Source organism: Hyperoodon ampullatus, assembly GCF_949752795.1.
Source record: "Hyperoodon ampullatus genome assembly, chromosome: 6".
Classification (NCBI taxonomy): Eukaryota; Metazoa; Chordata; class Mammalia; order Artiodactyla; family Ziphiidae; genus Hyperoodon; species Hyperoodon ampullatus.
Genome location: NC_136919.1, coordinates 6,327,705 through 6,430,744, shown reverse-complemented (window position 1 = coordinate 6,430,744; position 103,040 = coordinate 6,327,705). Strand labels below are relative to the sequence as shown.

At 46.4% G+C, this 103,040-nt stretch overlaps 1 protein-coding gene across 5 annotated transcripts; it reads left to right on the top strand.

Moving 5' to 3' along the window:
* Positions 1–16,312: 16,312 nt before the first annotated feature.
* On the top strand, positions 16,313–85,597 carry GPR107 (G protein-coupled receptor 107; the record flags this gene model as incomplete). Of its 5 annotated transcripts, XM_079706887.1 has the most annotated exons (20): positions 16,313–16,453; positions 32,327–32,449; positions 33,191–33,241; positions 33,493–33,572; positions 34,622–34,761; positions 36,648–36,685; positions 38,263–38,319; positions 41,761–41,871; positions 42,222–42,355; positions 46,887–46,962; positions 48,619–48,692; positions 49,071–49,188; positions 52,418–52,548; positions 54,730–54,773; positions 57,478–57,534; positions 69,240–69,289; positions 70,531–70,614; positions 71,348–71,469; positions 80,356–80,429; positions 84,923–85,597. In XM_079706887.1, 20 exons carry the CDS (start codon positions 16,313–16,315, stop codon positions 84,934–84,936), a joined length of 1,719 nt encoding a protein of 572 aa, XP_079563013.1. The 5 variants fall into 5 exon arrangements, with proteins under 5 accessions (XP_079563013.1, XP_079563012.1, XP_079563011.1 ...); XM_079706886.1 differs by lacking the exon at positions 84,923–85,597 and having other exon boundaries at positions 80,356–80,452; XM_079706885.1 differs by lacking the exon at positions 84,923–85,597 and having other exon boundaries at positions 54,730–54,777; positions 57,458–57,543; positions 80,356–80,452.
* Between the last annotated feature and the right edge of the window lie 17,443 nt (positions 85,598–103,040).

Genomic DNA, 103,040 nt, shown 5'->3' with positions numbered 1-103,040 from the left:
TTTTTTTTCCCTTTAACCCTCCCCTAGACTCTCCTAAGTACTTCTCCATCACCTCTCATCCAACAGTCTCAAAGCACTTCACAAACAAGCACTGATCTTTATGCTTTCTGTGGAGCCGAAGGCAAGCATCACCACATCACTTCATAGATCGGGGAAAAAGGAGGAGCAGAGATGAAGACTTGCGGGACACTAATAAATGCCGGATGAGGCAAGCCATACGGCCCCGGCTTAGCCCTTCCAGGCTGTCTCATCCACCTGGGTGGGCCCACGCCATTTCTCCCAAGGACCCGTCGGGTATTTTAATGAATTTCAGGAACCCACTCTCAGTTTTGGTTGTGCAAATAGAAGTACAAGGGGAATAGCTTCCTGTAAAGGTGCTGAGTTTTCTTTTGCTATTGATATGAAAGGAAATATTTAGTTTCCTGTTTCTCAAGAACCAAAACTCTGAAGCCCTGCATGGGACAGCCAGAGCACCCCCAAAGTGGTCAATACCTAATTCTCTTTGTTTCGTCTCAATTTCATTAAAAATACTTTTCACCAAGACATAATTTTGTTAGACTCCCAAATCAGAAAACTGATATTACTCTTACTATTTAATACCTTTACAAATTAATTTCTTTAAATTAAAAAGAAAAAAAACCTCCGGACTTAAAGGAATGGGGGGGAATCACTAGACATATATGAAACACCTGCTAGAACAGACGCTTCGTTCATAATAGTTTCTGTTGCGTTTACAGCACGGTACCGTGAGTCATTGGCTCTTAATGATTCTCAATATGAGTAACATGAAATGTTTTAGAAAGCAAAACCTCCATCAGTGATAGGGGAAATATGAGTAATGGGGAAAAGAGGGACTGTGAGCTACTAATACAGAGGATGAATTTTTTTACAACAACATTTGTTTAGTGTTGGGAAAAAAAAATTTTAATTCTAGCACTAGCATTCATTGTTTGGGTGGGTCTGGTCTATAAAATGGAAATAAACTCACAGGGTCCTTGTTAGGTTATGACAGGATGCATTTAAATACCCTCATCAAGGTGTGTCAAGCACTTAACAAGTTGGCTCTCTTCTGTTTTCATACTTTAAAAGATGGAGGAAGAATTTGGGTTCTATGCATGATTCCTCAGAAAGGGAGGGAGCAGGAGTATTTATTACAGTGTGTGGCGGGGAAGACTGATCTAAAAAACCATGTGGCGGCAAAAAGATGAAACAAGAACGCCCAAGATAGTGATGATATTGAAGTTGGGTGATGAGTACATAGGGTTCATCATATTCTAAGTATGTTTGAAAATTCCTATAATAAAAAGTACAAACAGTAAAAATACATTTTGATGGTATTAACTTGAAAAAAAAGGACGAGAAGGAGAGCTCTAGAGTCCCAGACCTGGGATTGAATCTCTGCTTTCTACTCTGTGAACTTGATAAGTTATTTTACCGTTCTGTGCTTCGATGTACTCTCTTGTAAAAGGGGATAATGAGGATGTGGCCAGTGCAGAGATGTGCCGCTCAGATCCTTCTTCCAGAAAGGACTCCCTGCCCAGCTGGTTAGCGGACAGCCTCCTTTAGGGTACGGTCTGCTATTTATTTTATATATTTATTTTTGGCTGCGTTGGGTTTTCATTGCTGTGCACGGGCCTTCTCTAGTTGAGGCGAGCAGGGGCTACTCTTCATTGTGGTGCGTGGGTTTCTCATTGCAGTGGCTTCTCTTGTTGCGGAGCACGGGTTCTAGGGTGCACGGGCTTCATAGTTGTGGCACGCAGGCTCAGTAGTTGTGGTGCATGGGTTCAGTTGCTCCACGGCATGTGGGATCTTCCCAGACCAGGGATCGAACCCATGGCCCCTGCACTGGTAGGCAGATTCTTAATCACTGTGCCACCAGGGAAGTCCTAAGAAATAATTCTTATTAAAAACTTCATGCCAATGATTAGAATGGTGTGTTCAAAGTTTTAAAAAGAAACCACAATATAGCTAATGTGATTTTATAGTTTAAATGTGAACAGGTCTGAGAGTCCGCCTGCCGATGCAGGGGACGCGGGTTCGTGCCCCGGTCCGGGAAGATCCCACATGCCACGGAGCAGCTGGGCCCGTGAGCCATGGCCGCTGAGCCTGTGCGTCCGGAACCTGTGCTCTGCAACGGGAGAGGCTACAACAGTGAGAGGCCCGCATACCACACACACACACACACACACACACACACACACACACTATATATATATAAATGTGAACAGGTTTTAATAACTTTTGCAGGAAGAAATTGGAAGTTTCATCTATTTTGCTGTTGGCAGTGGTGGTATGAATACAGTGCTAATATTAAACAATTGAAGTTGTTAAGATTTACATAGTCCATCGACAGACGAATGGATAAAGAAGATGTAGTACATATATACAATGGAATATTACTCAGCCATAAAAAGGAATGAAATTGGGTCATTGGTAGAGACATGGATGGACCTAGAGACTGTCATACAGAATGAAGTAAGTCAGAAAGGGAAAAACAAATATTGTATATTAACGCATATATGTGGAATCTAGAAAAATGGTACAGATGAACCAGTTTGCAAGGCAGAAATGAGACACAGATGTAGAGAACAAACATATAGACACCAAGGGGGGCAAGGCGGGGGGCTGGTGGTGGGATGAATTGGGAGATTGGGATTGACATATATACACTAATATGTATAAAATAGATAACTAATAAGAACTTGCTGCATAAAAGTAAATAAATAAGTAAAATTCAAATTAAAAAAAGAATTACATAATTTTTTTTTCTTTTTTTTTTGGCTGTGTTGGGTCATTGTTGCTGCGTGTGGGCTTCCCATTGCAGTGGCTTCTCTTGTTGTGGAGCATGGGCTCTAGGCACAAGGGTTTCAGTAGTTGTGGCATACAAGCTCTAGAGCACAGGCTCAGTAGTTTTGGCACACAGGCTTAGCTGCTGCGTGGCATGTGGGATCTTCCCAGATCAGGGCTCAAACCCGTGTTTCCTGTATTGACAGGCAGATTCTTAACCACTGAGCCACCACGGAAGTCCTGAGTTACATAAATTTAGCATAACTTTTACAGATGAGGCTTATGAGTTAAAAGAATCAATATTAAAAACTTGTATATTCCCAACTAACTCTTTAATACAATATACATATTTGACCCTTTATTATGACTTTTTAATTGTTTTTACCTAGACACATCACTAGGCTCAAGCTAGTATGACTATATATTACTAAATCAGGAAACAAATATTGCATTACAAACACTAATTCCAGAAGACTTCACACCCACATTCCAAAATCTAATTAGATTAATTTCCCAGGGCATACGTGTATTCTTGGTAGCTTGCAATTTTTAAGTGTCAAAATAAAGCCTTATTTTTAAATGTGGGTGGTGTTGATGAAACAAGTATGAGTAATACTTGCAGGAAACACAATATTAGCTTTAGCAAGGAAGTGGGTGATACTTGAATAGTCCTTCAAAGAGGCACTTTCCATGTCGCATGAACGTAAAGCAAGAGTTCTAAATGTGGTCACATGGTAAGCACAGACGAAACCCCTTACGGTGCTTGAAACACAGTTTTACCTACCAAAAATGCAATGTTCAGGATGATATCTAATGTATAAAGTGAAGGCAACAAGCTGATGGGTAAATCTCCAACCACAGAATAACCTGACCGCCCCTGTTTTGTTTAATATCTACTAACCAGAGAGACAAATATCATATCGCTTACATGTGGAATCTAAAAAAATGATACAGATGAACTTATTTACAAAACAGAAATAGACTGGGGATTCCCTGGTGGTCCAGTGGTTAGGACTTGGTGCTTTCAATACTGTGGGACCAGGTTCAATCCCTGGTCGGGGAACTAAGATCACGCATGTCCCGAGCTGCACGGCACAATAAATAAATAAAGACAAACAAAAACAGACTCACAGACATAGAAGAAAAACTTCTGGTTACCAGAAGAGAAAGGGGGGGCGGGGAGGGATAAATTAGGAGTTTGGGATTAGCAGATACAAACTACTATATATCAGTAAAAAGGATAAACAAGAAGGACCTACTGTATAGCATAGGGAACTATATTCAATATCTTGTAATAGCTTATAATGAAAAAATGTGAAAAAGAATATATATATATGACTGAATCACTTTGCTATACACCTGAAACATTATAAATCAACTACACTTCAATTACAAAAAATAAAGATAAGAAAATAAACTAATTTTTAAAAAAATCGACTAACCAGAAAAGACTGTGCAAACCCTGTTTTAATAGAGAGGTAGGGATGACAGAAATAAACTTGATTTGGTCTATTTTTTGAGGCAGTTCTGCTCTGCTCAGCGAAGTTCCAAGAGTGATGTCTCCCCTGTTGGTCTTGCCATGTTTATCCCAAACAGAAATCTCTGAAGGATTAAAGAAGAAAGAGCAGGAGAAGAGCTATGAACCGTTGTTAGTACTCTACACCATTTAGTACTGGGCAGTAAGAAGAGGTACTAATTCTCCAAATCCTGCAACTATTAACAGTCCATTAGGGCTTCCCTGGTGGCGCACTGGTTAAGAATCCGCCTGCCAATGCAGGGGACACGGGCTCGAGCCCTGGTCCAGGAAGATCCCACATGCTGCGGAGCAACTAAGCTCGTGTGCCACAACTACTGACCCTGTGCTCTAGAGCCCACGAGCCACAACTACTGAAGCCTGCGAGCCACAACTAGTGAAGCCTGCACGCCTAGAGCCTGCGCTCCGCAACAACAGAAGCCACTGCAATGAGATGCCCGCGCACCCCAACTGGGCAACGAAGGCCCAACACAGCCAAAAATAAATAGATTAATTAATTAATTAAAAAAATTATTTTAAAAAATGGTCTAGAGGGACTTCCCTGGCAGTCCAGTGGTTACGACTCCTCACTTCTGAACTAAGATCCCACAGGCCGTGCAGTGTGCCTCCCTGCTCCCCAAAAGGAGATCTAGACTGTGTATTTGTGAGGAAGCAGTATAAATCTCTGGACCTTCTGCTCAATTTTGCTGTGAAACTATAACTACTCTAAAAAATAGTCTATTTAAAAAAAAAACGGTGCCTAGAATTAGTTTTTTTTAATGTTTACAACTGCCAAAGTGCAGAAAGGCATTAAAACTACCCTCCCATTACTTTAAAACAGCAAATGTTAAGACAAAATGAAAAAAAGGATTCATTCATTTATTCAATAAATATTTCTTTCTTTCTTTTTTTTAAATATATTTATTTTTGGCTGCGCTGGGTCTTCGTTGCTGCTGGCGGGCTTTCTCTAGTTGCAGTGAGCGGGGGCTACTCTTTGCTGTGGTGCGCAGGCTTCTCATTGTGGTGGCTTCTCTTATTGCGGAGCACGGGCTCTAGGCACGTGGGCTCAGTAGTTGTGGCTTGCAGGCTCAGTAGTTGTGGCGCACGGGCTTAGTTGTTCCGCGGCATCTGGGATCTTCCAGGACCAGGGCTGGAACCCAAGTCCCCTGCACTGGCAGGCAGATTCTTAACCACTGCCCCACCAGGGAAGTCCCTCAATAAATATTTCTTGAACTCCCAACTATTCCTGGTCCAGTTAGTAGACAACTCTTTCACTGCTGCCTCTTAAAGGTGCACACCACAATCAATGTCACTATATTCAACAAATTGTGGAATGCACATTATATGCCTGTCCTAAAAACATAGGTTTAAGAAAAAAAATGAAGTACAATCAACACAGGTGGCTTAACATAGTAATATGTTAACCAATATGTATTATTCGGGTCTCTCTGTTTGCTTTCTTGCTGTTATTATTTTGGGCTACTCCATTTCTTATTAGCACCAAAAGAAAGATGGCAGAGAGGACACTAGGAGATAAAGGTAGATTCTATCACTGAGTAAATTTTTAGCCACAAAGAGTAGAACAGTTATAAGGAAAGCTAAAATTTCCAATGGACTTTTTCTTACTTCACATTAATGATCAAGCTTACAAAAAGTTGAGCTGACACTTCAATAACTTCTCACTTCTTTCTAACATGTAGGTACAAAACCAAAAAAAAAAAAAAATTCAAATGTAAGAAATTCTTGCTTTGCCATTTCTCCAATGACCAGTCACAATTTCAACAAGTCAGTGAAAACTATTTAGCCTATTAACATGACTTTTTAAACAAAGTCTTGAGTAAATGCATTTTGGTTAATTTTGGTACAGAAACAATTTTACCCTAATCACTTTAAATCAGCCGTTTATACTTTGTTATAACTTCTGATATAAAATAGAAAGCCCTTATTTTAATACAATCTAATCCAATAAAGTTATTACAAATTATGGGTTTTGAGTCCATTTTTATGATTGCCTGATAACTTCCTGACATTTCATGATTTCTCAAAAATGTCCTAGGATATCAAAGTTTACGCCTATGGAGAGGTTAAAAAAAAAAAAAAAAAGAAAAGAGAACGGTTTTACTCTGTCTACAAAGCAGGATGTGGCTAAGAACAGGCCTTTAATGTAAAGTTAGAAACCTGTCGTTTTGAAAAGCCTGCATGAACGTTGACTGGCATCCTAAAATGTGTGTGAAACTTGATGGCATTTGTGAAGGTCTATGAAAGCTGCAAGCACCTATTACAAAGAGCTCGTGGCTACCCGAACCAGATCTCCATCTCTCTCCATACAGAAGCACCATTCTGCCAAGTTAGGCCTGAGCACCCCATCATTATCTCATTACCTATGTGCATGATCCCCACAGCCACCATTCAAGGAAAACCCTCAATCACAGCCCTGCCAGGCTGCCCACTGCTGCCCAACGCACCACACAACACTGAGTCTCTCACCACCAGAGAACTGGAGGTTTATTTTTCAGAATCCTTCATTATTCTGATTTTTTTAAAATCTCAAATATTAATAAAACAAGGCAACTGGAAACAGACATTTCGTTCCCCTTCTACTTCTTGGAATTTAAACTCAGATTTTGCACTTCTCTTAGCACAAATTATGTGATCATTCTTTTCCCTCTATTAACCTCTAAGCCACTCAAGGGCAAAGGGCAATACTCTACTGGAATGCCTTTTTCTTTTTTTTAACTCTTCGCTGACACATACTTGTATAGAGACAACAGATGACTCATTCTTCCTCATAAACTTAAAACCAAGTGAAAAAAATTCTCAATTAGTTTACACACCTTCTCCCTTAAAAATCTTTTCCAATTATTTTCACTGTAGGAAATTTCAAACATAGACAGTAGAAAGCATAGTATCACAAGTCCTCCTGTACCCATCACCCAGCTTCAACAATGATCAACTCCCAAGCACGTTCCCTTCATCGACATCCCCATCCACTACCATCCCAAATTCTTTTGAAGCAAATCCAAGATTTCCTTTCATTCATATATATTCCAGTTCCCACTGATTTTCAACAACTCCCTGTCTTTGCCTTCCTTCCCACCCTCTACTTCCAAAAAGAAGTGTACAGAATAATACAGGTGATTGTAGCTATTTTACTGGTTTTCTTCTCTTAGCTACCCCCCCTTTTCTGGATCACCTTCTAATAACGTTCACCAACATCACCGTGAAGTGCCCACCATTGTGTTCAGTACCCTTAACTACAGCCTATTTCACTTAGAAATATATTGTATTCCCCCCACCCCAATAATCCCTTTCTCTAGTTTGAACAAGTGAAAAAAATCGTGCCAAATTTTCTATTCTCTTGATTAAAAATTCCTTCTGATTTGCTCCCCTCATCCCAGAAAAGGTAAAATGAGCCAAAGGGAGTGGAGAAGGAATAGAAGAAGAAAGAAATTCAACACTTAAAATGGTAGATTCTGCCTAATTGGCCTGTGTAAATACTTAAAACCATCTGTTACTTTATTTTTAAAATGAATATTTGTAAACATCAGTCGAAAATTGGAGTCCCTTTTGATAGAGGATGTTTATAAAATGAGTTATCTTAATGTAAGGGAGCTATTGCCTTCAGGATTTTGGTTTTAATACCAGTGGCTGATTCTGAGCCTAAGAAATGGTTATGTAAAAACAATTAAAGCAAAAAAAAAAATAAATAAATAAGGGAGGATGTGCTGTTTCTATAGCTGCTCTAACCTTGTTTTATTTTGACGTGAGATTTCCTCGCCTCAGCTCAGAGAGCAGCCACCACCTCACGCTTTCTCCTCCACGCCCTTTACAAATGGGATTCCGAAGGGAGGCACTTTCGAGTTCATCATGGTTTCGTCTCCTCTTGAGAACACTTCAGGGCGATAATTGAGATTTCATCTACTCCTCCCTCTGGACACTACTCTGCCCATCCCTTGCCTAGTGATTGCCTCAGGAATCCAGAGGAAGGCAGGGAAACAAGCTCCAGTCCAAAAGCCACAGCCTCTCCTCCCCGAGGACGGCCTGTGCACCGTCTTGGCATCCTCCTTGCGCCTTGGTCCGGGGAGAGGAGCTTCCAGACAGCACGCTACTTGTTTATCCATCCGCGCCCCAGGTTAGGAATCCCGGCGGGGCGCTCCCTACCCCAGTTTAGACTCTTTCCTCTGAGCAGTTAAAAAATATAAAATCTACCCCGCGAGTGCCTCTTCCTGAAGGTGATAACACCAGATCTCCCTCTAACTCCGACTACTTTCCCCTCCAGGCCAAACGCCGCAGTCCCCACATCAAATCGAGGATCTGAGCTGCCCCTCAAAAAATCACAAGTGCACCCCTAAACCACCACAGGGCAAACGTCCTCGCCACTAGGAGGAAGACACCAGTTCTCGCCCCTGCGCCCCAAAACCCAAGACCCGGGACTGGCCCCGCCAGGGCCGCCCCGCCCCCCCGGAGGAGCGCCCGACCCGCCCGCACCTCCACGAAGAGAAAGCAGCCTAGGACCTCGGGTCTGGGCGCCGAACACCGAACGCAGCCCTGAAAATCCCCGGGCCTCCACGCCCCCACTGAGTCGGCCCGCGGCGCATCGGTTACTCGCTCCGGGGGATTAAGGCTCTTCCCAACACACACCGCTGGCCTCAGGGCGCCGAGGAGAGGGAGTCCTGAGCCTCCGGCTCAGGCCGCGGGGGGACCCAGATCCGCGCCCCCTGCTCGGGCCGCCGGGGACCCACCCCAGCGCCCCTCACCTCCGAAGAGCGAATCTGGCTCGCACCTCCTGCTCAAGCCAAGGCCGACGAGAGGCTCCCGGACCTGCGCCTACTCCCAGGCCGCCGGGACCCCGACCAGAGCGCGGTCGCCTCCACCCGGGCAGCCCGGCCCGCGCCCCCCGCCCAGGCGCGCCAGGCACCTTCCCCCGCATCCCGGCGGGCCCAGCCTCTCACTCACCCAGAGCTCGGTGCCCCAGCTCATGGTTCAGGGGGCGGGAAGGGGCGCGCCGCGCGGCAGGCGCGGCTCTCCGGTCCCCTTCCCAGGCGATCCCTTCGCCCCTCGAGATCCCCGCGATCGAGGAAAGCCCGTGCCCGCGCGGTCGCCGCCTCCTCCGGCTCGCCGCTCCTCGCCTTGAGTCTCTTCGGCAGCTCCTCCTCCCCTTCGCTCCTCAGCAAAATGGCCCGAGGAAGCAGCAGCCGCGGTCGCCGCAGCGCCCGCCAGCCCGCCCGCCCCACAGCCGGAGAGCAAGGGGAGGGGGAGGGGCGGGAGGGGCGGGACTGCAGCCGGGGGCGGGGTCGGCCTGACAGCTCGCGCACGCGCGCGCCCCGCCCCCGGCCCCGGCCCTGGCCCCGGCCCCACCTCCCGCTAGGCTCCCTCCGCCCCGCCCGCGTGGCCCTGGGGTCCGGAAGGACCCGGAGGGAGGAGGGGGCTCCGCCGGGACTTGAAGGCCCTGACCTTCTCCCCGCCACCCCACCACCGATTTTTTTTTATTACTTATTAGCAACCACACTCTCTGCTCTTAGGACAACCACTCGCCTTTGAACATAGCTGGCCCCTGTTATTACGGGTGCTTTGCAGAGGCCTGAGGTTGCTCCCCTGCGCCGAGCGCCGCTTTGAATTTCAGGACCATACTTTTCCCTGGCAGCCATTCACACCGACCGGAGTTCGCTCGGATGGTCTTTCCCCACCGCCCGGGAACCGTGGAGGCCCGAGGCGCCTTGCAGCCTTGCAGCCTTGCGCGGTGGGAGTGGGGCCTGGTACGGTGCTGTGTGTGTACTGCACACAGAGGGACGTCGAGGCGAAGAGCGGCCAAACAGCTTAGAGTTTGATTCCTGGGGAAGGAATCCAGGGGCGCACAACCAGTGATTTCTTATCTCTGAAACCAGTGATTTCCAACTTGTTCGGCCAAGAAACTCTCAGACGTGAAATCACGTTGCCGCTTAGTGGGTAAAAGGAAAGGCGCTGGGTCCACGGATGACGCGTGGACCAGCCTCCCGCACTTACTAGCTGGGTGGCCTCCGACAATGCCTCCACCTCTAGAAGCTCAGAGCCCTCGCCTGACAAATGGAGTTATTTAATAACGTAGCCATCTTGCCGTGTGCTGGCGAGGATCAAGGAAATGAGCACCTGTTACCTGGCCTGTTGTTGGTAAACTGAGAGCTCATTTTTCAGTAGATACGGACTCCTTTTTCTCTGTATTTGGAGGGTCTACACAAATAACATTCCAGGAATGGAGAATTGCTTGAGTTCCAACTCCTTCCTCTGAATCGCTAGGACTTTTCTCCCCAACTTTTCTTTCTTCCTCAGCTAATGCTACTGACTTTTCTGAATAACTGCGGACTCCTAAAATGCGCCCCATTTTAGAAATATTTCACAGTGATGCATCTCTCCAATCCCACTACACCCAGCCTCAACCAGCTTATCATTCTCCACGAGAGGGTGGAGCAAGGGTGGTGTTTTACTCTTGCAGATAAACCAAGTTCTACTTCCTTTGTTGGACAGAATTACAATAAATTTAAACTGTCAAAACTGTTTTGGTCTGTCTTCAGTTACAAGTTCCCTCCATCCCCTTGTTTTTAGTGTGTGTATTTAAATATTTTGTTCTCAGTTACCAGGTCTGGGAACTCTTTACCCAAGCCTGCTAGATGTGTAACAATCAGAACTGCCATCCACTTATCTCCCAAGGTAGATTAATAGCCAGAGTGAGTTGGAGGGGTTAGAAATTCAAACAATACTGCACAGTTTAGTTGGCTATTTGGAAACGGTAAGTGAAATGCAGATCATCTAACAAGACCCTGCCTCAGTATTCACCTCAATTTCCCTTCCTGCCAAGGTTTAATATTTTTTCAAGTACACTTGAGTGCCTTCTAGAAGACTTCTCAAAACCAGAGTGACCACTTGTGAAAAGATGCTAATCAGGAGGAAAAACAACCTGCTGCTCTAAAGAAGAGAAAGAAGAGGGGACAAAGAGGAAGGAACAGCAGAAAAAAAAAAGAGACCATATTAAAAGGAAACCTTTGAAGATGAGTAAGCAGGAAATACTTATAGGAGCCCATAAAAAGCCACAGCAGCAGAACTATATGGAACTGGGTTAATCAGACCACACTGCAAATATCTTTAACTTCATTAAGACTGGTGGTAACTGAAAAAGGTTTGAAAGTATCAGAATCTCCAAGAAGTAAAAGAAAAAAACACCATTGATTTTAAAACAATGGAAGCCAACAGGATTCAGGATAAAGAGAAATAAGCCAGCAGAGAAAAAGATAAATACAGCATAATATTTTTTAGGGTGAACTAAATCCACTTCAGTTTCCCTTATAATAAAAGGGAGTGAGTTTAAGAAATTATATTAACATTACTGTGACTGACCTACTTAGGAATCAATTTTCACAAGAGGTATTGTAAACCCTGTCTATGTAAAGGCTGGAATTACCTAGGTGGTCAGTCTGGGTTATATACACCTGTTTTGCCTTTCAGGAACATCTAGAGAACACTGATTTACAAAGTTATGATCTTGGCAGGTGACTGTATAAATTTCCACTGAATAATCTGATCACATGGACATTATTAGCACTGAAATAAGGTATCTAGACAAATAGAGACCCTGTATAGTTGCCATGTAGTTACAGGTAAACAATTCTAACAGGGTCGTTTGGCAACTCTAATGCTGCTTACAAGTAATAAACATCTAATTCAGGGGCTTAGATGTACAGATATCTCTATCTAATCTATTTTAAAGAAGCTCGGTTTTGTAATTGTTCAATTGGCACCCTAGTGTTCCACTACTTATTAGGTACATGGCCTTCGGCAAGTTACTTAAACTCTCAGTTTCACTGAAAACGGGGACCTCACAGGTTGTTGTGAGGCTGGAAGGAGGGAGCTGGCGGTGAGCACAGGCTTTGGTGTTAGCCAGAGTGGATAGCCCTGCACAGAAAGCTCTAGAGCTTTGGTTGAATTATTTTCCTTCTCTAAGCCTCATTCTCCTCCTCCATAAAATGGAAATAATGCTACTTTGCTCCAAAGGTTGCTGCAAAGATTAAAAGAATACATGCAAAATGCTTAGCACGTGAGGGCACAAGTATTGGTTCCCTTTCCGTTCCTCTTGTTTTCTGGAGGATTTTTACTTCCTCTATCAAGTAAAGCAATCCTTTAAAGCACTTCTGATGCAGCAAGACAGATTGCCTGAACTACAATTGATTGGTGGTTGTCTATTGGTGAAGTACTCTTCCTAATGAAATTCTCAAGATTTTTTTTTTCTGTTAAAATAGCTTCCATCAGTTTCTAGCTTTAAATTCTCCATTTGCTTATCATTCAAACTCCAGTGGAAAAAGCTGAAGTGGGATAAAAGTAGGAACTCTGTGGTGAGTAGAATCTTAAAACTGAAACCAATTTTTGTACCTGACAGTGGAATTCCCCTGAAGTTCTATAAAGATGTGCATAAAATCAGGAAAAACCAGCTGTATGTGGCTGAGCAAGTTACACACTGTGCCACCAAACTGAGGAGTAGTGAATTGGAAATTTTTCTCCAGCCTGCAGGATTCAAGATGGGTCAGGGCCTAGCTTTTCCAAGATCACTCTCTGCAAGGAGAGGCCGTGGGCTTCCCCCATGCCCCAAGAAATGACATTTCAAGCCAAAGAACGAAAGTGACATTTGACTTCTGAATGTGTTGCCAGACCCCAATTGGACTTTTGGTTCCCTATACTGTGTTTATAGAGGGTTTTGGTCTGAAATGTCATCTCTTTTGATAAGAAAGACAAATGGCAATCATAACTGGAGAATATTAACCCAATAATTACATTAAACATCTCTGGAAATTTCTAAACTGATGCTAAACATTATGAATCACACTAGGTTCAAACTACCAATTCTGCTACTAGGGGCAAACTTCAGTGGATCTTGCAAAGTTAGAGGAAATAGAAAAATAAAATCCACTTGACTAAGAGGATAAGGCTGAAAGTCAGGTTTAGGAGATAGTATTTCCAGCCCCTCCAGGCCTTTGCAGTCAGTACCTGCAGTCAGTACCTCAAAGTTTAATGCCCCTTTGAAAATGTTGCCAGGGAGAGGCAGGCCTAACTTGTTCTGTTACTCAACAGGTCTGTTCCCAGTTACAGTACCATGATTATGCAAATAATCTGTTCTTGAAACTCTGAAATCATGTGCTTAAATATAAAAATATATAATTAAATATAAAATTGCCAAGATAGCAGTTTTCACAGAATTTGAGAAGTAACTGTCTAATCAATACTTCACTTAAGTCTTTGTAATTTGTGTTCCCTTTCTTACTTCTCTCAATTCTAAGCTAATGACTGGCACAATATAGTTCTCAAATACCTGAAGAAGCTATTCCTCATAAACGTCTGGACAGATGCCATTGGTATGTGACCCTGTGAAGGTCACATAATTCCCAAATGAAAAGAAGCAAGGAATAAGAACCCAGCTTTGAGCCCTTGTAAAACTGTTTTCCAGAGACTAAAAGACAAATGTCTTCTACTTTATAAACTAGTTATTATAATATTAAATAAAATTAATATTCTTCCTGATCAATCTGTTTTTAGAAGCCTATTATATTCAAATTTAAAACCAGAGATTCTCAAAAATGGTACCTCACTTTAAAAAGTAAACTATAATAATACTCCAAAACACTGTAAATTGCCTTTAAAAATGAAACTGCACTTGAAAATCCCCATTTCTTTAAACAATTAGTTTCATACTGAAGTGAGAATCAGCTAACTGACTTTGGTATTTCCTCTAGATACCTAAAAGAAAGTATCAACTATTTTACATTTCTTCTATGTTCTTTCATACTGCTGATTGTTAAAATACTTTCTGAAAATTTCTCTTGCATTTCACTTGATAACACACTGGTTACTCAGATTCTGGGATTTTATTTTTTGAAAATTTAAAATTATAAGAATTTAAAAATAACAATAAAATTATAAGAATTAGAAAACCATGTACGGTATAGTGCAAGAAGCGCAGATCCTGTTCTGAAGTAGATGAGGTTCCAGTCCTGGTTCTAAAGATGCTTGCCAAAAATTACCCAACTCATTGTGTGATCTTGAGCAAATCACTTGAGTTCCTTGGATTTGTTTTCACATCTGTTAAATAAGGTGGAAGGATCTGTTGGTTATCTAAGGACCCTTCCAGCCTCATATGAAATGAAAGTTTTACAATTGCAGGACAGGGATTAAGTGCTGGGCTTTATGGGAGAGGCCTGGATGAGAGTCATTTATAAATGATCAGACCACCCTGAATAAATTAATTTATCTAACCAAGTCTTATCTTTAAAAAAGGAACAAAAATATAGATCTTATAAAGATTTTGGTCTTAAATTAGAAAATGTACATATAAAGTACTTAGCAGAATATTTGGCAAACTTAATTGCTCAATAAATACATTAACTATCATCTCCTTTGTGGATTTCCAAAACAGTAAAGTTTCTTCTTCGCAGTTTCCTGTAGGATGGGGTAGTGAGATCAGATGAGAATTCTGTTCAAAGAAGTAAGGTTGCATATTCACAATAGATGGCTAAGTATATGAGGTTGGAGAAAGAAGTAAACCACCAAATAGTAAACATTGCCTCTCTAGCTTCTCGGCTACACCTTAGTACCCTGTTTTTGTTCCTGCAGAGGGTGTGACAGAACCTGTACTGGTTTTTGACTCAAGGGAAGAATTCATAGGTTCATGACTTTTACTACTATGATTGCACAGCTAAAAGATCTAGGACCCTCCCTCCTCTATTTTGTACTTTCTCAACTGATTCTTTCTGAGTGCAGCACTTTAGCTCCCTTTAAATATATCATGTTAATTTCAGTTCCTACGTCCAGTTAAAAACGAAGACTCTGATTCTGTCATAAAACACATTAGTACACTGACAGTCACTCAGTATTGGGATTCCTGGTGGTTTTTATTTTCTCCTCTTTTGCTTAAATGATTGCACACAAAGAGCATGCATTATTTGTGTGGCAAGAAAAACAAAACACAAAAACAAACCAAAAAAACTCAAAAAACTCAAAACTAAATAAACCTAGCTAGTCTATCGGCAATTTTAATAAGCACGTTCTTCTATAACTCCTTGATAAAAAATAGTGAGTTGAAGGCAATCAGCTACTGAATCCTTCCCTTAAAGATTTCCTTACATAAATTAAAAAATAAATAATAAAGAAAAAAAGATCTCCCTACAAATTCCAAAGATAAGAGGCAAAGAAAGTTTCCACACAGAATTAAAAGATTCATCCTCTAGTGGTTGGATAAACTAGCATGAAGCAATATAACATAGTCTTTAGTAGTTTCCACGTGATTCCCAGTTCAACCTGGAACAAATGACTTAATTTCTTAGAGCTTCAGTTTGCTTACCGGTAAAGGGGGATAATGCTTATACCTACCTCCTATCTCATCAGATTGTTCCAAGGATTAAATGCAAAAATGCACACAAAGGTCTAACGAAGTGCCTGATAAGGGCTCAATAAATTCATATCACTACAACCACTTCGTCAAAAATTTCAGTGTGAAGAGCCTCAAAAAAACCAAAGGACTAAAGACAAGCCACGAACTTGGCATTTTCCACCGAGTCAACGCTGCTCGGGAAATCAGTCCCATCAACGGCCAGGCGCCCTGGAGGTACCCCCTCCCTTGGAAAGCGGGTAACTCGGTGGGCCGGGTCGCACAGGCCCAAGGTCGCTTTCCAAGCTCCGCCGGGCAGAGGCGACGACCGGGCTGGTCCTGCCCAGCGACCGCTGCCATGGCAACCGCCACAGGGTCCCCACTGGAGGCGCCACCTCTTCTGGCTTAACCTAAAGTCCTCACAGCGGAAGCCAACTGAACGGCCTCGAAGTGGCCGGCTTAGACCTCTCGGCGACTTCCCGGGCCCCACACTCCAGGAAAAAGGCCACAGTCCCCGCGCCGCTGTCCGCGGAGCCCCTAACCCCCCTTCCCGGCCCTTCCGGCGGCCGCCGTCCTTTAACCCCCGGAAGTGGGCGGGAGAGGAAGCGGCTGGTGATGCTGGAACAAATATGGCCGCCCCGGCGCCCGTCGGCTCCTCGGGCTCCCGCAGTCCTCGGCTGGCCGCCGGCCTTCGGCTGTTTCCACTACTGGGACTGCTGCAGCTGCTGGCCGAGCCTGGCCTGGGCCGCGTCCACCACCTGGCGCTCAAGGTAAGGCTGACCGGGGCCGGGTAGGAGCGGGCCGGGGGCCGGAGGCCGCGGCCGCTTCCGGGGGCTGGGGGCAACTTTGGCCCAGAGGAGGGGGGGGTGTTTGTGAGCCTTTGGGTTCCCGCCTTTTTTCCCGGGCGCGGCCTCCCTCCGAGAGGGGTCTGTTGGGAACTGTGGGAATGGCGGGAGGCCTCGGTCTGTCTGAAAAGGGCAGGAAGATTCGAGCTGAGAGAGGGGAAGGGGCTGAACTGCGGCGTAACCCCGAAGGACTCCGGAGGCCGCGCTTGCAGTCCCTGCCGGTTTCCCTAGCTTCCTTGCCGACAGCAACCTGCTTTTCCTCCTCCCTTCTCACCTCCAACTTTTATTTCCCACTTCGCTTGTCCGCGGTCTCCACTTGTCCATGCCCTTGTACTTGGCAGAACCTTTGCCTCAATTTCCTGGTTCGGCTTCGGGCGCACTCTGGACTGATCAAAGCGGGAATCTCCCGGAGGAATTTCATTTCAAATCTCGCTTGAAATACGTGACCGGAAATTTAAACCCAACATTTAAAATATGTTTCTAATTAGAGGGCCTGCCTTTTTATCTCTCGCTCCTGTCATTGTCTGTCTAGGGAAGAGATTTATGATAGGCCTAGAATGATCCCTTGGATCCTTGCTTTATAATTCAAAACATGCCTCCAGGCGATTCAGCGATTAATATATCTGGAAAGTTGAAAAATAAATCGTTATGACTCAAAGCCTTGTGCATTGTTTTCATAATATACAATTTTCTTAGAAGTGTGGGATTGTAGAAAGTTTGCCTTATTAAAACAGTACTTTAACAAAGCATTGTATTTTGTGAATGTACAGTTTAAAGAATACAGAATCTGGATTAAAAAACCTGACCAGACCCATACTCCATACTCTGGCTGTCAGTTGTTTGTAAATAAAATGTGTCCTGATTAAAATGGTTCTCAACCGCAGGAAGCCAAGTGAGTCTTGGCTCCTTTTGAGAATCTGCTGAAAGGTATTGAATCGTCCCCAGAAAATGCAGGTAGAAATGTAGGCAAAACTTTCTTGGAATTTCTAGGGCTTTATAATTCTGCGGAAGCTTATCCATAGGCCGTAGTCCCCAGGTTTACGACTCCAAGAGATGAACTCCTAAAATTCTTTCACTTTATAGTTTGGGATCATGAGTCTTAGATGAAGTCATGCAACTGAGTTTATGTAGTTTATAAATTAGAGACAAAGCTAATACTGGGACACACTGGATCATGTCTCTTGGCTTTGGGCATTTCTAAAATTAAAGTGTCGGATGGCCAGCATCAGTAGGTAAATAAATACTGACCATATTGATATAGAGGAAAAAGTATACTGTCCTCAGTGGTAGAAACAATCCGAGTTGGTGTAATTCTGGTGATTGGTTTCTCCATATTGTGCTAAATTAATTAATATTTTTAATTTTTGTAATTGTTTCTCAAGTACTGTGGTGCCCTTTCCATAGTCAATACTGTAGTTGCTCCTTTTCTCTTAAACAGTATGGCGTTTTGCCCAAGGAAATGGAAATCACCTGAAGAGAGCCTGTCAGAGCAGCAACATTAGATTATCTTCTTTTGCTTGAGACTGAGAGAAATAGGAGAATTTCAACCATACACCAAATAGAATAGTATAGTGAACTCCCATGTAGCTGTCACCCAGCCTCAGTAACCATTAACCAGTGGCTAATTCCTCCCCTTCCCCACACAAATCACTTCTCACTTGCATTCTTTAGTTTTTAATTAGAAACAAGTCTTTTCATTTTTTACTCAGTTTTCTCATCCCATGCTACATTTTCCATCATTCTTCTGGTTTTCTCAGTCTTCTCCAATTTCTTCTCTTTTGTTCTTTCTTTAGATTCCTTAACTTTTTGAAACAAATTTATTGAGGCATAGTTTATATTCATTAAAATTCACCCATTTTAAGTGTATGATTCAGTGATTGTTAGTAAATTTACTGAGTTGTGCATCTATCACCACTGTTCAGCCATAGAATGTTTCCATCACCTCTGTAAGATCCTTGTGTTGGTTTACAGTTAATTCCTATTCCCACCTCCAGCCCCAGACAACCACTAATCTACTTTCTGTCTCTGTAGATTTGCCCTTTCTAGATATTTCATGTAAATGGAATCACGCAGTATATGATCTTTTGTGTGTGGCTTCTTTTATTTATGTTGTTGAGGTTCATACATGTTGTACTGTGTATTAGTAATTCATTCCTTTCAATGGCTGACTACTATTCCATTGTATGCATATCCCACGTTATGCTCAGCCATTCACCAGTAATGGACATTTGGGTTTCCTTTTTTGGCTATTGTGAATAATATTGCTGCAAACATTCACATGCAAGTCTTTGTGGGGACATATGTTTTCATTTTGGGGGGTGATAGCTAGGAATGGAGTAGAATTGCTGGGTCATATGGTATTTAACTTCTAAAGAAACTGCCAAAGCACTTTCAAAGTGACTATACCATTTACAGTCCCACCAGAAATCTGTGAGGGTTCTCCTTTCTACATATTGTGCCAACATTAGTACTTCTTATGTTATTTTAGAGTGAATCAAAGTCATCATGTTGTTTGATCCATAAATATTTCAGTATGTACCTATAAGAAACAGGGACTCTTTCAAAAATGTAACTACAGTGCCATTATAACAAAGAAAAAAGTTAATCTTTAATATCATGAAATACCAAATCAGGTTCACATTTCCATTGGTCATAAATGGATTTAAACTTTTTAAAAATCAAAGTGGGGGCTACTCTTTGTTGCGGTGCGCAGGCTTCTCATTGCGGTGGCTCCTCTTGTTGCAGAGCACAGGCTCTAGGCACGCGGGCTTCAGTAGTTGTGGCACGTGGGCTCAGTAGTTGTGGCTCGCAGGCTCTAGAGCGCAGGCTCAGTAGTTGTGGCACACGGGCTTAGTTGCTCCGCAGCATGTGGGATCTTCCCGGACCAGGGCTCGAACCCTTGTCCTCTGCATTGGCAGGCAGATTCTTAACCACTGCGCCACCAGGGAAGCCCGGACATACGATATGTTTAAAAAAGCATTTCACAGAAGAAAATCCCAAATGGCTGATAAACCTAGATGAGGTGCTCTTACTCATGAAGTACCAGGAAATGCAAATTCAGTCAACATCAGCCTTGATTTTCCCCAAAACTGGGAAAAATGAAATGTTTGATGACATCAAGTTTCAGTAAGGATGTAAGGAAACTTTCATATACTTTGGGGATCCATTTGGCAATTTCTAGTAAAATTGAAAATGTGCCATCTAGATATATATACCCTCAATCCCCACACACATAATGCATAAGATATGTACAGGGAATGTTCGTAACAGCATTGTCACAGCAGAAGATTGGGAATTAACCTAAATGTACAAGTAATGCCTTGGGGAAATGGATATACTGTGATGTACATAATGATGGAACACAAGCAGATAAAAGTGAGGAACTAGAGCATATTCAGTGTATCAGCACAGTTAGGCGCTCAGAGAATACAGTGTTGTCTGAAAATGCAAGTTGCCAGACATACACATACATTGGGACACAGTTTATCCAGATTTTAAAAACATAGCAATGCTATATGATGTTTATGGTTATGGATACGTCCAGTGAAAAATAGAAGTGCACTTAACCAATTCATGCGCTTGGGAAGCGATGGTGGAGGGGGATAGGATTCAGTAGAGGTACAAAGGCGCTTCACTTTGTCAATGAAGTTCTGTTCTTTTCCTCCTTCCCACCCTCCCTTCCTGTGGCTCTGAAGCAACTACAACACAGACATTTGGTAATTGTGGGGAGTGGGTAGTTGGGTATTTGTCGCTATTCCTTTTACTGTTCTATAGCGAGGGGTATTGTGAGTCTTCTGAGAGCAAGGGCTCGCTTGTCTCGCTGACCATTGATTGCGCAGGGCCTGACACAGATGAGGATTCAGGAAGAGTATGTTGAATGAGGAGATGAATGTGTGTCTGTGTTCCAGTTTTTCTAAAATGAGTGCTTAGTACTGGAAAAAGTATGGTTGCCAGTGTTTATAAAAATAGAAATTCTTTGCACCTGGGTGGTGGGCTTGTGAGTGCTTAGTACGTGGCTGATCTTGTTATAGATGCCACCAAACAGCAAGATGATAGATTATGGCTCTGTACTTTTCTGTTTTGTTTGGTTAGTACCACTGAAAAGCTACAATGACTGAAAAATGTGTTTTAAGTATTCTTAGATGGAAAAGGAAAACACCAAACTATTATTATTAGTTTATACCTGAGTGGTAAGGTTGCAGCTACTTTTCTGTACTTTTCCAATTACATTTTCTGTGAGCATGTGCAAGTTTTATAATTCAAAATAAATGATATTAAAATAGAACAGAAATTAGAGGGAAATCTCCATATTCTGAATAGTTTTCACAAGGTGGTGAAATAGTAGTGACTTGGGGACAGGGGAGAGCTTTGATTCTTTTTTCCCTCATATAGTTGTCTTTGTTTTTTTTGACCACAGCATGTGGGATCTTAGTTCCCTGACCAGGGATCTAACCCAGGCCCCCTGCAGTGGAAGCACGGAGTCCTATCCACTGGACCGCCAGGAGATTCCCCATTTGTTTTTTTGTTTTTTTGTTTTTTTTTTTTTGCGGTACGCGGGCCTCTCACTGCTGTGGCCTCTCCCGTTGCGGAGCACAGGCTCCGGACGCGCAGGCTCAGCGACCATGGCTCACGGGCCTAGGCGCTCCGCGGCATGTGGGATCTTCCCGGACCGGGGCACGAACCCATGTCCCCTGCATCCGCAGGCGGACTCTCAACCACTGCGCCACCAGGGAAGCTCCCAGCCATTTGTAATTTTTAAAAATTAAATTTGATTACAAAAACTATCCTATTCACTCTTGAAGTCAAATAAAGATGATTTTTTTGAATACAGTACTTCATTTCAGAGGCATAGTTTACAGACAACCAAAAATTTTTTTGCTTGGATAAAGTGTAGATTCGAACAACAGAAGTTGTAATTACCTTTCGTAAAACATTTGAAGGAGTCAAATAGCATTTATTATAGGACAAGTAAGTTTGCTTTTTGGTGACCTAAGAGCTTTTCTATTATGAGTCCTAGTCCTTCCTGTTCCCCATCCCCTTAGTTGGATTCTTCCAAGTTAACCACTGGTACCATTTGGTGTGTCCCTTCCACATTAAGGTCTTCATATACACATTCCCCACACGTATGTTTCTTTCTTTTCTTTTTTTGGTGTAATCACTTTATAACATCGAAGTCAGGTCAGGGTGTGTGCAGAGCTCTTCGATGATTTCTAAGCCAATGTCCAGCCATCCTGGCCTCTTGCAGTCCTCCGTCCACAAAGCAGAGGTTCACCTGAGGGTGGCACTCCTGGGTGCCGAGGCCCAAGTGCCCTTCCTCTTTACGCCTGCAGGCTGATGCCCAGCTCCTCTCAGTCCCTGTTCAGAGATGCCTTCCAGTGAAGCTTTCTCTGACCAGCCTCGCTTAGGTGGCAGTGCTGCGCGCCCTCCTCCTCTCCCTTCCCTGCTGTGTTTCTCTGTAGCGCTCATCACCATTGAGCAGACGATGTCTTATACTGTTTATTTGTTCTTATCTGTCTGTCTCTACTAGAATGTAAGCTCAGTGAGAGAGGCCTGTTTGTTCATTTTTCAGTGTTTTGTTCTCAAAACCTAGAGCAGTGCCCGTAGGTACGCAATAAATACATGTCGAATGAATGAACTTTTTCATTTATTAGTTATGGACATTTAAAAAATGTAAGTGTATATGTGGGTCTACTTCCTTCTGTTTAACTACTGCAATAATACTTCATTGTAAGAGGGACTCACCATTTCTAAAAATCATTCTTTTGTTGATTGAAATTTATAGTGTATTTTTATTGCTTGATTTTAGCTATTATAAACAAAGCTGCTATGAATATTCTTGTCATATATCTTTGTGTATTTCTGTGGAGTAGATTCCTAGGAAAGGTACCAAATAGCCCTCTATGAAGGTTTTATCAATTTACACTCCACCAGTAGAGTATGAGCATGTTCAGAGTGCTCATTTACCCACATACTCCACAGCACATTATGTCTTAGCTTATGCCAGCCTGATGGGGAAAAGGTGACATCTTGTTTTAAGTTGACTGTTGGTGAGGTTCAGGATCTCAGCATGTTTATTAGCCCCCTGCTGGCTTTTAATTTCAGATCTTCTCTGTAGACCAGAAATTTTAGGAAAACTTATTTCAGTAAGAGTATACTTTTCAGTGTATATATGTTCTTAAATGCTGGTAAAGCATTTGTGGTGGGAAAAATAAAGTTGCATGCAAACAGAAAACATGAAGAGAAAAAAAATTGCACCCATAATTAAGACCCAAAACTTCACTTTTTAAAAAATAAATTTATTAATTTAATTTATTTTTATTTTTGGCTGTGTTGTGTCTTCATTACTGCACGTGGGCTTTCTCTAGTTGTGGCGAGTGGGAGCTACTCTTTGTTGCAGTGCACGGGCTTCTCATTGCGGTGGCTTCTCTTGTTGCGGAGCACGGGCTCTAGGCGCATGGACTTCAGTAGTTGCGGCACGCGGGCTCAGTAGTTGTGGCTTGCGGGCTCTAGAGCACAGGCTCAGTAGTTGTGGCACATGGGCTTAGTTGCTCCGCAGCATGTGGGATCTTCCCGGACCAGGGCTCAAACCCATGTCCCCTGCATTGGCAGGTGGATTCTTAACCACTGCGCCACTAGGGAAGCCCCAAAACTTCACATTTTAAATAAACTTTTTGGGTAAATTTTTGGCTTAGAATTTCAATAATCTTAAAGTTTTAATTTTACAAAGTAGTTAATTGCAAATAAGGACAAACCTTTCAGGGGACTTCCTTGGTGGTCCAGTGGGTAAGACTCTGCACTCCCAATGCAGGGGGCCCAGGTTGGATCCCTGGTCAGGGAACTAGATCCTGCATGCATGCTGCAACTAAGATCTGGCGTGCTGCAACTAAGACCCGGCACAGCATGCATGCATAAATTTATTTATTTATTTATTTATTTATTTACCAAAAAACCTTTCAGAATAATCTGAAATAATCCAGAATAATCTGATGCTGCATTTTTTTCTGAGATCCTCTATGATAAATTAAGTATACATTAATTCAGATGGCTTCATCATCATCATCAAACTAATGCTTATGTCTTTGTTTGAACTAGTACTTTTGAGATTATAACTGTGGGCCAATTATGTTTCCACCAACTTCCGATAACATAAATCTGCTAAGGAAGGCCACGAAAAAGTGTAAGTTTTTACAATCAACCATATAAATATGTACCTGGGAACAGTCCTGTATTTTGTTTATGTTCTGGTAGCCTTGACTTCTCATGAGTGAACAAATTCATTTAATTAACTTGATAAGCAGTTTCCTGTGATTAGGAATATAACTTGTTTTTATGGTTATTTTTTTATTCCTCCCCTATATGGGGAAGAATGTAAGGGAACAAAATTGATCACAGTTGATGGCTTGAAATTTTCTATAATAAAAAAATTTTAAAACAAAAGATAACCATTTATTTGGTTGTAAAAAGTATTAATTTTCTTTTTTTCTTTTTCGGCTGCACCATGCGGCATGTGGGATCTTAGTTCCCCGACTAGGGACTGAACCCACATCTCCTGCATTGGAAGACAGATTCTTTACCACTGGACCACCAGGGGAGTCCCTGTAAAAAGTATGAGATGGATAAGAGCACAGGTTTGGGTTTTAAACAAACCTGAGTTAGAATACTGGCTTTGCCACCTACTAACATTACGATTTTAAGCAAGTTTTACCACTCTGAGCCTCATGTGTAAAATGGGCATAACAACACCTGTCTCATAGTATTGTAATAAGAGTGAATGGTGATAGAGTTCTTCCTAACACAGTACTGGGTACAAGGTCAAATGTTTGCGATCTCTGTGATCCTTGGAGAAACAGACAAACCTTACTGCTGGTTCAGTGCTAATGGAAATGATTGAGTGGGCTTTGAAAATGTAATTAAATCTTCATTGCTTGTGTCAGATATTGTCATCTTCACCCCACTTTGGCAACTCCTTGCCTTGCCTCCTTTTACTTTGTCACTCTGCCAAGACACTGACATTGCTGCCTCTTACGTGGGAGAGTATCTGGAGGGACAGATGTGAGTGCTGAGGCTTCTCTCTTCCCCTCTCACACCCCATCCCCAGATGTTGCCTGTAGCACTCTGGCTGTAGCACTTACAGTGGGCGGGATGTTCATCCCAGGGCCCCCAGATCTCTGGCTTCCTCTTGGTAGAAGGAGAGGTTTCCTTGTTCCTGGACAGTTAGGCCTGGCTGTTGGAGATTTTTTTTGAGACTGAGTATTTATCACTTCTTGGGCCTCAGCCCTTAGGGGTGTTTTGTAAATATTGGTTTATTTACATTGAATTAAATCAAAGTTGAATGAGTGGTTAAAATGTTTGACCTTCCTGGTTACTTTCAATCTCAAAGTTTGTGTCTCTATGATTTGTATAGTGAAATACAGTTTACAAAGTCACTTCCATACGTATCTTATTTGATATGGTGACATGATAGCTTAAAATGGAGTGTCAGAGGTTAGGTTAGGCGAGGGTCCTGCAGTTATTACTGGCAAATGGTAATACTTAGAAATAACGATTGATTTTTTTTTTTGTAATTACAGATTAACACATGGTCTTTGTTAGAAATTTAGAAAATATAGAAAAGTATAAAGAAAAAATTGCTGCCCACCATCCCACTGGTACTAACCTTTTCATGGTTTGATGGATTTCTTTCAAATCCTTTATAAATAATTGTAAATATATATACCTTTTAATTTTTTAAAACAAATTTAACTCTTAACTGTATATAGTTTGTTTCTGTTCTTTGCATTTAATATTTTTTAGCTTTATTGAGATATAATTGTCAAATAAAAATTGTATGTATGTGTGTGAATAGTTAAGATTTACTCTCTTAGATTTCAAGTATACAGTATTTTTTTTTAAAATAAATTTATCTATTTATTTATTTATTTTTGGCTGCGTTGGGTCTTTGTTGCTGGTTGGGTCTTTGTTGCTAAGTGCGGGCTTTCTCTAGTTGCGGTGAGCGGGGGCTACTTTCGTCGTGGTGCATGGGCCTCTCATTGCAGTGGCTTCCCTTGTTGTGGAGCACAGGCTCTAGAGTGTGCGGGCTTCAGTAATTGTGGCACGTGGGCTCAGTAGTTGTGGCTCACGGGCTTAGTTCCTCCGTGGCACATGGGATCTTCCCAGACCAGGGCTCGAACCCGTGTCCTCTGCATTGGCAGGCGGATTCTTAACCGCTGTGCCACCAGGGAAGCCCCAAGTATACAGTATTGTTAACTGTAGTCACCACGTTGTACATTAAATCTGCAGAACTTACTCATCCTGCGTATCTGAAACTTTGTACCCTTTGACGAACATCTTTCCATTTCCCTCTACCCCCAGCCTTGGTAACCACCATTCTGCTCTTTGCTTCTTAGAATTCAACTTTTTTAGGTTCCACATAGAAGTGAGACTGTGCAGTATTTGTCTTTGTGTGTCTGGCTTATTTAACTTAGCATAATATCTTCCAGGTTCATCTGTGTTGTTGCAGATGACAAGGTTTCCTTCTCTTTTAAGGCCAAAAAATAGTCCATACATAAACACACATTTTCTTTATCCATTTATCTGCTGACAGCTACTCAGGTTGTTTCCATATCTTGGCTATTGTGACTAATGTTACAGCTATCTCTTCAAGAGAGTGATTTTACTTCCTTTGGATTTATACCCAGAAGTGGGATTGCTGGATCATATAGAGTTTTTTTTTTTTTGGCCGCACCCGCGTCTTAAGGAATCTTAGTTCCCCGACCAGGGATTGAACCTGGGCCACGGCATTGAAAGCAGTGAGTCCTAACCACTGGACTGCCAAGGAATTCCCTAGAGTTCTAATTTTAATTTTTTGAGGAACCTTCATACTGTTTTCCATAATGACTCTTCTAATTTACATTCCCACCAACAGTGTACAAGAGTTCCCTTGTCTCCACTCCCTCATCAACACTTGTAGTCTTTTGACTTTCTGATAATAGCCATTCTAACATGTGTGAGGTGATGTTTCATTGTGGCTTTAATTTACATTTCCCTGATGATTAGTGATATTGAGCACCTTTTGTGTCTTCTTTTTTTTTTTTTTTTTTTTTTTTTTTTTTTTTTTTTTTTTTTTTTTTTTTTTTGCTGTACGTGGGCCTCTCACTGTTGTGGCCTCTCCCATTGCGGAGCACAGGCTCCGGACGCCAGGCTCAACGGCCATGGCTCACGGGCCCAACCGCTCCGCGGCATGTGGGATCTTCCCAGACCGGGGCATGAACCCGTGTCCCCTGCATCGGCAGGCGGACTCTCAACCACTGCGCCACCAGGGAAGCCCTGTGTCTTCTTTTGAGAAATGTCTATTCAGATCCTTTATCCTTTTTTAAAAATATATTTATTTATTTTTGGCTGTGTTGTGTCTTGTTACTGGGCGTGGGCTTTCTCTAGTTGTGGTGAGCGGGCTTCTCATCCTCGTGGCTTCTCTCTTTTTTTTTTTTTTTGCTGTACGTGGACCTCTCACTGCTGTGGCCTCTCCCGTTGCGGAGCACAGGTTCTGGACGTGCAGGCCCAGCGGCCATAGCTCGCGGGCCCAGCCGCTCCGCGGCATGTGGGATCTTCCCGGACCGGGGCACGAACCCGTGTCCCCTGCATCGGCAGGCGGACTCTCAACCACTGCGCCACCAGGGAAGCCCGTGGCTTCTCTTGTTGCAGAGCACAGGCTCTAGGCGCCCAGGATTCAGTAGTTGTGGCACGCGGGCTTCAGTAGTTGTGGCTCATGGACTTAGTTGCTCCGCGGCATATGGGATCTTCCCGGGCCAGGGCTTGAACCCGTGTCCCCTGCATTGGCAGGCAGAGTCTTAAGCACTGTGCCACCAGGGAAGCTGCCTTTATCCATTTTTAAATCAGGATATTTGTTTTCTTGCTATTGAGTTGTTTTAGTTCCCTGTGTATTTTGGACATTAGCCCCTTATCAGATACATGGTTTGCAAATATTTTTCCTCATTCCATAGGCTGTCTCTTCACTCTGTTGATTGTTTTCTTTGCTGTGCAGAAGCTTTTTTGTTTGATGTAGTCACATTTGTCTATTTTTCTTTTGTTGCCTGTGCTTTTGGTTTCTATCCAAAAAGTTATTGCCCAGACCATTGTTAAGAAGCTGTTTTCCTATGTTTTCTTGTAGTAGTTTTACAGTTTCAGGTCTCACATTTAAGTCATTAATCCATTTTGAGCTGATTTTTTCTATGTTGTGAGAAAAGGGTCCAGTTTCATTCTTCTGCATGTGGATATACAGTTTTCCCAACACCATTTATTAAAGAGACTATACTTTCCCCACTGCATGTTCTTGGCAGCTTTGTCAAAGATCAGTTGAACATAAATGAGTGGATTTATTTCTGGGCTCTATATTCTCTTCCATTGGTCTATATGTCTTTATGCTAGTACCATACTATTTTGATTACTATAACTTTGTAATACATTTTGAAATCAGTCAGTGTGATGCCTTCAGCTTTGTTCTTGTTACTCAAGATTGCTTTAAGGTCTTTGTGGTACCATGTGAATTTAGGATTGTTCTAGTTCTGTGAAAAATGCCACTGGAATTTTGATAGGGATTACACTGAATGATATGGATAGAGTGGACATTTTAACAATGTTAATTCTTCCAATCCATGAATACAGCTTATGTCTCCATTTATTTGTATCTTTAATTTCTTTCATCAGTGTTTTTGTCGTTTTCAGTTTATAGTTCTTTCTTCTCCTTGGTAAAATTCATTCCAAAGTGTTTTTTTTTTAATATTTATTTATTTATTTATTTAGGCTGCAGTGGGTCTTAGTTGCAGCATGTGGGATCTTCGTTGCGGCATGCAGGATCTTTAGTTGTGACCTGCGGACTTCTTAGTTGCAGCATGTGAAATTTTAGTTGTGACATTCATGCGGGATCTAGTTCCCTGATCAGGGATCAAACCTGGGCCCCCTGCATTGGGAGTGCAGAGTCTTACCCACTGGACCACCAGGGAGGTCCCTGTTTTTTTTTTATGCTATTGAAAATAGAATTGTTTTCTTTATTTCTCTTTCAGATATTTTGTTATTGTATAAGAAATGCCACTAATTTTTGTATGTTGATTTTGTCTTGCAACTTTACTGAATTTGTTTATTAGGTTTTTAAAAATATTTTATTTATTTATTTATTTGGTTGTGCTGGGTCTTAGTTGCGGCTGGTGGGCTCCTTAGTTGTGGCATGGGAACTCTTAGTTGCAGCATGCTTATGAGGTCTAGTTCCCTGACAATGATTTGAACCCAGGCCTCCTGCATTGGAAGTGCAGAGTCTTAACCACTGCACCACCAGGGAAGTCACATGAATTTATTAGTTTTAATAGTTTCTTGGAGGAGTCTTTAGTGTTTTCTATATATAAGATCATGTCATCTCTGAACAGAGACAGTTTTACTTTACCCTTTCTAATTTGGAGGATACCTGTTATTTCTTTTTCTTGTCTGATTGCTCTGGCTAGAACTTCTAGTACTGTGTTGAATGGTGAGAGTAGGCATCCTTGCCTTGTTCCTGATCTTAGGGGGAGAGTTTACATCTTTTCACTGTTGAGTATGATGTTAGCTGTGGACTTGTCATATTACAGCCTGTATCATGCTGAGGTACATTCCTTCCATACCTGATCTGTTGAGCATCTTTATCATGAAGGGATGTTGTATTTGTCAAATGCCTTTTCTGCATTTACTGAGATAATCATAGGATTTTTTCCTTCACTTTGTTAATGTGGTGTATCACATTTATTGATTTACATATGTTGAACCATCCTTGCAGCCCAGGGATAAATTTTACTTGATCATGGTGTATGAGCCTTTTAATGTGCTGTTGAATTTGGTTTGCTAGTATTTTGTTGAGGATTTTTGCATCTTTGTTCATCAGGGACATTGACTTGTAATTTTCTTTTCTTGTAGTGTCCTTATAGGCTTGGTGTCAGGATGATTCTGGCCTTGTAGAATAAGTTTGGAAGTGTTCCCTCCTCTTCAATTTTTTGGAAGAGTTTGAGAAACACTGGTGTTAATTTTTCCTTAACTGTTTGAATACTGATTCAGTCTCCTTATTCAGATTTTCTGTTTCTTCAGATTGAGTCTTGGTAAGTTATATGCTTCTAGGAATTTGTCCATTTCTTCTAGGTACTCCAACCTGCATTTAATATTATATTGTTATTACTTTCCAATATTAGGGGATAGTGGTGTGAAAATGGCTTTCATGTCAGATCTGTGTTGAAATCCCAGCTTTACCACTTAGAGTGTCCATAGTCTTGGGCAGCGTTTCATCTCTGAACTTGTGTCTTCATCCCTGTCATGGGGATACTGCTTTTAACCACACTGGGCTGAGTGAGGATTAGACATCATAGGAAAGCCCTTGGCACATAACCCAGTTCTTGGTAAGTGCTGAAAACAGGGAGTTGTGATGCTGTTGTGATTGTTTAAAATATTCTTCAAAAACATGTTTTTAATGGCATTGTATTATCAAGTGAAATGCTATACAAAAGTGGGAAAAAAAACCACTAAAGGAATATAGAGTTTGTATGGAAAAAAATCACTGTTATAAGGCTACAATTGAAACATTTTCCCCCCAAAACCTAGAAAATAGACATTGTGGTGGACTACGTGAAGATAAAAATCAATTAACAGGCTTCCATTTTTGCTACACAGCATCTAAATGCGGGATAAATTAGAACAAACATTCAAAATTTAAACTTATTGAAGTATAATATACATGCTAAAGAAAATACTCATTGTAAGCATACAGCTCAATGAATTTCCACTGTGTAAGAATACTTGTGCAACCAGCAACAATGTTACCAAGCATTTCCAGAAGCTCCTAAAGGCCGCATCCCCCAAGTGACTGGGAAGTCTCTCCCTACCGAGAATAACCAACCACCATCCTGACCTCTATTGCCTTAGCGTATTTCCCCCTACGTTTGAATTTGAATTTGTTATACCTATGGGGAATATGGCTTGTTTTGCTTAGTGTTATGTCTGTGAGATCCATCCATCTTGCGTGGGGCAGGAATTTTTTCATTTTCCTTCATTGTCCCTCTGTAGCCCTTCTCATCTGTGGATTTTGCCAGAGTATTAAGCCCTGATGTCCAAAGTGATCCATCATATGTAGCTGAATTAATTTCTGTCCTGTGAGTCTAGGATGGTAGTAGCCTTGTAACGCTTTCGGGAGAACTGAGAAGATGCCCGCTCAAATCATGTTCCGTGGAGGTTCATCTCTCGTAGAGTCCCAGGAAAGACTGGGAACTTTAGCTTTTCTGGTTTTTGTGGTCTAGCAGCTCTCCAGTGTCTTCTAGCAGATGACTTCTGGAAGATAACAGTTATCTTATCTGGCTTTTTTTTTTTCCTCCCTGGGAGTGCTGGTTTGCTGCAAGCTCCTCCATCCCACCTGGAAATGGAAGGAAGTCTAGCAAATGCATAGCTGGGCTCCTAGAAAGGGGAGGGAAAGTCCCAGGGCCAGATAAAGGGGAGAGGGAGAGAAGGAGCTGAAACCCCAGTGGCAAAATAACACAAGCCAGGGCTGTCCCAAGGTGTAGAAATCTGGACCCAGAGCCTTGGATTTTGAGCAGCTGGTGAGGGAGAGCAGGAGCCAAAGCCCTAGACCCAGGCCAGGAGGGCCGCTGGGACTGTGTCCCTCTCCTCGGCTCACAACAGCAGACTCTCAACAGCTCTGTTCCTCGAATGAAGGAGTGGGCTAGGAAATAGAACCCTCCTAACGGCAGTGGGAGGAGTCCATTTGATTTTTTCTGCTGAAGATCTGGTCCTTAGCCTCTCATCATAGGCGTTTGGTGTTTGCAATTACACTACCTCTGAAGTCCAGGAGCTCCAAGTCTAGAAATAAAAAATTACCCCTCACACAAAGAAACAAATTGCTAGGAAAGTCAGCAGAGATGACTAAGAACAGAATTAGGGGTTTCAGAGCTCCTCGTTATGTTGTAAGATGGCTATATTTAAAATGAAAGAAATAACTGATAGAGTTTTAAAATATGAGCAAGAAACAAACACTATCATTAATGACTATGCAGATTTGAGGAAGAACCAAATCCGAGTTTTAGAAAAGTACTTAGCATAATGCCTTTGCATTTAGGAGCTACTTAATAACTGTGAACATTTGGGCAAATAATTCTCAATATAAAACTCATGACTTTACACAATGTGAAGCATCTTTGTGGAACCTCAACTTTAGAAGTACTCACTAATACCATTGTTCCGTTGGCCCTAAAATTTGTTGACTGAGTTGACATTGGAATCACCATTTTGAGATAGTTTCAAGTAATGTTCAGCTATTCCTGTTGTCCTGCAGTGGGAGGAGCCGGTTACACCAAAACGCCTAAGAAGGTTCACATGAATGAGTGTATTCTTGGAGCAGCTTTGGCCTCTTCTCCCTCCCTCCATGCCCCCCTCCCCCGCCTCCATGTTTTGAGTGCCTACTGGATGCCAGGCCTTGTACTTGAAGGAAGCATGGGAGGATGACTGTTCCTCCTTTCCTGGAATCCACATTCCACAGGCCATCGAGTCTGCCCCCAGCACCCTTACAGATACACTGGAATGAATCGAATCTATTGTGTGTTTCCTTCTGCAAAATTGTTGCTATATTATGAGTTTCTGATGAGTCTTCTTCAGCTTTGGGAGCAAGAAAAGGCCCCACAGCTGTCTATATTACTGAATATATAGAAACATTGGTTAGGTAGCAGGGACCTAGATAACCATAGTTTTCCAAGCAAATGAATAGGTTAAGTCATCAAGTTAACTTCTCCATGTTACTAATTCCACCACCGCAAATCCTTTTAGGACGATGTGAGGCATAAGGTTCATCTGAACACCTTTGGATTCTTCAGGAATGGGTACATGATGGTGAATGTCAGTAGCCTTTCCGTGAATGAGCCTGAAGGAGCCATAGACAAGGACGCAACGGTAAGTGCCTTTCCAGGAGATCTTTTCTGTTGCTTAGGTGAAAGCTTCATCCCATACTTAAATATGAAGTATCAGAATGTAGAGAAAATTAAATTTGTGAGCGGGCGTCAGATGGTTTTATTCTTTTTTTTTTTTTTTTTTGCGGTACGCGGGCCTCTCACTGTTGTGGCCTCTCCCGTTGCGAGCACAGGCTCCGGACGCACAGGCTCAGCGGCCATGGCTTACGGGCCCAGCCGCTCCGTGGCATGTGGGATCTTCCCGGACCGGGGCACAAATCCGTGTCCCCTGCATCGGCAGGCGGACTCTCAACCACTGCGCCACCAGGGAAGCCCGATGGTTTTATTCTTAACATTTTTTTTTTTTTTTTTTTTTTTTGCGGTACGCGGGCCTTTCACTGTTGTGGCCTCTCCTGTTGCGGAGCACAGGCTCCGGACGCGCAGGCCCAGCGGCCATGGCTCACGGGCCCAGCCGCTCCATGGCATGTGGGATCTTCCCAGACCGGGCACAATCCCGCGTCCCTTGCATCGGCAGGCAGACTCCCAACCACTGCGCCACCAGGGAAGCCCAAGTTGTAATTCTTGAATAATTTTAGTAACAACTGATCCTTCTTACAAAATGAATGCTAAGAAAACCAAGAGGTGGCCAGGCCAAAAGAGTCACCTTTCTGCTGTTGGAGTAATGAAGGTAAGGGCGCCAGGCATCATGTGGTTATTTACTTCCATTGTTTTTACCTCCTCTTAGATTGGATTCAGCCTAGACCGCACAAAGAATGATGGATTTTCTTCTTACCTGGTGAGCATCAAACGCTTGACCTGATCCCTCCCTTCACTTGAACCCAAGACACTGCGTGGAAACACCCTGCTTCCGTCAGTGCTGTTTTCTTGAGGTGGTAGTGGCTTTGACTTGCAAGCATCTCTGAGCACCCACAGTTGTGTTATTTGAACGGAGTCTGGGCCACTTATTTGCTTTGTTCCTGAAAACATTTTGTTCTTACTCTAGTGTGAATGAATAAGGTGGTGTGTAATTGGGTCTTCCTTTCTCAGGATGAAGATGTGAATTACTGTATTTTAAAGAAACAGTCTTCCTCTGTCACCCTTCTAATCCTAGACATCTCCAGAAGTGAGTAAGTAATTCTACTAATCCTTCAGTTCAATCCCAGAGTAAAGTTAGGGGGAATTTGGTAGTTAAGTTACCATTTATTGTCTGCCACATGCCAAATATTTTGCTGAGTGCCGGAGATTAAAAACAAGATGAGGAAGACAAAGGTCCAGTCCTGGAGGAGCTTCTAGATGGGTGAGGGAGACAAGAGCAATACAAGCGACCACAGCAAACTAGAGAAGTAGTAGAGCAGGGAGACGGAGGATTGCAGAAGAGAAGGGAAGGCTTCAGAGAAGTGTTGGTGCGACCGCCCTTCCCATGAATAGACTTTACAGATGAATAGGAAAGGGAAGAGCATTTTAGGCAAAGGGAACGTGATACACAAAGGCAGAATGGTGTGAAATAGCATGGTGTGTTCAGTGAGGTGAGGTCATTGTCCGCATCCAGCTAAGGGGAAGAGAGGAAGGCTCCGCCCCGTTCAGTGCTAGACATGCTCCCCTTGGTACGAGGGATGGTGCCAGCTGAGGCTGCGTGTCCGCTCAGGCATGGACACTTGCTTGTTCCTCCTCAGGCGGGATGGGGCAAACAAAATTGCGGTCTGGTAAGCAGGGAGGAGGGAGGAAATGCATATTAGGTGGGCTACTAATAGTGCTCACTGCCCTGTGCATGCTCCCCAAGGCTTCACTTTAACATCTTACTGGGTTTTTTTTTTTTTTTTTTTTTACCTCTTGTTCCTTTTCCATTGTACACCAATTTGTTGAACACATTGCACATACTTAGGGGGGAGTGTGTACCTCAGAATTGTATGGTTGCTACGAACTTAAGCTTTAGAGTGAGACTGCCCAGGTCCTCGCCCAGCTGCTCACTAGCTCACTACTCTTGGGCAGGTTCTTTAACCTTTCTGAGCTTTCATTTCAACATCTGTAAAATGCAGATAATAGAGTTTACATCATAGGACATCATGGGACTGCATGAGATGATGGATTTAGAGCTGGAAACAACACCTAACTTATAACACTTACTGGCCATAAGCATTACCTTGAACTCTTTTTCTTCTGTCTTCTTTGAATATAGAGTGCGAATAAAATCTCCACCAGAAGCTGGTACCCAGTTACCAAAGATCATCTTCAGCAAGGATGAGAAAGTCCTTGGTCAGAGCCAGGAGCCTGGTGTTAACGCTGTTTCAGCAGGCAGCCAGACTCAGAAAAAACAAGGTAAACTGTGAGGTAGAAGCTAGCATTTTCTTCACTACCCTGATTTGTAGATTCTTTTTTGTTCCTAAGTAAAAACAAATATGATCTTAGCATTATTTTATTTTTGAGGTGATATAAAAATATGTAACAAAGAAAAATGTGGAAAAGGTGGGAGAAGAAATGTCATTTCTCCTTACTCTCTGTGTTAGAATTTTAGTAATTTATATTTCCTTCTAAACTTGTTTCCTAAGTCTAGAATATTTGATTTTTAAAACTCATACATGTTTATAATTTTATAAGCATCCCTGTTCACTCACCTTTAAGTTATTTCATACTTATTAGATATCCCATTAAATGGCTACTGTAATTTGCTCAGCCTTTCCCCTTAAAGCGACATATTTCTACCTTGATGCTATTATATTAAAACATTGCTACATCAGACATTGTTATTTGTAGATTTTTTTTCATATGTAGAACTTTCTTTAGGATGGGTTCCCAGAATTGGAATTTCTGGTTCAAAGGATATGAATACTTTTGAGAATATTGATACATATTTTCATTCCTCTCCATATGAGTTGTGTGAATTTATACTGCTGTTGAGAAATATATAAGAATAGTGCCCACGTCACCATGTCCTAGAAAATACTGGGTTTTTGGTTTTGTTTTGTTTTTTAAATTCTAAAGTGAAAGGCAAAAAGGTATTCTTGATTTTGAAGTCACTTTTTAAAAAAAATTAATTAATTTATTTATTTTTGGCTGTGTTGGGTCTTCGTTTCTGTGCGAGGGCTTTCTCTAGTTGTGGCAAGCGGGGGCCATTCTTCATCGTGGTGCGCAGGCCTCTCACTGTCTCGGCCTCTCTTGTTGCGGAGCACAGGCTCCAGACGCGCAGGCTCAACAGTTGTGACTCACGGGCCTAGTTGTTCCGCGGCACGTGGGATCCTTCCGGACCAGGGCTCGATCCCGTGTGCCCTGCATTGTCAGGCGGACTCTCAACCACTGTGCCACCAGGGAAGCCCTGAAGTCACTCGTATTACTGAGGCTGCTCTTTTCCTCCATATGTTGATTAACCAATTTATATTTATCACCTCTTTCATTAACCGTTAGGTTTATCTAATAATTTATATGAGTGCTTTAACGATAACTATTTATTGTATTATTTATGTGTCTTTTTCTCAGTTTGTCAAAATTCTAACCCAGGTTAAAAGATGTGCAGAAATGTTACATTTGTGTGATGAGGTAGTTTCACGTATGTTCACCATCTCCTCCTTGTCCAGGTTCCTCAGGCTCACATAACCATTCCCTGGGCAGAAAAATCTTTTCCTTCTTTTTATTCTGAAACTCTCTCCCTTCCTGCAGGGAGTTTGAGATGCTGTCTTCCTCATGAAGAGGGTCTTAAGTAAAAATAAGACACAGATGCCCTCTCTTTTCATTGAAAGAAGTCATTAGCAATTTCTACACTCCTTGCTGTGGAAATAAAAATAGTATGCTTTATGCTAATATTATTTCCTATTTTTCCGTGTATATAAATAAATCTCATATATATACGTATTTTAAACAATGATCTGTTTTCAAACGTAATTACTTAGAAGATAAGGAAGTCATTCCACGTGCTATCTCTGACAGTAACATGCACTAGGTTATTGAGAGATGATTTCCCTCATCTGTACTGAGTATTATCATTTATTAGATTGCATTTATAATAGAACAGGTTGCCATTTGCGGCTTCTACAGCTCAGGAGTGTTTGGGGTTCTAAGCAGATGGCATTTCACAAGATGGCACGTGGCCTCACCGTTTTGATTGTTTGAATTATTTGATATTAGACGAGCTAGAGTCTCATAAAATGATACTGTAATATACATATGAGCTGAATCATGCAATAATAGCTCTTAAATGGTTCTGCTTCTAGACAGTGCAAAGTCTGAAAGAAGTACAGTGGATTCAAAGGTAAGAAATAACCTGACTTATGCTCTCAGCTTTCCTGGGTGTATATGTATGTCTGTGTATGTGTGTGCGTATAGGAATGTATATACATATGTATATATGTACACAGGTGCACACACATACATCTGCATGCCTGATCTACAGGGGGTTGCCTTCTGTTTGGGGAGATAACTTAGGCACTCGGAAACAATTTCAAAGTAAGACTGAGTGCTGAGCTATACAGCACTTACATGATAGAGGCTCAGATAGTGAGAGGAGAGGGAAGCGGGCTCTCGGAGAGCCCTCTGGAGGGAGGCGTCGCCAGGGCTTGAAGTTTGGTAGATTGTTTGGGGAAGAAGAGAACGAAGGAGATGAAGACCATCATGAGCAAAGACCGGAAGTGGAGATGAGCGTGACAGGTGCTGGGCACTGGCCTATTGGAAGTAAAAGGTACCTGTTTGGGAGCAGAGAGAGGTGTCTTAGATAACAGAGGGCTGGAAGATTGAAGGCATCGATGCACAGAAAACAGGAAGTCATCATGTGTTCTTGACAAGGATGGAATGTGATACAGAAGGTGTTAAGGGAAGGTCGTAGTTCTGAAGGAATGTGTAGGGAGAGGGAGGCAGTGAAATTAGAGGGACCAGGAGGAATACTGTTGTGATAATACAGGTTTAGGGTGATGAGGATCTGAACTAGCGCAGAGCTTTGGAACCAGTCTGGGAGGTCATTTGGGGGTGGTGGGAGGGTAGGAGAAGAGGTAGATTTTTTTTCCCCCCCAGAGGTGTAGGAAGTAGAAATAGCAGAAGGAAAAACGGGAAAGTTTTGGTTTGGGATATCTTGGTTTTTCAGTGATGGGACATCCAAATGGCAGTATTTTATTTTGTTTTATTTTAACGGCTTTATTGAAGTATAATTGATATTTATAAACTGCACATATTTAAAGTGACAATTCGATAAGTTTTGGCTTGTGTGTACACCTGTGAAACCACCACCACAACAAGAGAGTGAACCTGTCCATCACCCCAGAGGTTTCTCCTGTCCCTTTGTCACCTTCCTGTCCCTAAGTAACAACTGATCCGTAACTATAGAGATGTTTTACAGAAGCTGCTATAAATGAATTGTGCAGTACCTACTCTTTTTTGTCTTCTTTCATTTAGCATAATTATTTTAGGTTCGCCCGTGTTGTTCCATGGATCAGTAGTTCCTTCTTTTTGTTACTTACCTTTAGTCCGTTGTACCGGTGGCAGTATGTAGATCATTTGAAGTCGGGGATGGAGCCCAGGTGCCGTGTCAGGGTGTGACCTGGGTTGGCATCCGTTGTCTAGCTGAAGCTTTAAGACTAGAGAGGTGGTCACTAGTGAGTAGGGGGTATTGAAGAGACAAGAGGTAGATGAGAAAAGGAAATGGGTAAAAGAATTACCATTCTCTGTGAAAGGTGATTTCATACATCTTGAAAAAATGGTGAATTTCTTTTTCAGTGAGCTTTTGAAGAAAGCTTGGGTTTAAGAAAAGCATGTTTTGGAGTTTTAGAATTTTTATTTTTATTAGCATGCTTTTTCCACCAGTCTCATTCTAAAATAGGTTGTTACTGTCTTTTTTAGGCAACAGGAGAGAAATCCTTTTCTGTTCGTAATAATGATGGGGCAGTTTCATTTCAGGTATGTATTCTCTTTCAGTCAAGCTTCGTAGAATTTATCTCTACCATGTAGAAGGGTGAATTTTTATAGAAATTTTGGATTTAGGAGTAGTAATTTAGGTATGCTACGTGTCAGTCACTTGAATACAGTAGCTCTCTCCATAACAAACCTACAAGGTGGGTATTGTTAGCCACCACTTATCAAATCGTAAATCTCTGAGAGAATAACTCAGAGTGTTATGTCCAGTGTGAGTGAGGAGGCCCGGATTCCAACCCAGTCCTCCCTGGCTGTCCCCACACCTCTGCCTCTCCAACCCCATGCCGCCTCCCATGCAGAGTGTGTCAGAAACACAGACTTCTGTACCTGAAAGGACCATTGTGATCTTTTAGGGTGATGTTGTCATTTCAGAGATGAGTTCACTGAGCCTTAGAGGCCTGAGTGACCTGCTTAGCTGTCACCCTTGTTAACTGCGCAGCATCACAGCCCATGTGTGGGGTCCGGGGGAGGACACTGGACTGGACCTCAGAGCCCATGTGCTAGCTGGTGACCTTGGACAGCTCAGTCAGCTTCTGAACCTCGCTCTTGAATGATCTGAAAATGGAAAATGAGGGCGCGTGTCTCCCAGGGTTGTTAGGTGTATCATTCTTCCAAAATAAAAGTGCTTTGTAAAGCACTATACAAATAATCTTTTATCATTAATTTATAAGAATCACTGTCTCTTTTCTAACCAGTTTTCATTAATTGAGGTATAATTTGCTTAGAGGGAAATGCCCAGGTCTTACGTGTATGGTTCAATCAGTTCTGACAACTGCATGCACCCACATAACCCACTCTCAAGCTTCTCTGTATTTTTACCATCTCCAAAAGTCCCCCACCCCTGCCTCTGCTCTTCTGATTTCTTTCACCGTAGATTCTTTTGCGTATCTAACAATTCTTATATGTTCTTTTAAGTTCAGTGGCCGTCGGTATTAACAGCTAACTGAGAGCTTTTGGGGCGCTCATCTGCTCTGAGTCCTCAGCAGCTTCCCATCTGTCTCAGAGTAAAAGCCCAAGTCCTTCCACGTGGCCTGCAAGCCTGTGTGGTCCAGCTGCTGTCAACTTTCTGACCTCAGCTCCTGTTTCCTCCCCAGCCCCTGCTTATTACTCTCTTCCAGCTACACAGGCCACCTTGCTGCTCCTAGAAAAGGTCAGGCCTTGGGCTCTGCTCTAGCTGTACCTGCTGGAGGAACATTCATCCCTCAGAATCTGTGTGATCAATTTCTTCCTCCTTCAAGTCTTTGCTCAAATGTCACCTTCTCAACAAAGTTTACTCCAATCGCCCTGTTTTAAACACAGCACCCCCCGCCCCGCCCCTGGCTCTGTTTTTTCCCTTAGTGCTTCTTTCCAACGTACGGTATACCTGTACTTATTATTGTGTTTATTATCTGTCTCTCCCTTTAGAAGGTAGCCATAAGGGCAGGGGTTTCTATCTGCTTTATTGCCGCTGTATATGAAATTCCTCGTCTTGGGCCTGGCCCATAACAGGTTGCCCATCTGTCATTATGGAGATGAATGAGTGAGTCACACATCGTGCTGAGTACTTATGTGTCATCATTATCTCAGTTCATCCTCCCAACAGTCTGTGAATTAGGTACTGTTATTATTCTCCTTTTACAGATGAGGAAACTGAGGCTCAGAGAGGTTAAGTAACTTGCCCAAGGGGAGGGTTCAAACCCAGGTTTGTCTGACTCCAAGGCCCATGTGTTTAATCACTTTGCTTTACTACCTTCTTAAGAAAATACAAGAGGTACTTTTCTGTCTTCTTTCCTTCACTTTAAAATGTTTGTTAATAAAATAAGCATTTTGAATGTTTCTTTTTTAAGTCACAAAAGGAAAGCATTTACAGGATACACATTTGTCAGTTACTAGTGCTTTGTGTCAAGGTGAGTACTGAGGGGAAAGCAGCATTCGTGGTGATTCAGAACATTGCCTCAAGCAGCCAGTGCATAGGGTTCTTGGGATGCATAGAACAGGTGGCACACAGAATGGGCAGCTCGCTTTCTCTCTGGCCTCCCCCCTCCTTGTAAAGAAGCCAGCAGGCGGCTCGTTAGTGTTCTGCTACCCAGTGTCCTCCCGGTTTTGGACAGCACAGTCACTCCGAGCTTTTCTGCTCCATCCACAGAGGAGGTCTGATAGTCTGTCTACCTAGAGCTGGAAAGGGACTGTCAGGGCTTACCTCAACCCTAACGTTTTCATTTTTGCTTTATTTTGTTTTCTTTTTTTTCCTTCAAGTGTCAGGTCTCTACTCTGATCCACCATGATGGTTCTATTGATTTTTTAAAAAAATATTTTTTAGAAATTTCATGAGAGTCTTACTTTTGTAATTAAAATTACATGTTTAGAAAAGTTTTCTTTTTGTGGCTACCTTGGGTGGACAAGAATACATGCTCTCACTTTACAGTGATGAGTTTGGGACATGGTTTTTCGGTAATAATTTCAGCTTGAATAATTCTTGGTCTTTTCTTTTCATCTTCTTGTCAGATGTCTCTTTTTTCCTCCCATTCTTTTAAATTTTGAGGTATAGTACCTATAGAAGAGTGTATAGTACTTATGTTGAGTACAAGTAATTATAAATAATCACCTTTGTAACCATCACCTGGGACAAGAACTAGAACAGTGCCAACACCCAGAACCCCCTTGTGGCCCTCATGCTCTTCTCAACTCTAGAGTAACCCCTATCGTGAAAGATGTTATCGTAACCATTTCCTCACTTTTCTTCATAGTTTACCACCTATATATGTAACCCTAAACAGTATATTTTAGGCTTTGAGTAAAATGTTCTCTGGAATTGATTAAGGTGTCACATTCTGTGATCTTTTTATATATATACATTTTAAAATTTACATTAAACTTCATTTGAATACATGAAATAATGTTGAAAACAAAGAAAAATGTCTAAATGTAGAAATTGTAGCCTCTGTTACTATTGTTTAAAATCATATGGGTAAATTTTGATGAGGGAATACTGGTCCTTTAACTTTTCAAGTATCAGATGAACCTCCTTTCTTTCTCAGAAGTATTTTTTACCAAAGAGCAAAACAACAATATGTTGGCTTGAAAACTAGAAAACTGTATCTTAGGTTAGCTCTGCAGACTTCTGCAAAAACCCATCACTGATGGATAAATATGTGATAAAGCAAGTGTAGTAAACTGTTAATTGTAGAATCTAGGTAGTGGGTACATAGGTATTCACTGTATAATTCTGTTAACCTTTCTGTTAGCTTGAAAATTGTTATAACAAAATATTAGGAGGGTATCATAGAATAAGAAAACATCTATTTAAACTCTGCTCTGGGACAGTTTGATTAATCTAAGTAAGCAGTCTGTTTTCTTCTGCTCATGGTATTCACGATTTATTTCTAAGATTTAAAAATTTAGCCGAGGATTTGGGTATGCTTAAATTTTTTTCTTCTTCACTTTCAGTTTTTCTTTAACATCAGCACTGAAGACCAAGAAGGCCTCTACAGTCTTTATTTTCATAAATGCCCTGGAAGTGAAATACGGTCTAATGACAAGTTTTCATTCAGCCTCGATGTGAGTACCATACAGAAACTCACATGTGGGTGTTGTCAGCCGTGTAAAATGGGAGACAGTTATTTCTTCATGAGAGTAGTCTTAAGAACACTTAAGCCAGAGTAAGAGAAACATGTGGCCAAAATAACATTTATGCCAGTGGGCAGGATACTTCAGCAGAGGGTTCATAAATAAGAAAATATAAAGCGATTTAGGATGTGTTTACACTTTCAGCCTATGCATTAAGAATGTGGGTGTTATCTGCTGGTACTCACTTTCTTGAACTTCCGTGAAACAGCTAAGATTCCAGATTGCTGAATATGGGATGATCTGTTTCTGAAAAGTAAAAATTAATGTCATGTTGGTTTCAGATTGAGATCACAGAGAAGAATCCTGACAGCTACCTCTCAGCGGGAGAAATTCCTCTCCCCAAATTATACATTTCTATGGCCTTTTTCTTTTTGCTCTCTGGGACCATCTGGATTCACATCCTTCGAAAACGACGGTAAATTATCACCTCCTTGAGCCCTTCATCCACGAGTGTTCGGGGATTTATATAATTTCACCTTTTGCTGTCTTCTGAACCTGGAGCACTTGGCACTAGCGATCCTGTTCTCTTCAAAGGGCATCTTCCCCAAAACAAAGGGAGACCGTGCAGGAGCCTTGCCGCCTGGGAGGCCTTTGCATGCCTTGGTGTTTGTTCACTTCCCATTGCTTTGTTTAAAAAGCAAATCCAAATATTTCAATAATATACAAGCAAAATAAAATGTATAAGCAAAGCGTTTCCATAGCGAGGACACTATAGTCCAGGACTCAGTGTGAACACATTGGTCCCATTCAGGGGCTCTTTGTTCTTAAGAGACAAGTGACGACAGCCCAGTGCCTGATGGGAGCATGGAGTTGCTGCTGAGCACCGAAGGCCCCTGCCCAGAGCCTGGGCGGGGTGCATACTGACCTCCAGAGGATCATCACTTGAGAAAACCTCTGCAAAGCCCACCTGCCTGACTCTTGGCCTTTCTTCTGAAATCCCTGAGGCTTTAACTTCCTGGTCTCTTGGTACTTGAGGGCAGCAGCAGCATATGTGTGGAGCTCGTGTTTGTGTCCATCCCCCAAAATGGAAAACAGGATACTAATTTTCAGTTAAAAAATAGTGTGAAGTGTTCGTTATAGTATAAGGCCCACAAACTGTGTAAATGATGGTATGTGAATACGGTATTATAATACGGATTTAAATTCAGACAATAATCGAGCACCCCCAAGTACCAGACACCTCTTTCTCTGGAGCAGTGGGACACATTGAGATCTCTTTAACCTCTGGTGGCCAGATTGCCTTCTAGTGGACGTGTTCAGCTCGGGTACTGGGCTCTGCTGGATGTGGTTGCTGGTTCCTGTTTGTTGTAAATCTTGTACATCCACTGGATGGAACTGTGTCTTGTTTACTTGTGAAGAACCCTGCATAATCATGTTTGGACTGGAGATCAGGCAGCCATTAATAAGAAAAAAAGAATCCTACAAATTCAGGCCATAAGAGGTGTTTGGGGGGTGGCGTTTGGTTTGTTTTTTTAAAGAAAGTTTTGCTTTTGCCGTTATTAGAAAAGTAAGAACTAGGGGTCGGAGACCTGATTTCAGGTGTAAATGCTGTGACTCTTAACTGCCTGTGTGCCTTCCTTCAATCTAAGCCTCTTTCTCCTCGGCTACAGAACTGGGACAGTCATAACTGCCCTGCCTTCCCCTCAGTCTTAGATCCTTAGTTTTCTTATGTGATTCCCCCTGAAATGATGTGTACGAGAGTGTTTTGCAGATCAGGGTGCCGTGCAAAGATGAGGGGCATACAAAATAGTTTAGCCAGATGTTCAGTGGTATTTTAATTTCCCTTTATTTAGTGATGCAACAGTCACTGTCACTGGTTCACTTATGTAAGCTCGTGGCAGCAGTTTGAAATCTGTGGTTAAACGCGGCTGACCTACTTTGTACACCGTATTTTACACTCCTTGTGGAAGTACAGCGTGTGTACAGAAGCGTGCCATTTCAGCCCCCTGCCCCATCCCCGTGTTTTTCCTGGAGGCTCACAGCCAGCCACGTGAGTCATGTCACAGATGTGACTCCAGGGCTGCCAGCGCATTTCAGAGACTTGTAGCCTCTTAGTGCTGGAGGGAACTGAGAGATTTTTTTGCCTCGTCTTATTGAGGCCTTGAGGGGGGGAAGTGAGAGACATGGCTAGCATCCCCCGACAGAGCTGGCCCTGGGACCCAGACTGGCTTGCTGTGCCTTTGTGGCTCTGTCGTGGGCCCCAGAGCACGGGGAAGTGGGAGGGGCACGTGGGCAGCTGATCGGTTTGGTACCTGCTCTCTGCCCAGCCAGGCACTGGATGTCACGGCTCCTTGAGGCCACTGTTGGCCCATTTTCAGCAGAGGTTTCTGAGGCCTAGAGAGATGAAGGTCGTCAGGGTGGACCCCGCATGTGAGCCAGGTCGGTGTGGCTCCAGTGCCCGAGACCTTTCCCTCATTCACGTAACGGCCCAGCCATGAGTGCTGTAACTTGGACCGTGAGCCTTGGTGGCCGGGGCGTGTGGTGAGCACAGCCCTTGACGGTTCTGCACTCTGGGTAAGTCTCATTACTATTCAGGAGGGACAGACTCTCTGGCCTTGACTTCCCTTTCAACCTTCAAGTAGGTAGGCACTGGAGCAGGAAAGTACCAGGGAGGAAACCAGTCATCGGGAAACTGGGTGTGCTGGGTGTGCGTCAGCTGCGCGACACGCCCTCCTTATCGTTCTGTGCACGCCCTCTCCTGTTTTACTTCCTCTCCCGTCCCTTCCCCGCGCACGGCCAGCCACTCGGATGCGTTTAGTGTGTGTTTTGGGGATATTCGTGTATTCTTGTAAACAAATAATGTTTATTGGTATTACATGTATTTTTTTAAATAAGTTTATTATTTTATTTATTTATTATTTTTGGCTGTGTTGGGTCTTCACTGCAGCACGTGGGTTTTCTCTAGTTGCAGCGAGCAGGGGCTACTCTTTGTTGTGGTGCGCGGGCTTCTCATTGCGGTGGCTTCTCTCGTTGCAGAGCACAGGCTCTAGGCGCGCGGGCTTCAGTAGTTGTGGTGCACAGGCTTCAGTAGTTGTGGCGCGCGGGCTCTAGAGCGCCGGCTCAGTAGTTGTGGCGCACGGGCTTAGTTACTCCGCAGCATGTCGGATCTTCCTGGACCAGGGCTCGAACCCATGTCCCCTGCATTGGCAGGCGGATTCTTAACCACTGTGCCACCAGGGAAGCCCTGCATGTATTTTTAATTTATATAAACTGTTCCATCTGTAGGTATTGTTTTTGTACATTTTTCACTCAGAATATCCTCTTAAGATCTAGTCACGTGGCTGCGTGCACGTCCAGTTCATTACTGTTCAGCCACAGTGAGTGTCCCCATTCCACCCACCCACCCCCTTAATGGTGGACCCCTAGGTTGTCTTCATTTCCCTGCTTCCCCATGCTGTCATGATCCACCCTCCTTCCTGTCCCTGGAGGGGTCTGCAGCCTCTGAAGTACATCCTCGGGAGGAGGTGCCCTGGGTGTCGGGGAGCTCTCCGTTAATTTCGCTAAGTGCCGCCGGTTGCCCGCCAGGATGCGTGCCTGTGCCGGCTTGTGCTCCTACTACACGTGTGCCAACACTGGCACCTTATGTTTTGCCAGTGTGACGGGTATAAACTGGTACCTCATTTTCTTCTGCATTTCTCTGAATATCAGTGATATGAATTATCTTTGCAGAGACATGTTAACCTTCTGGGTTTTCCCTCTGTGACTGCCTGTATTTGCATATTTTTCTGTGGGATTTTCTGTGTTTTTCTTGTTGCTTTGCATAAATTCCTCACACATTCGGATCTCAATCCCTTGTATGTCTTAGACATTGCAAATTTCTTCTCCCAGTTGAATTGTTGAGTAAAAATCTTTCATACTAACGGAGTCACAGCTATCTAATTTTAGTCTTTGGGGCAGTGCTCCTTGGAACTTAAGAGGCCCATTCCTACTCCAAGATTACAAAATGTGTATTTTATGCTTAGCAGCAGACTCCACCTGGGTTGTAAGTAAGTGTGAAGCAGAGATCCAGCTTTCCTTATTTCTTATATAGGTTTGAGCTAATTTTTTCCCAATGTCAGTCATTAAGCAGGCTGTTCTTTTCCCACTGACTTGGTATCCCCTTAACTATCAAGCTTCTGTACACACACGAATCTATTTTTAAGCCTTCTAGTCTATTCTGTTGGTTTACCTGTCTGATGCGACACCCGTTTCCCGTTTTTTACGGCTGTGGCTTTGCAGAATGTCTTGATATCCGAAAGTGGGAGTCCCCACTGTAGCGCTTACTCAAGTCTTTGCTTTCTTTAAGACTTTTCTCCATCGTGGTTTTGTTTGTCTTCTTAGGTTAATTCCTAGGATGAGGCAAGAAGGGGTAGTGGAGTTGAGTGCCCGGCAGCCTGAAGGTGGACTCGTGCCCGTAGGGGGAGGTGGGCAGTGGGTGCTTTGCGCCACTGTCCTGGTATGTTTGGCAGGTTCTAGCTGTGAGGGGAGAGAGAGGGGCACAACCCCAGCGCTTTCTCTCTGACCAGCCCTGCTGCCTGGCTCCAAAGCCTCCTCTCCTCCTGGCTGCAGATTTCCCCTATAGCTGTGCCTAATCACCTCGGCCTTCTTGGGGGTTTCATGCCATTTTCATAGATCCATCTGCCTCATTCTTGATTCTGCGGGCTTTCCAAGGTGGTTTCTGGAGAAGCAGCGGGCGGCCTGTTTAGATTTCCATCTTATCAGGCCTGGAAACCCATTGTGCATAACTCGGCTCCATTCACAACATTGAATTATATAGTAGAGGTGACTTGGGACTCCATTCCAGGCCTTTTCTGCTGCCAGCAACCACTTGTTTAAAAAGCTTCATGTTTGTGGTTTGCTTAGATTATATTTACTGCCTCCTTATAAGTATATGATGCCTGGAGCTTCACGTGTTCTTTGGGAGTATGAAATATCCCTTTAATTCTTTCCTCTCTGTCTTTACATAGGAATGATGTATTTAAGATTCACTGGTTGATGGCCGCCCTTCCTTTCACCAAGTCTCTCTCCTTGGTGTTCCACGCAGTACGTATTAGTATTTTGGGGTCATTTACGAAATGATGTACAATACCTATACTGTCTGGAAAAATAAAGTAGAAGACAGGACACATCAAATGAAAGATGAAAGAATACCTTTGTCATGAAGCCTCCTTTGGTCTGGGAGGGACTCTGATCACGGAGATGAATCATCACAATCTCCCTAATGCTAGACTTGAGATTTTCACACGTTACCTTCAGACTCAAGAGTCTTCTCAGAACACTGGTTGGTGTTTATTTGTTTTGTTTTTGTTTTCCCAGTCATTTCTTAAGATTAGTGTGCCATCTGCTGAATTGTTTCCATGACTTCCTTTATTTTTCCAAATATTCCCTCATGTTCCCGTTTGATTTGAAGTTCAGTGTTAGGATACTTATTTGAGAGAAAACTGATGCTCTAAAGATTGAGGCATAAGAATTGAGCTTAAGCTTTGACTATTTAGTCCTGATGCAGATTGAAATGAGCCTGCCCATGGGAGTAAGATCACAGCTTCCCTGATTTGTAGGCCTACGAGGTATCCATGGGTCATACGTGAGGGTGACAGTCTCCAGACATGTGCACAAGATCCTACTGCACTTAAAAATATTGTCATAGAAAAAGTAATAATATAGCCAGTTACAATCTCAAGAAATGACAATTATTTGGATAATTTCCCATTTGGGTGTAAAGTAAAAGATTCTTTCTGGAACCGTGTAGATGACGAATGATAAGATTCTTGAGTCACTTTCATATCTAGACAGCCACGTGTGGGAGAATGAAAGATGTATAAAGAAACTGATGTCAGCTTTGGGAGTCCTGCCTGGAAGCATTTGGGCCACTACTGAAACTGGTCACTTTAGTTAAACTGCACTGGTGATTTCAGGTAGCTCTAAATTTACAGATTTTTTTCCAAAGAAAACATAGTTGAAGCTAGGTGATTCCACATAGATTTATTTACTGACTTTACTGACTGATTTATTATGTAAGCAGCAAGGCTATGAAAGATAAAGCTCTTGACTGGGGCATTGAAAAGACCTGTGGCATTTGGAGGTCTTTTTTCTTGTTTATTTGTTTTTTGGTGGTTTTATTTTTATTTATTTATTTATTTTTTGCGGTACGCGGGCCTCTCACTGCCGTGGCCTCTCCCGTTGTTTTGGTGGCTTTATACGTCATTTTATTTTATTTTATTTTACCTGGGCTACGGCAGTGAAAACCTGGAATCCTAACCACCAGGGAACTCCCTTGGAGATTTTAAAGAAAAGAATAGGCATCCATTTGCCAGAGTGAATCACCTGCCTCAGGAGAGGGGCCCTGGGACTCCCCTGGTGGCCCAGTGCTTAAGACTCTGAGCTTCAAATGCTGGGGGTGCAGGTTCGATCCCTGGTCGGAGACTAAGATCCCACATGCCACGTGGCACGGCCAGAAAAAGAGAGGGACCCGGACTAGGTGTTAGTGACATGGAACCCTTGCGTCAAGTTCCTTGTCAGGACGCAAGTTTCCTGACATTTGTAGTGCGCTTACAGGCTTCACTGTGCATCAGCAAGCTCAGCATTACAGATTGGGAGCGGGTGTCCCCCGTCACGAGGGCCTCTGGTGGCATTTCCTGTTCTGCTGTGTGTAAGGCGTGTAGTAGATGATCTTTCTGAAATGCACTTGTTTGATTGCAGATCGACTACCACTACATCTCCTCCCAGGGCTTCCCGATCGAGGGGTGGGCTGTGGTGTACTACATCACTCACCTGTAAGTATGCAGAGTGACACAGGAAGCACCCATCCCACGAAGTAGCTTGCCAGACAAGTTGGGGGAGCCGTGGTAGGACGAGACCTGCCCCACATTGACTGGCCCCACCCTCCCAGGGCAGCCTGCCGGATTCCTGCCAGGCCTGAGGCGTGTGGCGTGTAGTGGCTGTCCCGACCTGAGAACGTGGGGCCGTCGACGTGCCCCTGCCGATCAGATAGCGGGGTGCATAGCTAGCTACCATGTGCCTGAAAGTGACGCTCACTTACGGTGGATTCCCTGAGTTTGGCCACCTGTCTTTTGCAGGCGTGAAATCATAGAACTCTCAAAGTGAGACGCTAAAGACACCCGTTGGTATCTGTTCATTTTTTTCCTTTGCAGCTTGAAAGGGGCCCTGCTGTTCATCACCATTGCGCTCATTGGCACCGGCTGGGCTTTCATTAAGCACATCCTTTCTGATAAAGACAAGAAGATCTTCATGATCGTCATCCCGCTTCAGGTAAAGGAACCCTCGTCCTGCTTGTCCTCGTTCTCTCTTGACACTTAGCTGGGCTCAGCTCCAGGCCTGCCTGGGAAGAGGGAGTCAGTTCTCCTGGAAACCCCCGCTTCTGCCTTTGGGGTTGAAGACTGGGCCTCTCTTTCTGAATTCTAGACCTCAGGTCATTGCACTGGGGGATGCTCCACCATCTACCATCTTTAAGCCAGCATGTGAATAGGGAGCTGCTGAGAAGTTAGGGAATCTGTTTGCCTTGTAACAAGATGGTCCTGTTAGCAAAGAAGCTTGGGTACACAGTGACTTGACCAACAAATTTTTTCCCCCCGGCATGCCGCATGGCTTGCAGGATCTTAGTTCCCCACCCAGGGATTGAACCTGGGCCATGGCAGTGAAAGCGCCAAGTCCTAACCACTGGACCGCCAGGGAATTCCCAACAAATTATTTTAAAACTGAATGACATCAGTGAGTTTCCACAAGGTAGAATATGAGACATTGGGGCAAAGATTTATTAAATGCTTCATATGTTTGGGGCCCTGGACTGAGGCCAACTTTATAAAATTGTGAGCCCCTCAGGAGAGGAACCTTGTCTTACGTATAACAGTCTTACTGGATATAGAACCTGGATGTAAGGGACGCATAAACAGAGAGGTCCTAGCAGGGATGCACAGCTCCTCAGCTCTGCTTGACCAGGGAGCTTCAATTTGATAAAGTTGTTCTCGTCAGCCAATCATTTTGGAGCACAGTGTAAGTGTGGCAGGTGAGGGTGGGAGAGGGACACCTTTCTGGGCACCCAGGTCGGCCTCCTCCACTCTGGTGATGGGCGGTTTGGCAATGCTTGCGGCAAAACCATCTTCACGTTCAATAATACGGGCCACACGCTAGTGCCAGGGGAATGGTGCAGACCAGCTGCTGTAGGTTTCCAGTGAGAGGGTATTCACCCCAGTTCGAATGATCTGGAAGAGCTTTATCGTGGAGATGGGTCTTGCCTAGGTTTTAAGGTAAGACACATGACGGAGGCAAACATGACACGACCGTCTGGTGTACAGGAGATGCTGAGGCGCTGGGCAGGTCTTGGCTGTTGAGCCACTGGGGCCACTTCTCTGCCGGGCTGAGCTCTCCAGCCTGCCAAGGTCTCAGAGCTCGGAGGCGGTGGGCTGGGGTGCTCCTGCCCCTGCCGTCCTGCCCCGTCTCGCCTTCCCTCTAGGAGCCGCTGCCTTCCCCCCCAGTTTGACTCTTCCTCACATAGCCTAAACTGTGATATAAGGGACACAGCTTCCCCCCTTTTGTTCCCCACAAGGTTACGTGGCAGGTCACTCGGAGGAAACAAGGCCACTTACAAAACTGAATGTAAGGAAGTTAGGAGTGTTTAAGTGTCAGGACTCGTCTGGGAAGTCCTTGAGCGCCAGCCCTGAAAAGTTGAAACCGTTTCCTTTTGGTCATGGGGAGCCACTGTGCGTTTCTGAGTAGGGAGTGAGGGATGTAAAAATGGAGTTTCGAGAACATGATTGGCACTTGGTTCCACACCAGCGCCTCTGGGAACATTTTGTGTCTCGTGTCAAGAGTGTGAACTAAGGACAAAATGGCATTAAACATTTAAGCTGTCAGTTTCCCACTTTGTCTTCATGGACAGAGCCACAAATGCAGATGTTTAGGATGGACTGGGCTGCAGGAGGAACCCAGAGGCTGGGTGTCGGTGGGAGACGGAAACTTCAAGCTAATTTTTGCATTTGTATTAAGTGAATTAGGGCTTCAGTAATGATTTAACTGGTAAGTCCTAGATGGAAAGAGAAACTACCCTCCCCAAGTCATTGCACGACAGGTTTCACATTTTTGTACAAGTGTGGAGAATTCCCTTTAGAGCAGTGAAGCAGAGTATTTGGGACCACGGACTTCGCATGGAGTACAGAGGTGGGATTCTGATCTCTGCTTTCGGACCTAGTGATAATCTTCGAAAGAATATCTCATAAATTATGTCTCCCTTATGCTCAGTAGTGTCACAGTTTTAAAAATATTGCTCTCTCTGTTTAGCCAGCTGAGGGACTTTTATAACATGCTAAGAGCTTAATGACAGGACCGAATGTACAAGGCATGTCCTTCACTTTGGAGATTGAAGCAGGCCGTGGACGCGGACGCACCTCAGTGCGGAGAACCAAGCCGCGTCTGCTGTGGGGCAGGCCGACCCGGGTTATTCCTCTGAGGAGCAACGTGGCCACTCACCCACTGGGCTGAAACCGGCCCTCCTTGCCGCTCTGGTCTCTGATAAAACAGTCCTGTTATCTGTCCCCGAGGGCCAGGGGCCCCATGCGTGAGATCTCAGGCCTGAGGAGGTGGCTGAAGGGAATGTGAAGTGCCACCTGTTCAGCACCTGAGCCACTGCTGAGGCTGAAGGTGCCTGCAGAGCAGAGTGTCCCGGTTGTCTGTGGCTGCATAACACATCACCCTGTTATGACTTAGTGACTTCACAGCGCAGTGACTGTTCACTCTGTCTCACATTTTCTGTCCGTCAGGAATTCGGCAGTGGCTTACGTGGGTGGGTCTGGTAGGTCTCATGCAGTTCTGGTAGACGGCGGTGGGGCCGTCTTCACTTGCCTCTGTCTCCTGGGCTGGGAGGACTTGATCAGATGAAGGGGGAACTGTGGGGACTCCTCGGGCATCTTCTCTCTCTCTGGGTTCTCCGGCAGGGCGGCTTCCAGACTTCTTATAAGACCGGGTCTCCAAAGGTGTGTGAGAGCCAGGCAGGGGCAGTGTCCTTGGCGTGACCTGCCTTGGAAGTGATGTGTCAGTCACGGCCACCCTCTATTGGTCAGAGCAGTCGCAAGCTCGAGGAGGCACGGAGACTACTTCTTTTTTTTTTTTTTTTTTTTTTTTCGGTACGCGGGCCTCTCACTGTTGTGGTCTCTCCCGTTGCGGAGCACAGTCTCCGGACGCGCAGGCTCAGCGGCCCTGGCTCACGGGCCCAGCCGCTCCGCGGCATGTGGGATCCTCCCAGACCGGGGCACGAACCCACATCCCCTGCATCGGCAGGCAGACTCTCAACCACTGTGCCACCAGGGAAGCCCGAGACTACTTCTTGATTGGAGGGAAGCAAAGTTCTGTGAAAGCACGTGGACCTGGAAACCATGCTGTGGCCCCAGGGTGGGGCCTCTAGGTCCCAGTGTCCCCCCCGCGTTGGGGCTGCTCTTGTAAAGATTTGTCCATGCTTTGGGGCCTCAGCGACTTCTGTGTCCTGCAGGTCCTGGCAAACGTGGCCTATATCATCATAGAGTCCACTGAGGAGGGGACGACCGAGTATGGCTTGTGGAAGGATTCTCTGTTTCTGGTGGACCTGCTGTGCTGTGGAGCCATCCTCTTCCCGGTGGTGTGGTGAGTGCCTGCAGGGAGGGAGGCCGCGTGTGCACCGTGGGCTTGTCTGTCCAGCCCAACGGCTGAACCCGCCGTTCCCAAACTGGTCAGAATCACACAGGGCATCTGTTTAAAAATGACAACTTCCTGGGCCCCAGACTCACCTGAATTAGTCTCCAGGGGCAGGACTTTGGAATTTTTGTCTCTTTCAAGTTCCCAGTAGATTGTGATAGCGCTCATATGGCACAGGCTTTTAGCAGTTCAGACACTAGAGAAGATTCTTGAGATGAGAACTTAGTAGCAACATAAAATAGCAGAATGAATTTAAAGGGAAGGGAGTTGAAGAAAGCCCATAAAGAGCCTCATCTTGCCAAATTAGGTAGAAAGTGAGGAAGTTTATTAACATAAAACTAGTGATAGTTCTCAGCTCATAAACATTGCAGATATCTTCAGAATGGTTTGCTTCATTCCTGGAAGTGGCAGACTTTAGATGCATATATGTATTGTGCTTTGTGTGTAAAGACACGTTAGTGCCAAGTCAGTGGTTGATGAGAAAGAATATCCTCCTGAGATCTCATCGAAGTGAAGGAAATTCTTGCTTCAGTAGGAAGCAGTTAGAGGAAGAAGGGCTAACAAAAATCAGACACTCGCCTTCATGATGATCTAGTTCCGTGGCTACTTGAAAGCAATCAGTTCTTTTAGAATAAAGTTTAAAAATACAGATTTACCTACCTTTTATTAGAAGTGAGGTGTTCCACTCTGCAGTGCCCCATGCAGTGAATTAATATTTTTAGACTCCTGGGGTCGATCAGGTCATTCAGTTATTCTGATTATTTAGAACATGGTGCCAGTGGAGTGTAATGCTCATTCTGGCCAGTTATTTAGATTCACTCTTGACCCTAACTTTGTCATACTTCACATGTGTACATGCATCAGTTCAGTAGATAGAGCAGACAGCTGCCAGCACAGGAGAGAGAGCGTTAGTGAGTCTCGTTAATCTCCACAACCTCCGGGTACCCTGCCCAGGCTTCTGTGACAGGATGGCCAGCGTTGTCTTCAGGTAGAAGGAGCATCTTATCATCAGGGAACAGAGCCTCCGCCCCCCCGCCACATGTGCGCATGACATAGAAAGGCCCTGGGGGACGGGGAAGCCCCATGCGCTCCGGAGCTACAAGGGGCAGGTTCCTGCCATTTGTTAATTACAGCACTAAGGAGCAGGTGCCAGATGGCAGGATTCTTCAAGGTAAACGCTCTGAAAATTGCTGTAAAATGAAGAAACTCAAGTACTAGAGAGGTGATTTAAGAAACAGTATCAAAAAGTTTTTAAACATTCAGATTCGGCCAGCTTTGGTCCAGTGTCAGCTTTGTGCCACTTAATTTCACATGTTGCACCATTCAGTTCTCACAGGTGGGCAAACTGCGGAGGTTTTAGGAGAAATGACTTACTTACAGTTGGGTAGAGAGTGGGCAGCTGTGCCAGGACTGTAGCCTGGGTCTGTGAGACCCCAGCCCTCCTCCCCCTGTGCCATGTCCGCTTGTGCTGTGCCCTTCCTCCCACACAGTCCTTCCCTCGGTGCCTGTGAACTCTGCCTAGGACGCTGGTCTACAGGTTCTTTAAGAACGTTCACGTTCCCCTGTCTGAATGGTAATTAGTTACCAGCACCTCACAGCCAGAAAAGATTCCCTGGAGGTTGGCATTTTTTCAGCAAAGTTAGAAATCTCAGGTCGATGAAGTATCGAGTTTGCATGAAGCCTTGTGCTCGCAGCTCCTAGACCTAGACTTCAGAAGTCGGCCTGTGACCTTCTTATAGGGTCCATTCTCTCCAGGTAGCAGGTGAACTTGCTGAGGCTCCATTGTCCTAGCTGTGTTGCGGCGGGGGCGTAGCTGTGGGACTGAGAGATTAGGTAGAAAAAGATGAGGAGTGTTATTGTGTTTTGATCTTTCCCCTCACACCCAGGTCTCTGCCAGGCTTTTTTGAGCCAGCAGAGGGCATCTTTAACCCTCAGGCTTGGGCACCATACATGCTGAAGGGGTTGATTATCAACAATCGTGTTGTCTAGGGAGAGTGCTCTAAAATCATCTAGTCCAGCCTTTTAAGTTGATAATCGAGAAATCCAAGGCCTCAAGTTACTAGTGCTGAAAATAGAGAGGAATGCAAATTTGTTAGCTAACCTTTTTGTTCTCCAAATGTTTATTTTTAGGTCAATCAGACATTTACAAGAAGCATCAGCAACAGATGGAAAAGGCAAGTTCCTTTCGGGGCTGGACAGCGTTCCCTGAAGCAGCAGGCCTGGGCACTGCTGAGGGTGGAGCAGGAAGGCCGGTGCCCAAGGGCGAGCCCTAGGGGCTTCGTAAGAGCAGCCCCGGGTTGTTTGGCGGGGAGGCAGGTGGGGAGCATTACCGAGAGGTTGTGTAAGGCCTGGAGGTGACTGCTTACCTCCACTCGTGAGTGTGATCCTCACCTTCTCAGAGCTGAGTCAGGAGGAGAAGATGTTGTCTTGGAAGGACCAGATAACACTTCACTGTGAGAACAGGAGCTATTATGGATTGGGAACGGCTACGTGTAAAGCATCCCTTCCTGCTGATTTAACACGCTTTCAAAATAGTTGTGTCAGTATTAATTTAAAAAGAGACTCATGCCAGAAAGAACCTCTGAAACTCTGATTTTTAAATGGTTGTGCCATTATAACCCTTTTGCATCTTGTTGATTTTCGAACCATGCCTCCTAAGTCTGAAAAGAAACCACAGAGAAAATGTTTTGCGATTCTGGGCTTACTTGAATAATGTCCATGACTACAGGCTGCCGTGGGCCACGCGGGGATTTCAGGCCACAGCTGGTTGAGGAGGCATGCTCTCTCTAAGGTCCCCTCTGCCTCTGGATCCATGAAATCCCACACCCAGTGCTGGTAGTAATGTTCTTTAAGGCAGATTATTCATTTGTTCTTGTTAAATAAAATTTTGTTGCTGACCTGTTTTCTGATTGTAGAAGTAATGTAGATTCATTTTGGAAATTTTGGAAAATAGATAGTAGGTACAGATCTTCCTTCACACTTGCTATACAGTTAATATCACATGATTTTCCTTGAATTGAATTAACCTGACTTCAAGGCTTCATACCAGTGTCAGGCACGATCCCGGTGTTCTTACTGAGAGCACAGCACTCGCTGGGGCGTCTCCAGTTTGGGGTCCACGGTAGTTCCTGTCGGGATTCCTGCTGTCCGGGTCCGTGAAGCGCTCTGTGAGAAGCCTGGTGCGTGAGGGTCATGCCAGGCTGGGAGCCCCGGTCGTCAGATTCCAGGCTCCCAAGGTGCCCCCAGCTTCCCAGGTGGCCATAAGGCGCCACTTGCAGAATGTACCAGCTCTCTTTCTAGTCCCAGGAAATAGCTTTTTTTTTTCTCTCTCTCTCTTCCTTCAAAGGCCCTGGATTCCGTTCTCCCTCTGGAATGCGCTCTGGGATAGATTCTTTTTTATTTTTTTTTTAAATTTATTTATTATTTATTTTTGGCTGTGTTGGGTCTTCATTGCCGCACGCAGGTTTTCTCTAGTTGCGGCGAGCGGGGGCTACTCTTCGTTGCGGTGTGCGGGCTCCTCATTGCTGTGGCTTCTCTTACTGCGGAGCACGGGCTCTAGGCGCTGCGGCTTCAGTAGTCGTGGCTCATGGGCCCTAGAGCACAGGCTCAGTAGTTGTGGCGCACGAGCTTAGTTGCTCCACGGCATGTGGGATCTTCCTGGACCAGGGCTCGAACCCATGTCCCCTGCACTGGCAGGCGGATTCTTAACCACTGTGCCACCAAGAAACTCCTGGGATAGATTCTTTTCAGTGAGTTTAAGCTGGAACGTGGTCTGCAGAAATCTTTTGCTTTTAGCCTGGCTTTCTGAGCCACGGATCTCAGAGAGCCGTTCTGCCTTCTTGGAGTGGGGTAAAGGAAAGCAGCAAAAAATAAACCATGAATTAGAATCTTGATAAAGCACGTTGCCACAAACAGAAAGTAAAAACCCACCTTCTGGGAACTTATTGTTTGGGCATATTCTTGCCTTTTTTTTTTTTTTCCTTCTATGCATGTTATATAAAAAGTTGGTTTTATTATTTCTGTAACTTAATGAATAGGTCTTTCTCTTATTTTAATATATTGAAATGAGACATGTTAACTTTTTCATCTTTTTACACTTCAGTAGTTCTAGGTTCATTTTACTGACTGTTTGACTGAAAATGTCCAAAAATCCCAAGGGTAATGTTTTCCAGTTGATAAGTTTTATCTGTACTTTTCTTTTTTTTATTAATTAATTTATTTGGCTGCATCAGGTCTTTGTTGTAGCGCGTGGGTTTCTCTCTAGCTGTGGTGCGTGGGCTCCAGAGCACGCAGGCTCAGTGTTTGTGGCGTGCAGGCTTAGTTGTCCCACGGTAGTTGCGGCACATGGGCTCTCTAGTTGTGGCGTGCGGGCTCAGTAGTTGCGGTGTGAGGGCTTAGTTGCCCTGTGGCATATGAGATCTTAGTTCCTCGACCAGGGATCGAACCCGTGTACCCTGCATTGGAAGGTGGATGCTTAACCCCTGGACCACCAGAGAAGTCCTATCTGTACTTTTCTTCTTGGCTTCATCCTTACCCCTTTGTGAATTCCTCTATTCCTTCCTCACCACTCCCTTCTCCCCTTCTTCATTGTTCTGATCCTTTGACACCTCTCTGCCTTCTCCACTTTGCTTTTAGAGGGCTTGGAGGTGACTGTGGTAATTAACTGTCTCTGTGACCATTTATTCCATGAGACATTAATTGTTGGCTGAGGATCTTAGTAAAGTGTCCTGCCTGCGGTGGACAACACAGCAAGTGAAGCCCAAGATGGGGGGGTCGCAGTTGTCCCCCAGCATCTGTAGTAAAGAGAAACTTTATGGAACAGGAACGCTTTTGTCATCCCCTGGGGCATACAAGGCAGTTTCTTGTTTTTTCCACCAGGTGACAGCATGGGACCTCTTCAGCAGAGAGCGAATATGAAAACCGGAAGTCATGCAGGCACACCAGGGCTTTTGTTCCACCATTCTCGGGACATACCATTAAGAAAGCACCCATTTCTCGTCAGCAGATATCACAAGCCCTTTGAAAGAGGGACAGAGTTGATTAGAATAGGGGTGTCTTCTTGATTCGTCTTCTTTCACTGAACTGATGTAGGCTGTGGGGTGCTTTGGAGCTAATCCACAAATGCATATTTCACTCTGAACTTTGAAGAATGGTTATGCTTGTGACCCTTCCAGAAACAGGGCAGCCATGTCCCCATGGTTGAAGTCTCCCCTGCAGAGAACTCAGGGACAGCACGCTGTGCTGGCACACCATCCTCGGGCATGGCTGCTGAGCGGCCCCAGGACAGAGGTGAGGCAGCACGGGAGAGCTTGAGTGAGCGCACTGCCCACCGCCTGCTGGTTCTGGAACGTTGCGGTTGACCCTCTCTGCTCCTCAGTTCACGCGGCCTGAGATCTAGCCCATCCTGGAGGCAGCTGACAGAGCAAAGGCCGTGGGCGATAAAGTCTCCTGCGGGATTTGGAAGCTTTTGGCTGGATGGAGCCTGACACTTTGGTTCTTATTCTTAGTCTCATTATTCCACTGACTCATTACATGACCTTGACCGCGACTTGGGCTTAACAATGTCAGTTTAAGTGCAGTCTAGGCTGACTGATTGCAAGTGGGGGAAAGGCTGTAGTTGTTCTCCCTGCACTTGGGATTCATATTGCTTTCTTTTCTTTTTTTCTTTTTTCTTTTTTGAGAGGTAAGATGTGGATTTATTTAGAGAGAAACACACTCCACAGAGTGTGGGCCATCTAAGAAGGCTAGAGCGGCACCAGGGTACGGGGCTGTCAGTTTTTATAGGAGTGGGTAATTTCATAGGTAATGAGTGGGGGGGGTGTTCCAGCTATTTGGGGGCATGTTGCTTTCAAAGAATGTGGGTTTGGATTTGTTTACTTCTTTGTGTCTAGATTCCTTTTGACAGAAGCTGAGAAAGTATAAAGGAAAACATTAAGGGCAAAGCTGCCCACTGTCCTTAAGTCGTGTCTTTGTCTCTTCTGTTACACGTGGTGGCTTCTCTCAGGTGCTCTGTCATTTAGTGTCACTGCCGTGCCACATCCTCTGAGAGGAGGCTTCGTTGAGTCTTCACAGGCACGCCCAGCTCTGCTGCGCTATGTTTTGCCTTCCAGGAGTCACTGGCTGTTTCTGCCTTTGAGCCTGCACCCTTGTTCCCTTCTGTTACTCCAGTGTCATTACCTCAGAGGACTGGACTGGGGAGACACACCATACATCTAATTAACAATCTCTGCTTCTGAGCATCTTCTTTTTTCCCCTTTTGTTTCTGAGGAAATTTCAGCAGAAGCCTTCTTCGGAATCTTAGCTTTCACGTGAGCTTCAAAAGCACTTAAACAAATGGTGATTGGCTGGTTGAAGAGGTTATGGAGGAAAGGCTTCATCCCCAGCTGCCACTATGTTCTGAAAGTAGCTGTGGCCTTGAGAGGGCAGCCGTTCTCAAGAGGGTCCTCAGGATCAGAACTTTTTTCATAACAAGTCTTTATCAGCCTTCTTTGCTGTTGATGTTTGCACTGATGGTACAAAAGCAGAGGTGGGTAAAACAGCTAGCGCCTTAGCATGATTCAGGACGGTGGCACCAAACTGTTAGTGGCCGCTGCATTCTTCATTACCATCTACTTCCTGGGGGCGAAAAAGAATGACCTTGATGAATTAGGAGAAAGTACTAATGTTATTAAGTCTCAACCCTTGAATATATGTCTTTTACCATTCTGTGTGGAATGGGAAGTACCCAGGAAGCACTTGTGCATCGTACCGGGGTGTGGTGGTCATCTTGAGGAAAAGCATGTGTGCAGTTGTTTGAGTTGTGAGCCCAACTAGCTGCTTTCTCTCGGGACACTGTTTTTATTTGAAAGAATGATGACAGTCGAACTATGTTTACTCAGACCTGGGCTTTTGACAAACATTTTCCTGAAAATGAACGAAGTGAATGTGTCACTTCAGGAAAACAATTAAAAATATTTGTTGTCAGTGATCTAATTTTCACTTGAAAGCACAGATTTTAGGTTTTGTTTGTTTGTTTGTTTGTTTGTTTTTTGCGGTACGCAGGCCTCTCACTGCTGTGGCTTCTCCCCGTTGTGGAGCACGGGCTCCGGACGCTCAGGCTCAGCGGCCATGGCTCACGGGCCCAGCCGCTCCGCGGCATGTGGGATCTTCCTGGACCGGGGCACGAACCCGTGTCCCCTGCATCGGCAGGCAGAGTCCCAACCACTGCGCCACCAGGGAATCCCAAAGCACAGATTTTAATTTAGGAAAACTTATAATCTACCACTGTAAGCTTGACGGCTTCCCGGTTCTTAACAGACATCTGGTGTGAGCAGGGGTGATATTCAACAAATATGACTTTAAAAATATTTTATGATAAAAGTTTCAGTATTTCAGAGATCTGCTTAACTCAGTGAAACAATATTTTCTACCTGATCAGTGCATGTTACACAGTCATGCATGAATAAAAGATCCATTCAGAGTCTAAGATGGACCAGTGGATTTTACTGTGACAGAGTGCGAGAGTTCATTGCTACCGGGACTTCCCTGGTGGCGGAGTGGTTAAGAATCTGCCTGCCAATGCAGGGGACATGGGTCCGATCCCTGGTCCGTGAAGGTCCCACATGCAGCGGAGCAACTAAGCCCGTGTGCCACAACTACTGAGCCCATGTGCCGCAACTACGGAGCCCGTGTGCTGCAGCTGCTGAAGCCTGTGCACCTAGAGCCCATGCTCCACAGCAAGAGAGGCCACCACAGTGAGAAGCCCGCGACCCCGCTCACCACAGCTAGAGAAAGCCCGTGTGCAGCAATGAAGACCCAACGCAGCCAAAAATTTAAAAAAAAAATTTTTTTTAATTAAAAAAACCCAATAATCTAAAAAAGAAAAAGTTCATTGCTACAGTTTCAGATTCCCTACCTCACCTATCTTTAAGAAGCTGCCATTTGTCAAGCTTTAATGCAGAATCAAAGACGACTGTTCACAGTTCTCTGAGAAGGCCGACATCTGATTAGGCCCTATTTTCTTTATAGACTTCAACCAAAACACTCCCTCACTCCAGATTTGAAGGCAGAAGCAGATACAAGAATCCAGTTGTGTTCCATTAAGCCAGACGTTACAGGAATTTACACAAATGGAAAACAGTTTTACTCTTTTCATGAAATTTTTTTTGAAAGTTATTTTTTAATAAGGAAAACATTGTTTATATTAACATGTAATGGATTATTTATTTTTGTTACTTTTAAATGAATTATTAAATGTTTTTGTTTCAGTTTCTAATATGGTAAGTATTGGTAGACTCTACTCATATTAACAAAAGCTCCTTGTGGTCCTCAGTAATTTTTTAAAAGTGTGAAGGGGTCCTGAGACTGAAAGTTTGAGAAACGTGTGTTAGGGACAAGGCTTCCTGAGTCTGGTGGTCACAATGACCATGAAGGGGAGTGAAAGCCTGCCTGGTTCTCTTCTCCTGTGCCTCCTGAGCCCGTTTCAGACTTACTTGGCCATATTCTATGACTATTTAAGATGTCTGTTCATTCTGGGCAACTCACAGGGGGAAAAATGTTTTATTTGGATGTATTCATATAAACAGGCCTAATGAAATACCCACTGATGAGAAAGGAAGAGAAATATCCTCTGTCTGTTTTTATAGATAAAGTCTTACTGGAACACAGCTGTGCAGTGTGTATGCCTGTGGTTTGTGGCTGCTTTTGCACTGAGGTGGCAGAGATGCCTGGCCCACAAGGCCTAGACGCCTGCTCTCCAGGCCTGTATAGAAACAGTTTGCCGGCTCCTGGCTGTTGTAGACATTGAAGAGATACCATTTTAAAAACCGTACCTACAATGTGGTGCTATTGACTGACTTTATTCTATACTGAGCACTTTGAAAACTCTTAAGCTCACATAGATGTAAGAAATCACTCCTTTTAAGCATTTGCCGAACTCCAACTTTTGTATCCAGAACTGTGTTCTTTGTTGTTTGATTGGAACAATAGCTTTTGCATCTTCATCTGCTCTGATGTTTTACCTGACCTGTTACTCTAATGGGAATTGGTACTTTCCTTTAACTAGCAAGATGGCTTTTCGCATGGATCTCCTCTGTTTACCAGCGGGGCTTTGGGTTGTACCCTTCCACCTGGCCCATGTGAATAAGCACCTCTTCCTCAGTTCCTGGTTATAATTCCAACCAGAATTTTGTCCAAACTTTTTTTTCACTTTCCAAGTGGAAACTAAGGTAGCCCCAGATGTACTGATGCTCTAGGCACTGAGGACTGTGATTAGGTTAAACTTGGAGACTCTGGGTCAGAAGCCTGGAGGGGGAGAAGGAGGGCAGGAGAAGGGGGAGCCTCCCGGCTGCACATCTGGCGTGATTCCACCTCCTCGGCGTGGGGCTGGGGCCGGAGGTGAGGGTTGAGGGCGGTGCTCTAGGACGGGATGCGGCCTGGGCAAGGCTGATTTCCTCCAGAACTGCCGTCTGCTAGTGTCTGCCCCGCTGTGGAGGGTAGTCTGTTGGGCTCCTGGCTCTGGAGCGCTGTTTCCTGATGATAGGAGAGAAGAGGCAGAAAAATGAGATTCCCTTTAGCTGGTCCCTCAGAAGATGTTCATGCTTTTGTCCGTGTGTAGCCAGAGCACGTACTTGCAAACCCACCTCTGTGCCAGCAGTCTGATGCATACCACGGGAGCCCTGTAACAGTTCTCGGCTCCAGAAGGGTGGAGTGTCAGCAGGCAGGAACGCTTTCTCTCCGGCAGTGTGATACAAGTACTCATAAAACTCCTGCCTCTCTTAAGGCATGAGGTGAGCGGGCATATGTCGAGCTCTCAAAAGGATTCTGTCCTGTGCTCAGGGCCACTTCACTGAAGTGTGTGGCGACCCTCTGACTCTGATGTTCTTCCCATGGCATCCGTGAGTACCTTACCCTGGCGTGTGCCACCAGGCACTTCAGGCGCGGGTAGGGGGTGCATGGCCTTCAGCAAATTTTCAAACAAGTCTGTGACCCTAGGAAGGGTGAAAACCGTAGCTAAGTAGACTGTCATGAAGAGAGAATGAGAGAAAAAATTGTATTTTATGAGACTGGCTTAATACAGTGATTTTTAATTTTAAAAAAATTATTTATTTATTTATTTATTTATGGCTGTGTTGGGTCTTCATTGCTGCGCGTGGGCTTTCTCTAGTTGCAGCGAGCGGGGGCTACTCTTCGTTGTGGTGCGTGGGCTTCTCACTGCGGTGTCTTATCGTTGCAGAGCACGGGCTCTAGGCACGTGGGCTTCAGTAGTTGTGGCACGTGGGCTCAGTAGTTGTGGCTCGCGGACTCTAGAGTGCAGGCTCAGTAGTTGTGGCACACGGGCTTAGTTGCTCTGCGGCATGTGGGATCTTCCTGGACCAGGGCTCGAACCCATGTCCCCTGCATTGGCAGCGGATTTTTTTTTTTTTTTTTTTTTCCAGTACGCGGGCCTCTCACCGTTGTGGCCTCTCCCGTTGCTGGAGCACAGGCTCCGGACACGCAGGCCCAGCGGCCATGGCTCACGGGCCCAGCCACTCCGCGGCATGTGGGATCTTCCCGGACCGGGGCACGAACCCGTGTCCCCTGCATTGGCAGACGGATTCTTAAGCACTGCCCCACCAGGGAAGCCCAGTGATTTTTAATTTCTTTAAACACCAAAACCTCTTCTCATTACTTTTCCTCTGCAGGTCACACAAAATTCCTTCAATGTCGTGAACCTAATCACAGCTTCTGATCAACATTTTGAAATAATCATTTAGCCAGTGATACCGCCCTGAGTTCGTATAATCTACAACCAAAAGCAAAGGGGCCTCTCATGTCCTCAGGCTGAGAACCAGCCTCATCATGGTCACATTACCAGTTTTTTATTAGGCCTTTAAAACATTGGGAACCTAACTGCCTGAGGGGTCCCTCCCTCGGCCACCCAGCGGGCCTGGTCAGTAACCTGGGTTGGCGGCCCACCTTGACTCCGGGCGTGGTTCCCTGTCTAGGGGTGTCAGCACGCATTTGACTCTGAGAGTCTCGAGACAGACACAGCTGAAACCAGCTCTTCTCCATCACTGCATACTCAGGGAGGTCCGGTTCTCTTATTGAGAAGGTGCTGTCCGCTGTTAACCAGCTGTGTCTTCAAGCAGTGGGATGTCTGACTTCCTCACCGCCGCGGACTGAATCTGTGCAGTGGGCGGCCCTGGGGCGGGGGTAGTCCCAGACACTCTACTCAGCTCAGCTCATTGCGGACTTCCAGAGACGGGACGTGATGGGAGAGGCTGACAGGAGCCGAGTCTGAGATCAGCTTGGCCCTGAGGACCCCTCTTCCAGTGGGGCCTTTGGTGTGGTACTGGAGTATAAGGGAAGCGAAAGGCAGAAACTTGCTTGACTTGACAGTGAAAGTCCTCATAGAATTACTCTCCTTGTGTGGGATGGCCATCAGCCGCTCTCTTGGGCCATTCTTGTTTCTTTCTTTTTATTAGTCATTTAAGATAAAATTTTGCTTACAGTAAGATGCACAGTCATTAACTGTTCAGTTCAGTGACTTTTGACCACTCCTGGGTCATTGATTTAAGTATATATTGGAAATGTATTTTGAACCACTTTTCACACAACCCTCAACAGTTTGAAGGTCAAAGAATTTCATTCTCTAAGTAGTTCTTCTTGTATTAGTGCACCCTTCCCCGTACTTGCTCCTGATACCTTCTCTGCGAGATGCGTTAGTGGAATCTCTTCTTAATGGAGGCCAGAGGGCACCCCATGAGCTGATCACTCCCCAGAAAGGACCCTTTCAGAACAGTGGGGTCCCAGGTCAGTGTGTGGTTTGAGCACTGGCCTCCCCACTTACAAGCTCTGTGACCTTGGTAATTGACTAAACTTCTTCAGGCCTGAGTCCTTCATCTGCGAGGCAGTGGTAACAGTGCCTCTTCCCTCGTAGAGGATGTTGTGGGGATTACATGAGATGAAGCATGAGGGGTGCCCAGGCAGGTGCCTGGTGCATGGTTACCACTCCGTAGATGTGACCACCAGCACTATTGTTCTTTCCATTGTCACAGTTCCGAGACCACCCAGGGAAGACCACTGGGGAGGAAGGGGACGACCTGCCTTCTTGCCAGCTTGTTTAGTTGCCCATTGGTGTAAAGAGGAAAGATGAAAGTCTAGGGAAGGTGTGGTGTTTCCTCTAGATCGGGTGCGTTTGCTCTTTTGCTACTGCGTTAGAGAACTGACTCGTTAAGTATATGAGAACCTGGGTTCTTCCTGCTTCGCGGGCACTTGTTCTGTTCTCATCAGTAAAAAGCACTTGCCAAAATCCAGGGTCATGGCTGTTTTCCTGAGAGTGAGTGGGAGGAAGAGGAATGCACAGGAGGCCAGCCTTGTAGGAGCTCCTGAAGCAGGTGGACCTGCTCCCTCCCTGCCCCCAATCCCTGCCCTTCCCCGTTCCCTGGGAGGCTTTTCAAAATCCTTATAGCCAGGCCCAGTTGCAGAAGAATCAGGGGCAACCTGGGCCTCTATCCTTAAATAAAGCTCTCCAGGTGATTCTGGTGCTCACCTGGTTAAGAGCCATTGCCATAAAGAAATTCTAGCCCACCATAAAGACATTCTCCTCTAAAGGAGACTGATGCCCAGAGAAGGAAGTGGCAGGCCAGGCTAGGGCACACTGAGTTACGATGGTGCAGCGACCAGAATTCAGGTCTCCTGGCTCCTTCCGAGGTATTTTTCCTCTCGTCTTGCTCATTCTTTTACCATATTTGCTGTTCCTCGTGGTGGGGTCAGAAATAGCCCAGACTTGGTGAGCCTTCACTCCCATGGGAGACCAGCCCGGCCGTGGTCCAGTGAGCTGCAGGCTGTCAGCATTCTTAAGTGCAGGGAAAGCTTTTTTGGAAGAAAAGCAAGGGGAGGCTTGGGATTCCAGGCTGCGACGTGCCGCATCCCTGCCCATTGCAGCACACGGGTGAGGTTGCACCCCAGAGCTGGTCCTCCTCTGCTCAGCATGCTGACTCAGCATGTGCACGTGGCAGCCCTGCTTCCGGGAGAGCCCAGGGCCACCACTTGTTCCCGTTTCACTTACTAGAGCCTGGACTCCTGCCAGATGTGGCAGCCACCACAACGCATTTGGTATTGGAAAACTATAAACAGTTCACCCTTGAACAACGTGGGGCTTGGGGCAGTCGAACCCTCTGCGCAGTCGAAAATCGATGAGTATAACTTACAGTCACCACGGTTCTTCCGTATCTGCATTCCACAAACCACGGGTCCCCTAGGACCGTAGTATTTACTGTTAGGGAAAAAAATCCACGTAAGAGTGGACCTGAGCAGTTCAAATCCGTGTTGTTCAAGGATCAGCTGTGATCCTAATACAGTCCTAATGCTGTAACATCGGACGTTCATCCAGTGCTTACTGTGTGCTGTTCCTCTTCCATGTACGGTGTCAATCAGTCCCTCCAACCAACCCTAGTGGTAGGTGGTGTTATTCTTGTTTTACAGATGAAGGAATTGAGGCTCAGAGAAGTTAGGTGAATTATCTGAGGTCACACAGCTAGTAAGCAGCACAGTTGGAATTAGAACCCAAGATGTTCAAATGTGCAGGGCCTACGCTGTTACTCACGACAATAAGTGAGCTTGCTTCCTGCCTTCCCAGCCTTGGCTGTGACTAGAACACCCGTGTGGGACCCGGGAGCCTGATCCCACGAGCAGCAGACTTGCAAACAGATGTCTTTCTTGTGACCGGAAATGATGTCTGTCGTGACTGGTGGGTTTCGGGATCAACCCTGAGCTCTGCGTATTGTGGCCGCATTTCTTAAGAGTCAACACCGGCTGTTCCCAAGGTCCGTTTATCCGTCCTAGCACGTGTCCTGGGATGGCACAGCATCGGTGCCCGTGCTGACGTTTCCTCGTGTTGCCTGGACGTGCGTGTGCAGGCTCATTTTTCGAGTGCTTCGTGGCCTGCCTGACTTCTCGGAGTGTCTGGCAGGCAGCCGTGGTGGTGCAGATCGCAGGGGATGGGAGAGGCAGCGCCCCCCCCCTTCCTCTGATCCCATGGAGACCTGCGGTGACCTGACCCCTCTGCTTCCTCTCAGTCAGCCCTCCCTCTGCCCCTGATTTGCTGTCCTGTGATGGCGGGGGGGCTCAGACTTCACCTGAAGAATTCTCTCTGGTACCCTCAACTTCATCCCACCCCTCCCCCAGCCGCTAAGACAGGATCCACCTTGTTCCCTGGCCCACCACTGCTCTGCCCTGACAGATCCCTCGCCACTTCTTAGAGGAACCTTTACAAATTCAAGGTTTTTGACCTTAGTGGGGCTCTCATTATTCTTCTTCTTTTTTTTTTTTTTTTTTTTTGTGGCTGTGCTGTACAGCTTGTGGGATCTTAGTTCCCCAACCAGGGATTGAGCCCCGGCCCTCGGCAGTGAAAGCGCCGAGTCCTAACCACTGGACCGCCAGGGAAGTCCCTGGACTCTTATTCTTGACTCTTCATCTTTTCTCTAGAGAGATTATTCCAAAATGTAGATGTGATTCAGGTTTTGCCCTGCTTGAGACGCTTCAGAGACTCCCTGGGGCCTTGGCACTAACAAGGAGTGCAGCTCATGGTCTGCGTCTGACTGAGTTTTGGGCTTTGTCCTCAGCCCGGCCGTGTCCCTAGCCTCTCCGCGGTCCAGCTGTGCTGAGCTGCTTTCTCTGCACTGAGACGTGATACCAGCATCTCCAAACCTTGGTATCTGCTCTTCCCAAACGTTCTCTCCGCCCAGCCTCTCCACTCTCGCTCCCTCCTGAGCCCCCGTCAGGCCTCTGCTTGGACACCACCTCCTTTGGGAATACTGTCCTTCCTCCCTATCCCCTTAGTCTGAGTTGGGAGCCCTTCATTGGGCGTGGCCATGGCAACCATGCATATCCCAGCATGGCACCTTGAAATCCAGGAATAGAAACATGCCACTTCTCTCTGTTGGGCTGATGTTCCTTGTTGAAGCAAAGGCAGGAGATTCATTTGCCAGGAGTTATTTCAGCAAGCAAAATTCAGAAGAGACTTGTAAAGCATTTTTATTGTTTAAATGGGCTGATGGTTGGTGCTGTTTTTTGTCAGTTATTCACAAAGAAGAGGATTGAACGTCCAAATTCAAGACCGATTTTGCTTGTTCGGAAGGGGCCCAGTTTTTGTAGGCCACCTGGTTTTATGGGGCAGAGTGCAGGAGCAGCTGGCCATGTCGTTGACTGCCGCCAGTGTGAGCAGAGACTCGCACGCAAAGAGGAACACAGAAGGAATGCTGGTTCATGCAAACGTGCAGAGTTTGAAATCTTGTGACGTAGTTATCCGACACCTCTCAGTTTTAACATCTTGACCTCGTGTAGCGTAGCCTCTCTTGTCCCCCAGGCGGGGAGGAGAACCTGACCCCGCACCCGCACCGCCCAGTACTCTGTGCGCTTAGCATTGTGAGTGGATGGCCAGTGATCCAGTGCCTCTCCTTCCCTAAGGCATGGCAGCCACCCCTGGGGCAGGCGCCATGGTCAGTGCAGCATCCCGGGGCCTGGCCCAGAGTCAGAGTAGATGAAGAAGGACCGAGAACCAGAGAGATTTAATTAAAAAAATAGCAAGACCGCCAGAAGGGTTGCTAGATAAGAAAGCTTTTGCTGATCTGCCTACTTCACGTGTTACTTGAGTGCATGAATCCATCACAGCTCTATATGTGGGTATTATAGCCTCTCAATTTGGGGAGTTGGAATTTCTCAGATTTTCTGAACCGTCTCTCATTGACACACTCAGTTTCTCAGCGTATTCTTGCAGATACTGTTAGTTGATAATCACCTTGAAGATTAATTCAGGATTCCAGGAATCCTAAGCTTGAGTGCCCCCCGACTAGTCATGAGTCAGAGGAGGGAGACGGAAGGAAATCGCTCCTTCACCACCCACAGTTCCATTCCTAAAGGGAACCAGTAATTAAATGTTATTAAGCAAAATTAATTTGCCTCCTGCAGGGAGGTTTCTGATGAATGAAAGGATTGCTGATCGGGGAGGGAGCCAGGCTATCCTCTGGTCATCAATATTTCATGGCCGTTGGCGGTGTCAGGAAGTTAGCTGTCCTGGCTCCCTGACCTTGAGCAATCTTGAAGGTAGGGCAAAGCTGGGGAGGTTGTATTTAAAAGGCTCTGTTACAAGACACTTAGTGCAAACCTAAGTGAAATTTGCAAGACGCACCCATGGGTTAATTGAATTTACACCCTCAAGTTAGCTGGAGGCTCCCCTGGATGGGGCTCAGGGACCCACCTGGGACTGGTCCTGTTGGGGGTGCAGCCCTGTAGCCACAGTGGCAGAGCTGAAATGTTTAATGATGGCTCTGGGGGGGGCGGGGGAAGAGTCCTGATTTGTAGTGTCTGCTGATTTCTGTGGTGTCACTGTATTCTCAGCATGGCTGTTTAAAGCTTCTGAACGTGGAGTGGGGAGGTGCACTGGTTTACTGGAGCTGGGAGTCCCAGCATGTTGCCGCCACAACTCCCAAATTCTTCCTGGTGACTGGGGGACACCCTGCCGAACTGCATTTCCAGAAATACAGATGTTCCCCCCCACCCCTTGGGCGGTACTCATGTGCATTAGACTTGGCCTCTTGACTGAGAGGGTACCTGAATGCGATGGGCTTTAAGAATGAGAAAAGAAGTAGCCTCTCATTTTGTTCTTTTCTTCTCCCCAGCTGCCATTAACTTGGCAAAGCTGAAACTTTTCAGACATTACTACGTCTTGGTGAGTAAAAAATTCCTGAATTTGTAAATAAGGTCAATTCATGAAGTAGAGCTAATGAACTTCCAAAGCATTGGTAAAGCACAGGAAGTGTGCTACCTGGAGCTGTGTGGGGTTCGTTTTACAAAACTAAATGGTGGCCATGGACATGGGAAATTAAATATCTGAGTTACTTCTTTTTAAATTTTAGTTTTAAATTTGGCTTTAAATACTCAGAAAAGTAATACATGCTTGATATTTTTAAAATGCAGGATTATAGGAACACAGCAAAAGCCCTTTATGACCCCCGACCTTCTACATCCCTTCCCCTTTTCTTCCTCCTCCCCCAGGTATTATGGTTAACAGTTCAGTGGTTATTTCTCTAGATTCTTTTCTAAGCATATGCCACTCATAGCTGTTCCTTTGACTTGCTTTTTAAAAAATTCATTTGCAAAAATGGGATCATAGCTACAAACAGGACTGGAATGAACATGAAAAGTCCCTATAAACGTAGCACCAGAGGCAGGACTTACTATAAGTTATTAGAGTCATAATTTCCTGGACTATATAAGGTATAGATTTCTTCTGGAATTTGCTTCCGTACTCCTAAACGAAAGCTTCTGAGTCATCTTCATCTGTGGTTTGGGCATTGGCTGTCACTTTGCACAGTCCCCTGCAAGCCTGTCTGCCCTGGGTGCGGTTGCAGTGAGCCGTCCGCTGTCGAGGGGTCAGCGTGTTGAATCCTTTTCACATCCTCTCTCACTAGAATGCTTAGGATTATTGGTACTTCCTCTGAGCGTGGACCTCGAACATTTACAGCATCTGCTGAAGAGACTAAAAATCAGTATTTTCCCTGTGTGGCTTTATTTTGCTATTACTGCTGGAAAATATTTCTCAAATCCTGGGAATAAAAAACTACTACCCTTTGGGGCTTGAAATCAGTGGGTCATGTATGAGAATTAGGCGACGAAGGGGTTACTCAGGAATTAAGAGCAACTACAGCGAAGTGTCCTCCCAGTGGGTGTGACTGTGATCAATCAATATCTTGGTCACCTAGAGAAAAAGAAGAAATCCTTTCTAGCGTAACTAGCAGAGAGCATCTGTCTCTCTGCCATGTTTACAATTAGCACTATAAGTGTCAGATAATCTTCAGGTAATTCTGTTTTCTCTTTTGTAGTTAGTTTGTGAAAGCAGGTCGTTGGAAGAAAGTGGTGCCATAATTTCTATGTTGATTTTATTTCTTGTTTTCTTTGCCCCTCATATAGATCGTATGTTATATATACTTCACCAGGATTATTGCATTTCTCCTCAAACTTGCTGTTCCGTTCCAGTGGAAGTGGCTCTACCAGGTATGCTGCTCAGAGGGGACAGTGCCAGAGAATTTGTGTCTGAGGATGAAGTCTTAGGGTGTAACTTAAGATTGTTACTAATTTATTTGGCAGTGGCCACTAAGACCTTTTGTCTCTTCCGGTCTGCAATTAAGACGATATGTTTGTCCAGGAAAGCTGCTGGATTACATGAGAAATCTGGAAGTAATTGCATTATTGATTTTAGTTTTCAATTTTAAAAGTTTTTGCAGAGAAAAGCCTCAGGCCGAGAAAGACTTGCCCTGTATAATTAAAATCTAGATGAAATCAGTTATATTGGGCTTAGAATAACTTGGAATCTAGACCTCCCTTTTTCTTGCCCATTATTACTATTTCAATAATAAAGTATCTTTGCAATATACTAGAACTAGTTTAACTACTAGGGTAGCCACCATATGATTTCGAGACTTTTTTCTGGAAGCTCTCACTTGGTGCTTTAGACCCTGTAGGAAAATGTATGTATGTAATGAGCTCTTAAAAGATGCCAATGAAGACACTTAAAGCAGGGAGTCTCAAATGTCATGTCTGGGCAGAATGCTTCTAGCTAAGGCTTCAGCAAATCCTCTAAGGAAAATGCTCCCCAGCGGTCAGCTCTGGCATTTGAGTGACTGATCGGCGAGTGGCCGGGGGGAGGGGGTCAGTTTGTTTAGTTCCACTGCTTTCTGAAGAACAACATTCTAATCCCTTTATTTGGGGGTGGTTTTAAACTTTGCAGCTCCTGGATGAAATGGCCACGCTGGTGTTCTTTGTTCTAACGGGGTATAAGTTCCGTCCAGCTTCAGATAACCCCTACCTACAACTTTCTCAGGAAGAAGATGACTTGGAAATGGAATCTGTGTAAGAATCTCCTTTCTTCCCTCCCCTCCCTCGTCCCTTACGTAACTAAGAGCAGTGTGGTATGAACTGGAGCAGCTGCTCTCCGCAGTTTGTTGCTCCAGAGGTTGTCCCTCTTTTTTTTTTTTTTTTTTTTTTTTTTTGTGGTACGTGGGCCTCTCACTGTTGTGGCCTCTCCCGTTGCAAAGCACAGGCTCCGGACGTGCAGGCTCAGCGGCCGTGGCTCACGGGCCCAGCCGCTCTGTGACATGTGGGATCTTCCTGGACCGGGGCATGAACCTGTGTCGCCTGCATCGGCAGGCGGACTCTCAACCACTGCGCCACAGGGAAGCCCATAGTCTTTATTTTAAAGTCTATTTTGTCTGATATGAGTATTGCTACTCCAGCTTTCTTTTGATTTCCATTTGCATGGAATATCTTTTTCCATCCCCTCACTTTCAGTCTGTATGTGTCCCTAGGTCTGAAGTGGGTCTCTTGTAGACAGCACATATATGGGTCTTGTTTTTGTCTCCATTCAGCCAGTCTTTGTCTTTTGGTTGGAGCATTTAATCCATTTATATTTAAGGTAATTATCGATATGTATGTTCCTATTACCATTTTCTTAATTGTTTTGGGTTTGTTATTGTAGGTCTTTTCCTTCTCTTGTGTTTCCTGCCTAGAGAAGTTCCTTTAACATTTGTTGTAAAGCTGGTTTGGTAGTGCTGAATTCTCTTAGCTTTTGCTTGTCTGTATAGGTTTTAATTTCTCCATTGAATCTAAATGAGATCCTTGCTCGGTAGAGTAATCTTGGTTGTAGGTTTTTCCCTTTCATCACTTTAAATATGTCCTGCCGCTCCCTTCTGGTTTGCAGAGTTTCTGCTGAAAGATCAGCTGTTAACCTTATGGGGATTCCCTTGTATATTATTTGTTGTTTTTCCCTTGCTGCTTTTAATATTTTTTCTTTGTATTTAATTTTTGATAGTTTGATTAATATGTGTCTTGGCGTGTTTCTCCTTGGATTTATCCTGTATGGGACTCGCTGCGCTTCCTGGATTTGATTGACTATTTCCTTTCCCATATTAGGGAAGTTTTCAACTATAATCTCTTCAAGTATTTTCTCAGTCCCTTTTTTTTCCTCTTCTGCAACCCCGGTAATTCGAATGTTGGTGCGTTTAGTGTTGTCCCAGAGGTCTCTGAGACTGTCCTCAATTCTCTTCATTCCTTTTTCTTTATTCTGCTCTGCAGTAGTTATTTCCACTATTTTATCTTCCAGGTCACTTATCCGTTCTGTCTCAGTTATTCTGCTATTGATTCCTTCTAGAGAATTTTTAATTTCATTTATTGTGTTGTTCATCATTGTTTGTTTGCCTTTAGTTCTTCTAGGTTGTTGTTAAACGTTTCTTGTATTTTCTCCATTCTGTTTCCAAGATTTTGCATCATCTTTACTATCATTACTCTGAATTCTTTTTCAGGTAGACTGCCTGTTTCCTCTTCATTTGTTTGATCTGGTGGGTTTTTATCTTGCTCCTTCATCTGCTGTGTGTTTCTCTGTCTTCTCATTTTCCTTAACTTACTGTGTTCAGGGTCTCTTTTTCGCAGGCTGCAGGTTCGTAGTTCCTGTTGTTTTTGGTGTCTCCTCCCAATGGCTAAGGTTGGTTCAGTGGTTTGTGTAGGCTTCATGGTAGAGGGGACTGGTGCCTGTGTTCTGGTGGATGAGGCTGGATCTTGTCTTTCTGGTGGGCAGGACTGCGTCCGGTTGTGTGTTTTGGGGTGCCTGTGACCTTATTATTTTAGGCAGCTTCTCTGCCAATAGGTGGGGTTGTGTTCCTGTCTTGCTAGTTGTTTGGCATAGGGTGTCCAGCACTGTAGCTTGCTGGTCGTTGAGTGGAGCTGGATCTTAGCATTGAGATGGAGATCTCTGGGAGAGCTTTTGCCGTTTGATATGACGTGGGGCTGGGAGGTCTCTGGTGGACCAATGTCCTGAACTCGGCTCTCCCACCTCAGAGGCACAGGCCTGACACCCGGCTGGAGCACCAAGACCCTGTCAGCTATGCAGCCTCTTAATAAATGTTTAAGTATATAATACAGTGTTGCTAATTATAGCCACAGTGTTTTACAACATATATATGGAACTTAATCATCTTGCATAACTGCCTTTTAAGACATGCTCCCGGGCTGCCTTAAATCAAGATAGCCATTCCTTCCATTAGGTCTCTCATTTGTGTAGATTTGTTTTCATGCTTCACGTTCATACACAAGTTGTTTAAACTAGTCATTTTAGTTTTCAGGAAAGCGTTCTGGTCAGTTCTCTGTTTCATTAGGGGCTTTTTCTGAGGTTCTGTCTTTTCTTTTGTCTGGAACATAGTCTTCGATTTCTTCATTTTGCTCGACTCCGTGTTGGTGTCTGTGCGTTAGATAAACAGCCCCCTCTCCCAGGCTTGAAGGGGCCTCGTGGAGGAGATGAGCCTCCCCCTTCAGCCCTGCCCTGGCTCTTGGTTGTCTCTCAAACCTTTGTGGTCATCCAAGTGGCCTATTTTATTTTTTATCAGAGTCCCGAAGGGAAGGAGCTCAGGCAGCACCGAGATTCAGGCAGATTTTCGGAAGCCACACCCTCAGGCCAGAATGGTTTTTTTAAATTAAGGTTTATTTTGAAGAGGTCTGAGTTCAATTTAAATGTCTACCAGTACCTTCCAAAGGAAGGTAATATTCAGAGACAATTGCCCTCATCAGATGGCTTAGGGAAATTTCTGGAATATTCACATCCGAAGATTCCTTATTGATGAATGCCTTTGACTTAAATCTAACCAAAAAGTGCAACATTATTCTTTGTACATTTTTATTATATATTTATAGTGAACAAGCTTAGTTGGAAACAATTAAAATACTTAAGCTGTTGGTAAAAAAATAAAAAAATAGAGTCCATCTGGTAAGCAGCAGCTTTGGGAAGTAACCGGAGACGTGGTGTGTTTTTCCTTTCCCTGTGGGGAGCCCTTCAGCTCAGCATTCCATTACTGTTAAGGCAGGGTTGCTCTGGGGTCATAGCGAGAAGCTGAATGGCTGGCTCCTAGCATCTTCCCTTTGACTGAAGTGTGATCAGTTGATGTTCTCCCCAGCAAGGCAGGCGTTCCTGTTCCCCACATCCTTTCCTTCAGCCATGGCATCTAGAAGTGCAGATGCTTTGTTAAGATATATTTGTCTCGTTGGCAAAATTTTTAAAAATTTGTTTTGGTTTTTATTTCTCTCTGACAGTATTTGGTGGTAGTGGTAACGAAAACGCAAGAGGGCCTGTGTGTGTGTTAAAATCGGGAGGAAAAGGGAAGCAGACAGACAGACCAGCAGTCCACTGGAGCCTAGGGGGAGTGTGTTTCTTTATTCTGGCAAGATTTGGGGAGGGTGGGCAGTTTGAGCCAAGGTTGACCCTTGGGTTGCCTCAGCTTCTGCTCCTGTTACCGGGGAAGGGCGCTACGTGCTCTGTTCTCCGGGGTTGGCTGAGTGTGGGCCCTCCCATAACGGCGAAGTGAGCGTCTCTTCCATGACGGGAGGGCTGCACGTGTACCAGCTAGAGAGGGAGTCGGCCCTAATGAAGGTTTGCTTACAGGGGTGGTGGTGGTGTTCCCGGGAGCACCGGCCCAGATGAGCCTGTGAAAGACACGTTGAGGAGCCAGTTGAGGCCAGGTGCCTTTTAGTCAGCAAGGCAGTTGTGCTGGGGTTTCTCTTTAGCTGAGAACTCGACTGTTGGGAAAGTTCTGTGAATTTATAAGACGTGACGGCAGAAGAGGCCTGAGTGGGGAGGCTTCAGCCGCAGGTGAGGGTCAAGGCTCAGCAGCTTCTGGGACCGCCGAGGCCGGGCTGTCATCTCTTCTGCTCAGGAGTACCGTTCCTGGAGGGCCCTTCTTAAATCCTCCAGAAATAACCCAAACCAGAGACCAGCAGAGCCTTGTCTGTGTTTTCTAGAAGGTCGTGAGTACTCTGTCTTGCACACTGGAGGGTGTTTCCTGAAGGAGGCACAAGGTCTGATCCCCACCCAGGACATCAAGCACCTCTGTGCAAAGTGTCAGTGATAATGTCTATGCCTCGCACACCTAAGACGAATTCACACCCTTCCTAACATGCCCTCTGCACCAGAACTCTGACCTGGGCCATGCACTGACCTTGCCGACTGAGGTTCTGGGTAGCTTCTCATTCACCTCTTCTTACCTCCTCTGTCTGAAGCTGAGCTGCGGGAAGGCAGTGCATCGGGAAGTGAGTCTGGCCCAGGGTAGTGCGTCCTCCCCGCCCCCAGACTAGGGCTGCGTGCAGTCCGGGCAGCTGCGCCCTCTGGGCCTGGGGAATGAGGGCGCCTTCGGAAGCAATGCCGACTTTCCATCTTTTTCTCCTTCTGTTCCTTTTGACATCTCTTTGGGCTCAAGCTCAGAGTGGCTTACTGATTTTGGTAACAGAATTTATCATAACAAAATCAGCAAGTTAAGTATTGGATGTAATTTCAGTTATCAGACTTACAGCCACCGCACGTGCTGTGCGTATCCTTGATGCTCTGAATTATTTCTGCCATCTTGAGAAGCGGGAGTGGGAAGAGATCTGGTTTGGGTTCCAGAAGCTGTCTCTCTGGAGCCCCCCTTCCAGAGTGCCGGCTTCGGGGTTGCCGGTAATCTTTTACTACTTCCTGCATTCGTGCAAGTGGGTAACCAGTAAATGTAGAAACAGAGGTTGGAGACTAATAGAATTGTCTCTTAACCAAGCCTCTCTACATTTCAAGTCCAGAAATGGTTAGCATTTCGATTTAGTTTGGTTACAGAAACAGAGGCATCCGTGTGCCACTTGGGCCCAGGCCACAGTTGACGGCAGTCTCGTGTGGCAGAGGGAGCAGTGGGGACCCGGAGCCCCCTTTCTTGTCTTTCCCGTATTCATTAGGGCCCTGTTGCTTGCAGACACGAGACTCAGGCCTCTACAAGGAAAAGAGAGGTCACCACGTAGGGGTGGAAGGAAAGCGGGAGGCAGCTGGGTCCGTCCGCCCCCCCCCACCGTCTCCGCTGGAGCCCCCCCTCCTCTGGGCGCCTCTCCCCCCTCCTCCGGGCACCTCTCTGCTCCACTGTCTTCTCCATCCTCCACGCTCCCCTGGACCCATCCCCCTGGGAGCACCTCTGCCGGCTTAGCACTGTTGCCCCTTGCCTGAGACCGCCTCAGGAGCTGCTGACCCTTGGGCCAGTGTCCTCTTGAAGTCAGGAGTGGCCACCTCGGCTCAAAAACGTTGAGCAGGCCCTGGGGGCAGGACAGCTTCTGCTGGCAACAGCGCGGGACTTGGCAGCCAGAGAGGCTGGCTTGGCCCGGGCACCGAGTCTACTCGTGCTGGTGTGAGCGCTCTGTCGGCCCTGCAGGTGGTTCCGGACACCAGCCGGTGCCGAATCCCCCAGTCTCCCTACAGGAACAGCATGACAGAGTGTGGACAGCACTGCGATAGAGGTGTGTGTCTGGAGCCACAGAAAGGCATCTGAGCAGTGGGGGCGAGAAGGAGCTGGTCAGGCAGGGCAGGAATGGGCAGGCCTTGCCCTCTGGGGACCAGGCTCTCCCCGCCTGGGCGGCTCCGGGGGCTGCGCCTGCATTCGCATCCCTGGGGTTTGAGTTTAGGCTGAAAATCACCGCTGCTCGGTGCTTGACCTGAGCTTTGTCCGGCGTCTTTCTGCGCCACACGGAGGGCCTCTGCGCAGGTTGTGTGTCGTGCGGGGTGCTGCTCCGAGGACAGGGCTTCGGCTGTTGGTCCCCCTTCAGTGTTTGTACTGAAACCAGGGCACGCAGGGGGGTGTGCGTGGAGCTGTGAAGTTGCCAAAGCGCCGCCTCCTGCCCGGGAGGCTCCCGGGCGTCAGTCTGACCACGGGCTCCTCCTCTGTCTCCTGCACCTGGCGTCCCTCTCACTTCTCAGAGGTTTCACTGGGGAGCCAGGGCGCAGCGCCCATCCAGCCTCACACCACATCCCACCATCGCTGGCTCCGCCCGTGCCACCCTTCTGTGCCCGCGCACCCCTCACCCTGCAGCAGGGAGCCTCCCGCTCAGCCGCTTCTCGCCCGGGGCTCCTCCTCCGCTCACTGACCGCTCCCCAGTCTCCAGCTCCAGCCCCCTTGCCTGTCCTGAGCTTTGGGTCCCTCTGTCCACCTGTCCACCATCACCCCAAGCTTGCCTCTCCCCTGCATACCCTGTGGGCTTCGGCATCCACCCAGTCGTTGTCAGCAGAATATGGGTCTTGGCCTAAATGCCTCCCTCTCCCTCGGCCTGTGTAGGGTGAGTGACCGCTTCTTGGAGGCTTAGCGTCATGTCTCCCGCCCTCTCCCCACTTTATCCTGGTGCCCTGCCCTCGTGTGGCCGATGTCCTCACCTCCCATCTTCTTCCCTTCCCGTCCGTTCTCCTCAGCTACCCGGATCACCTGTACACTGTTTTTTAAGAGGATACCCTGGCTCCTCTCCGGAGACTAGATTCTGAGTGTTGGGGGTTCAGGTGTCTCCGTGCTTTTTTGACTCCCCTGGATCCTGCTGGAGGCCAGGCCTGAGAACCCAGGTATAAGAGTCACGCCCACCCCGGCGACATGGCACGGAAGGCCGTCCACAGCCCCGCACGCCCACCCTCAACTCTCCTGCCACGTTCCTTCACCAGCAGCTTCTTAGCACTCCCTGACTGTTGGGGGGCTTTCTTGTGTTTCCTCCAAGCCTTTTCTTGTTAGATTTCTTTTCAGAAACTCCCCTGCCCTCCCCCCACCCCTCCATCTCGCTGCTGCTCCTCCTCGCCTCTCAACACAGGCTTCAAAGCGGCCCCCAGCAGAGGTGACTCTTCTCACCCCAAGCCGTCGTCACACCTGCGCCTTGGCACTCCCGTCCTGTCCTGTATGAAGTGGCTCTGTGTGTCCGTCTGGAAGACCGTCCCTTCTGCTGGGCAGCGGGCTCCCTGGGAGCACCAGTTCCAGCTCTCTGTCCTGGCCCAGGCCTGTCCTGACAGAGGGAACGTTGTTTTCTCAGTTGGGCTGCCATCTGGCAAGGAGTTATTTCCTTAGGGAAGGAAAGGGAGCAAAGGTTTTCTCAGGCCCGCTCTACGAGCCGTCCTCGGGTCACGGCACCTGTGCTCTGCCCTCCGCGTCCGTGCGGGTTGGCCTCCTCCTTGTCCTTTTTAACCTGGGGCAGTAGCCACAGATCTGCTGGCTATTGCCAGGAGTGTTTCTGGAAGACTCAAGGTTGTACTTCTTCCCTTACATCAACAGGTTTGGAGGCGCATAGGGGTTGCTCTGCTGGGGCTGGAAAGGCTTGTGGTGCCCGTGTTCTAGTCTGGAGAAGGTCCCTTTAGAAGCTGCCCTGGGTGCATGGATTTCTCCTGGGAGAAGTGTGAGCGCTTCCCGGTGAAGTCAGGCCCGAGACGGGCACCGGCTGGCAGGAAGTGATGCTAGGTTCTCTCAGTTGGTGTTCCCTTTGTTTGAGGGCTGCATTTATACTCACCCACAGCCTCTGCAGGGATCCCTCAGTTCCCACAAGAGCCACCTACCTGCAGCATACTTTGTCCTGACTTTACCAGAAGTACAGATAATGCATGAGTCCAAAGGACTCTTGTTTGAGAAAAGCCCCACCTCTGGGGAGGACTGGATGGCTTTGGGGCTTGGTCACAGCAGCAACATGGTGGCAGGAAAGAAGGGAGAAAAAATTTTCTTTCCTTACTCAAATAAAGTAATTTATCTACTGTTAGGTCCAGCTGGACAAACTCTAGATGTCACATGTAGGGCCACTAAGTCGCCATTTGTAAGTAACAGGATTTGGGAGTTGGTGGGGGGGCTAGGTAGGGTCCTTGGAGAGAGTCTGTTGGAATGATTGTTTGAATTTATTCTACTGATTAGGAAATTCCTGTTGGTCCGCGATGGAGGAACATAGGTGCCTCCTTGCTTCCTAGAGTCCCTAGGGAGATGCTGGGCCAGGGGTGTTTGTTTCTAACACTTTATTTTAGGTTCATAACATTGAACAAAATTGAACAGAGGGGACAGATACTTCACATATGCCCCCGCCGCACACACACATAGCTTCCTCCATTATCAGCATCCCCTGTCCACAGTAGTACGTTCCTTACAACTGATGGGCCTGTATCGACTTACTATCATGCAGAGCCCGTAGTTTACAGTAGGGCTCACTCCTGGTGTTGTACACTGTGTGGGTTTGGACGGATGTGTGCCCACCATTATATAATAGAATCATACAGAGTCATTTTGCTGCCCTGAAAATCCCCTGTGCTCCGCCTACCAGGTGGAGTTCAGTATCTGGTTGGTGTTTCCTCAGTTGCGTCATGGATACCCAGATCCTTAGAATCTGTCTAGCTCACATTTTGTGAGGCAAGAGGCTGTCTTCTCATAGACCCCCACCTTCTCAGGAGATGTCGTGAGTCACTCTCTGTCTCTAACGGTCAAAGAATCTTTGGGCCCAGAAAGTTCCTCCAAACCTGTGGTTCTGTCCCAGGACTCAGAAATGACCCACTGTGGCTGATTAGTGTAAATGTCTACAGCTGATTAGCTTTTTTTTAGAATGTTAATTATGATACAGATACTGGTGTCATAATTGTGACTAGTGTATATATGTAACATAAAAATTTGTGACAAAAAGAAAGAGATGAATGCTGGTTGTGGTAACAGCTGGTATGTAGTGACTGGGCACGACGGAGAATCTCGTTTTTCCCTCACGACAGTTCTGGAAATTGGGGACTGTGTTTCTCCTGCAGCACAGAGAGGTCACGTGACTTGGGCAAGCTTACACAGCTTGCAAAGAGCGGGTCATGATTTGAACCCAGGTGTGTCTAATTCCAGAGCCAACACCCTTTACCCCTGGCTGCCACCGTGCTGTGGTGAAGACGGCCTTTTACTTTAAGAGTGAGGTTTTCCTCGTTTTTTCCCTCAGAGTGACCACGTCAGGGGTGATGGAGAATATGAAGAAAGTCAAGAAGGTGACCAACGGCTCAGTGGAGCCGCAGGGTGAGTGGGAAGGCAGCGCGTGATGGAACAGCTCCGAGGCGGCACTGTCAGAGGAAACAATTTATTCATGGTCCTGTTGGTCAGCGAGAGAGGTCGGCCCCTCCCGACGGTGACACCGCAGAGCATGTGGCTGGGAGCAAATTGCCACGGAAGCCTAACTTTTCACTCTTTTCTGGAAGCTGGATCTGTGGCTGGTGATAGGCAGCTAGAATTCTCCTTCAGGTGGGAGTGCTGGGTAGGGGGTGTAAGAGGAGGAGGGTAGAAGGAAGACTTTGTTTTTAATCTCTCTTATTTTAAATTGGGAACTCTTCAGGTAGGTGCAGTTGTGACCCAGTGTGTAGCAGCGGAATGTTGGTGGATGGGGCACGGCGGGGGGCGGTGTGTCTGCAGCCGTTCAGGGGAAGGGGCTTTAGGAAACGAGCAGATGTCGAGTAGGGCACGGAGGCTCACAAAGAAGGGAAAGGTGAGCATCGCTGCGTCTTGGGGACAAAAAACGAGTGAGATCAGGTTATTTTAGAAAGCAAAGTCAAAACCCAATTTAGTATTAAGAGACTGCCCCAGGACTTCCGGCCCTGAATGTCACCCAGACCTTCATCCCGGATTCTGAAAGTGACCAGAAACAACGGTCGTCAGAGTCAAGGCCCTGGTGATGGCAAATGGTTCTCTTGACTGAAGTGTGTTCTGTGTTACCTAATGGATGGACGGAAGTGTGTGTTTAAGCTCGAAAAGCCGCCTCCTGTAGGATTTCCCTGAACATCTGGTCCCCCCGACGGCCCAGAGCAGCACTGTCTCTGGCGGCCCTCTCTTCTCGCAGCTGCGTCTATTTTGTGTGATCAGCATACGGGGAAACGGGAAGGACTTTTCCTTAAGGAGCAGCTGGGGGCAGAAAGGATCATGTCGAAGCACATCCTTAAGGCAAATCGTCATCATGACAAAGCTTTTCCTGTAGCCAGGTAGGACTTCTAAAGGGAGGAATGAAGCAGACCTTGTCCCTGTATTCCAAGAGTAAGTATGCGAAGAAGATGCGGGTGATTAAACAGGTTTACTCTCGGGGTGTGGGGATGATGAGATCTTTCACAGAAGCTCAGTGAGGTTCCCTTCCAAACTTTCAGGGCTTGGAGAGGAACACGGATAGCTTGCCTGAGGTGAACAGTATTGCAGCTCGTAGCCAAGTCATCTGAGTAGTGGGACAAGCTCAGAAGTTTCCCCATGACGGAGGGCATAGCAGGGCTTGCCGCTCGTTTCCTACGAAGGCTTTGGCTGCCGGAGCCTGAGATGGGGACTGAAACACTGCATCAGGCAAGCTCCCTGGAGCGTGGGGCCCCGGCCGGGTGGGGTAGCTCCCAGTGCCCACGTGCGTGAGGAGCCCGAGCCCCCCCCCACCCCGGCCCCGACCTCCTGGCCTGCCTCCTGGGTGCTGGATGGTGACGGTGGCTGGTGGTTATTCTCTTACCTCTGGCTTGGAAGGGTCGATCAGAAGCCACAAGATTTAGGGGTGCCGCTCAGTATGCCCGGTTTGGGAACCTGAAATGTCTTTACTCAGAAAACAGTTATTTTCCCTCTCCTGTACCATTTCACTTCCTAAATGATCAGTGAGGAAGCAAGTGTCCTTTCTATGCGCTTCGATGAGCCCTCTGTGCTCTGCCCAGTGCCCCCTCCACAGGGGCTCGGTCCTGGCTGAGTAGGAGGAAGAGCCAGCATCTTCCAAGGCTGCTGCTGCCCACCTCTCCGCAGATACCTTAGGGAAGGGTTCGTGTGTCTTCCCATCTTCAGGAGCGAGGAAATACGCCCCAAGTATTCATCTAAGGGCCTTTTTTTGTCTTGTAAGTAATCCTGGAGCTGTGTGACAGGAGAAGGAAGTGGCAGGGAGGACGGGAGTATTTTTGAGACTTTGTTTTCCTGACGTGAACACCATCCCAGTGATTAAGAAATGTGTCTCATACTGTGGCCAGAACTCCCTTTGCTGCTTCCTTCCGAGGGACGTGTTTGCTGTTTGTCCTGCAAGCAGATGTTCTCGGCTAGGCCGTAGACCTCTTGGCAAGAACCAAAGGTTTGAGGAAACACCCCACCACCACCACACACACACACCCACGAAAGGGTCTCCACAGAGGTGTCCTCACTTCATGTGCTGGAAGCGGGGAAGCGAGTGAATGAAGATGAGTGTGTGCATGTGGGCTGGCACCGGCCCCTGCTCAGCCCTCCTGCTCTGAGGTCCCCGGGCCCCAGCGGTCACAGGAGGGCGTGAGCCAGAGGGCTGGGCTTCTCTGTGGTACCGGGTGGTCTTCAAATCCCACGCGGCACCTCTAGGCTTGCAGAATGGCTGAGAGGCTACAGTTTTACAGTCCTGACCCTTCCGGAACCAGAAGGTACAGATGAGATAAGGTAGTGGATTAGAAATAAAGGCAGGCCACAGGCTTCCTAACAAACGGGTCGTCTGCCCACGTCCTGTATTTTAACTGGCAGAAGGTTTAAAGGCAGGCCGCTGATCAAGAGGAATCGAAACCCCAGCCCAAGATTGGGAAAATAGGTGGTAGTTCAAGTTTTGACACAATTGTTTAAGCTCTTCATCCTGTTCCGCAAACATTTGTTCTCTTTCTCTATGACTTGATGGCAGTGAAGAGCATTCGTCTCTACTCTTGAGTAAAGATGACTGCTTGGGGTCTAAAGCCAAGTTGTTTCCCCAGCTGACAGCCCACTCCCTGATTCTCACAGTCCACTTGGGCTCATGGTGATGCCGTGTTTGAATAGCTAAGCCCTCTCCGTATTTCGGGGATTGGGCAGAAAGGATTGGTGCACGTCACGGAGTGGTCGGTGGTATTTATAGCTTCGCTCTGTGTTCTGCTCCCGGTTTCTGCCTACGCGAAATATACGTACTTCCTCTGCGAATCCGGCCGTGGACTGGAAGTGCCGCTGGCTGTGAAACTTTAGGAAGTAAAGGGTCTGTTTTCCTTTAATAAAGTGTGTGTGTTTTGCTAGAAAATTACTTCTTGGACAACAAGAACAGTCACTGATCTCTTAATCCTGGCTCTTAACAGTGGCCAGAGACTCCATCGGCCTGTTTCTTGGTCCCGTGATACTTGAACGGTTTAGCAGCAGTGCCTCCCCTGAACACGCCTGCTGGCTCCTCTTGGAAAGAGAAGCTTGCTCTAGTGTAAGAGATGGTTTCTCAGATCATAGCCTGAGTCTGTTTAGTTTCCTTTCAAGAAACCACTTTAGAGTAAAATTTCCAGGTTTTTTTTTTTCCCCCGGACAAGTCCAGCCAGCCAAGGCGGCACCCAGTCTCTTCATAAGTCCACTCCGCGGGGCTGCCACGGCCAGACGTCCACTCCCTCGTTGCGATCTCACCACAGGCTGCTCTCCTCCCCCCCCTTCCTCCCCCCCTCCTCCTCCCCCTCCCTCTCCCCCTTCCCCCTCCCCCCTCCCCCTCCCCCTCCCCCTCCTCCCCCCTTCCCCCTCCCCCTCCCCCTCCTCCCCCCTTCCCCTCCCCCCTCCCCCTCCCCCCCTTCCCCCTCCCCCTCCCCCTCCTCCCCCCTCTCCCCCCTTCCCCCTCCCCCTTCCCCCTCCCCCTCCCCTTCCCCCTACCCCCTCCCTCTCCCCCCTCCCCCTCCCCCCTCCTCCTCCCCCCTCCCCGCCCATCTCCTCTTTCCTCGCCTTGGCCCTCGCCCATCAGTTCCACATGGGCTCAGTCTGGGAATACGGGCTGAAGCCTTTGGTGCATTGCAGCATTTTCTCCCAGCAGCTGTGTGAAGGATGTCTTTTCCAAGCTCAGAATTGTATCCCAAGAGCACAGATTACTGCTTCGGACCATATATGATCTTCTGCCCCCGCACAGAAACGTCTGTCTTGTTTTAGTCCATACTGACCAAGGAACAGTGTCAGAGATGCCAGTTTTAATTGTGAGTGGCTCTGGGCATCTCTGCCATCCTGGAGCATATCCTTCGAGGGAGGCTTCTAGGACCTGAGACAGTCTGATGGGTTATTGGTCCTGCTCTGTACACCCCGTAGAGCGGTGGGACCGTTGGTGCTTCCTGCTGCCGAGCAGCTCGTTCAGAGGACACGGGTCCTCGCTTCCTCCTCCTCCTGCTCTGCACTCCACACCTCACCCTTGCTTCCCTGACCCACGCCTGGCCTTCAGCAGATTCCAAACACGCTGAGTCCAGGATGCCTGTGGCCTGCTGCTTTTTTTTTCTCTTCAGAATTCAGAATTCCCCACTGAAGAAGTTAAGTTAGACTTTGACTTGATACCTCTTGGTATATCAAAAACCATACCAGACGTTCTAGAAGATCTGCCCTTTACTCCAGTTTTCTCTAGGGTGTTTCTGGCAGGAGGTCGTACAAGAGCTTCACCTGAGTTGATGCTAATACTCATCACTGCGACCTGGAATGTAGATACTGATTGGCAAGCCGGACATTCCCCCCCGGGCCCCTTCTGTCACCTGGCGATGCATCTGCCCTCTCCGCACGGCTTATGCTTGAAATATAATGTTTTTCAGTGGCTCGTTGCTAGGACATGGACACGCACATCCTCTGAGAGACTGTGTGCAGAAAGCACTCGGCGGGGCGGGGCGGGGAGACCCAGGAGCAAGGATTCGGTTGTGTCGCGTCAAGGACCTTTGGGACCTACTGGCAGGAAGTCTGCAGGCCGTTTGGGCAGGAGTGCGGATAAAGTCAGTAAGGTCAAGGTGAGATGGAAGAGCTAGCTCACCCCCAGACAGCAAGCTTCTCTTGGGGCGGGGTTTGAGGCTTTGGGGTGGGCAGCCAAACCATCAGGGGGCCAGGCGGTCAGCCTTCTTAGCGTTTAAGACACTTATTACAAAAGGATCCAAAAATCCTGTGCACACAGGGGGGTTTCTTGATGCCTTAAGCAGCCTTTGCGGATGATAAATTGGATTTGCCTAGTCATGTGACCTCAGAAGAACATCCAATCCAGAAATAAGTTTCATTTGGGGGAGAAAATGTAAATATTCTTTGCTTTCCAGGTTAGGTTGGGATGCAGCAGGAGTTTTCAGTACTTTTTTTTTAAACACTGATGGTCACTGAAGAGTGTTTATGTGAACATCTGCCGGGTGGAGGCTCCGATCGGGATGATGTAGGGGACGGGTTCTCCTGCTGTGATGCAAACGTGTAAAATAAAGATTCTGTGACAGGAACGTATGTTTGTAATCCGAGGGAGTTGCCGACTCCTGCCTGCTGTCTCTCCGCCCCCTCCCCCCTTATAATTCTTTCCTTTGTGATTTTTGTTCATTAAATTAGTTAATTGCCTCCCACTCGCTCCCATTGGCAAGAGTGACACCTACTAGAGAATCTCCCTGTGTCTCAGCTGCCATTGAAACTCAAACGTGACTTCAACTCCAGAGGCTTTGTTTTGGAACAAGCTGAAGATCAGTTGTAGTTGACTGGTGTCCTGCCTCCACTGGGGACGGGGTGCTCTCTGAGTCAAGGCCTGGGCACTGCTGCCATTTGAGGGGAGATGACGGCGGAGACTTGGGGTAAAGCCCACCCTGCGGCAGGCTCGGGTTCACCCTTTTATGATGTTGGTCATCAGATAACCCTGCTGGTGTTCCCACATCAGAATCAGAGAAATCCAAGATTTCAGACTCAAGGTATTTTTGGAAGTCATCCAACCCCAAACCCCTTATTTTACTAGGAATGTTTTAAATTGAGGTGTAACTCACATACAGTAAAATTTACCCTTTAAGCGTACAGTTGGATGAGTTTTGACAAGTGTATATACAGTTCTGTAGCCTCCGCCATAAGTGAGATGGAACATTTCCACCACCCCATAAAGTCCCCTGTGCCCCTTCTCAGTCAAAACCGCCCCCTGTCCAGAACTACCACAGCCGCTGCTCTGATGTCTATGCTGTAGGTTAGTTTATTCTGGAACTTCACGTGAGTGGAATCACACTTCCGTGTATGGCTTCTTCCACTCAGGAGACTGTCTGTGATTTGTCCATCCAAAGCCCTGGCTTTAAAGCTGCAAAAAATGGGGGCCTAGAGAGGGTTGTGCCCCACCCTCCCCCTCACCCAGCCAATAAGTATCGGAGCTGAGGTGAGAACCCAGGTCTCCTGACTCCAGCCTTGGTGTGGTGATGAGGATTAAGTCAGGGGCCTGGCCTGGAGCTCTGTCGGGTTCTGTTGCTGTGTTTACAGTGACGTTAGAATGATCCTCAGTTCACTGTATCCCAGAAGCTCGGAACGAAGGGCCTCAGAGTCCATGTCGTTTCCCCTGGGCCTTCCGGTTACTGGCCATGCCTCACCCACAGCTCCTTCCTGACTCTGCAGAGGCCTTGGGTTACCCAGGGTGTCCATGGAAAGAAGCCTGAGGAGCGGGGACAGGGCATTCCAAGAGTAGAGCCCAGGAATCGGGTGAGACTCTCAAGGGTGAGAGATGCTGAGGCCCCCCAGGAAGGGGACAGCTGAGGAAAGGTGTGGGAAGGACCTGGGGACCATCTAATCCAGTACTTCACAAACTGGAGCAAGCATCAGTGTCCCCGGAGGCCCCAGGGCTTCTGATTCAGTAGGTCTCCTGCGGGGCCCGAGACGTTGCATTGCTAACAGGCTCCCAGGTGATGCCACCTCGGCTGGTCCCAGGTCACACCTTGAGAACCGCTGATGTAACCCAGCTCCCTACTTGAGACTTGCCCCAGTCATTCAGGGGGTGTGTTGAGCACCCACCCGTGCAGACACCTGCTGGACACACAGCAGCGAGACGGCGTCCTGACTCCGGGCCTGCCTGGCAGGGTTGCAGTGGTAATCCGGTGAGGGGTGCCAGTGGGCCAGCTGAACTGCTCCCCTCCATCAGCCTTGGCTTCCTCCTCCCCCGTTAGAAATGCAGCCGTCCGGGCTGACGACCTGTGAACTTCGCGGGCCGAGGACCCTGCACCTCCAGTGCCACTCAGGGTCAGGAAGGCCTGTGCCAGTGGGTCCGACCACAGCTCACTCGCCTTCTGGTTTCTCTAATGAGCCGGAAGAGCAGACCAAGTGGGCAGCGGACAACTGACCCAGATCTACCTGCTGAGAGCGGCCGACCGCCCCTGGGACCCTGTGGAGTCCTCCCAACGCCCACATGGGCTCCTTTCCTGTAGCAGCCGCCTTCGGGCGCCCTACCCTTCCCCAGGGATCTGTCAGGTCGGCAGGTTGAGAGCTGCGCGGTCCCTCAGGCTACTCGACAGTGAGGCTGGTAAGTGGGGTGAGAAAGTGCTGACTTTCTTCCCGCAGATCTGCGCCCAAGCTGCGTACACAACGGGCGCTTCCGAGCATCCATCCAGCCCTAGAGCTGGCCTGGCCCCCACCACGTGGGGAGAAGCTGCCTCAGCGGTTTGGGGGCTGGATTTTAGGGGGTCAGTGTGCCCCTTGCAGGAGCTGCACCCTGCACCGCTCCTTCCCAGTTTGCCAGGGTTGCTGACTTTAATAAAAAACAAGGAATCTGCTCATGGAAACATCTGCACAACCAACCGAGCTTAGGTCTTGTTTATGCACTTAGCACGTGTCTCATTCAGGGCCCGGGCTCTAGGCTGCAAGCCTCACCGAGGGCTGAAAGCACTCCTCAACACACTAGTATTTGCAGGACCACAGCATAAAATGATGTGAGCCTGGTTTCCACCGCATGATGGGAGAGCAATAAGGGGGGTGCGTGGGGGGGGTGCGTGGGGGAGAGTTGAGCGCATGACTGCTGCCCCCGCTTTCTCCCCTCCTGCCTCCCACCCTTTCCATTTTTACTGGCCCCTTCGCATCACCAGTACAGCTTGGTCAAGTTTTCTTCCCATTAAAAAAAAAAATCTCCCTAGGCCAAGCTGCAGCCCCCGCCCCCCACTTACAGGGTGGACTTCTCAGGTCTGCCTCTTTCCCCTCCAGTACCCCCAACTCACTGAGGTCTGGGTTCCACCGGCCAAAGTCTCCCGCAGCCTCTGGGGCTTGGTTATTACCTGCCGTGACTGTAGCAGCCTGTGGCACAGTGGGACCCCTCGCCTTTCACCCTTGGCCACATCACCTTGCACCCACTGCCTCCCTCCTCGGAATTCCACGCCAGCCAGGTTAGACTTCCCGGTAGTTTTCCTTTTCTCTCCAGGTGCTTGGCCACAGTCGGCTTCCTGTGCCCAGCCCTTTGGTGTTGGGCTCCTCGGCACTGCCCCAGCTCTCTTCTTCTGCTCTCTGACACCCAGGATCGTATTCCCAGCCTAGAACTGTCCTGAGCTGCTAATGGTTTATCCAGCTGCCTCCTGGACTGTTTTGTTTTTGTGTTTTTGGCCGTGCCGCGTGGCACGCGGGATCTTAATTCCCTGACCAGGGATCGAACCCGTGCCCCCTGCAGTGGAAGCATGGAGTCTTAACCACTGGCCCGCCAGGGAAGTCCCTGGACTGTTTTAAAGGCACTTCAAAGCTACACTTTCAAAATGAAATTACCACGTCTCCTCCCCAATCCTAGTAAATGTGATCCAGGCCAAAAACTTGGGCCTTATCCTTGACACTTCCCTTTCCCTCACCCCATCACAGTCCTGTGGCTCAAGCCTACCCATTTCTCTCTCCCCACTGCCACTAACCAGGCCAGCCACACTCACCCGTAACCTGGATTACAACATCAGCTGCTGCCTTGCAGCTGGTGGCCTGACCTCCAGTCTTGCCCCACTCCCAGCCTTTGCCATGCCTTGGCCAAGTGCCTGCCTACTGTGTTAAGCATATAGGTGCAAAAGCAAGCAAGGAGGATGCATGGTCAATATACAGAAATCAACTATTTATATATACTTGCAATGAACAGTCCAAAAAATGAAATTAAAGCATTTCCATTTACAACAGCATCAAAAAGAATAAAACATACTTAACAGAAGAAGTGTAAAATTAATATTCTGAAAACAAAAACACTGAAAGATGATCTAAATAAATAGAAAGCCGTCTCATATTCATGGATCAGGAAACAATATTGTTAAAGATGACAATACTCCCCAAATTGATCTCCAAATTCATTGTAATCCCCACCCAAATCCCAGCTGGTTTCTTTGCAGAAATTCACAAGCTGATCTTAAAATTCATATGCAATGCAAGGGATCCGGAATAGCCAGAACAATCTTGAAAACGAGGGACAAAGCTGATGGATTCCCCCATCTCAATTTCAAAACTTGCTAAAAAACTGTAGTGATCGGAGAATGTGGTAGTGATAGAAGTATAAATGTAGAGCTCAATGAGATAAAATAGAAAGTCTTGAAATAAACCCATATATCTATGGTCAATTGATTTTCGGCAAGTGTTCCAAAACCATTCAATCTGGAAAGAATTTTTTTTTCCAACCAATGCTGCTAAGGACAACTGGACATCCCCATGCAAAAAGTAAGTTTGTAACCCTACCTCACACCATATACCAAAATTACCTCAAAATGAACCATACACTTAAAGCTATAAAACTCTTAGAAGAAAACACAGGAGTAAATCTTTATGACCTTGTATTATTAGGCAATGGTTTCTTAGATAAGACACCAAAGACAAGCAATAAAGAAAAAAGATAAACTGGAGTTGATGAAAATTAAAACTTCCATGCTTCAAAGGACATCATCAAGAAAGTGAAAAGACAACCCAAATACTTGTAAACTGTATATCTGAGAATGGTCTTGTCTCCAGGATATATGAAGAACTCTTACAACTCAATAAAAAGATAACCCATTTTTTAAATGGGCAAAGGATCTGAATAGGTGTTTCACTTAGCATAATAATTTCAAGGTTCATCTGTAATGTGTATCAGAATTTCATTCCTTTTTAAGACTGAACAACATTCCATTTTATGTATATATAGACATACCATATTTTGTTTATCCATTCATCCATTGATGAATACTTGGATTGCTTCCACTTTTTGGTTATTGTGAGTAGTGCTGCTGTGAACATGGGTGTACAAATATCTATTCAAGTCTCTGTTTACAATTCTTTTTTTTTTTTTTGGCTGCGTTGGGTCTGTTGCTGTGCACAGTCTTTCTCTAGTTGTGGCACGCAGGCTTCTCGTTTCGGTGGCTTGTTCGTGGAGCACAGGCTCTAGGCGTACAGGCTTCAGTAGTTGCAGCACGCGGGCTCAGCAGTTGTGGCGCGTGGGCTCTAGAGCACAGGCTCAGTAATTGTGGCAAACGGGCTTAGTTGCTCCGCAGCATGTGGGATCTTCCCGGACCAAGGCTCGAACCCGTGACCCCTGCATTGACAGGCAGATTCTTAACCACTGTGCCACCAGGGAAGCCCTGTTTTCAACTCTTTTGAGTACATACCCAGAAGTGGATTGCTGGATCATATGGTAGTTTTGTATTTAAATTTTGGAGGAACTGCCATACCATTTTCCACAGCAGGTGCACCATTTTACATTCCCACTAGCAGTGCACAAGGATTCCAGTTTCTCCACGAGTGTTCTTTGCCAACACTTATTATTTTGTAGGTGATTTTGTTTTTAGCATAGCCATCATAGTGGCTGTGACTTGGTATCTCATTGTGGTCTTGATTTGCATGTCCCTCATGAACGGTGATGTTGAGCATCTTTTCTGTGCTGCTTGGCCATTTGTTTATCTTCTTCAGAGAAAATGTCCATTCAAGTCCTTAGCTCATTTTAGTTTTAGTTTAGTTTTAATTATGGTAAAATACACATAAATTTATCATCTTAACCATTTTTAAGTGTATGGTTCAGTCGCGTTAAATACATTCACGTTGTTCTGCAACCAATCTCCAGAACTCTTTTCATCTTGCAAAACTGAAACTCGACACCCACTAAACCACAACTCCTTATTCTCCCCTACCCCACAAATCCCTGGCACCCCCCCCATTCTACTTTGTCTATGAATCTGACTACTATAGACACCTCGTATAAATGGAATCACACAGTATTTGTCTGTTGTGACTGGCCTATTTCACTTAGCGTCGTGTCCTCAAAGTTCCCTTTGCCCATTTTTGGATTGGGTTTTTTTGTTGTTGAGTTGTAGGAGTTCTTTATATACCCTGGATACTAATCTTTTATCAGATATATGGTTTGCAGTATTTTCTCCCACTCTGTGGGTTGAATTTTCACTCTTGATAGTGTCCTTTGCTGCACAAAATTTTAAAATTTTGATTAAGTCCAATTTATTTATTTTGTTGTTGCCAAGAAATCATTGCCAGATCCAATGCCACGAAGCTTTTATTTTTTTTTCTAAGAGTTTTAGGTCTTAGGTTTAGTTTGATCCATTTTGAGTTCATTTTTGTGTATAGTGTAAGGATGAGGATCCAGCTTCATTCTCTTGCGTGTGGATATCCAGTTTTCCCAGTACCGTTAGTTGATAAGACTGTCCTTACCCCAGTGAAATGGTCTTGGCATCTGAATAGCCATTTCTATAAAGAAGATAGGCAGATGGCCAGCAAGCACCTGAAAAGACTCTCAACATCCAGAGAAAAGTGAATCAAAATTAGTGAGATACTACTTCACACTACTAGGGTGGCTATAATAAAAAATATATAATAACAAGTGTTGGTGAGGATGTGGAGAAATTGAAATCCTTACACACTTGCTGATGGGAATGTATAAAATGCTGCAGCTGCTTCAGAAAAGTTTGGCAGTTCCTCCAAAGACGACGTGTAGAGTTACCATGTGACTCAGCAATTCTACTCTTAGGTACACAGCCAAGAGAAATGAAGACGCAGGTCCACATAAAAACTTGGATACGAATATCCATAGAAGCATTCCTCCTGATAGCCTAAAATTGGAAATAACCCAAATGTCCATCACTGATGAATGGGTAAATAAAAGTGGTCTACCTATACAAAGGAATATTATTCAGCAATAAAAAAAAGCATGAAGTACTGATACATGTTACCACATGGATGAAACTTGACAACATTTTGCTAAATGAAAGAAAACACAAAGGCCGCATATTGTACGATTCCATGTATATATGTCCAGAATAGGTAAGTCTGTAGAGACTGAAAGTAGATTAGTGGTTGCCAGGGGCTGAGGGAGGGGGCTTGCAAGGGGTGACTGCTAAAGAGTGAGTTTTGCTGCTGTTGTTTTTAATTTGTATCGGAGTCTAGTTGATTTGCAGTGTTGTGTTAGTTTCAGGTGTACAGCAAAGTGAATCAGTTATACATATATACACTTTTTTTTTTAGAATTTTTTTTTGAAGTGATGAAAATGTTCTAAAATTTTGGTGATGGTTGTACAACACTATGAAGATACTAAAAACCATTAAATGTACAGTTTACATGTGTGAATTGTATGGTATGTGACTCATAGCTGACAAAAGCTGTTAAAAAAATAGTGGTCCAAACTGAGAGGTGTCTGTGGGAGCACAGAGCCTGTGCACCCAACCCTAGGTAGGTCAAGGAGGGCTTCATGGAGGAAGTACCGTTTTGTATGGATTAGCTCAATGAAGCAGGCAGCGATGGAAAGGTGTTTGGGTGGGGGGAATGGCATGTGCTAAGGCCAGTGATGAGATCCTGGCACATTGGGACGAATCCAGTAGAGCTGGAATCGTGAGTGGGAAGTCGGGAGCAGAGAGGGATGAGACTAGAAAAGCAGATGTGGGCTGTATCAGGAGGCCCTCTGCTGAGGAGGCTGGCCTTCACCATGAAGGCAGTGGGAAGGCGCTGGCAAGTTTTATCAGGGAAGTGATGTGGTCAGACTGCACCCTGATCATCTAGCGCGCTGGTAATTACAGCACAAAGGAGTGATGTGGGGACATGGCCTGGCTGCCTCTCGCACTTTTATCTCTTCTCTATCCCAAACTGGACCTCAGATTTCTCAGGCTTGTGTTTTGGAGGAGACTGACCCCATACTCCTAACTCTAGGCTTGAACCTCAAGTGATTGAAACTGATCAGCACATCCCTCGTCTCCCCACCCCACTACATTGATTGGTTGGCAGTATGAGGGCGGGGAGGAAGTGGGTCACTTTCAGCAAGATGTGAACACCAAGTGGGACGCCTAAACTGCCGCCTGCAGCAAGTTGGAGAGGCTTCCTGAGAATGGCCCTAACACTGAGGTTGCAGAGCCAGAAACAGAGAGAGGAAACCCAGATCCTCTCATAGCCTATAAGCCGGGATCAAGCCTTGCCTGAAGGCAGATACTGCTGGACTCCTGAGTTACATGCGTCAAAGTTCCCTTTATGCTCTAGCCAGTTTAGGTCAGGTTTTCTGTTACTCTGAAGTGTTCCAGCAGACAGACACTCTGACAGAAGGGATGCACAAGGGATCAGGAAGCCCTGAGGAACCTTTGCAGTCTGCCTGGAGGGTTCTGGAAGGCTCCCTGGAAAACATTGAATTCTGAGACGAGAAGGGGGGAGTTAGCAGAGGTGGAGGGGCTGTCATGGGAAGGGAGGGGATGGTTTATACAAGGTGTCCTTCCTGAGAATCTGCTGATGACGTTCATTCATCACCGATGCCCTGAGGGCAGGCAGCCAGGTGGGATTTCAGCAACCCTGACCCCAGACCCAACACTGAGCACGAAAGGGGGCCCGCCCAGTTCCATAGACCAGGCAGCCAAGGTGAGGTCCCAGGGGGCAACTGACCTGCGCACGGCCACACAGCAAGTGCCGGACTTGGAGCCCAGCTGTGCTGTATCCTGGGGCGAGTCCTTCCTACCCACCACTCTGGGTTTTGACTGGAAGCAACAAGCCTTCCAGGGCTGAGCCTGGGATAAAAGCTGATTTTGTTGGTTTTGAGAGAAAACTTGTTTACCTCTTCTGGAATTCACATGCGGGCTCCTTTGCCCACATGCATGTTGGTGGCCCCGACTATTGTGGCTCCTGCCTTTTCCTGGTCCAGGCCTCATAAAACCCATTAGCGGGTGGCCTCATTGATTTTCAGTCGTGTTTAACCTCCCGGTTATGAGTCTCTCCAGGCCCCTATGAACCACTCTTAGCACAGAGCAGCCAGAGGCCGGGTGATTCAGACAGAATTATTAACAAGGCTATATTTACTTCTCCGGAGGGAACTGCCGGGAAACCTGGCCATGCAGCAGAACAAGGGAGAACCTAGGGCCACACGGGCAGTAAGGGGACAAGTCATCACAGGGCCTCCCCCACCCCACAGCCTGCACTGGCTCCCACGGCCTGCCAGGCTCAGGGCCCATCCTCACCCTTGGAGACAAGCTGGCCCTTAAATCACCCCCGAGCCACCAGCCTCTTTGGAAGGAGCCAAAAGTTATGCCTGTTTTCCCTCTGGTTTGTTGTTTTCAGTCTCGCCCCAGGCCCCAGGCCCCGAGGGACACTCTGTCACCTGCAGGGCCCTGCTGTCAGCTTGCTGTTGGCAGGTGTCCTTCAAATGGAGTGGCGCAGAGAACCACAAGAAGCAGAAACTGGTGGGCTGGGCAGGAAGGCGAGAGAGGCCGAGTTCCACGGACATCAGGTCATATCTGTCCTTCCCGTCCCCAGCCTGGGAGCGACTTGGGACTCGGGTCAGGTGTGCTGCTGGATGGGCTATCGGAGTGGGAGCGAGGCGGGGAAGGACGTCCCCTCTCCAGCCCCCAGCCCACACTTAACCTGTTGTGGGGCGAGAAGGGGCGTGTGGCCCTGCTAGCTCTAGAAGCATTTCACAGTCAGGAGAAGCAGAGGCCATTCTTTTATAAATGAAGGGGCAGAGAGATGGGGGCTGGGGGTCCAGGAAAGACACTTCTAGAACTCCTCCTCCAAACTCTCAGCCCTGTGCCCTCACCTACCAGAGGAGCTTTTCCTACATCCTAATGTGCAGCATTCTGCCTCTTTATTCCCAGAATCCACACGAAGACCCCTTCTGAGTCCCCCGCAGTGGGTTGGGCTTCGAAGGGCGGGCAGGGATCCCATACTGGGCATGGAGCCCTGGGTCAGGCATCCTTGGCCAGCAGTCAGTGAGGGAGCGTGAATTTCCCTGGGCCGGGGGAGCGGGTGTGTGGTCTGCACGTCAGTATGTTAGTGATGGCCCAGCGGCCGTTGAGAATGAGGGCTTTATTTTATTCTACTATTATTTTTTATTTATTTATTTATTTTTTTTGCGGTACGCGGGCCTCTCACTGTTGTGGCCTCTCCCGTTGCGGAGCACAGGCTCCGGACGCACAGGCTCAGCGGCCATGGCTCACGGGCCCAGTCGCTCCGCGGCATGTGGGATCTTCCCGGACCGGGGCATGAACCCGCGTCCCCTGCATCGGCAGGCGGACTCTCAACCACTGCGCCACCAGGGAAGCCCTATTTTATTTTTTAATATTTATTTATTTGGCTGCGCCGGGTCTTAGTTGCAGCGGTCTTAGTTGTCCTCTCCAATCGCCATTTGCCCTGACTGGGTGGTAGTTCGCTCGGGGTGAATGATGTAGCCTGCCCCGCAGGAAAGGATGGGAAAGACCACAGAATTCTTCCCAAGGGAACACGGAGGTACACAGTGCTGCCTCTTCCTCCGTGATGGCCATGACCCGCAGTGCAGTGGTTCATGCCACTCTCTCCAGCCCAGCCCCTGCCCAACACAATGCTACAGCAGCCACTGCCCACGGGCTGGAGTCAGCAGCCCACTGCAGCATGTTTTGGCGACAGGGTGAATCAGCTCAGCTGGACCCACCCTGTGGTCATGCAGCTCCCACTGTGGGCCAGGTACCTGCAGGACGTCTGAGACGGGGAGACAGCTGGCCACTGGGCGGGCTCTCTCTAGCAGTGCCGACCCTGTGAATATGACAACTAAAGACTCAATGCTTCGCCTCCATCCATTTCACCTCTTCATTACATCATTTCTCCCACGGGAGAACCCATAAAACAGTGGATTCCTCATGTTTGTGTATTCCACAGGACATCAGTTCTTCAAATGCTATCTGGAGTTAAGGAAAAAATAAGAGTAGAAATACTGAAATAAAACAAATTTCTTTCCCGCAGGATTTCTCAGAGCCTTTAGTATGCTAATGTGCCTGACTCTTAGATGGGATATCCCCCCAAAGCATTTGACCAGGGAACCCTTTTCCCCACAGGACATGTGTACGACTGAGACTGGTTTTTCTTCAGGAGATACTGGATTATATACTTTTGATAATCTTTTTATAATTTGGAGAAAAAATATGATTAAAAACTACTTAATTAAAAAACACAGGACTTCCCTGGCGGTCCAGTGGTTAAGACTCTGCGCCTCCACTGCAGGGGGCATGGGTTCCATCCCTGGTCTGGGAACTAAGATCTTGCATGCCGCACGGTGTGGCCAAAAAAAAATCACACACACACACAATGAAGAACACAGATTTTTTTTTTCATCCCACAGTTGACATCATCCTAGGATTTCTGAAACTTTTTTGTGCTGTTAACGGATCTGTCTCATGTAAGTAGATTTCTGTCCATGCTGTAATTTAATACTGTTGGACAGGATTCCATGGTATGGATAATGGAATCCCTCGGTTTTGGATATGTAGGTTGTTTCCATTTTTGTTGTTGTTGTTATAAGTGCCGCTATAGTAATGTCCTTGAAGCTAAACACTTGTATAGAGCTCCAATTGTTGGCTTCGGGTAATTTCCTAGAAGTGGAATTGCTGAGTCAGAGAATATGGATATTTACTGCCAAAATGTTCTTCAGAAAGGTTGTACCAACTCAACCTGCCTGGCAGTGGCTGGTTGCCCATTTTCTCACTTCTTTGCCAACACTGGGTTATGGTCACTGACTCTTTTTTTTTCCAGTTTGTTTTGTGCTCCTCTGATGAGTTGTCAGGGACAGCTTTTGTGCTGACGGGAGGCTTGCATTCGCTCCAGTATCACCTCCTTGAGTCCTTTCCCCATTTTCACTTGGGGGCTCACCGTTTGCTTCTTAGCCTAGAAAGTTCTTAATAGGTTAAAGATGTTAACTGTTTGTCGTGCGCTTGTGCCCAGCCTTTTTGATGCTTATAAACCCTCCCCTCATGAGAAGATCAGATTCGTCCATGAGATGGGAAATGATTTGCCCAAAGCCACACAGTGCATGAGGAACAGGATCAGGCCTGAACCTGGGCCTCAGGATGCATGCTCCATGCCGGGGATTCAGTGGGTCCCCTCCTCTGCCTCCCCACACTGGGCCAAATTCCAGCAAACCCTTCCCCCCACTCCTAGCAGCTGGCTGTACCTGGGCAGCCCCCATTCGCACCCACCTGACCGATGGAGCGAGGGATCGGAAAGGACTTCCTCGGGACACACCTCCTTAAATCACATAAAGTGCTGCAAACCCCAGGACCAGGTGCCGTTGGGCGTAGGTGCACACTAGGGGGGCATGAGGTCACCTGTGGGACCCCGGGAAGGCTCTGTGGAGGTGATGCTTAAATGGAGGCTAGAAGGGATGTCCAAGACAGCACTGTCTGTTAGGAATATAATGTGGCCACAGGTGGAAGTTTATATTTTCTAGTAGGTTCATTTAAAAAAAACTAAAAGAACCAGATGGAATCAATTTTAATAATATATTTCACCCATTATAGCCAAAATATTATTGGTTCAATGTGTAATCAAATTTTTAAAATATATGAACGAGATAGTTTTCATTCTTTTTATTTTGTATGACCCTTCGAAATCCAGTGTGTACTTTGTGCAGAGAGCACATCTCCATTGGATCGGCCACGTCTCAGCTGCTCAGTGGCTGCAGGTGTGGGAGGGGTTTCCGTGTTGGAGCTTGAAGGCCTAGGCAGTCACTGCAATATGGGAGGGGGTGGGAGGGCAGCCCCGGCGGGGTAACAGCTTGTTAGGGGGACCAAGAGATGAGGCAGGAGACGGTGGCTTTGAGAAAGGGCAGTGGCTGGGTTAGACCTGTTGTGGGCTGGGGAGGAGTGGAGAAAAGCGTTACGCCTTGAGGGCTATTTAGGTAGTGAAATCCCATGGACCAGGTTGATGGATCTAGAGAGGGGAGTTCCTGGGGAGAGGGAGGAGCCTAAGATGTTTCAGATTTCTGACTGGAGCCACTGAGTATGGGGGGCGCCATGTGCCCAAGGGGAGAAGGTTCTTTTTGGGAGGGAGGGGATAAGTTATGTTTCTGTCGTGATGAGATGCTAGAGAGACGTCCAAATGCACAGTTTCGATCAAGCAAACCCAGGATGAAAGCCTGGTCTACTGTCTTGAATTCAATCGTCAGCAGACTCAGCCCCTGGCTGCTGGCGATGCCAAGGGCATGGTAAAGGTGTGGCAGCTAAGCAGCGAGTTCACTGAACAAGGACCCCGGGAAACAGAGGACTTGGACCAACTGGCAGCAGAGGTGGCCACCTGAGGTGGGGGGAGTCCCAAGCACAGAGGCAGGTGGGGTGAGGCTACATCTGTGCTGTATGTTTCTGATGGAAGCTGAATGAAGACACGACAAGCAAAAAAAAAAAAAAAAAAAAAAAATGCTAGCGAGACGTCCAAATGCACACACCCCATAACGCACTGGATACATGGACTGAGACTTGGAAGAGATCAGGATGGAGCTGTTGATCAGGCAGAAGAGGTGACCGACACCCAGGATGCAGTGACCTGGGGGAATCTTTAATCCTGACTCTGCCCACCACATGTGTGTCATTTCTCCCTCCCCCCGACCAAAAGCTTTCTGGAAGAACTACCAAGCAAGCATCTGGTAGCATCTCTCCCAGGTGAGCTTATAACACAAGGGATGGGACTCTCAGCTGAAAGGTGAGAGAGGGAGACCAGATGCTGGGTTAAAATGCAGATTCCCAGGCCATGATGCCACCTCTTTCAGATTCACCATGTCTGGAAGGGGGCTGGGCATCCAGGTCATCCACGAGCTCTAGCAGCTGACTCAGGAGTGCATATTCCTGGGGCTACTGGCAGCTGAGCAAAATGACTTATCAAATATTTTTCTTATTCAAAAGCAATGCATTTAGTTGTAGAAAACAGTCTATATAAGACACAGAGGAGATTCTGGAATTAGGTAGTGATAATGGCTGCAGAACCTAGTGAATATACTAAAACTACTGAATTATATACTTTAAAATGGTATATTTATGTTATGTGAATTACATCCCTTTTTTTTTTTCCGCTGAGCGGCTTGCTGGATCTTAGTTCTCCGACCAGGGATTGAACCCGGGGCCCAGGAAAAATACACACAAGGAAAAATACAGATGAGAGAAGAAAATAAAAGGACCTATAATCCCACATATACTGGTAGCAATTGCTGTAACCCCCTGGAGGTATACCCTTCAGACTGCTTTCTACGTAGGTATATGGAGCTAATTCGATGATTCTGTGCGCACTGGTTTATGACCTGTTCCTTGCCGGGCTCCCCCCACCCCCCGCGCCACCAGGGATCCATTCCGTCCCTTCCTCTCTCTCATCCCCCCAACCCCTATCTAATCAGTTGCTACTCAAACTCCCTGGCTCTTCACTGGCCTCTGGGCTTTGACTCTGTCCCCTGCAATCCACAGCAGCCAGAAGGGGCCTCTGAAAGTGGGAATCTGGTCGTGAAACCCTGGCTTGAAGCCTGGCTGCACGTTTTTCTTCACCTTAAACACCAAATTCTTGTGGCAGAAAGACCCAGAACCGGTGCTCTCAGAACGACCCGGGCATCAGAGAGTGGATCTGAGCGCTTAGTCCGGGGTGGTTCGGGATAAGGTAGTTGGATGTTGGCAGGGACCCTTTGGGCTGAAATCCAGGTCAGGAAAGAGGGTGAGGCTGGCCCCAAGGCCCAGCACCTTCCCACATGCCCTCTCCACGTCATGGGGGCCCGGAGCACTCTGCCCAGCCTTGCCCGACCAGCTCCTATATATCTATATGCTCCCTTAGTGACCTTATCCTGTCGCAGGGCTTTAAATTCCATCTCTGCCAGGATGACTCCCCAGCTGATCCCTGCAGCCTGGCCCTGTCCATGAACTCCAGGCACCTGTGTCACCTGCCTCTTCGGCATCTCCCCTTGGATGTCTAATAAGCCTCCCATACCTCACACGTCCAGAGCCGGACTCCTGCTCTATCCGCCTGCAAATCTGGCCACTCCCCACGGTAGCAAATGGAAACCATTCTCCCAGTGGCTCAGGTCAAAATCCTTGGCCTTGATTCCCTTCTTCCTTTGTCTCACGCCCCTACCCAGTCCATTCAGGTATCCTGCCGTCTGTGCCTTCAAAATATAACCGAGTCTAACCAGTTCCCTCTATGCCCTCGCTGCCACGCTGGACCTGGCCACCACCGCCCCAGCTGATGACGCTGTGACCTCCCAAGGGTCCCTGTTTCCACCCCACCTGCCTGGAGTCAGTGTGCAGCAGCCCAGGGATCCGGTTAAGTACCAACAGATCCCTGAGTCTGACCTAATCTCCCATTTCTGCCTCACTCTCTAAGCCCCATCTTGCTGCGCCCCTGCCAGGCCACACACAGGCCACCAGGCTCCACTGCAGGGCATCCCCCTCCTTCAGGTCCTTGTTCAAATAGCACCTCTTCAGGGAGGGCTCCCTGCCAGGAAACATCTCACAGCTCCCACCCCAGCACTTGCCATCCGCCTTCCCTGCCTTATTGTTATATTTCACCTCTGACATTATATATTTTACTCATGAATTTTGTTTATATCACTCTGCCCTCATTAACTGTACACTCCACAACAGCAGGAGTTTCGTCTCTATCCTGCAGGCCCGGCACATAGTAGGTGCTCAGTAAATACTTGCTGAATGACAGAGTGAATCTGTGAAGCCCGCAGGAAGCTCCCTGCCCCCACAGGAGTTTCTGTGTATGGTTCACATCCTTTCGTGGAGTTTGTCACCAGTGTGATTTGGGGACCAATGTGGGGCAGACAGGGGAGGGGGAGGTCCCTGAGCTCCCTGAGGAAATGGACCACGTGGGTCACGGTGGTGTCCCCAATGCTCAGCACAGTGCCTGGCATGTAGACAGTGGGCAAGAAATACAGGAGGAGCACCTGGATTTAGGGTTTTAATTGCTACCGCTGTCACTGTCGTCCCAACTAGGCCTTGGTCCCCTTGCTGGCTCCCCCTCCTCCCAGGCAGGACGCTCAGGCTGGGCTGGCCAGCTCTAAACCCCTCCCCACGGGTCCCTCCCTACTGTCCATTCCTAGCCAGTCCTCATGGTTGGGACATCCTGTTCCCACGTTTAAACCAGGTCCCTCTAACTGTGGGCCCAGCTCTTGGGGTCTGTACCCTCCTCACTTCCTTGACAGAATGAGCTCTAGCAGGCCAGCAAGTGTACCCCTCTCTGAAGGCTTCCTGGGGCTGGGGGCTCGAGCCAGGCAAGGCCTTCAGGACGAAGGCTGGAATGGGGCATGTCTGGAGGGAGGAGGAGGCATCTGGGGGTTTGAGAGGCAGGGTTTCTGTCTCCCCTGTTCCTTCCCGGATCCCCTGAGGTCTGAACACTGTGCCAAAGTGGGGACAAAAAGACACCCTGCCCACCGCCTCATCCCTGCGGCCCTGAGGAGGGCGGCCTCTTCCTGCCATGCTGTGTCCACCCCCAGGCCCCCAGCACCGGTGTCCTCCCTCCCTCAGCCCTTCACTCATTCACAGAGGTTTGCTGAGTGGCCACTGCAAGTCAGGTGCCTTCCAGGTGCTGGAGATATAACTACAAATAAGAAAGAATCCCTGCCCTCGGGGGGCTCATACTCTAGCTGAGGAGACAGCAAAACACAACGAAAAAATCTGCTAATGAAATGTGATATTGTTTGTTCCTCGTTCTCTAGTTCATTTAGGTGTAAGGTTAGATTGTTTATTTCAGATGTTTCTTGTTTCTTGAGGTAGGCTTGTATAGCTATAAACTTCCCTCTTAGAACTGCTTTTGCTGCATCGCACGGGTTTTGGATCGTAGTGTTTTCATTGTCATTTGTCTCTAGGTATATTTTGATTTCCTCTTTGATTTCTTCAGTGATCTCTTGGTTATTCAGTAGTGTTTTATTTAGCCTCCATGTGTTTGTGTTTTTTACGTTTTTTCCCCTGTAATTCATTTCTAATCTCATAGGGTTGTGGTCTGAAAAGATGCTTGATATGATTTCAATTTTCTTAAATTTACTGAGGCTTGATTTGTGACCCAAGATGTGATCTATCCTGGAGAATGTTCCGTGTGCACTTGAGAAGAAAGTGTAATCTGCTGTTTTTGGATGGAATGTCCTATAAATATCAATTAAATCTATCTGGTCTATTGTGTCATTTAAAGCTTCTGTTTCCTTATTTATTTTCATTTTGGATGATCTGTCCATTGGTGTAAGTGAGGTGTTAAAATCCCCCACTATTATTGTGTTACTGTCGATTTCTTCTTTTATAGCTGTTAGCAGTTGCCTTATGTATTGAGGTGCTCCTATGTTGCGTGCATATATATTTATAATTGTTATATCTTCTTCTTGGATTGATCCCTTGATCATTATGTAGTGTCCTTCCTTGTCTCTTGTAACATTCTTTATTTTAAAGTCTATTTTATCTGATATGAGTATTGCTACTCCAGCTTTCTTTTGATTTCCATTTGCATGGAATGTCTTTTTCCATCCCCTCACTTTCATAGGAGTATTGAGGTGCTCCTATGTTGGGTGCATATATATTTATAATTGTTATATCTTCTTCTTGGATTGATCCCTTCATCATTATGTAGTGTCCTTCCTTGTCTCTTGTAACATTCTTTATTTTAAAGTCTATTTTATCTGATATGAGTATTGCTACTCCAGCTTTCCTTTGATTTCCATTTGCATGGAATATCTTTTTCCATCCCCTCACTTTCAGTCTGTATGTGTCCCTAGGTCTGAAGTGGGTGAAAACCATAATT